Source organism: Panulirus ornatus, chromosome 17, assembly GCF_036320965.1.
Source record: "Panulirus ornatus isolate Po-2019 chromosome 17, ASM3632096v1, whole genome shotgun sequence".
NCBI classification, from domain to species: domain Eukaryota; kingdom Metazoa; phylum Arthropoda; class Malacostraca; order Decapoda; family Palinuridae; genus Panulirus; species Panulirus ornatus.
The window spans coordinates 33685548-33817507 of NC_092240.1; the positions used below are offsets into that span (position 1 = coordinate 33685548).

Sequence of the window (131960 nt, forward strand, 5' to 3'; positions counted from 1 at the left end):
GAAAGTTGTGTAGGTATGTATATTTGCGTGTGTGGACGTATGTATATACATGTGTATGGGGGGGGTTGGGCCATTTCTTTCGTCTGTTTCCTTGCGCTACCTCGCAAACGCGGGAGACAGCGACAAAGTATAAAAAAAGAAATATATATATATATATATATATATATATATATATATATATAGATAGATAGATAGATAGATAGATAGATAGATAGATAGAGAGAGAGAGAGAGAGATCTGATGTCCTCCAACAGTAAGGATTCGAACCCAATACCGTTAGAAGTCCCAACTGCTGTATAGATGTGAGACATGTGCAACAGATGAGGATATTCGTAGGAGGAAGGATGTAATGGAAATGAAATGTTTGACTGAGTAATTAATAAAAATGCAAGAAACTTGGCGAGAGAGAGAGAGAGAGAGAGAGAGAGAGAGAGAGAGAGAGAGAGAGAGAGAGAGAGCTGAAAGAGTTGTGTCGAAATGATTGGACATTTGGAGAAACTGAGTGAGGAGAGGTTGACAAAGAAGATACATGTTTCAGAGTGGATGGAACAAGGGGTATAGGGAGACCTATTTGGAGATGGAAGGACGGAGTGAAAATGATTGAGTGATTGGGGACTGAACATGCAGAAGGGTGAAAGGCTTGCACGGGAGAAAGTGAACTGGAACAATGTGGGACACTTGTGAAGTGGTTATGGGAAACCGTGAACAGGTTTGTGGGGCCTGGTTGTCCATGGAGAGCTGTGGTTTCATACATTGCACATGACAGAAATGTGATTTGAGCAAATTTGGCCTTTCTTCGTCTGCTCCTTACGCTACCTCGTTAATGCGATAAACAGCGATCAAATATATATATATATATATATATATATATATATATATATATATATATATATATATATATATATATATATATAGGTGTGTTTGATGATAGCGTGGCAGATATAGGGTGTTTTGGTCGAGGAGGTGAGCGAAGTGAGGGTCAGGGAGAATGGTTTGGTAAACAGAGAAGAGGTAGTAAAAGCTTTGCAGATGATGAAAGCCGGCAAGGAGGCGGGTTTGGATTGTACTGCAGTGGAATTCATTAAAAAAAAAAAGGGGGTGACTGTGTTGTTGACTGGTTGGTAGGGATATTCAATGGATGTATGGTTCATGGTGAAGTGGCTGAGGACTGGCAGAAAGCATGCGTAGTGCCAGTGTACAAAGGCAAAGGGGATAAAGGTGAGTGTTCAAATTACAGAGGTATAAGTTTGTCGAGTATTCCTGGTAAATTGTATGGGAGGGTATCGACAGAAAGGGTAAAGGCATGTACAGAGCATCAGATTGGGCAAGAGCAGAGTGGTTTCAGAAGTGGTAGAGGATGTGTGGATCAGGTGTTTGCTTTGAAGAATGTATGCGAGAAATACTTAGAAAAACACATGGATTTGTATGTCGCATTTATAAATCTGGAGAAGGCATATGATAGTGGAAGATATTAAGAATATATAGTGTGAGAGCAAGTTGTTAGAAGCAGTGAAAAGTTTTTATCTAGGATGTAAGGCATGTGTACGTGTAGGAAGAAAGTGATGGGTTCCCAGTGAAAGTTAGTTTGCGGCAGGGGTGCGTGATGTCTCCATAGTTGTTTAACTTGTTTATGAATGGGGTTGTTAGGGAGGTGAACGCAAGAAATTTGGAGAGAGGGGCAAATATGCAGTCTGTTGTGGATGAGAGGGCTTGGGAAGTGAGTCAGTTGTTCTCTGATGATACAGCGCTTATAGCTGATTCGTGTGAGAAACTGCAGAAGTTGATGACCGAGTCTGGTAGTGTGTGAAGGTTGGTGACAGTTTGGTACAGTGCGTGAAAGAAGAATGCTGAGAGTAAATGTGAATAAGAGAAAGGTTATTAAGTTCAGTAGGGTTGAGAAACAAGTTGATTAAGAGGTAAGTTTGAATGGAGAAAACTGGAGGAAATGAAGTGTTTTAGGTATCTGGGAGTGGATTTAGAAGCAGATGAAACCATGGAACCGGAAGAGAGTTACTGGGGAGAGGAGGGGGCGAAGGTTTTGGGAGCATTGAAGAATGTGTGGAAAACCAGAACGTTGTCTCAGAGAGCAAAAATGGGTATGTTTGAAGGAGTATACGGTTGCGAGACACGGGCTATAGAAAGGGCTGTGCGGAGGAGGGTGGATGTGTTGGAATTGAAAGGTTTGTGGACAATATGTGGTGTGAGGTGGTTTGATCGAGTAAGTAATAAAAGGGTAAGGGAGATGTGTCGTAATAGAAAGAGTATGGTTGAGAGAGCAGAAGAGGGTGTATTAAAATGGTTTGACCACATGGAGAGGATTAGTGAGGAAAGATTGACGAAGATGTGTATGTCAGAGATGGAGGGAACGAGGAGAAATGGGAGACCAAATTGGAGGTGGAAGGATGGAGTGAAAAAGATTTTGAGCGATCGGGGCCTGAACATACACGAGGGTGAAAAGCGTGCAAGGAATAGAGTGAATTGGAACGATGTGGTATACCGGGGTCGCCGTGCGTCAATGGATTGAACCAGGGCATGTGAAGCGTCTGGGGTAAACCAAGGAAAGTTCTGTGGTGCCTGGATGTGGAAAGGGAGCTGTGGTTTCAGTGCATTACATATGACAGCTAGAGACTGAGTGTGAACGAATGTGGCCTTTGTTGTCTTTTCCTAGAGCTACCTCGCGAGCGCGGGGGGAAGGGGATGCCATTTCATTTGCGGAGGGGTGGCAATAGAAATGGATGAAGGCAGCAAGTACGACTATGTACATGTGCATATATGTATATGTCTGTTTATGTATATGTATGTATACGTTGAAATGTATAGGTATGTACATGTGTGTGTGTGGGCGTTTATATATATACATGTGTATATGGGTGGGTTGGGACATTCTTTCGTCTGTTTCCTTGCTGTACCTCGCTAACGCAGGAGACAGCGACTAAGTATAATATATATATATATATATATATATATATATATATATATATATATATATATATATATATATATATATGGTATGCATGAGGTTAAGACGACATATATGCAAATCTAAGAGATTGGTCAACACGCGTTAAACATTCCCTATAATACGTATATTGGTGAAATAAAAACAATCACATTAACGCCTATATTACCGACATACAAACTTACGACTTGAGGATCAACACTGACAACATTAACAAGCAAGACAAACGAAAATGTGATGCGCGAGATCACTCAGCCTAGCATTGTAGCCCACGTAAGTATCATCATGAGATTTGACGCAGCTGTTCACGACATGGTGATAACCCTCGGCTGACGCAATACTCTGGGAAACATACTGGCTTCACTGCCAGATAATATGACTAAGTTTTTCTTGCGTACGTCACACAGCCTGAATTCCTGAGTTCTTACGTTGTGTGTTTGAAACATTCTAACACTCCCAATGACAGCCTCTTAGAAAAACGCCTCAAGCAAAGAATATGAAAGGGACGTTATTGGAACTTCAAAATCCAAAGAGACGAAAAGAGACAGCCAGGAGGAGCGATAAGCGAAGTGGCGTCTCTGTTGCAACAGCCGCGTGACGGGCGCCCCTCGCATGGGTGGGTGGGACGCCACCACCGACCATAACCAACACTGCGCAGTATTCCTCCGCCCATCACGGGAATTCCCCCCAAACATCCCCGTCACACAGGTCGCATGATGGACTGTATTTACCGAGTGTACGAGAACCTCCTGCAACAAGCGCTAGACCGCTAAACTGTGATCAAGGATGCCGTGTAGTTAACACTGGCTGTTGTGGTTCGGCCATCCTCAAGCCTCCACTTGGTACGGCATTACATAATGCATACAGTAAACTCACTGACTCGATGACAGTGCTAGGTGACAGACACCTTCGTATTTTCCAAAGACATACGCGTCAGTGTAAGTAATCAGGATCTGTTCGTTAGTTCACAAATTTCCATGTGATCCAATGAATTATCGAGCAAGAATAAAAGATACCAGTGTTATGTTCTACCTCCACCCCTTACACATTAAAGGGTGTCTAATCAGCCCATAGGCCTATCAAAACAGATAACTCTGAAATAACAGGTGTTAAGAGAGATTTGGGCTTGACAGATTCCCTTACTATCTGGTTAACATCTGACAGCCGTAATGATACACCTAATTTTCCCTTCTTCTCAAGCTCGTCAAATACCAAACATAAGAATCTATAAGAATATATCTATAACAGCAAAATAAACATGGCTCTCTTGTAACATAAATAATGCCATTTATTCTTGATACATAAATCTCAATTTAATAAACATCACTGGCAAATTCACTGGCCTCAATTTTTAAACATAAGAGTTTGAAATGACCGAGATGAGTACAGATTACATCATATATTTACCAACTGCTTTCTATCACAATCACATTTACCTATAAAGGCCATTCCTGAGAGAAAGAGGCTTGACCTTGGCCATCTTCCAGTTTCTATACAATTTCTCAAAGAAAACTAGACATAATGGGTAACGATAACATTTATGGGTAACCAGGGGAGATAACTGTAACACCAGTCTGTGCGTGCAGACACACTGGGCACAAATCAGATGTGATAACGGCATTTTCCATTTTGCTTCACTCACTGTGACTGCACAGATACATATCTCGATCACTGAGCAAGACGAGCAGAACGAACATTCAAGGATTACCATTGGTGGCTAGTGGTCTGTTCCTGGACGCCCTGCCCCCGGGAGCACTGGCCATGCACAACAAACACGCCGTCATTCACTTCCCTGTTTTGTCTTTGATCACGCAATTTATCTCCAAAATAATCTGTACAAACCTTCTTCGTCTAATTTCTTGAAGTTTAATCAATCCGATCTTTCGGTCGTATTTCTACGGTTATGTACAACATATCAAACGATTAATCATTAACAAAACTGACCAGCCAGTGATGATATATTGTCAAATAAGCGAATGTAATATCATTCCTGCCACTCATACCATCACTCATCATCGTCTTCAGCACAGAGAGGCGACGATCAAACATATATTAAACTGAACAAAACTAATTTCACTTGACCCTCAACAAAAGCATCACCACCGCACTTTATAAACTTAAATTCGCTCGAGTCTGGACAAACACACACTCACTTGATTCTCGAGGCACACAACTTCAACACACCCTCACCTCACCACACCCTGAACACCACTGGTGCATCATCTGAACCTTAGTGATCAGGTCAGAAGACCACCTTGATCACTTCATCTTCACTAAATACACGACACTGTTGACGTTTGACCTTTGAGAGTCAAGTGGAAAATTCTGGTTTTGTGAAGATGCGCCAAACCTGACTCGCGTGGGTCGGGTCAAACGTATCTTTATTAAACCAGGTTTAGGATACCAATGTCGGCATGACAACCAGAAATATGAAACAAAAATAATGCTTTCCTTCTACATAGAGGAGAAAAAAATATATGGAAGGAAACTACTAAAACAAAATAAACTAATTTTGTAAAATCAAAACTAACCTCCATAGTATTACTGATGATATATTCAGCGAGCGGCAACCTAATGACCAGGTTTGGTTCCTGTTGCCAGGTGCCAGCGAGTGTCGTCCTCGGAGCTACGGGTCGGACAGCGTCGTGTGCGTGTGTGACGCCCTCCACTGTGACCTGCCGGGCCCCGTCACCTTCCCCGACCCCGGCCACTACACCGTCGTCACCTCCTCCAGGGAGGGACTCAGGTTCCACAGCCAGACCCACCATTTAGATGACCATCCAGCTGTTGGTGAGTTTCGCTTAACAATGACAAATTTTTACTAATAAAAGGAAAATTACCCCAGCTTCAACATTTCCCTCAGCCATATACATAAATAGGAGCCATAATGACGACCTACAACACCCTGTGAGAAGATAAGTAATCAATGCGTCAACCACTTTGTCTCAAAACCACCTTAGGGTAGTTCAGGGTAGTTAACTGTAGTATCGAGTTTTTTTCCTGTAAAACAAAAGTCGTTGGACATACCGATAATCAAAGAAATTAGTTTAAGAAGGAAAAGCTATTCAGTTATAAAACTGATTAATTTTATCACGCTGACCTCCTGTCTGCCTGGCTCTCGTATAAAACGACCTATAAACCAACCCTCGCCAGCAGCAGTCTTCCACTCTCTTCCAAGGGATTTCATGTCTATGGTTATATCCTTATAAGTGATTCTTTAGGTATCTTCTATATTTCCTTGCTCTCCCCTGGTTTGTCTTTGTCAAGATTTTCGTTAAATGTTATTCATTTATGTGCGCATACACTGCTTCCCGTCATGTACAGTAGACTGGTTCAAGTCTACCATGGTAAATTAAGCGATTCACCGTATCGTTCAAGTCAGCGAAATATTGACAGAAATGAGGAGAACCGAAGTGTTAGCAGCAGGGCAGTCTACTGGGTTGAGGTGGTCAGAATTTAACTTGTCACTCGCGCCTATGTAGGTCAACACTATGGAACACAGACGTATGGATAACAGACTGCATGAAAAGAGCAAAAACATAACACTAGTTTATGCATTCGATCGATTCAGCCTCAAAATCATGTTTAGTGTAACAATTAAAGGTTTTCAGTTCATTACTGGCACAAACGAAAGTGATGCTATTTATTCACATCATCTCGTTCTTCTTTGAAAATTGTCGTGCTAGATTTTGTTGCAATATCGTTCACTGAATCACTAAAATAAATACCAAAGTTACTGTTCCGTGAGGCAGCAAGTCACAGTCAGGGTTGCCAAATATGTCTTCCAATTTCTCTAAAATGAGGAAAGCTTTACCGCCAAATAACGTCTCGCCATCGTTTAATTTTTAACCTAAATGTAAAGAGTGAGTGTGTGTGTGTAAAGATCCGCCAAGACTAAGCTTGGCAAGGACACTTGCCAGCTTATCGGGTGTGCCATTACTGGCACAGGACTGCTCGTGTGCAACCGTAGTGTAGTGGGCTATTTAACATGGAGGTATGTGTGTTTAAAATAATGCCCTAGTCATTTTTATTTTACTACACGTTTCATATGAACTACAACTTTAACGTTTCAGAAACATTACATACAAATCTCTATTTTCATCATGTATTACCCTGGGTCTTCTTGTTCATAGGTCCCATGTAAAACTGAGAGGGTCAAACCTCTTAACTACCTTGGCGAACCAACATTCCGGACTACGTGCGAGTGTGGAAGACACAGACACTGATATTCATCAACTGTATTACTGAACACTGACATAAAATTCGACTGCTAGGATAGGTCAGGTTTGGTGGTGATAGTGGAAGTTAAGACGAGGTGCAGATCGACCAAGAGAGGATTGAGCAGACAAGAAGTTAGTGGAGGTATGCAGTGTTATCAGCATATGAATGTATTTAGCTATCTACTGAAGAAAGGAAATGGCAGATAAAAGAACCTAATTAGAGTGCACAAGACAGAAAGTGTTGATAGGAAAAAGAGGAGAGGTAGATCGACCAGACAAATGGGAAAGGTAGATCGACCAGACAAATGGGAGGTAGATCGACCAGACAAATGGGAAAGGCAGATCGACCAGACAAATGGGAGAGGTAGATCGACCAGACAAATGGGAAAGGTAGATCGACCAGACAAATGGGAAAGGCAGATCGAGCAGACAAATGGGAGAGGTAGATCGACCAGACAAATGGGAAAGGTAGATCGACCAGACAAATGGGAAAGGTAGATCGACCAGGCAAATGGGGACAGGTAGATCGACCAGACAAAAAGGAGGGAAGGATGCAAAATAACCATTCAGTGATGATGGCAAGACATTTGCAATATAAGAAGGATATCACAAGTGGATCTTGTCTTGAAAAATAAGGTATATCCAGGCTGCTCCAAGGTGGGTCAGGTTTTTACAAATTTCTAAAAATGTTCCATTTAATGTTTATTAATTCCGCATCATCCCTGAACTTTTTTCACCATTCCACAAATGATATTTATTACAGTATAACAAAATATAGTGATCGAAATAATTTTCCACTCAGATTTTTCCCATCTTTAGCATTATATTAATCGTTCTGTTAATATAAAGAAAAAATGAGTGGGACTTGAGTAAATAATTACCTAGTACAGTGTGTGGTGAGGAACACGGCATCCGGGGGCACTAATGTTCATCTGAATAACATTAAACGTGTGTCTTATGTAGATATGATCTTGAGAGCTAAATCATGAACAGTGGGTGCTTCATCTTTGTCAGTCTCGTTTGGTTATAAACCTTTGTATGCAAATATCATTAGAAACGTCACAGTCAGATGCAATCCCTTAATTCAGATAAACATTCTACCTAAGACAATACACAAAAACTAATTGTTAGAAATAATTTCGAAAAAAAGCTAGATACTCGATTATTAACCACGTCCCAAATCAGGACGTAGTACATTTCAAAGCTGTATGCTTCTCTCATATATTTCCTACCCATATTTTCCTGACTGTCATCGTAAGTCGTTTATGTGTGTCAGGGTCGGTGGCGGTGGAGGTGGGGTTCGCGACGCCTCGCCAGACCATCCTTGGCTTCGGCGGCGCCTTCACCGACGCGGCCGGCATGAACATGGCCAGCCTCTCCGCCCCTGCCCAGGACCTGCTCATGAGGTCACTAACCTTCCCCTCTCTACCCAGTCACACTTTACATGTAGTCCAACACTCAGTAAGTCAGGTGACGCCCCACCACACACACACGCTCACACTATGTTCTCCTTCTCAGTAAACAAGTGCGTCCGTCGGCAGCGCAAATATTGGCCTTTGACATCCACGCTCAGTCAAACAATAATATTTTGGTTTCTTGCTCTAGTGTGGGATTATATTTGGCTTCTTCCTCTAGTGTGGGATTATATTTGGCCTCTTGCTCTAGTGTGGGATTATATTTGGTTGGTAACTATCTGAAAGCTCTAGTGTGGGATTATATTTGGATGATTACTATCTGATAACTCTAGTGTGGGATTATATTTGGATGATTACTATCTGATAGCTCTAGTGTGGGATTATATTTGGATGATTACTGTCTGATAGCTCTAGTGTGGGATTATATTTGGATGATTACTATCTGATAACTCTAGTGTGGGATTATATTTGGATGATTACTGTCTGATAACTCTAGTGTGGGATTATATTTGGATGATTACTATCTGATAGCTCGTGTGGGATTATATTTGGATGATTACTATCTGATAACTCTAGTGTGGGATTATATTTGGATGATTACTATCTGATAACTCTAGTGTGGGATTATATTTGGATGATTACTATCTGATAGCTCTAGTGTGGGATTATATTTGGATGATTACTATCTGATAACTCTAGTGTGGGATTATATTTGGATGATTACTATCTGATAACTCTAGTGTGGGATTATATTTGGATGATTACTATCTGATAGCTCTAGTGTGGGATTATATTTGGATGATTACTATCTGATAACTCTAGTGTGGGATTATATTTGGATGATTACTATCTTATAGCTCTAGTGTGGGATTATATTTGGATGATTACTATCTGATAGCTCTAGTGTGGGATTATATTTGGATGATTACTATCTGATAACTCTAGTGTGGGATTATATTTGGATGATTACTGTCTGATAGCTCTAGTGTGGGATTATATTTGGATGATTACTATCTGATAGCTCGTATGGGATTATATTTGGATGATTACTATCTGATAGCTCTAGTGTGGGATTATATTTGGATGATTACTATCTGATAGCTCGTATGGGATTATATTTGGATGATTACTATATGATAAACAGTAAAACTCTGGCATGTAAGAGGGGATTAACTATTACTTGACCAGACCAGAGAACGTCATTATTTGTGGTGTGATGTAGGTTGACAACACAACACCCACAACTACAACATTGTCATCATCACATTACAGGTCATACTTCAGCCCCGCTGGTCTGGAGTACAACCTGTGTCGGGTTCCCATCGCCGGCACCGACTTCTCCGTGAGGCCGTACTCCTACGATGACGTGGAGGGCGACCTCCTCCTCCAACACTTCGCCCTGGCCCAGGAGGACAAGCTCTATAAGGTTCGTGCAAGGATAGAGTCTGTTGGCGGTCTGGTAGAGTCGTGTATGCACGTGGTGTCGGTCTGGTAGAGGTGTGTATGTGGCGCTGGTCTGGTAGAGGTGTGTATGTGGTGCTGGTCTGGTAGAGATGTGTATGTGGTGGCAGTCTGGTAGAGGTGTGTATGTGGTGGCAGTCTGGTAGAGGTGTGTATGTGGAGGCAGTCTGGTAGAGGTGTGTATGTGGTGCTGGTCTGGTAGAGGTGTGTATGTGGTGGCAGTCTGGTAGAGGTGTGTATGTGGTGACAGTCTGGTAGAGGTGTGTATGTGGTGCCAGTCTGGCAGAGGTGTGTATGTGGTGCCAGTCTGGTAGAGGTGTGTATGTGGTGCCGGTCTGGTAGAGGTGTGTATGTGGTGACAGTCTGGTAGAGAGGTGTGTATAGGGTGGCAGTCTGGTAGAGGTGTGTATGTGGTGCCAGTCTGGTAGAGGTGTGTATGTGGTGGCAGTCTGGTAGAGGTGTGTATGTGGTGCCAGTCTGGTAGAGGTGTGCATGTGGTGGCAGTCTGGTAGAGGTGTGTATGTGGAGGCAGTCTGGTAGAGGTGTGTATGTGGTGGCAGTCTGGTAGAGGTGTGTATGTGGTGCCAGTCTGGTAGAGGTGTGTATGTGGTGGCAGTCTGGTAGAGGTGTGTATGTGGTGCCAGTCTGGTAGAGGTGTGTATGTGGTGCCAGTCTGGTAGAGGTGTGCATGTGGTGGCAGTCTGGTAGAGGTGTGTATGTGGTGGCAGTCTGGTAGAGGTGTGTATGTGGTGCCAGTCTGGTAGAGGTGTGTATGTGGTGACAGTCTGGTAGAGGTGTGTATGTGGTGGCAGTCTGGTAGAGGTGTGTATGTGGTGCCAGTCTGGTAGAGGTGTGTATGTGGAGGCAGTCTGGTAGAGGTGTGTATGTGGTGGCAGTCTGGTAGAGGTGTGTATGTGGTGACAGTCTGGTAGAGGTGTGTATGTGGTGTCAGTCTGGTAGAGGTGTGTATGTGGTGCCAGTCTGGTAGAGGTGTGTATGTGGTGCCAGTCTGGTAGAGGTGTGTATGTGGTGCCAGTCTGGTAGAGGTGTGTATGTGGTGTCAGTCTGGTAGAGGTGTGTATGTGGTGCCAGTCTGGTAGAGGTGTGTATGTGGTGCCAGTCTGGTAGACGTGTGTATGTGGCAAATATTATCCCGCTGTTTCTGTCTTCTTCTGATGGTAAATATAGTCTTCTTGTAGATGATACACTGTGATACATGACCACTTCCTGTAGTCCTGCTACACACACCTGGCCTACATGCAGGTGTTATAGTCCTGCTACACACACCTGGCCAACATGCAGGTGTTATAGTCCTGCTACACACACCTGGCCAACATGCAGGTGTTATAGTCCTGCTACACACACCTGGCCAACATGCAGGTGTTATAGTCCTGCTACACACACCTGGCCAACATGCAGGTGTTATAGTCCTGCTACACACACCTGGCCAACATGCAGGTGTTATAGTCCTGCTACACACACCTGGCCAACATGCAGGTGTTATAGTCCTGCTACACACACCTGGCCAACATGCAGGTGTTATAGACCTGCTACACACACCTGGCCAACATGCAGGTGTTATAGTCCTGCTACTCACACCTGGCCAACATGCAGGTGTTATAGTCCTGCTACTCACACCTGGCCAACATGCAGGTGTTATAGACCTGCTACACACACCTGGCCAACATGCAGGTGTTATAGTCCTGCTACACACACCTGGCCAACATGCAGGTGTTATAGTCCTGCTACACACACCTGGCCAACATGCAGGTGTTATAGTCCTGCTACACACACCTGGCCAACATGCAGGTGTTATAGTCCTGCTACACACACCTGGTCAACATGCAGGTGTTATAGTCCTGCTACACACACCTGGCCAACATGCAGGTGTTATAGTCCTGCTACACACACCTGGCCAACATGCAGGTGTTATAGTCCTGCTACTCACACCTGGCCAACATGCAGGTGTTATAGACCTGCTACACACACCTGGCCAACATGCAGGTGTTATAGTCCTGCTACACACACCTGGCCAACATGCAGGTGTTATAGTCCTGCTACACACACCTGGCAAACATGCAGGTGTTATAGACCTGCTACACACACCTGCAGGTAGTGTTAAGGATGCTGGGGATCGTTACCCAGCGATCTATTGGTCAGTATTATCTATCGGTTCGCGATCTATTGGCCAGTATTATCTATCGGTTCCCTACCTCAGCTGCCGCTGATCCTGCGGGCTCAGGAGCTGTCCCAGCGCCCCCTCCGGCTGGTCGCCTCACCGTGGTCGCCTCCATCATGGATGAAAACCAATGGCAAATTTAACGAGTCGGGACAACTGCTGGCGGAGATGTGGCAACCCTGGTCTAACTACCTCGTTAAGTAAGTGTAATTGCTTGAACGCCTCAGATGTGATTCTTTGAAGAAAATTAGGAGGAAACCTTCTAAATATCCGAGTTTAACTCATTATGGGGAAAACTGTGGCTTTAATGAGTCTGACAGATGGCCAGCATTCAAGGACTTTAAACGGAGTCCACTGCGCATGTGTCAACAGATGTTGCGTCAGCATGAGTAGCGGAAGATGATCCACGCCATACACGGTGGCTGTGGCATCATATTTATCTAAAAGTTTCGTCATTACCCTGTCGGTCAAAGAACTGCACATCATCGTAAATGAGTTTCAGCAGACGCCAATATTTGCACGGCCAGGATGACCCATGTTGACATGGAAACAACATACATTACTTTCATACATTCTGGACACAATACAGTCAGGCACATCTCCAGTTTAGCATTCAAGATTTTATACTAACTTCCAAAGTAACGCTAAGAGCTTTCCTTAATACCTTAATAACAATATTCTTCATTACAGGTGAGTAATATCACGTATCGTAGATATAAGTAGATGAAACCTACATTAAACACTAACTAGGCTATTCTTATTTGGACAGCAAATGTGTCAGTTCCCTGTGAACGTTTATGTTCATCGACCATTTAGTTTTCTCTACGAAATTATAGAACACATTTATGAGCGAGACAGTCTGGAGCGAGAGTGGTGCAACATGGCCATGTTGAAACCTGATCCAAATGCCCTATGCCATAGTGTTCGGCCTCCTTCCTCCTTCCGTGAATATTACTTTGGTCTTTGCTTCCAAGATCAGGTTGCCTGTGCGTCCCCGCCATTCGCTGGATCACTCGACAAACTGCTGTGTCACACGACTAATATGCTGCCATAAGTAACGCAATTGTTCATCTTCCTCCTGTCTTGCCTAACATCCACGACCTGACCCTTTTATCAAACGTAATTTTTCCACCTTCTTTCCTCACCTCTATTTCTCTATTCCCTTTCCGAGTCCAGTTAAAACATGATCTCAGTTTGGACTTCTGTCCGTGATCAGAGCCTCCAACATAAATTAAAGTAGTGGTGCCATGTTTTGGGAAGGAAGGTTTGAGGCCGGGCGGAAAGTGAACGGAGGGATGTTGACGTTAATATTTCGATTTTCTTTTTATATGGAATGTCGTTGGCTGTTCTTGATGTCTGTACACATACTTCAGAGAATATACTGTATTACTACACAGGTTTGTGGAGGAGTACGAGAATGCCGGCGCCAAGCTGTGGGGCCTGACCACACAGAACGAACCCCTGACTGGCTTCAACCCGGTGAGTCTTGGGTGCTCTCCTGAGAACCCGTGTTTCTGGCAGATGGAAGGTGCACTTGCCTCACACTGCCATTGTCTGATTCAGTACTTAATGCTCTCTGAAATATCAGGAGTCCTCTTATCACCTCTAGTTATAATAATGTACCACAAGTTTAGCCTGGGCCTAAGTTTTCCCATGTCTAACATTATTTTGGATCGTAGGGTAACAGACGAACCACAGTCTTCCATTCTCCGGATGACATCACTAGCTTCCCCTACTAACTACCCTCCTAACTTAATGCCAGAGCTACAGGCATAGTGATAATGTATGAGGTCCTAGAGTTATGTTCAGCATCTGAAGGCTTTACAAATCTATAAGTTGGCGGGTGTAGCTTTAAAGTCGACAGCTTTAATGACCCTACCAGTTGATAGGCCTAAAGTCCAACCAAAGAAATTCAAGCTGGTCTTAACCTGGCTTAATTACTCTCAACCTTACAACGTATAAGACGAAATAAAAGGCATACCTCAAGAGCTGGTATATTACCAGAGACATGAAGGATCATACGCGGTGGGGCGGGTGGTTGGAACTAGTGATATCAGCCAGGGAGGGGGTTGGAGGAAGATGTGGCGACACTCTACCTTAAGGTGGTGAGCAACCCTGTCTTGCTGTCGTTATGTTGGCTTGCTGACGTGCGGTACGGACGGACTCTGGCTATATGTGTGTGTTCACCATGAACACTGGACTTATCGTTGATCTAAATGTGTATATCTTCTATTACTATCTCTAAAATAGCATGGATTTACTCCTCGTGTGAACTGGCTATATAACAGATCCTACTGCAAGATTTCGCGAAAAAAAAAAAAAAAATGATATCCAAGCTAAGTAATGAGTTATTCTTTTCCACACAAAGAGATCTATGGAATATTTCCTACAACATTCATACCGTTCGTTAGTAACTATGTACGTAATTATCAAAACTTGATTTTAAAAACATGCATTAAAAACTAAATCATTATAAATGCCATATCTTATCCAGCATTTATCGCTGGCTCCATTGGTTATCTTTCTTAACATAGACTTGCCTGTCATTAAAAGCATGCTATCTTCCCAACACTGTCTGTTACTGACCCACAAATACATTCGTATGTCGACCCTAAGTTCCTAGTCCTGTGACGATTCCCTCAAGGATTCACCTAGCAGCCACCCTCCATCCAGGGCTCCACCATACTCCTTAGTGACATAAATCCAAGCCATCAGCACTGATCACTGCTGATTATCTGATGCGAACCAGAACTACGCCTGGAATACGTGTGGGTGGAGTGCAGAGGATATGCGAGACTGGATCAAGGACAGTCTGGGCCCCGCGCTGAGGGATGCTGGTCTAGGGCGTCTCAAGCTCATGGTAAACGATAACAGCCGCACCTCCTTGCCATGGTACCCCGAGGCGGTAAGTAAAGCCCCCCCTGCTCTCTAGTTCCCAGTGAGGAACACTCACACGAGTGTTCCTCTATAACTGAATACCTTCATCCCACTGACGTGTATACTCGTACCACAAAAACGTATTATGAAGACTAACCTTCAATATGGAACACGTACGAGGACACTCAGTGTTCACACATGTCCTGTTGTGTGGTAGATGTTGGTAGACCCGGGAGCGGCGCAGTATATCGACGGCGTGGCGGTGCACTGGTACTTCGACTGGCTGGTTGGACCTGCCGTCTTAGACGAAATGCACCTCCGCTTCCCTGACAAGTTCCTACTGTACACTGAGGCTTGTGAAGGTACTTACGACACTTGCACACGCTCCATCATGTCCTACAGCAGCCAAAAGTTGTCTATTAATACACGTTGACTGATTATCAAATGTATGAGCTAAATTCTTAACAATTGTAAGCGTCGAGGACGTATGTCGTCCAGGACCAACCTAGTATGTTAGCTTTGTTAATCATGAATACATTTATGACTTCCATAAATGTCAAAATTTACTAATTTTCCAAATCAAATGGTAGTTAAAAGATGAAACGGGATAACGCTTGACCTTGTTAACAATCACAGTTCTAATTCAAAGATTTAAATGCTGCTGTACACATTATAAATTTATGTCTTAAATATGTTCTTAAAATAGTCAGACATCAGTTATTCATGAAATCAGTTCGTATTTTATTTTGCGATATAATTTCAACCTTCCATTTTCACCATCGCTGAAATAACGAGTCTAAATGATCTAGATGAGGCGCTACATGACGATTAGTGAAAGCGGAGTTGTTTATATCATCTACATCATCTGGACTAGGGTGGCTGTCCCCGGAGGACTCGAAGGTTGTGCTGGGATGGTGGGAGCGGGCAGAGTCCTACGCCACCAACATCCTTGAGGTAAGACCAGCTAGTCAGCGAGACGGCGTCATTGTACGAGAAAGGCAGTCATCCTAGTTGCTATACAGGGACAACAGGTATTGCTAATAATGGTAGGTATACGAAAACTATCATTTCTTTCAGTTCCAGTACTGTCCTGTGTTATCTCAATCACGCACTTACAACATAAAGTTACTTGACCAAAAGCTCTATAAACTTTGCGGTTGGAAAAAGGTCGGTTTCGCAGCACCTAAGGACGCAACGGCTTGGTTCTTGGCAGGCGATTTATTTATCACGATTTTCCTGACGAATCTTAACGCTTCACGGTGAGTTACGGGCCGACCTTGCGTGTTCCGGATGTGGACACTGTCTGTACAGATGATACAGAGTCTGGTCGCTTGGCAACAACCTCTGCTGTACCTTGCCCTACTCTCCATCTCGATGATTCGTGCCAGACCCGTAATCACGGTTGACGCAATCGGTGCAACGCACTGACGGAACCCTCAACATATACCAAGAATAGAAGTGATTTTTCTCTCTGAAATATTCATAGATTTCAGTCGTCTGATTAAATCAGACTGACCCATCATACACTAGACTCAGAAGGACGATTTTTTTTCTTTTTAAACAGAGAAGCAAATCATTTAGCGTTCGCTATTTTCATTCTAATCTGAAATTTCAATGTTACAAAAAATAATACAAAGTACAACTTCATGAACTAGCGGTATATTTCGACAAGTCGTCAGCTACTTTAGATTTTTCTCGTTCAAAAAAATTATATTCTAGAAATTTTGGAACTAAGTAATGACGGAGCCCTTCTAAGAAAGCTGCTCATCACGCCCAAGGAAACTTAAAATTACTGTCCCACTGAGGCTATATAACCCATCTTACAACGTAGCCTTGAAAACCTTAAGATCTGGATTTGTGCTAAATGTACGTGCTGTGTAGTAAGCTGCGTTGTAAGACAACAGTTGTCTAAATTTTTTCACATCGGATCAGGTCATCTTTTAAGGAATCATCACAGCATGAGGAGATCATATATCAGAAGGGCCCATTCATGTGCGTGGAGATAGATAATAACTATAATGATGACAGGAAGTTCATAAGAAATATTACTTCACACTGTCACACTAAAAGGGGCATTAAGGGCCTAGTTTCTAAGGGCCAAAATATTTTCTTGATCTTGAGCACTGGGTACGAAGGAAGGGCCTACTGGGAGAACTGTCTTACTAATGAATATGTTGAAATATGTCCTACGTCGGATTGTAATGGTGATGACTCCTTTCCGAGCATCTTAACACCGCACAGACTAAGCTTATATCATAAGACTGCGATTAATGAGTAACGGAGTAACAAATGAAGAAACTACCATGACCAGCTAGAAAATAGCATTTCCTATGGGAGAGAGAGAGAGAGAGAGAGAGAGAGAGAGAGAGAGGAGGAGGAGGAGCTCTTCAAAGAATTCCCGAGTCGTTATATGCTGTCGTCTGGCCCAACTAATTACCGTACTTACGAGAGAAAATCAACCGCGACAAAGATTGAGTAATAATCTAGTAACTTTTGTTCTTCCGTTCGTCTTGACAATTATAGATTCGGATTAAAACAGCCCGACTTACCTCTGAAGTTCATATACCGTGCTGGAGCAGTGCATAAATGCTTCGGGAAGTTCTATTATGCTAAGCTATGGTGAGATCCGCTCCTCCTCCATCAAAGAACGCCGCTGACGCCTTGGTAACGATACCAGACTTGTGCTTAGCCTGATCCCTTGTCTTACGACGACCTGTTGAGGTTCAAACACGAATCCGATTCAGACTCGAAGTACAGTATTCACACAGGATATAATTCAAGCTAAGTTTTTCAATCAAACTTCTTTCTTGTTTAAAAGAAATATTCTAAACCATTCTTAACTACTGTGAAACTTGTAAATTAAGCAAGAGATAAAGCAGCTTTATCTAATGCTCCTCATTTTCTAGCTGGTTCATGGGTTTTCTTGACATGGTGATGTTGCTGTCTGTCTGTTACTTGAATTTCGATGAGTAAAATAGTTCACAGCTTCTGAACTCCACGTCTACCTGCTTATATTTTGGCGAGGGAATATTCAGAAGAAACACGCACGAAATACCATTACGTTTTCCTTCATTAATTCGAAACTGTAGTCCCTCAGTAACTGGCTAACTGTGGCATTAACTAGATGCTAACAGTTTATGGACTAACTGTGGCATTGTTAACTAATGCTTACAGTTTATGGAAGAGAATGTCGACATTTACAAATAAACCGAACACCAGCAGATAATCGAACACCTGCCATGATTTTGGGGCTTGCCACTAGTGTCAGAATCAAACCCATGTAGACAACCTGTCATCACATTTCATGCCACGTATTATCATCACCGATATCTAATCAAATATCCTTCGTAACTACCTGCCCCCAAAATCACTTAACTGAAAAAAATTGATAAAGAAGTGGAAACCTTTGTCACTGATCCTCATCAATTCCTGGGAAAATGTAAGTGAAGCACACGTAATCAACCATTGTCAAAACATACGTGATGAGGCATGGACCACATGCATAGTGAATGTACACATGTGTTCTTACAATTATCTTTAACGTATGAAGAAGGCGAAAGATTTTTCGGTTGGTGGATGTAGCTTACGTTGACGGTCTTAATGACCCCGATGGCAGTTGACAGGCCTAAAGCCCAAACAACCAACCACAACAGGGACAAAGTTGTCCACATACAGGTTCTCGTCACTTTTCCCCGCAGACATGTAAACACCAGCTGTTTTCCACCTACTGGGTGTGAATCATCAGTTTAACCCAACAGATATAAACCACCTGTGTTTCTCTGTGGGATGTGAATAAAGCGTGGATGTAGATAAAAAATACCTTTAGTCCTGACGGTACTGGATGTAAACAAACTTTTTTCCTACTGGATAGTAACCACAAACATTGCCTACCTAGATGTGAATCACAAAAATATACTAAATGTTAATTTTAATACTTTCGTTCTGCAAGGTAGATGTACATCAGTTTTTTCGTCCTACTGGATATGATTCACTAAGTTATGACCCTACACCATATGTACCATGATAATTGTCCCTAACAGGATGTGAACCACTACGTTGCAGGCTGGGTGGACTGGAACTTGGCGTTGGACGTGACTGGAGGACCGAACTGGGCCAACAACGAAGTTGACTCTCCCATTATCATCAATGCCGTCAGTACACCTTCCTAAAACGCTTTTTCATTTAATTACTCATTTGAGGGCTTACTTAGCACGTTATCAATTAATTCAATCGAAAACGGTGAATATCATTTTGCTTTAGGTGAAATTTACACACGAAATATTCACGACTATCAATCATTCGATGGCGTTTAAACAATTCTCCTCAGTGATATCTATATCTCCTTTATTACGTAAGCTTTACCATGCAACCCTTATGCTAGATCACATCAGGCAAGCATGGGCTGAATGACTCCATGCACAAACTAAAGCTTCAGTTGTTGGGTTATCGATCTTTTCACGTTGGTGCACGGCATTATAAATGATAGACCTGCAGATGACATTGTTGTCTATTGACATCCTTAGATACTGACCTGAACATGTTGGAGTGTGAAAGGAGTGCGCGAGATACGAGTGAATTGGAACGATGTGGTATACAGGGGCCACGGGCAGTAACTGGACTGAGTCAGTTCATGTGATGCGGCCGGGTTAAACTATGGAAAGGTCTGTGGGGCCTGGTTGTAGATAGGGAGCTGTGGTTTCGGTGTATTACACACGACAGCATGAGAATGGATGTGAGGATGAGTAGGCTTCCTCGTGCTCACCAACAGACAGCAGACGAGTTCTACAAGCAGCCGATGTTCTACGTGATGGGTCACTTCAGCAAGTTCGTGGCTCCTGGGTCCACTGTGGTCCCGTCCAGGATGTTGGAGCCAGAACACCAGAACATCCACACCGCCGCCTTCCTCCACCCAGACGGACCCACTGTCCTCGTCCTCCTCAACACGTAAGTCGTGTTAGACGTAGCATTTCGATATTTACGTTTCTTGACGTCATATTGGATGTAGTGACTCATGATGAGGGAAAGGCGGCATCACGTTCAGCTGTACCAACAAAGGAAACTGTCTAACTAGAAGTACGTGCTGAATTCGCTGACCCACAAGATAGTGACTACAGGAGAAGGGAGATAACTGATAAACATACGACTACCAATTACGAATTTCAAGAATGAATCACATGCCATTCTTTTTACCAAGCCTCTCTCTCTCTGTATTTGCCCATTTGTACAGTACTAGGAGAAAGCTCTACTACACTCCCCGGGCTCCATCGCGCGCGCGCGGGGTGTGTGTGTGTGTGTGTATGGGGGGGGAGGTGGAGGAGGAGTTATTAACCATGAAATCTGTTGGTAGTGTACCTGTAGATGTCTCTGAAGTATTTTCACTGTGCACTAGACTAGACTTCAATGACGGACACATAAGAAAATCGGGGATGGCAAACGGATTGGGAAACGCATTTTTTTTTTTTCTAACCAGACGACTACTAATAACTATCATAATCCCTAATTGGTTCAGGAAAATTCATGATACGAACTGGATCGAAATTTTGATGGTAGGTGAGGGATGGGCGGTGCGCAACGAGTCTACCGTCCTGGCCACACAGTGCGAGGATAGTATCAGATGTATGAGTTAAGACAAAGTTAATTCCACACGAAATTGTGTATGATACTTTAAAATTGTGTGGTCTCTATTGGAATATTCATTGTTAAATGATAGCAAGGAATGATATTGGTGAGAGTTCTGGAGAACAATAATCAAACTACGAAAATTATGATCGAAACGGTAGGGGAACAAATTGTCTGAGGAAGCAGTAAGCTTTACCATCAAAATCATCTTTAAAAAATGAACAGATTGTAATCATATTTATGATCTATTCAATTATCTTACAAGTGACTGACAATTTCAGGTCTGTAAGACCTTATATAAATTTAGGTGTCAAATTTTTTGTTTTCATTAACTAATAATCACAGACTGCGATATGGTTATCATAAGTGCTTTGGCAACAATATTGTAGTAAAGTCCGTATCCCATTGACTGGTGGAGTAAAGGTTATGTTGGTGTTATCATCAGAGACGAGGCGGCAGTGGAGGTGAGTGTACAGGTCGGGTTGGATGCTTTTATGAACGTTCATCTGCCCGCGAGAGCCATCCAGACGGTGTTGCTGACCCAGTAAACCCCTTCGACTCATCCATCGAAACGGTTCGGATGACTGAGCGACATCACTTCCCTCCTGCACGAAGATATGTGGTCAACAAGCTTGCTGATTCAGGTCTGCTTAACAACCCGCGGGAGTCGCTCTGAGGGCCACAGTCGCAGCTGATCTACTTTGTTTACGTTTTGTTCATAAAGATTTTACATGCCACTGTCCATGGTGCTTTTCCATAAAAATGTTCAAGGTCATGTTTTAGTATCACCCTTCTCCTTAAGCAAACAATGAGAATGCAAAGTAAATAAAATACTTGCAAAGGTGAACAAACTGCATTATTCATATCTTCAAATGACGGAATACAGTTTTCAGTTTTTTTTATTCGTCGCTTTTCCAAGAACATAACCTTAAAATTTACTACAATAAATCCTTCCCATTCCTCAACCTTTTCCACAACACATTAAACCATATATATATATATATATATATATATATATATATATATATATATATATATATATATATATATATATATCCCTGGGGATAGGGGATTAAGAATACTTCCCACGTATTCCCTGCGTGTCGTAGAAGGCGACTAAAAGGGGAGGGAGCGGGGGGCTGGAAATCCTCCCCTCTCGTTTTTTTTTTTTTTTAATTTTCCAAAAGAAGGAACAGAGGGGGCCAGGTGAGGATATTCCAAAAAAGGCCCAGTCCTCTGTTCTTAACGCTACCTCGCTAACGCGGGAAATGGCGAACAGTTTAAAAGAAAAGAAAGAAATATATATATATATATATATATATATATATATATATATATATATATATATATATATATATATATATATATATATATATATATATATTCCTATGAGTCCAAGGGGAAAATGGAACACTTATCATATTTCATTTTCCCCGTGGACTCAGGAATATCTTGATCACGCGCAAAATTGTGATCCTTTCCATACACACAGACACACAAGAGTGCTTGGGAAGTGAGTCAGTTGTTGTTCGCTGATGATACAGCGCTGGTGGCTGATTCATGTGAGAAACTGCAGAAGCTGGTGACTGAGTTTGGTAAAGTATGTGAAAGAAGAAAGTTAAGAGTAAATGTGAATAAGAGCAAGGTTATTAGGTACAGTAGGGTTGAGGGTCAAGTCAATTGGGAGGTGAGTTTGAATGGAGAAAAACTGGAGGAAGTGAAGTGTTTTAGATATCTGGGAGTGGATCTGGCAGCGGATGGAACCATGGAAGCGGAAGTGGATCATAGGGTGGGGGAGGGGGCGAAAATTCTGGGAGCCTTGAAGAATGTGTGGAAGTCGAGAACATTATCTCGGAAAGCAAAAATGGGTATGTTTGAAGGAATAGTGGTTCCAACAATGTTGTATGGTTGCGAGGCGTGGACTATGGATAGAGTTGTGCGCAGGAGGATGGATGTGCTGGAAATGAGATGTTTGAGGACAATGTGTGGTGTGAGGTGGTTTGATCGAGTGAGTAACGTAAGGGTAAGAGAGATGTGTGGAAATAAAAAGAGCGTGGTTGAGAGAGCAGAAGAGGGTGTTTTGAAATGGTTTGGTCACATGGAGAGAATGAGTGAGGAAAGATTGACCAAGAGGATATACGTGTCGGAGGTGGAGGGAACGAGGAGAAGAGGGAGACCAAATTGGAGGTGGAAAGATGGAGTGAAAAAGATTTTGTGTGATTGGGGCCTGAACATGCAGGAGGGTGAAAGGAGGGCAAGGAATAGAGTGAATTGGAGCGATGTGGTATACCGGGGTTGACGTGCTGTCAGTGGATTGAATCAAGGCATGTGTATGGGGGTGGGTTGGGCCATTTCTTTCGTCTGTTTCCTTGCGCTACCTCGCAAACGCGGGAGACAGCGACAATAAATATATATATATATATATATATATATATATATATATATATATATATATATATATATATATATTGTATTTACTACGTGGGTTTATGGAAGGTGGGGAGGGCCCTGACCTATACATTATACAGTAATGTACATAACGATGATTTATAAATACCAATACAATCATTCTAACTCTTTTAGTCCTCAAGAGGAAAAATACATGTATATGTACTTCTACTTGTCATACATAAGTGACCAATAAAATAGCCTTGTCTGTTCCACAACCACCATTAAACAATGGTATGCAAGTACATAACGATAAAATTTTCTGTCTGTAAAAGCGTTTTAATGTTTCATGAAACACCTTGACTATAGCTATCAGCTGCTTAATGTTATTAGATATGATCATTTATATTCATGGTTACCCGTCTCATAATAAACTTATGTCAAACAGCTGTATTACATCTGAATATTTTCACTCATTAGTGATATATTTCGAAATCTAATTACGTTAAAACACACCTGGTTCTCGAAGATACAACGTGGTTTTTTTCCCCGTTGGTTCATAATACAGTGGAAAGTTGGCTTTGCGGGCGTCATACACAAGAGGTGGTGGAAGCAACACTGTCACTAGTGTACGTCAACAACTGGGTTGCAAAGCACAAAATAAGTTCCGAGATCCACAAGACATTGGAGCATCGTAAACACGACTCATGACCCTGCCATACCCGACTCAATGCGCCTCTCAGCTCTCGAATTTTCTTAAACCAGTGCTTGTTGCTGTCAAATGTTTAGAGTCTATTAAACAACACCAAAAGCAAACGCAATTCTTTGGATCCCCTTTCGTATCAGGTCTAGCCATAATGATGATGATGATAACATGGCCAGAGAGACCTGTCTTAGGCCAAACATAGATCCCAACCACAGCACTACTAGTAATGCTGTTAACTGGTACTAATTCGTCATGGCATCGCAAAATTAACACTACTGGGAGATGCATGTATACCAGGTAGGTCTGACACCTAGTGTCATCACAGGTACGATGCCACTAAACACATGGGAAGCACAAGAGTAGAACTAGACAATGTGATATATATCAGCGTGGGTTAGAATAGGCTACAGGTATTTATACCTGGCAGGTTGAACGTAACCTTACAGTAAGTCACGTGATGCGACATATACACACACGTCAGAACACTACATAAGAGAGTGCGTCTTCATCACAGTCACATGTTTTATGAAATGTCAATACTTCATAGACACTAAAGTACTTGAGGATGTTCAACTCCTAGATCCGGGTCAACGGCATGGCCAGGAGACAACAGCAGTTAGATGTTAGTAACCCTTCACCACAAACGACTCACGTATAACCAGAATGTCCTACCTGTAAGCGGGGCTGAATAGTTAAAGGTTGCTTCTCAAGTCATCTTCGCTTGGGTGCCACTTTTTTACACTACCAAGATCACTGTAATACACGATCCAGGTTACACACCGTCTATCGTCAGTTATCATGTCGCCAAACCTGCACACCAGAGACAGGGCAAGTAACATGGTCAGTACCTATGTGCAGGAAAAGTTAAAATTGGGTTCAAACTACAACACAAATGATTTGTCGGATATTTAATCCACTTTGGGTTTTGAGATGGATCAGCTGTGCTTTTCGAGAGGCTTCTGTATATACTGGGGTATTGCTTATGTTTTATTGTGTCAGGAAAGCTTCGGATCAGGACTGAACCTTTTACATCTATCATATTGTCAAGAAATATTATCTGCTTAGAGAATATTTGAATCCTGGGACACGGTGCCTTCTCACTCGTCCACATATGGAAACTAGTTGAGACAAGCCTCCTGATGTGGCAACCGGCGGCCACAACCGTTAGTGAGTACACTTTTCCCTTAAAAGAAACATTGTTTGGTATACTGTATGTGAAATTCCCTTATCAAAGATTTTTCTTTCCATGTACAGAATCTGTACGAGCGAGGGATTGCCGACCCGTACTGTTGTGCTCGTTTTAGTCAAAACAAGATGTTTAAACATCTGGAATAAACACTGAGACCGGATTCGAGTGGTTAGCTTTAGTTTAGACAAATGATTCTGCACACCCAATTATATGGAAATATACATACAACGTTTTTACTTAGACTAACAAGAAGTTTGTGATAACAAGGACACTCCAACGGGGTAGACGAATTCTGGTCGAGTTTAATGCCTCCGAAACCCACTTTCTACATTGCTCTCTATCGAAACTTCTTAATAACTTTCCTGTTTCCTTTGACGGTCCTGTAATTCCACCTCTTGACTCAGTCAACTTGGTATTACTGTAACATCCACTCTTTCTTGGATACCTCAAATTACGGAAATAGCCAAGTTTGCCTATAAGAAACTAGGGGTCCTATTTAGCAGTCGAGATTTCTTTCATCTAAACAGTTGCTCCGTTTATACATATGATTGATCTGTCCTTGTATGGAATACTGCTCTCACATCTGGGGTGGTGGCTCTAGCTCTGCATCTTTACGTCACAGAGTCGAAAGCGGCCCGACGTAAATACCCTCCCAGTGAATCTTTCAATATTGACCCCCTTGCCCTACGCCTCAATGTTGGTTCACTTTCCCTCTTCCATAGGTATTACTTTGGTTTTTCCTCCAGACAGCAGGCTGCTTGTGTACCCCAACCACTAGATAGACCACGCAATACTCGGCAAACTGCTGCGTCACATGATTACTGTGTGGCCATCGGTAATTAAAGGTGGGCCATTATGATAACAGTTTCCCTACACGTCAAAGTTTTGTAACTCTCTACTTTCTCATGTCTTTCCCTAATAACTATGACCTGGCATATTTTAAAAGAGGTTTTCCATCCTTCTAAAATTCGTAAATACTTTCCCGTCTTTTTTTTTTTTTCCCTTCCATAATCCTCTCTATATCTCAATGAAACCCTGGCCTTGATGCGAATTTTTTGTCCCTGACTGGAGCTAAGAGAGAGAGAGAGAGAGAGAGAGAGAGAGAGAGAGAGAGAGAGAGAGAGAGAGAGAAGGGGGGGGGGGGGGGGGGGTGAACGCTGCACGAAAATTCCGATTGTCTCATCTATGAACTTCAAGATCTTGATAAAAAAAAAATTACAAAAATTTACCCATTATTTTCCCTTTTTTGGTTTGCCATTCTATTTCAGACCTCCATGTCAGAGATGACTCAGAATTCTGCCTTGCAATCCATCCTCACAGTCTACACATTATTAGCCAATACAGCGGTCCACATAAACAACAAAGACTCGTGCTGCAGAAAACTTACATTATTATTATTATCATTTTTTACATAAATGGTTTTGTTGAACAATCTTCTGGTTCTTTACCCTTTGCCGGTGAACAATCTTCTGGTTCTTTACCATGTGCTGTTGAACAATCTTCTGGTTCTTTACCCTATGCTGTTGAACAATCTCTGGTTCTTTAACCTATGCTGTTGTACAATCTTCTGGTTCTTTACCCATGTGCTGATGAACAAACGTCTGGTTCCTATTACCATGTGCTGTTGAACAATCTTCTGGTCTCTACCCTATGCTGTTGAACAATCTTCTGGTTCTTTACCTATGCTGTTGAACAATCTTCTGGTTCTTTACCATGTGCTGCTGACAATCTTCTGGTTCTTTACCCTATGCTGTTGAACAATCTTCTGGTCTTTACCATGTGCTGTTGAACAATCTTCTCGGTTCTTTACCCTAAGCTGTTTGAACAATCTTTTGGTTCTTTACCATGCTGTTGAAACAGCTTCTGGTTTCTTTTACATGTCTACAATCTCTGGTTCCTTTACCCTATGCCTGTGAACAATCTTCTGGTTCTTCACCCTTAGTGCTGTGAATCCTGGTCTCCTGAACTATCTTCTGGTTCCCTTAACCCTATGCTGTTGAACCATCTTCTGGTTCTTCAACCCTATGCTGTTGAACAATCTTCTGGGGTTCTTCACCCATGAGCTGTTGAACAAACTTCTGGTTCTTTACCATGTGCTGTTGAACAATCTTCTGGTTCTTTACCCTATGCTGTTGAACAATCTTCTGGTTCTTTACCTATGCTGTTGAACAATCTTCTGGTTCTTTACCCTATGCTGTTGAACAATCTTCTGGTTCTTTACCCTATGCTGTTGAACAATCTTCTGGTTCTTTACCATGTGCTGTTGAACAATCTTCTGGTTCTTTACCCTATGCTGTTGAACAATCTTCTGGTTCTTTACCCTATGCTGTTGAACAATCTTCTGGTTCTTTACCATGTGCTGTTGAACAATCTTCTGGTTCTTTACCCTATGCTGTTGAACAATCTTCTGGTTCTTTACCCTATGCTGTTGAACAATCTTCTGGTTCTTTACCTATGCTGTTGAACAATCTTCTGGTTCTTTACCTATGCTGTTGAACAATCTTCTGGTTCTTTACCTATGCTGTTGAACAATCTTCTGGTTCTTTACCATTGCTGTTGAACAATCTTCTGGTTCTTTACCTATGCTGTTGAACAATCTTCTGGTTCTTTACCATGTGCTGTTGAACAATCTTCTGGTTCTTTCTATGCTGTTGAACAATTTCTGGTTCTTACCTATGCTGTTGAACAATCTTCTGGTTCTTTACCCTATGCTGTTGAAAAATCTTCTGGTTCTTTACCATATGCTGTTGAACAATCTTCTGGTTCTTTACCATGTGCTGTTGAACAATCTTCTGGTTCTTTACCATATGCTGTTGAACAATCTTCTGGTTCTTTACCCTATGCTGTTGAACAATCTTCTGGTTCTTTACCATGTGCTGTTGAACAATCTTCTGGTTCTTTACCCTATGCTGTTGAACAATCTTCTGGTTCTTTACCCTATGCTGTTGAACAATCTTCTGGTTCTTTACCCTATGCTGTTGAACAATCTTCTGGTTCTTTACCTATGCTGTTGAACAATCTTCTGGTTCTTTACCACTGTGCTGTTGAACAATCTTCTGGTTCTTTACCATGTGCTGTTGAACAATCTTCTGGTTCTTTACCATGTGCTGTTGAACAATCTTCTGGTTCTTTACCCTATGCTGTTGAACAATCTTCTGGTTCTTTACCCTATGCTGTTGAACAATCTTCTGGTTCTTTACCATGTGCTGTTGAACAATCTTCTGGTTCTTTACCATATGCTGTTGAACAATCTTCTGTTTCTTTACCCTATGCTGTTGAACAATCTTCTGGTTCTTTACCCTATGCTGTTGAACAATCTTTTGGTTCTTTACCATGAGCTGTTGAACAATCTTCTGTTTCTTTACCAGGTGCTGTTGAACAATCTTCTGGTTCTTTACCATGTGCTGTTGAACATTCTTCTGGTTCTTTACCATGTGCTGTTGAACAATCTTCTGGTTCTTTACCATGTGCTGTTGAACAATCTTCTGGTTCTTTACCATGTGCTGTTGAACAATCTTCTGGTTCTTTACCATGAGCTGTTGAACAATCTTCTTGTTCTTTACCATGAGCTGTTGAACAATCTTCTGGTTCTTTACCATGTGCTGTTGAACAATCTACTGGTTCTTTACCCTATGCTGTTGAACAATCTTCTGGTTCTTTACCCTATGATGTTGAACAATCTCCTGGTTCTTTACCAAGTGCTGTTGAACAATCTTCTGGTTCTTTACCCTATGCTGTTGAACAATCTTCTGGTTCTTTACCATGTGCTGTTGAACAATCTTCTGGTTTTTACCCTATGCTGTTGAACAATATTCTGGTTCTTTACCCTATGCTGTTGAACAATCTTCTGGTTCTTTACCCTATGCTGTTGAACAATCTTCTGGTTCTTTACCATGTGCTGTTGAACAATCTACTGGTTCTTTACTATGAGCTGTTGAACAATCTTCTGGTTCTTTACCATATGCTGTTGAACAATCTTCTGGTTCTTTACCATGTGCTGTTGAACAGTCTTCTGGTTCTTTACCATGTGCTGTTGAACAATCTTCTGGTTCTTTACCCTATGCTGTTGAACAATCTTCTGGTTCTTTACCCTATGCTGTTGAACAATCTTCTGGTTCTTTACCCTATGCTGTTGAACAATCTTCTGGTTCTTTACCCTATGCTGTTGAACAATCTTCTGGTTCTTTACCATGTGCTGTTGAACAATCTTCTGGTTCTTTACCATGTGCTGTTGAACAATCTTCTGGTTCTTTACCATGTGCTGTTGAACAATCTTCTGGTTCTTTACCCTATGCTGTTGAACAATCTTCTGGTTCTTTACCCTATGCTGTTGAACAATCTTCTGGTTCTTTACCCTATGCTGTTGAACAATCTTCTGGTTCTTTACCCTATGCTGTTGAACAATCTTCTGGTTCTTTACCATGTGCTGTTGAACAATCTTCTGGTTCTTTACCATGTGCTGTTGAACAATCTTCTGGTTCTTTACCATGAGTTGTTGAACAATCTTCTGGTTCTTTACCATGTGCTGTTGAACAATCTTCTGGTTCTTTACCATGTGTTGAACAATCTTCTGGTTCTTTACCATGTGCTGTTGAACAATCTCCTGGTTCTTTACCATGTGCTGTTGAACAATCTTCTGGTTCTTTACCATATGCTGTTGAACAGTCTTCTGGTTCTTTACCCTATGCTATTGAACAATCTTCTGGTTCTTTACCCTATGCTGTTGAACAATCTTCTGGTTCTTTACCCTATGCTATTGAACAATCTTCTGGTTCTTTACCCTATGCTGTTGAACAATCTTCTGGTTCTTTACCCTATGCTGTTGAACAATCTTCCTGTTCTTTACCCTATGCTGTTGAACAATCTTCTGGTTCTTTATCCTATGCTGAATCACATTTCTATGCTGGACGTTACTCCAGGAACCGTTGCGTAACATGTCGTGAAACACATCACCTGCGTGGCGCGCCAACAACGACTGACACGTCAAGGAAACATTTATATTATTTTACCAACATTACGAGATACATGGACGATCACTAAACCCAGCAGCTGCTCCGAGTTCCTGTCTTGCATCAACGCGCTATGGTCTACTGGCGGGAAACAGGGATTCCCGAGCAATGCGTGCGGGTGTTGAAAACATTCGCCAGGCCAAACTCCCGCCAGCGGTGTTGTCAGCGGTAATGTTCGTGGGCCACAAGCACAGGTTGGCACGGACGTGACTCTTTCAGGTGCGGGTATGTGTTGCGCAAGACGTCACTTGAGTATTGGCTGGTCAGTTGGGATTTAGGCCTGTCAACTGCCAGGATCATTCAGGCCGTCAAGGTCAAATCATGAATATCAAACCAGAATTCATCAACACTTTCCTCAAGCGTTCAAGATAATTCCTACACTTCATGTATACGGTCTTACAATGGATGTGGTTAATGCTTGGACATTGCTATATTTGTCCGAGTGTACGCTTGAAATAGTCAAAAATTGCCTGAATCAATGCGTGTATATATATATATATATATATATATATATATATATATATATATATATATATATATATATATATATTCCGAGAAACGTAATGGAGGTCAATGTAAAAAGTCTGCTTCATAACTCACACTTGTTGAATAACGATAGACTAGTATTATAACTGATATATGTTTTTAATATCTGGGACATCACATAACATATGCCATAAATGCATGTGGTGGCATCATTAACTGGCTTATGTGGTGGCTGGCTCAATCCTGCAGTAATCATGTTCATTCCGACGCTCACAGTCCATTATCCTGTTTACCCATATGTGCCAGCGTTACTTCCCAGGGAGGATAGCATCACCTATCGCTACACAAGTTACCATAATGAATTTAAACCAACTGGAGATCAAGTAAACTTAAAACAACCCTAACAATCCATAAATTTGATTAACTCATTTATTACAATAACATACATTTCGAAGTTGTGTCATAGTTGCCAACGGCCGGGCCGGCGGCAGTAATTAGTACCACCTCCAGTTTGGATTAATATCTTAGGTCTACAAACTTTGTGTGATGTGTGATTACTTGTTATGTGTTACGAGCAGAACTTTACATTCGTGCTGCCCGGTCTCCCTAGAGTATTCACTCCTTTCAGCACACACACACCCCAGCCAACACCAGGTGTGTGTTTAATTACCTATATGTACACTGTGGGAAGTGTTTGACACTCGTGGCGTCATCTCTTGAACATCTCTACTATTGTACCCCTAAAATTCATGTTTACTGTTAACGTTAACCATGTCCTCACTCATTCTGTTCTGTTCTTCCACCACTCATAAAAGTACTTTTTTCATACAATTCTCTGGCTTGATTTCATGCTAACTCGTGTGAATGCTGTCTGTAACCCTACATATCCCGAACTGTTCACCGTCCACATCGATCCCCTTTTAAATACGAAGGTTGTGAATAGGTTTCATTCCTCATCCTTCCACTGGGCGAATCTAAATCCTCTAGCCATAAACCTTAATTCAGCGCTCTTAATTCTGGTACTCATTATTTCCCCCCCTCTGTATCTCTCCACTGTCTCTGTTCTTTAGGTGCGATGACCAGGTTTGTGAAGCATATTTCAGTTTTGGCCTTATGTTGTGTACGTACACCTTGCTGGACATTTCTTTATCCATATACTTGAATGCTACTCTGATACTCGCCTGCAGACTGTTTGTCTCCGTAACTATTCCTTTAATGAGGAACTCTGGCCACAACTTAAAGATGATGACTCCAAAGTCCTTCTCACACGCAGACTCCTATAGCTTATCTTCTACCTGGTAATAAACATGAGGTCTTCTTTCACCTGTCCTATCCTCATATCATTTGCTATGGTTGAATTTCATCAACTTTGTGTCAGACCAAGTTTAGAGTCTGTTTAGGTCCCGATGGAAGATGATACAATCCTCTTCGCTTTTCACTTCCCTCATGATCTTTGCATCGTCTGCATCCATTCCCGTAGTTTACATAGATCAAGAAGAGTAAAGGTCACAAAATGGAACCCTGTGGCACTCTGCTAGTCATCTCGATCCATTTAGAGGAGTCTCCTGACACTTGTGTACTTTGCCCATCATATCCAATTAATCATAGCTGCTTTAATGAGCTATATGTGACTTCGCCTTAAGTCACTCTGTACTTGAACATACCTAGACCACCTGTGGAGTTAGAAGTCTCATGACAGGAAGAAGTATGTCATTCTAATATCTGTCTAAAAGAAACTAATAAAATCTCCAATGTTTTATATTTCATTAACTTGTTTTTGCATGAACCCAATAAAGGTATGAGGGCGCATGTGTGTAAGGTCCGACGGGTTCCCTTCCCCCAGGTGTGTCAGCTGTGGACACACCTGTCCAGCTATAATATATTCAACACGCAGATGATGTTTACAAGAGCGAGGATGTCGGAGTCAGGCTGCCCACTCAGCATGATGCGCAAAGAAATTTTAGTTTCTTATCAGAGGACAAACAGGAATATCCTGTGGCCATTAGAGTACATATGATGGTCCATCAACATCTCGAGCCTGCTCACCGGTGTACTAATACAAACATGAACCCACAGTTATGAGTTGTTCCTGGACGTACACTCTACAGTCACATTACACTTAAACACATCTTTACGCAGAGATCCGGGAGCGGATCTTTATAAACTCAAAAGAACTTGAGCTGGGTAGGAGGAGCTGGTCACAGTTCACCAGCTGCAGCGGGGATCTTGTGCTGTTGGCGTGTGAAGAGTACCGTCTGGATGGCTCTAGCAGGCAAGTGCAGGTTGAGGAAGGCGCCCTGACTCAATCTGCACACTCACCTCCATCGCCGCCTCGCCTCTGGTGATGACAATAAAACCTTTACAATATGTGAAGGACATTTAGTGTTACATTGTCAGCAAACACCTCCATACTGTCAGCCTGTCATAAAGACAGTCATTATAATTCTTATATTTTGACAGTTCAATATACATAATCATACTTAGGAAATAGACGGCATAAAAGCAGTACATGTTGTACTTCTGTGCTGGTAATGATTTTGAGTACATTCATCGCGTCTAGTATGGATTCAGTTGTGTGGGACCGTCACCACACTCGTCTGGCGAGGTGGCAACTTTATATACATGTTGGTGATGGCTGGCTACAGTCTGCTGGAGCGATGGAGGTTGAAGACGGATACAAAACGGGTATCATTAGATCAGAACTTTTTCCCCAAAGCCCACTGTACTCCTGTACAGTTCCGAGTGCACAGACGGTCAATATCGTACATAATACCATTGTCTTTCGTTCATCATTGGTCTCCAGTTACATGTATGACGTGTACTGTGGTAGGCATGGGAAACTGGCGAGGGCTACCACTTCGTTAGTCGATCTTCACGACATGTTCCTCGGTTTCCCAGGTTGTAAATACAGCTAAAACTGGCTTACTACAACGTTACTACACTACAGTACATCAGCATGTGCTTCCTCCTTGAGAAAAAAAAGTAAAAGATTTCGAAAATTGGAGGGAAAGTTTCTCCAATACTCAACACTAAATAGAAACCTGGTGAGGCAAGATGGCGTCAGGGAAGGACTTACGTGTTGAGGAGGACGAGGACAGTGGGTCCGTCTGGGTGGAGGAAGGCGGCGGTGTGGATGTCCTGGTGTTCTGGCTCCAACATCCTGGACGGGACCACAGTGGACCCAGGAGCCACGAACTTGCTGAAGTGACCCATCACGTAGAACATCGGCTGCTTGTAGAACTCGTCTGCTGTCTGGGGGTTTGAGATGAAGGCCATACCTAATAATCCGTCATGTATTTTGATATGATGTCATTCCTGGTAAACACATGCTCTCAAAGGGACACATATAGTGGAACATACTGCACTGAAAATCACTTTTTCTTTACCATACTTTCCCCTTACACCATACCAAAACATAACACCACCGCCCCTTACACTTGACTATGACCGAAACTCCTTCAGGACAGAATGACAGTGGCCATGTATCAACTGTAGTACCTCGCTTAGGAAAATAAAGACTAAAACTAGAAACTGAGGTGTACTGACGGCGTTAATGATGATGGGAGAGTCAACCCGGTTGCCGGCCCAGCTGGGGCCTCCGCTCGTGTCCAGCGCCAGGTTCCAGTCCACCCAGCCGGCCGAGTAGTGGTTCACATCCTGCAGGGTGAGAGATGTGCCGTTGGATATGGTAGTCCACATTTCAGGTGGTAAGGTTGTGTTTCACGTTCTGTAAGGTAACTACAGTAGTCCTCAGATGAACAACAATGGCACTCATGTTTTATGGCTAAGCACTGGAGTGCTTAACAACCTGCAGGAAGACAACAGTGAGAGTTCACAACCTGAAGGAGGGAAAGTGACAGTTCACAGCCAGCAGGAGGGCAACAGTGAAAAATTCACATTCAGGAAGATAACAGTGTTAATTCACATCCAACTAGAAGGCATCAGTGGTGGTTCACATCCCTGTCACTCGAAAAATGGGTTGGCTCATGTCTTAAATCCTAATGGTGGTCCAGGCAGTGATATGAAAATGGCTTATAGACTCCAGGTATCCAGTAGTGTTGGCTCAGATGTTGTGTGTACACAATGGCGTCGGATCACATCTTGTATGTAAACAACAACAGTGCGTCATTTCTACTTTATCAAACATTTAATATGAAGACAGGAGAGTGTGACAGCCGTCAGGAGCAACTCAAACATTAAACCAGAAAGTACAGGTCACATCACAGCCAGAGGGAAGGAACCATGATGCTGAACAATACGTAACTCACGTAACTAAGGTACGGCCAAGACTGACACCTGAAGGTTACCAGGTAAACATGTGTTGACATACCTCGATGATGTTGACGGCGTAGGCCTCGCCTCGCAGCCATGACCCCAGCAGCACCGCCTCCTCACCAGGATCCTTCCAAATCTTCATATTTGGAACTTGAAAAGTAAGGACAAACGAGTAAATCTAAAGCTTAAGCAGTGATCATGTTAAGTCATCACGGTCACCCAAAGAATCTTTATTTTTTCTTTCATGTCACGAAATATGAGTTGAGAGTTTTTGAGTATATGAGGAGAATATATGGGAAGGTGGAAGAGAAGTGTATCTCAATAAAGGTCGGTATTACCAGTACAGGACTCGGTGTATAGAATGAACTTGTCAGGGAAGAGTTCGTGGGTCTGGTTCAGTATCTCTGGTCCATACTCGCTATCGGTGTACCAGTGGAACGCCACCCCGTCGATGTACCTGGCTGCTTCACTGTCAGACAAAACCTTCATCGAGGAACGAGAGAGAAAGAGAGGGAATCATTTAACGCCAGAACCTTATCGCAACACACACACATACACACGTACGGTTGCTTCCCCTCTCCAGATCTAAGACACCATGATAAAGAGACTTTTTGGAGCCACAAATACAAGGGCATGACCGCCGCCCGGTCACCCACCTGACGCATGAAGCCGCAAAATTTGTTCCTGCTGTCATCGCCGACCATCACCTTGAGGCGGCGGAGTCCGGCAGCCTCCAGTGTGGGGCCCAGACTCTCTTTGATCCAGTCGCGCATCTCCTCGGCCGTCCATATGCAGGTGTTCCACCACTGAGGGGGTCGCAGCCGGGGGTGGAGGGGATAGGTTTAGTGATCCATGTGTGGAATTCCAGGCATTCTTTCTTACCACCCAACCTACACGTTATCAACACTCACGTAAACATGTACTTTATTCTAGGTATACTATATATGCTGCCATGTAATTTGAATCACTACACTTGTGTCTGTCTGTCTGACTTGATGGGTCACAGGTGTTTTATATGTAGGCTCACACGTGTTCCCCGTGTGGGTCACAGATGTTCCCCATGTAGGGTCATAGTTGCTCCCCGTGTGAGGTCACAAGGGGATGGTGTGGGCCGCCCCTGACACACACATGAAGGAACATAATGTGACTAGGGAGGCCAGGAGGGGCCCAAGAGTGTCAGATGTTGACGGGAGAAGAGAACAAGAATGAGAGCCTTGGGCAAGAGGTGAACACGAGAGTTCAGGGAACACAAATCATTTAGGAAGATCAGACAGGAACTGGTAGAGTGTACACACTTACTGAGATATTCTGTATTACTTAACAAAATTACAAGTAAAGGCAGATATATATTTCCTAATTACGTGTCATATTCTCTGTAATAAGTATATAAGTGGGTTGATCCCGCTGACGAGGGCCGGGTGATACTTACAATGACTTCGTCGGGTTCAGGATGGTTCTGAGTCGTGAGGCCCCAGATGACAGCACCAGCACCCTCGTACTCCCTCACGAACCTGAAGCAGTGATCCGCCTGTCACTCACATACATGAACTCAAAGTATTTTCATATGGCTGTCATTCTACAAACCTTCTAGATTAACGACACTCCGTAAGGGAACATTTAAATCACATGTACCTGTACGAGCCTTCCACGTCACTCGTAGTTTGGCTTTTCCCACAGCATAGCGTCGTCAAACACCTTGTACCTCCAAAACACAGTATCATACGTCATCTGAATTCCATCATCCAACGTGTAGTAAAGTCAACTCTAGGGCTGACGAGCCTGGAAAATGGCGTGTGAAGCAGACCAAAACACCACGACCCATCTGGAGTTGCCCGCGTAGCTACCATAGGGGAGCCATCCCGCCCCAACATACTAGAAACTTTCCTGCCACTGTGACGCATTATGTAACGAGGCCGTCAAAAGACGGGTCACCTTCCCAGCGAATTCAACAACAACCTCCTGGTAAACAGCTTTCCATCTCCTAATCCGCATTATATCCCACACTTAATCGCCATTTCCCGCGTTAGCGAGGCAGCGCAACAGATGAAGAAAGGCCACATCTGCTCACATCCATTGTCTAGTTGTCATGTGTAATGCACCGAAACCACAGCTCCCTATCTACAACAAGGCCCCACAGACCTTTGCATGGTTTGCCACGGACGCTTCAAATGACCAGGTTCACTCCAATGACAGCACGTCGACCCCACAGACTATATTGTTCCAATTCACTCTATCCCGTGTACGCGTTTCACCCTCCTACATGTTCAGGATCTGATCAGTCATAATGGTTTTTACTCCATCCTTTTATCCCCAATTTGATATCCTCATTCTCCTTGTTCCCGTACTCAATCTCTCCATGTCAAAACCATTTCAACATAATCTCTTCAGCTCTTCCAACCAAACTCTTTATTACCACACCTCTCTCTTACCCTTTTAATGCTTACTCGATCAAAATATCTATCATATATATGGAAGTAAGGGGAGTGGGGGAGGAATGGGATGTATTTAGGGAATCAGTGATGGATTGCGCAAAAGATGCTTGTGGCATGAGAAGAGTGGGAGGTGGGTTGATTAGAAAGGGTAGTGAGTGGTGGGATGATGAAGTAAGAGTATTAGTGAAAGAGAAGAGAGAGGCATTTGGACGATTTTTGCAGGGAAAAAATGCAATTGAGTGGGAGATGTATAAAAGAAAGAGACAGGAGGTCAAGAGAAAGGTGCAAGAGGTGAAAAAAAGGGCAAATGAGAGTTGGGGTGAGAGAGTATCATTAAATTTTAGGGAGAATAAAAAGATGTTCTGGAAGGAGGTAAATAAAGTGCGTAAGACAAGGGAGCAAATGGGAACTTCGGTGAAGGGCGCAAGTGGGGAGGTGATAACAAGTAGTGGTGATGTGAGAAGGAGATGGAGTGAGTATTTTGAAGGTTTGTTGAATGTGTTTGATGATAGAGTGGCAGATATAGGGTGTTTTGGTCGAGGTGGTGTGCAAAGTGAGAGGGTTAGGGAAAATGATTTGGTAAACAGAGAAGAGGTAGTGAAAGCTTTGCGGAAGATGAAAGCCGGCAAGGCAGCAGGTTTGGATGGTATTGCAGTGGAATTTATTAAAAAAGGGGGTGACTGTATTGTTGACTGGTTGGTAAGGTTATTTAATGTATGTATGACTCATGGTGAGGTGCCTGAGGATTGGCGGAATGCGTGCATAGTGCCATTGTACAAAGGCAAAGGGGATAAGAGTGAGTGCTCAAATTACAGAGGTATAAGTTTGTTGAGTATTCCTGGTAAATTATATGGGAGGGTATTGATTGAGAGGGTGAAGGCATGTACAGAGCATCAGATTGGGGAAGAGCAGTGTGGTTTCAGAAGTGGTAGAGGATGTGTGGATCAGGTGTTTGCTTTGAAGAATGTATGTGAGAAATACTTAGAAAAGCAAATGGATTTGTATGTAGCATTTATGGATCTGGAGAAGGCATATGATAGAGTTGATAGAGATGCTCTGTGGAAGGTATTAAGAATATATGGTGTGGGAGGAAAGTTATTAGAAGCAGTGAAAAGTTTTTATCGAGGATGTAAGGCATGTGTACGTGTAGGAAGAGAGGAAAGTGATTGGTTCTCAGTGAATGTAGGTTTGCGGCAGGGGTGTGTGATGTCTCCATGGTTGTTTAATTTGTTTATGGATGGGGTTGTTAGGGAGGTAAATGCAAGAGTTTTGGAAAGAGGGGCAAGTATGAAGTCTGTTGGGGATGAGAGAGCTTGGGAAGTGAGTCAGTTGTTGTTCGCTGATGATACAGCGCTGGTGGCTGATTCATGTGAGAAACTGCAGAAGCTGGTGACTGAGTTTAGAAAAGTGTGTGGAAGAAGAAAGTTAAGAGTAAATGTGAATAAGAGCAAGGTTATTCGGTACAGTAGGGTTGAGGGTCAAGTCAATTGGGAGGTGAGTTTGAATGGAGAAAAACTGGAGGAAGTGAAGTGTTTTAGATATCTGGGAGTGGATCTGGCAGCGGATGGAACCATGGAAGCGGAAGTGGATCATAGGGTGGGGGAGGGGGCGAAAATCCTGGGGGCCTTGAAGAATGTGTGGAAGTCGAGAACATTATCTCGGAAAGCAAAAATGGGTATGTTTGAAGGAATAGTGGTTCCAACAATGTTGTATGGTTGCGAGGCGTGGGCTATGGATAGAGTTGTGCGCAGGAGGATGGATGTGCTGGAAATGAGATGTTTGAGGACAATGTGTGGTGTGAGGTGGTTTGATCGAGTGAGTAACGTAAGGGTAAGAGAGATGTGTGGAAATAAAAAGAGCGTGGTTGAGAAAGCAGAAGAGGGTGTTTTGAAGTGGTTTGGGCACATGGAGAGAATGAGTGAGGAAAGATTGACCAAGAGGATATATGTGTCGGAGGTGGAGGGAACAAGGAGAAGAGGGAGACCAAATTGGAGGTGGAAAGATGGAGTGAAAAAGATTTTGTGTGATCGGGGCCTGAACATGCAGGAGGGTGAAAGGAGGGCAAGGAATAGAGTGAATTGGAGCGATGTGGTATACCGGGGTTGACGTGCTGTCAGTGGATTGAAGCAGGGCATGTGAAGTGTCTGGGGTAAACCATGGAAAGCTGTGTAGGTATGTATATTTGCGTGTGTGGACGTATGTATATACATGTGTATGGGGGGGGGGGGTGGTTGGGCCATTTGTTTCGTCTGTTTCCTTGCGCTACCTCGCAAACGCGGGAGACAGCGACAAAGTATAATAATAAAATATAATACTGTTTCTAATTATTTCATTTCCAACACATCCACCCTTCTCCGAGTCCATGTAATATTACTGAGACTACTATACCTTCACACAAACCCATTTTTGCCCTCCCAGATAACGTTCTCTCCACAAATTTTCCAGGGCTCCCAGAACCTTCGTCCCCTCCTCCACCCTATGACTAACTTCCGCTTCTATGGTTCCATTCGCAGCCATGTCCACTCCAAAACACTTCACTTTCTTCATGCTTTCTATTTTCAAACTCATACCCTAACCTGTCCCTCAACACTGCCGAACCTAATAATCAACCTTGCTTTTATTCACAGTTCCTTTCAACTTGCTTTTTAAACACTCATCCAAACTCAAGTCACCAACTTCAGCAGTTTCCCACTCAAATTTGCTACCAGTGCAGTATCATCAGCAAACAAGTGACACACTTCGCAAGCCCTCTCATAGGCTGCATACTCGCCGCTCTTTCGAAGACTCTCACATTTACTTCATAATAACCATGGTGACATCGCACACCCTTGCCGCAGACAAACCTTTACTTGGAACAATTTACTCTCTTCCTTCTCGTACACACGCCTTACACCCTTGACAAAAATTTCTTTACATCTAGCAGCTTTCCTTCCACATCCAAATATCAAAGAATCTCCTATCAAATACACAAAGAATTGTAACATGAATTTTAGTGAAGGTCTATACAAACGGGATAGCCTTGTCGTAAGCAAAATATGTAAATGTTTTGCTGTCTTGTCCACATAAAATTTTATGACAGACATGATGCCAGACCCGAACACCACCAATATGAAACGATTGTGTACCAAAGGCGTCTCAGCTCCGCCTCTTCTCTGTATATAAACTATTCTGAGTCTTCTATCTCATTTTTGTATCTTCCCTGACGATGTGATCATCACACGAAAGTGCACTTGGGACACTGTGTTTCATTTTCCTCGTGGTTATCAGCAAATACTACATCACGTGCACAACTGTGACCACTAGAACACGGATACCACACGGCTCCTCCACGATACCACACGGCTCTTCTACGATACCACACGGCTCTTCCACGATACCACCCGGCTCTACCACGATACCACACGGCTCCTCCACGATACCACACGGCTCTTCTACGATACCACCCGGCTCTACCACGATACCACACGACTCTTTAACAATACCACATGTCTCTTCCACGATACCACATGGCTCTTCCACGATACCACATGGCTCTTCCACGATACCACAAGGTTCTCCCACGATACCACATGGCTCTTCCATAATACCACACGGTTCTTCCACGATACCACATGGCTCACCAAGATACCACACGGCTCTTCCACGGTACCACATGGCTCTTCCACGATACCACATGGCTCTTCCACGATACCACATGGCTCTTCCACGATACCACAAGGTTCTCCCACGATACCACATGGCTCTTCCATAGTACCACACGGTTCTTCCACGATACCACATGGCTCACCAAGATACCACACGGCTCTTCCACGGTACCACATGGCTCTTCCACGATCCCACACGGCTCTTCCACGATACCACATGGCTCTTCCACGATACCACATGGCTCTTCCACGATACCACACGGCTCTTCCACGATACCACATGGCTCTTTCACGATACCACATGGCTCTTCCACGATACCACACGGCTCTACCACGATACCATATGGCTCTTCCACAATACCACACGGTTCTTCCACGATACCACATAGCTCACCAAGATACCACACGGCTCTTCCACGGTACCACATGGCTCTTCCACGATCCCACACGGCTCTTCCCCGATACCACATGGCTCTTCCACGATACCACATGGCTCTTCCACGATACCACACGGCTCTTCCACGATACCACATGGCTCTTTCACGATACCACATGGCTCTTCCACGATACCACACGGCTCTACCACGATACCACATGGCTCTTCCACGATACCACACGGCTCTTCCACGATACCACATGGCTCTTCCACAACACCACATGGCTCTTCCACGATACCACATGGCTCTTCCTCGATACCACACGGCTCTTCCACGATACCACACGGCTCTTCCACGATACCACACGGCTCTTCCACGATACCACATGGCCCTTACATGATACCACATGGCTCTTCCACGATACCACATGGCTCTTACAAGATACCACATAGCTCTTCCACGATATATTCTATTATTCCAGGTTGAAGTATCCTAGATCTTTCATTGATAAACCTCTCTAGAAGGCAAATATCATTTCATAGAGTTACTCCCAACCTCCCCTTGATATCCAGAATCTCTTTAATTCTCGCATTTAATGATAATCTTATGTTATTCCCGAGCCTGATAAACTCCTTTAACTTGAATGTAGCCTTCAGCAATAATAGTACTATTAAGAATATCTACATAAAAAACTTCCCAGACTCTGCAGGCTGTGTTTACTGAATACGTTGTAAAAGCTGTATCATATTTTATAGTGGGCAGAATTTTAAGGACCTCTCTCAGACTTAAGCGACATATAGTATAAGAATAGGACAAGAAACAAATGCCTTGATTATGGTAAAAATTATGACCATCGTTCTGACTGGGGTAATGCTAATTATATTATTAACTATATCTCCTTGACCTAAGAAAAATATCATTGGATCTTCCCCTGTTAAATATACAAAGACTTGTGACTTGAAAATTAGTGAAAGTCAATACAAACTGGATGGCTTTGTCGTAGGCAACATCTGTAAACGGTTTCCTGTCTAGTCCACACAATCCTATGACAGGCACGGTGGGTGGCTGACCTGAACAGCGCAAACCGAAAACACTTGTGTACTCACGGAACCTTAGCCTCGCCTTTATCTTGTACATAAGTTGATCGTGCTAAGTATTCTATCTCATTCTTTTATCTCGCCTAACGATATGATCATTACACGACAGTGCACTTGGGACTTCTCTTTTCCTTGTGCTTATCAGCAAATAATAGATAACGCGCACCACTGTAACCTACTGCAATATATATATATATATATATATATATATATATATATATATATATATATATATATATATATATATATATATATATATATAATCTTTCTTCATTATTAGTTCACCGTTTCCTGTGGCAACGTATAGCGCCAGAAACAGACAAAGGAAATGTCTCCTTCGCTCACATCGCTTCTCTAGATGTCATATGTTATGCACCGAAACCAAAGCTCCCTCTCCACAACCAGGCCCTACAGGCCTTCCCGCGGTTTCCCTCGGCTGCCTCAATACGCCCTGATTATGCCATGACAAGACGTTGACCCCAGCATCCTAAACATATCCTAAATAAATCAATTAAACAAATCTTAAATGTAACTGTTCTCTTCCCTAACTTACTCCGAGCCATCAGAGATAACTTTCCTTCACCCCAGACGTTCGAAATCTGATTTTTCGCATGCCATACAAAACCTCACGTGTCAGCCAGCGGTGACTGCAGACTGGCAGTGAAGGTGACACAAAGAGAGGTGGGCGAGTACCACGCCCGCGGGCGGGTAGCAACCAGCTGCCCGAGGCTGGTGATAACGATTACAGCCACTAGAGACGCTCAGATAACACTATGGTACGAGTACACATGTTGGATAATCATGTTCAAGAGTTGGAAAATGAAAGGGTGATGCGTCCCTTGCTGGAAAAAAATCAAATGAAAAGCTGAAAGGATTCAACGTGGTTGAGGTGATGTGGAGGCGGTCAGACACCACGGAAAGCTGGGTGGGAGATGTGCGGTACCTCCACCTTCAAGATGGGAGAAGAAAGGTACAACGTGGTGAATGAAGACATAACAAAGTTGGTGGGAAAAATGAGTTTTGAAGGAGAACCCAAAACCGGCCTAAATGTAGTGATGAATAAAGAACAAAATGTAAAATAACCAGACACAGAGGATTATTCTGAAAATGATTATATATATATATATATATATATATATATATATATATATATATATATATATATATATATATATATATATGTATACATATATATATATGTGACATTATGTGACATTCTTTTTTTTCATTCATTTCAAGCTAGAAGTTTCAGTTTTCTAAATTGTTTCTTACATTTCTCATATGTATATATATGTATGCGTGTGTGTGTGTGTATATGTGCGTATGTGTGTGTGTGTGTGTGTGTGTGTGTGTATGTATATATATATGTATATTATCCCTGGGGATAGGGGTGAAAGAATACTTCCCACGTATTCCTCGCGTGTCGTAGAAAGCGACTAGAGGGGACGGGAGCGGGGGGCCAGAAATCCTCCCCTCCTTGTATTAACTTTCTAAAATGGGAAACAGAAGAAGGAGTCACGCGGGGAGTGCTCATCCTCCTCGAAGGCTCAGAGTGGGGTGCCTAAATGTGTGTGGATGTAACCAAGATGTGAAAAAAGGAGAGATAGGTAGTATGTTTGAGGAAAGGAACCTGGATGTTTTGGCTCTGAGTGAAACGAAGCTCAAGGGTAAAGGGGAAGAGTGGTTTGGGAATGTCTGGGGAGTAAAGTCAGGTGTTAGTGAGAGGACAAGAGCAAGGGAAGGAGTAGCAATACTCCTGAAACAGGAGTTGTGGGAGTATGTGATAGATTGTAAGAAAGTAAACTCTCGATTAATATGGGTAAAACTGAAAGTTGATGGAGAGAGGTGGGTGATTATTGGTGCATATGCACCTGGGCATGAGAAGAAAGATCAAGAGAGGCAAGTGTTTTGGGAGCAACTGAATGAGTGTGTTAGTGGTTTTGATGCACGAGACCGGGTCATAGTGATGGGTGATTTGAATGCAAAGGTGAGTAATGTGGCAGTTGAGGGAATAATTGGTATACATGGGGTGTTCAGTGTTGTAAATGGAAATGGTGAAGAGCTTGTAGATTTATGTGCTGAAAAAGGACTGATGATTGGGAATACCTGGTTTAAAAAGAGAGATATACATAAGTATACTTATGTAAGTAGGAGAGATGGCCAGAGAGCGTTATTGGATTACGTGTTAATTGACAGGCGTGCGAAAGAGAGACTTTTGGATGTTAATGTGCTGAGAGGTGCAACTGGAGGGATGTCTGATCATTATCTTGTGGAGGCTAAGGTGAAGATTTGTATGGGTTTTCAGAAAAGAAGAGTGAATGTTGGGGTGAAGAGGATGGTGAGAGTAAGTGAGCTTGGGAAGGAGACCTGTGTGAGGAAGTACCAGGAGAGACTGAGTACAGAATGGAAAAAGGTGAGAACAATGGAAGTAAGGGGAGTGGGGGAGGAATGGGATGTATTTAGGGAATCAGTGATGGATTGCGCAAAAAATGCTTGTGGCATGAGAAGAGTGGGAGGTGGGTTGATTAGAAAGGGTAGTGAGTGGTGGGATGAAGAAGTAAGAGTATTAGTGAAAGAGAGGAGAGAGGCATTTGGACGATTTTTGCAGGGAAAAAATGCAATTGAGTGGGAGATGTATAAAAGAAAGAGACAGGAGGTCAAGAGAAAGGTGCAAGAGGTGAAAAAAAGGGCAAATGAGAGTTGGGGTGAGAGAGTATCATTAAATTTTAGGGAGAATAAAAAGATGTTCTGGAAGGAGGTAAATAAAGTGCGTAAGACAAGGGAGCAAATGGGAACTTCGGTGAAGGGCGCAAGTGGGGAGGTGATAACAAGTAGTGGTGATGTGAGAAGGAGATGGAGTGAGTATTTTGAAGGTTTGTTGAATGTGTTTGATGATAGAGTGGCAGATATAGGGTGTTTTGGTCGAGGTGGTGTGCAAAGTGAGAGGGTTGGGGAAAATGATTTGGTAAACAGAGAAGAGGTAGTGAAAGCTTTGCGGAAGATGAAAGCCGGCAAGGCAGCAGGTTTGGATGGTATTGCAGTGGAATTTATTAAAAAAGGGGGTGACTGTATTGTTGACTGGTTGGTAAGGTGCCTGAGGATTGGCGGAATGCGTGCATAGTGCCATTGTACAAAGGCAAAGGGGATAAGAGTGAGTGCTCAAATTACAGAGGTATAAGTTTGTTGAGTATTCCTGGTAAATTATATGGGAGGGTATTGATTGAGAGGGTGAAGGCATGTACAGAGCATCAGATTGGGGAAGAGCAGTGTGGTTTCAGAAGTGGTAGAGGATGTGTGGATCAGGTGTTTGCTTTGAAAAATGTATGTGAGAAATACTTAGAAAAGCAAATGGATTTGTATGTAGCATTTATGGATCTGGAGAAGGCATATGATAGAGTTGATAGAGATGCTCTGTGGAAGGTATTAAGAATATATGGTGTGGGAGGAAAGTTGTTAGAAGCAGTGAAAAGTTTTTATCGAGGATGTAAGGCATGTGTACGTGTAGGAAGAGAGGAAAGTGATTGGTTCTCAGTGAATGTAGGTTTGCGGCAGGGGTGTGTGATGTCTCCATGGTTGTTTAATTTGTTTATGGATGGGGTTGTTAGGGAGGTAAATGCAAGAGTTTTGGAAAGAGGGGCAAGTATGAAGTCTGTTGGGGATGAGAGAGCTTGGGAAGTGAGTCAGTTGTTGTTCGCTGATGATACAGCGCTGGTGGCTGATTCATGTGAGAAACTGCAGAAGCTGGTGACTGAGTTTGGAAAAGTGTGTGGAAGAAGAAAGTTAAGAGTAAATGTGAATAAGAGCAAGGTTATTAGGTACAGTAGGGTTGAGGGTCAAGTCAATTGGGAGGTGAGTTTGAATGGAGAAAAACTGGAGGAAGTGAAGTGTTTTAGATATCTGGGAGTGGATCTGGCAGCGGATGGAACCATGGAAGCGGAAGTGGATCATAGGGTGGGGGAGGGGGCGAAAATCCTGGGGGCCTTGAAGAATGTGTGGAAGTCGAGAACATTATCTCGGAAAGCAAAAATGGGTATGTTTGAAGGAATAGTGGTTCCAACAATGTTGTATGGTTGCGAGGCGTGGGCTATGGATAGAGTTGTGCGCAGGAGGATGGATGTGCTGGAAATGTGATGTTTGAGGACAATGTGTGGTGTGAGGTGGTTTGATCGAGTGAGTAACGTAAGGGTAAGAGAGATGTGTGGAAATAAAAAGAGCGTGGTTGAGAGAGCAGAAGAGGGTGTTTTGAAGTGGTTTGGGCACATGGAGAGGATGAGTGAGGAAAGATTGACCATGAGGATATATGTGTCGGAGGTGGAGGGAACAAGGAGAAGAGGGAGACCAAATTGGAGGTGGAAAGATGGAGTGAAAAAGATTTTGTGTGATCGGGGCCTGAACATGCAGGAGGGTGAAAGGAGGGCAAGGAATAGAGTGAATTGGAGCGATGTGGTATACCGGGGTTGACGTGCTGTCAGTGGATTGAAGCAAGGCATGTGAAGCGTCTGGGGTAAACCATGGAAAGCTGTGTAGGTATGTATATTTGCGTGTGTGGACGTATGTATATACATGTGTATGGGGGGGGGGGGTTGGGCCATTTCTTTCGTCTGTTTCCTTGCGCTACCTCGCAAACGCGGGAGACAGCGACAAAGTATAATAAATATAAATAAATATATATATATATATATATATATATATATATATATATATATATATATATATATATATATATATATATATATATATCAAGAAAAGCAAATGAGGACTCACAAGAAGGATGATTCAGAATTCAAGGGAATGACAAACTATTCTGAAAGGTGGATGAGAGTACACGAAAAGGATTTGTGATGAGTGAAAGTTTATTACATAAGTGTGGGAGGCTGTTGGGTTCACAGGATGAAGTGTGTGGGACAAGTACGAAATCATTTAAAGAAATGACTGAAGATCATGTTGAAAGAGACGTGTCTGTTGGTATGGTAGACACAGATCATGTTGAAAGTGACGTGTCTGTTGGTATGGTAGACACAGATCATGTTGAAAGTGACGTGTCTGTTGGTATGGTAGACACAAAAAGTAAGCAGAAAGATAAATAGGTACATGGGAGAGGAAGATATCATAAAGGAGGAAGTAAGAGCAATACAGATCTTGAACACCGTATAAGCTGTGTGGGTACAGACGGCGTAGTGAGCGAGCTGAGGCCACACTGCCGTCAGGTACATCTACAAATTGTGTTTGCAAACATGGAAAAGTTGTCGTTGCCTGATGACTGGACGAAGGCATTACCTGCTCCACTGTATAAAGAAAATGAGAGTACAGTTGAACGTAAGAATTACATACAAATGTCTCCTCTGGTAGAAGCAGCAATGTGTACGGCAGACGAGAGACTGATCGTGTTAAAAGGATGTGTGAAACCCTTGTAGGTGCATAACAAGGAGGGTATGGGGGAGTTCAGGTTAGGCTTTGGCACTTACAGAAGTCGTTCAAAAAAAGCTGAGAAATGTGTATTTGCAATATTTTTGGATTTAGAAAAAAAAAAAAAATGTGATTCACAGAACAGGAAAGCGCTTTAGTAAGGTCTGACTTTAAAACGTAAGCCCAGAAGACTTGTAAATGCTGTTCAGAATTCTATACTGGACGTAGTGTGTGTGTGTGTGTGTGTGTGTGTGTGTCAGAGGAAGGATGGGTACGAGTGCTCCGAAATAAAAGCGTATGTGCGTCAAGGTTGCGACGTACCGTGATTATCCCATGCTTTGTATGGAACTGTGCGAGATGGAGTCGAGCTAAGGTGACTGCGGTGCGATACTGAAGTATGAAGAGAATGGACGTTGTCGCAGATGATGTGTGTCGATGTTGTTAACTTAGGCGACAAGAGAGTTGGATAAAAACGTGGGACGCTTGGATCATGTAACTAGGATGAGGATGCTGATAAGGAAGGAATGTCACATTATATGATCAGTGTCCATGGTAAGTAAGCAACTGGAAGTGATGGACGAGCTTAAAACACCTGGGAGTACAGTTGGGTGAGGACGAAAGATAGCACTCATGCAAAGGAGGTGGGGACACACTGACAGCTCTGCTAAATGGAAAAGAATCAAATGTCCTCATGATGAAGTGTGGAAGTGTATACAAGTCAGCAGAGACAGGAAGTAAAAGGAGTAAAGATGGATCATTTGCACATTATAGCTGGACTTAGAAGGACAGAGTGAAGAATGGAAATGTGAAAAGCCTATTTGGTGTGAGGAAGTTATAAGAAAGACGCATGGATGAGTCACTCAGGATGGCATGATTACACAGATGGTATGAGCGAGTGATAAGCTGGTTAAGATAGATATGCAGGAGCACAGCACTAAGGACCAGGAGGAGAAGGAGCCTGCTGGAGAGATGGATAGATACAGTGAGACCTGACCAGGGATGCTTTGGTGATGCGATGGAATGGAAGCATTTCGTGTGTGGATGTCGTATGAACGTAGACACTGGTCTCACTTTAATAAACTTAAATGTGTAATGTGAAAATGTACATAACAGTATCATAAGTTTGCAAGTCCATATTTCACATTAACACACAGGAAATGGGTTGAGGATGTGTATGGATGGTGCTACAAAGGCTGTAACGACCTGAACCAACCTATAAAACTGGGAACTGAGCAATAATGACAATACTACGACTACTACTACTACTACTACTACTACTACTACTTACTACCACTACTTACTACCACTACTACTACTTACTACCACTACTTACTACCACTACTACTACTTACTACCACTACTACTACTTCTTACTACCACTACTACTACTACTACTTACTACTACTACTACTACTAATACGATAGGTATACAGAGTTAGACAGATTGATCAAACAGATAAACAGACAGAATAATGATGAATGAATTCGCTTAATGAACAAGATGACGGTCTTAAGACACGATGGTTGATACCAGTAATTACACCACGCCATTCCAACCGAACGGGAATGTTAGACTAGCTTGGTACCCATGTGTATGACGGCACGGGACTCCAGTGGGGCAGGTTACAGAAGAGGGCTGGAGACCCCAGTCACCGGGCAGTTCACAGTAGTAGGTTTGTATCACCTGCAGTATACGGAGAGGTGAAGGTAATCTAAAAAGCTAAAAAAAGAAAGCGTGTATGTATGATACGCAAGTAATTCTTTTTCAGAGAAACGAAACTAACAAGGCGCGTACTCTACCCTGACGAACGCCAACATATCTTTGGTCATGCTGGGATAAAAACCAGGCCCCAAAGAGTTTGGTTTACCACGCACGCCGCTTCACACACCTTGGTTCAGTCCAGTGAACAGCCGCTTCACATACCCTGGTTCAGTCCAGTGAACAGCACGTCGACCCGTGTGTCACAGCCTTCCAATTCACTTCATCCTGTGCAGCTTTTCACCTTCCTTCATGTTCAGGCCCTGATTACTCAAAATCTCTTTCACTTCAATCTTCTATCTCCAATTCGGTCTCCCCCTTCTTTTGTCCCCCCCCCCTCCCCCCGACACACACACACACACACACACACCACATATTATATCCTCTTTGTCAACCTATCCTCACTCATTCTATCCATATGTTCAAACCATTTCAACACACCCTCTCCAGCTTTCCCAACCACACTCTTTTCATTACCATACATCTCTCTTTCCTTTAATTACTCAGATCCACAACATCCAAGTTACTTTAGCTCCAGTAATTTCCTGATAAGCTTATGCGTCAGTGTAAGCTTTTACTCTGCCAAGATTCTGTTAAAATCCTGGCTCAGTTCACGTTACTGTTGCTGATTCACACGATCTTCGAAATATCATGAAAAACTGCACAAATTTCTGATGTGTTCCCCACGAAACTTGAGCTGTCCTCTGTGAAGTTAAAGTACGACAACTGATAACAAAAGTACAGCTACATGACAGTCTGTTGATCACGTATATCGGTCATGGGAACTTTTGAAGCATGACGGTTTCCATGGTGATTCTCTGGTTTAGTTTATAAAACACAGGAAGGAAAACACCACACATGGCAGTGCAACAGTACTACGTATGTGCTAATGTGCAAATCTTTTATAAATTATCTGAACATTAAAATGTATTTTCCCTTTATCCAATGTGCTTTAAAATTTCCATAATGTGTATGATTGTGAAAACAGCAGTCATGACACAAACCTACATGCATAATAATTATCATACGCCTGGCACCTCGGTCTCTGCGTCAGAGAAATAAACATGTATGAATCACACACAGGTGTGAGTCATTTGATTAGTCACCGATAGGTTCAGTTCCCTCCTGGTTATATATTCAGTACGCTCCACACTCAGAGGACGCTGGGGTTCATCTGGTCGACAGACATCTCACTCAATGTGTTCAGTAAAAAATAACGCAAGTGCAAACGCCCTTTCAGACGGTAACAGTGTTACATTCATTACTTGAAAGCTATCTATTTATTTATATTTCATTTATTTTGCTTTGTCGCTGTCTCCCGCATTAGCGAGGTAGCGCAAGGAAACAGAAGAAAGAATGGCCCAACCCACCCCCATACACATGTATATACATACACGTCCACACACGCAAATATACATACCTACTTGAACGTTCTACTTGAAAGCTACTATGAGATAAAGACTGATGGATGGGTATGTATTACTCAATATAATAATACTTATTTGTACAGGAAATTTCTATTTACACAGCGCCAACACAGTTTCCTACCAAGCATACATAACTGTCCTCCATCCAGAGGATTTTCACAATGTCCTAAACGCTATGTTGGGTCCTAGTTGGCTCATGTAATTACGGCACGACACACAGGAATGTTATTTGCATCCTGAGTTGCCAGGGTGACTTAACGGAAATTTTACCCACACACGAGCGGGAAAACTGATTTCAAATGAAGGTACAATAATTCAACAGAACTTCAACTGAAGGTACAATTACCCGAGAAAGGCTTCCAACGATGATACACTCACCCAAACGGTGGTTGAAAGATACCTTTACCTGAGGGTGGGTTCAAAAGGCTATGGGTAATACGCTAGTTTTGTTATTATATTTAGATCTATATAGTTCTTAGTCCTGCCACTCCTCATTTCTCTGAAAGACGGATCGTAACAAAACCTTCATAACGGCATCCATGGTTATCTTTAGGCATCATGGGTTGAGCAGTGCATTAAATCACGAAGAGGTTCATTACCTGGATGCAAGTATGCTAATGGATTTGCCCATGATTACGTCTCCCGATTCACCTCGCTGATGTCTGAACCTCTAAACGGTGTCATCCCTGACCAGAAATTCACTTGTGGGGCTACTCAGCGGCCTTCCTTGTCCTGGTAACACTCAGCGTCCGTCCTTGTTCTGGTAACACTCAGCGGCCTTCCTTGTCCCGGTAACACTCAGCGGCCTTCCTTGCCCCGGTAACACTCGGCGGCCTTGCCCTGGTAACACTCAGCGGCCTTCCTTATCCTGGTAACACTCAGCGGCCTTCCTTGTCGTGGTAACACTCAGCGGCCTTCCTTGTCCTGGTAACACTCAGCTTCCTTCCTTGTCCTGGTAACACTCAGCGTCCTTCCTTGTCCTGGTAACACTCAGCGGCCTTCCTTGTCCTGGTAACGCTCAACAGCCTTCCTTGTCCTGGTAACACTCAGCGGCCTTCCTTGTCCTGGTAACACTCAGCAGCCTTCCTTGTCCTGGTAACACTCAGCGGCCTTCCTTGTCCTAGTAACACTCAGCAGCCTTCCTTGTCCTGGTAACACTCAGCGGCCTTCCTTTTCCTAGTAACACTCAGCGGCCTTCCCTGTTCTGGTAACACTCAGCGTCCTTCCTTGTCCTGGTAACACTCAGCGGCCTTGTCCTGGTAAAACTCAGCGGCCTTCCTTGTCCTGGTAACGCTCAGCGTCCTTCCTTGTCCTGGTAACACTCAGCGGCCTTCCTTGTCCTGGTAACACTCAGCGTCCGTCCTTGTTCTGGTAACACTCAGCAGCCTTCCTTGTCCTGGTAACACTCAGCGGCCTTCCTTGCCCCGGTAACACTCGGCGGCCTTGTCCTGGTAACACTCAGCGGCCTTCCTTATCCTGGTAACACTCAGCGGCCTTCCTTGTCCTGGTAACACTCAGCGGCCTTCCTTGTCGTGGTAACACTCAGCGGCCTTCCTTGTCGTGGTAACACTCAGCGTCCTTCCTTGTCCTGGTAACACTCAGCGGCCTTCCTTGTCCTGGTAACACTCAGCGGCCTTCCTTGTCCTGGTAACACTCAGCGGCCTTCCTTGTCCTGGTAACACTCAGCGGCCTTCCTTGTCGTGGTAACACTCAGCGGCCTTCCATGTCCCGGTAACACTCAGCGGCCTTCCTTGTCGTGGTAACACTCAGAGGCCTTCCTTGTCCTGGTAACACTCAGCGGCCTTCCATGTCCTGGTAACACTCAGCGGCCTTCCTTGTCCTGGTAACACTCAGCGGCCTTCCTTATCCTGGTAACACTCAGCGGCCTTCCTTGTCCTGGTAACACTCAGCGGCCTTCCTTATCCTGGTAACACTCAGCGGCCTTCCTTGTCCTGGTAACACTCAGCGGCCTTCCTTGTCCTGGTAACACTCAGCGGCCTTCCTTGTCCAGGTAACACTCAGCGGCCTTCCATGTCCTGGTAACATCAGCGGCCTTCCTTATCCTGGTAACACTCAGCGTCCTTCCTTGTCCTGGTAACACTCAGCGGCCTTCCTTATCCTGGTAACACTCAGCGGCCTTCCTTGTCCAGGTAACACTCAGCGGCCTTCCATGTCCTGGTAACATCAGCGGCCTTCCTTGTCCTGGTAACACTCAGCGGCCTTCCTTGTCCTGGTAACACTCAGCGGCCTTCCTTGTCTTAGCAACACTCAGCGACCTTCCTTGTCCTGGTAACACTCAGCGGCCTTCCTTGTCCTGGTAACACTCAGCGGCCTTCCATGTCCTGGTAACACTCAGCGGCCTTCCTTGTCCTGGTAACACTCAGCGTCCTTCCTTGTCCTGGTAACACTTAGCGGCCTTCCATGTCTTGGTAACACTCAGCGGCCTTCCTTGTCCTGGTAACGCTCAGCGGCCTTCCTTGTCGTGGTAACACTCAGCGGCCTTCCTTGTCCTGGTAACACTCAGCGGCCTTCCTTGTCCTGGTAACACTGAGCGTCCTTCCTTGTCCTGGTAAAACTCAAAGGCCTTCCTTGTCCTGGTAACAATCAGCGTCCTTCCTTGTCCTGGTAACACTCAGCGGCCTTCCTTGTCCTGGTAACACTCAGAGGCCTTCCTTGTCCTGGTAACACTCAGCGGCCTTCCATGTCCTGGTAACACTCAGCGGCCTTCCTTGTCCTGGTAACACTCAGCGGCCTTCCTTGTCCTGGTAACACTCAGCGGCCTTCCTTGTCCTGGTAACACTCAGAGGCCTTCCTTGTCCTGGTAACACTCAGCGGCCTTCCATGTCCTGGTAACACTCAGCGGCCTTCCTTGTCCTGGTAACACTCAGCGGCCTGCCTTGTCCTGGTAACACTCAGCGGCCTTCCTTGTCCTGGTAACACTCAGCGTCCTTCCTTGTCCTGGTAACACTCAGCGGGCTGCCTTATCATAATGAACCATATGACAGTCTCCTTACGCTCGCTGAATCATTGTGAACATGACGTTAATGTACTAAATATCTTTGGACTGTGTGGAAGAAAGAAGATACAATGAGAAATAAACTTATTTCAAGCGAACCAGATCCTCATATTTTGCCGGATGGTTGGTCTGACAGTCTGCTCTGGAAATATCGTCATTTGATGCAGACATCCGGAGTTTCACCAGAGAAGAATTAAAAGTGTACTAGTATCTTGAAGCATATAATCGAGTTTTCAAAGATTAGATAAATATTCATGATTTGTAGTGGATTTCTGTATTGTTTTGCTCCTTAAAATATAGCTATGAGACCCGGTGGAGCTGTCAGCCCACCAAACATACATCTTGAACCGGTCTATCTCTAGATCGCGTTGCAAAAGCCAAACTTGAATATGAGAAAACAAATTAAGGTAACGACTATACTGTTGTGTACATCTGAGCTAGGGGCCTAGGATACACCTTACAAGTAGATTCACAAATGCTTTACCCTATAATATGAATCAGATAATAAATTATTAACCAAAGTAACTTTCATTACTGATGAAGTAAATCCCACATACTCTCACGTCACTGTCTTGGCCGGGCGTAATAGCTTTTCGATTCATGGCTACCAACCAGTCATCTCTCGAACTTTGGGCAGACGACTGAAACTCAAACTGAACCCTTAGTTTGCGGACTGGTCCAGTACATCCGAAAACGATACAAGTGTTCACCAGGTTGATGGACGTAAATATAGGGAATACAACGCTAAAAGCCAGTCAAGGGACTACACAAGTAATCAAACGCCAGAAGTACGCAATGGTATGTAGATTTGTCCACCATGCTTTCAGGCAGTCACGTGACATCACTAGTGTCATCACGATGACACATTTACAGCAAGAGACACCATCAAATATATCTACACAATTTAAGGTTTTCTTGCCTATTTCTCTGAGGTTTGTCTGACCTATTTTCCTTTTCTTTTTTAACTTTTCTGTGTCTGACCTTCAGTCGTCCAACTGTCAGAGGCTGGGTAGCTTCTCTTGGTCGATTCCATGATCAAAGGTAACACCAATACAAATATTATTTCTGTGTTATTTTTAGGTTGGCTGAGACGGCATGGGTAACAGAGGCCCTAATCAATGCCATCCCATTAAGGCTATATATATATATATATATATATATATATATATATATATATATATATATTGGAAAGGATCACAATGCTGCGCGTGATCAAGACATTCCCCATTGCTCACCAACGTGAGACAAAGGGTATTCGAGTACATAGTATTCGAATACTTATTCCCTATTAGCCAGGCCCATAGCCTAGCGGTTAGCATTCGCGCCTCTTGCACAGGGGTCCCGGGTTCGATCCTGGCTGTTGGAGGTTTGCATATTCTATGAAGGTGCACGTTTCTAAGCACAATTTTCGCATAAATATACATATAATTTTTTTTTTTCACACATTCGCCATATATCCCACGTTAGCGAAGTAGCGTAAGAACAGAGGGAACCTTAGAGGAAATATCCTCGCTTGGCTCCCTTCTCTGTTCCTTCATTTGGAAATTCAAAAATGGTAGGGGAGGATTTCCAGCAACGCACTCCCTCCCCCTCTCAGTCGCCTTCTACGACACACACGGATAACGTGGGAGGTATTATTTCTTCCCTATCCCTAGGGACTATATATATATATTTTTTTTTTTTTTTTATACTTTGTCGCTGTCTCCCGCGTTTGCGAGGTAGCGCAAGGAAACAGACCAAAGAAATGGCCCAACCCAACCCCCCCCCATACACATGTATATACATACGTCCACACACGCAAATATACATATCTACACAGCTTTCCATGGTTTACCCCAGACGCTTCACATGCCCTGATTCAATCCACCGACAGCACGTCAACCCCGGTATACCACATCGCTCCAATTCACTCTATTCCTTGCCCTCCTTTCACCCTCCTGCATGTTCAGGCCCCGATCACACAAAATCTTTTTCACTCCATCTTTCCACCTAAAATTTGGTCTCCCACTTCTCCTCGTTCCCTCCACCTCCGACACATATATCCTCTTGGTCAATCTTTCCTCACTCATTCTCTCCATGTGCCCAAACCATTTCAAAACACCCTCTTCTGCTCTCTCAACCACGCTCTTTTTATTTCCACACATCTCTCTTACCCTTACGTTACTTACTCGATCAAACCACCTCACACCACACATTGTCCTCAAACATCTCATTTCCAGCACATCCATCCTCCTGCGCACAACTCTATCCATAGCCCACGCCTCGCAACAATACAACATTGTTGGAACCACTATTCCTTCAAACATACCCATTTTTACTTTCCGAGATAATGTTCTCGACTTCCACACATTCTTCAAGGCTCCCAGGATTTTCGACCCCTCCCCCACCCTATGATTCACTTCCGCTTCCATGGTTCCATTCGCTACCAGATCCACTCCCAGATATCTAAAACACTTTACTTCCTCCAGTTTTTCTCCATTCAAACTTACCTCCCAATTGACTTGACCCTCAACCCTACTGTACCTAATTACCTTGCTCTTATTCACATTTACTCTTAACTTTCTTTCACACACTTTACCAAACTCAGTCACCAGCTTCTGCAGTTTCTCACATGAATCAGCTACCAGCGCTGTATCATCAGCGAACATCAACTGACTCACTTCCCAAGCTCTCTCATCCCCAACAGACTTCATACTTGCCCCTCTTTCCAAAACTCTTGCATTCACCTCCCTAACAACCCCATCCATTAACAAATTAAACAACCATGGAGACATCACACACCCCTGCCGCAAACCTACATTCACTGAGAACCAATCACTTTCCTCTCTGCCTACACGTACACATGCCTTACATCCTCGATAAAAACTTTTCACTGCTTCTAACAACTTGCCTCCCACACCATATATTCTTAATACCTTCCACAGAGCATCTCTATCAACTCTATCATATGCCTTCTCCAGATCCATAAATGCTACATACAAATCCATTTGCTTTTCTAAGTATTTCTCACATACATTCTTCAAAGCAAACACCTGATCCACACATCCTCTACCACTTCTGAAACCACACTGCTCTTCCCCAATCTGATGCTCTGTACATGCCTTCACCCTCTCAATCAATACCCTCCCATATAATTTACCAGGAATACTCAACAAACTTATACCTCTGTAATTTGAGCACTCACTCTTATCCCCTTTGCCTTTGTACAATGGCACTATGTACGCATTCCGCCAATCCTCAGGCACCTCACCATGAGTCATACATACATTAAATATATATATATATATATATATATATATATATATATATATATATATATATATATATATATATATATATATCATTATTATCATTATTATTTTCTTTTTTTTTTATTTTGCTTTGTCGCTGTCCCCGCGTTTGCGAGATAGCGCAAGGAAACAGACGGAAGAAATGGCCCAACCCACCCCCATACACATGTATATACATACACGTCCACACACGCAAATATACATACCCATACATCTCAATGTACACATATATATACACACACAGACACATACACATATACACATGCACACAATTCACACTGTCTGCCTTTATTCATTCCCATCGCGACCTCGCCACACATGGAATAACATCCCCCTCCCCCCCTCATGTGTGCGAGGTAGCGCTAAGAAAAGACAACAAAGGCCCCATTTGTTCACACTCAGTCTCTAGCTGTCATGCAATAATGCCCGAAACCACAGCTCCCTTTCCACATCCAGGCCCCACAGAACTTTCCATGGTTTACCCCAGACGCTTCACATGCCCTGATTCAATCCATTGACAGCACGTCGACCCCGGTATACCACATCGATCCAATTCACTCTATTCCTTGCCCGCCTTTCACCCTCCTGCATGTTCAGGCCCCGATCACTCAAAATCTTTTTCACTCCATCTTTCCACCTCCAATTTGGTCTCCCACTTCTCCTCGTTCCCTCCACCTCCGACACATACATCCTCTTGGTCAATCTTTCCTCACTCATTCTCTCCATTGCCCAAACCATTTCAAAACACCCTCTTCTGCTCTCTCAACCACGCTCTTTTTATTTCCATACATCTCTCTTACCCTATTATTACTCACTCGATCAAACCACCTCACACCACATATTGTCCTCAAACATCTCATTTCCAGCACATCCACCCTCCTGCGCACAACTCTATCCATAGCCCACGCCTCGCAACCATACAACATTGTTGGAACCACTATTCCTTCAAACATACCCATTTATATATATATATATATATATATATATATATATATATATATATATATATATATATATATTGGAAAGGATCACACTTTTGCCCGTGATCAAGATATTCCCATGAGTCCACGGGGAAAATGAAACACGATAAGTTCCCAAGTGCACTTTCGTGTAATAATCCCATCATCACGGGAAACACAAGAGAGAAATATAAGTCAGTTGATATACATCGAAGAGACGAAGCTAGGACGCCATTTGGTAAACATGTGATTGTCCAAAACATACAACAAGCGTTCATAAACTTATCATTTTACAAATCTTATCAACAATAAAGTTATCTAATTTGTATACACCATCACTAATATTAAGATTATAATTCTTTGTGTATTCAATGATAGAAGATTCAATGATATCTCTCTTGGTAATAGAGTTATAGTTAATAACTGAGATGGCGTTACTCCAGTCAATACAATGATCATAGTTTTTAACATGATTAAACAAGGCATTTGATTCTTGTCCCGTTCTTATACTATATTTATGTTGCTTAAGTCTAACAGAAAGATCCTTACCAATCTGACCAACATAAAATTTTTCACAGTTTCCACACGGAACTTTATAGATGCAACCAAGAGAATTTTCTGGTGAATTCCTGATTAAGATATTCTTTATAGTATTATTGTTTCTAAAGGCAACATTTACATTAAAGGATTTAAGCAACATGGGAAGCAAAGTGAAATTATTATTAAAAGGGAGAACTAAAAGATTCTTGGTGTCAATGGGAGGTTTGGGTTCAACTCTATAAAATGATTTCTTTGCTAACTTAAGGGATTTATCAATGAAAGATCTAGGGTACTTTAACTTAGATCCAATAGAATATATCTTCTCAAACTCATCATCAATAAACTCTGGACTGCAAATACGTAATACCCTAAGGAACATAGATTGAAATGATAATTTAACTCTGTCATGTTGAGATGAGTAATAATGGATATATGAGCATACATTGGTGGGCTTTCTGTATATGCTAAACTTAAACTTGTTTCCTTGTCTATAGATCATGCAATCTAAAAATGGTAACATACCATTATTTTCATTTTCTACAGTAAATTTGATGAAAGGTACTAAATTGTTAAGTAAGGGGAGAAATATTAATAAATTTTCATTTGTTGGCCAAACACAAAGAACATCATCTACATACCTAAACCAAATTGCATTAGATGGTAAGATATCCTTTAGTAATTTTGTTTCAAAAAATTCCATATAAAGATTACTTAGTACAGGTGAAAGAGGGTTACCCATTGCCATACCAAATTTTTGAGCATAATAATCTCCATTAACTTGAAATACACAGTCTTTTATACACAATTTTATCAGTCATCAGGCCAACAAATGAAAATTTACAAATATTTCTCCCCTTACAAAACAATTTAGTACCTTCCATCAAATTTACCGTAGAAAATGAAAATAATGGTATGTTACCATTTTTAGATTGCATGATCTATAGACAAGGAAACAAGTTTAAGTTTAGCATATACAGAAAACCCACCAATGTATGCTCATATATCCATTATCACTCATCTCAACATGACAGTTAAATTATCATCATTTCAATCTATGTTCCTTAGGGCATTACGTATTTGCAGTCCAGAGTTTATTGATGATGAGTTTGAGATATATTCTATTGGATCTAAGTTAAAGTACCCTAGATATTTCACTGATAAATCCCTTAAGTTAGCAAAGAAATAATTTTATTGAGTTGAACCCAAACCTCCCATTGACACCAAGAATCTTTTAGTTCTCCCTTTTAATAATAATTTCACTTTGCTTCCCATGTTGCTTAAATCATTTAATGTAAATGTTGCCTTAAGAAACAATAATACTATAAAGAATATCTTAATCAGGAATTTACCAGAAAATTCTCTTGGTTGCATCTATAAAGTGCCTTGTGGAAACTGTGAAAAATTTTATGTTGGTCAGACTGGTAAGGATCTTTCTGTTAGACTTAAGCAACATAAATATAGTATAAGAACGGGACAAGAATCGAATGCCTTGTTTAATCATGTTAAAAACTATGATCATTGTATTGACTGGAGTAACGCCATCTGTTATTAACTCTATTACCAAGAGAAATATCATTGAATCTTCTATTATCAAATACACAATGAATTATAATCTTAATATTAGTTATGGTCTATACAAATTAGATAACTTTATTGTTGATAAGATTTGTAAAATGATAAGTTTATGAACGCTCGTTGTATGTTTTGGACAATCACATGTTTAACAAATGGCGTCCTAGCTTCGTCTCATCGATGTATATCAACTGACTTATATTTCTCTCTTGTGTCTCCCCTGATGATGTGATTATTACACGAAAGTGCATTTGGGAACTTTTCGTGTTTCATTTTCCCAGTGGACTCATAGGAATATATATATATATATATATATATATATATATATATATATATATATATATATATATATATATATATATATATACAGAGAAGAGGTAGTAAAAGCTTTGCGGAAGATGAAAGCCGGCAAGGCAGCAGGTTTGGATGGTATTGCAGTGGAATTTATTAAAAAAGGGGGTGACTGTATTGTTGACTGGTTGGTAAGGTTATTTAATGTATGTATGACTCATGGTGAGGTGCCTGAGGATTGGCGGAATGCGCGCATAGTGCCATTGTACAAAGGCAAAGGGGATAAGAGTGAGTGCTCAAATTACAGAGGTATAAGTTTGTTGAGTATTCCTGGTAAATTATATGGGAGGGTATTGATTGAGAGGGTGAAGGCATGTACAGAGCATCAGATTGGGGAAGAGCAGTGTGGTTTCAGAAGTGGTAGAGGATGTGTGGATCAGGTGTTTGCTTTGAAGAATGTATGTGAGAAATACTTAGAAAAGCAAATGGATTTGTATGTAGCATTTATGGATCTGGAGAAGGCATATGATAGAGTTGATAGAGATGCTCTGTGGAAGGTATTAAGAATATATGGTGTGGGAGGAAAGTTGTTAGAAGCAGTGAAAAGTTTTTATCGAGGATGTAAGGCATGTGTACGTGTAGGAAGAGAGGAAAGTGATTGGTTCTCAGTGAATGTAGGTTTGCGGCAGGGGTGTGTGATGTCTCCATGGTTGTTTAATTTGTTTATGGATGGGGTTGTTAGGGAGGTAAATGCAAGAGTTTTGGAAAGAGGGGCAAGTATGAAGTCTGTTGGGGATGAGAGAGCTTGGGAAGTGAGTCAGTTGTTGTTCGCTGATGATACAGCGCTGGTGGCTGATTCATGTGAGAAACTGCAGAAGCTGGTGACTGAGTTTGGTAAAGTGTGTGGAAGAAGAAAGTTAAGAGTAAATGTGAATAAGAGCAAGGTTATTAGGTACAGTAGGGTTGAGGGTCAAGTCAATTGGGAGGTGAGTTTGAATGGAGAAAAACTGGAGGAAGTGAAGTGTTTTAGATATCTGGGAGTGGATCTGGCAGCGGATGGAACCATGGAAGCGGAAGTGGATCATAGGGTGGGGGAGGGGGCGAAAATTCTGGGGGCCTTGAAGAATGTGTGGAAGTCGAGAACATTATCTCGGAAAGCAAAAATGGGTATGTTTGAAGGAATAGTGGTTCCAACAATGTTGTATGGTTGCGAGGCGTGGGCTATGGATAGAGATGTGCGCAGGAGGATGGATGTGCTGGAAATGAGATGTTTGAGGACAATGTGTGGTGTGAGGTGGTTTGATCGAGTGAGTAACGTAAGGGTAAGAGAGATGTGTGGAAATAAAAAGAGCGTGGTTGAGAGAGCAGAAGAGGGTGTTTTGAAGTGGTTTGGGCACATGGAGAGGATGAGTGAGGAAAGATTGACCAAGAGGATATATGTGTCGGAGGTGGAGGGAACAAGGAGAAGAGGGAGACCAAATTGGAGGTGGAAAGATGGAGTGAAAAAGATTTTGTGTGATCGGGGCCTGAACATGCAGGAGGGTGAAAGGAGGGCAAGGAATAGAGTGAATTGGAGCGATGTGGTATACCGGGGTTGACGTGCTGTCAGTGGATTGAATCAAGGCATGTGAAGCGTCTGGGGTAAGCTATGGAAAGCTGTGTAGGTATGTATATTTGCGTGTGTGGACGTATGTATATACATGTGTATGGGGGGGGTTGGGCCATTTCTTTCGTCTGTTTCCTTGCGCTACCTCGCAAACGCGGGAGACAGCGACAAAGTATAATAAATATAATAATAAACGCCCATATACATGCATATACATTTTAAAGTATATATACATACACATACACAGACATACATATATACACATGTACATACTTCCCACGCATTCCTCACGTGTCGTAAAAGGCGACTAAAGGGGACGGGAGCGGGGGGCCAGAAACCCTCCCCTCCTTATATTTTAACTTTCTAAATGGGGAAACAGAAGAAGGAGTCATGCGGGGAGTGCTTATCCTCCTCGAAGGCTCAGATTGGGGTGTCTAAATGTGTGTGGATGTAACCAAGATGAGAAAAAAAGAAGAGATAGGAAGTATGTTTGAGGAAAGGAACCTGGATGTTTTGGCTCTGAGTGAAACGAAGCTCAAGGGTAAAGGGGAAGAGTGATTTGGGAATGTCTTGGGAGTAAAGTCAGGGGTTAGTGAGAGGACAAGAGCAAGGGAAGGAGTAGCACTACTCCTGAAACAGGAGTTGTGGGAGTATGTGACAGAGTGTAAGAAAGTAAATTCTAGATTGATATGGGTAAAACTGAAAGTTGATGGAGAGAGATGGGTGATTATTGGTGCATATGCACCTGGGCATGAGAAGAAAGATCATGAGAGGCAAGTGTTTTGGGAGCAGCTGAATGAGTGTGTTAGTGGTTTTGATGCACAAGACTGGGTTATAGTGATGGGTGATTTGAATGCAAAGGTGAGTAATGTGGCAGTTGAGGGAATAATTGGTATACATGGGGTGTTCAGTGTTGGAAATGGTGAAGAGCTCGTAGATTTATGTGCTGAAAAAGGACTGGTGATTGGGAATACCTGGTTTAAAAAGAGAGATATACATAAGTATACATATGTAAGTAGGAGAGATGGCCAGAGAGCGTTATTGGATTACGTGTTAATCGATAGGCACGCGAAAGAGAGACTTTTGGATGTTAATGTGCTGATAGGTGCAACTGGAGGGATGTCTGATCGTTATCTTGTGGAGGCGAAGGTGAAGATTTGTAGGGGTTTTCAGAAAAGAAGAGAGATTTTTGGGGTGAAGAGAGTGATGAGAGTAAGTGAGCTTGAGAAGGTGACTTGTGTGAGGAAGTACCAGGAGAGACTGAGTACGGAATGAAAAAAGGTGAGAACAAAGGAGGTAAGGGGAGTGGGGGAGGATGGGATGTATTTAGGGAATCAGTGATGGATTGCGCAAAAGATGCTTGTGGCATGAGAAGCGTGGGAGGTGGGTTGATTAGAAAGGGTAGTGAGTGGTGGGATGAAGAAGTAAGATTATTAGTGAAAGAGAAGAGAGAGGCATTTGGACGATTTTTGCAGGGAAAAAATGCAAATGAGTGGGAGATGTATAAAAGAAAGAGGCAGGAGGTCAAGAGAAAGGTGCAAGAAGTGAAAAAGAGGGCAAATGAGAGTTGGGGTGAGAGAGTATCATCAAATTTTAGGGAAAATAAAAAGATGTTCTGGAAGGTGGTAAATAAAGTGCGTAAGACAAGGGAGCAAATGGGAACTTCAGTGAAGGGGGCTAATGGGGAGGTGATAACTAGTAGTGGTGATGTGAGAAGGAGATGGAGTGAGTATTTTGAAGGTTTGTTGAATGTTTGATGATAGAGTGGCAGATATAGGGTGTTTTGGTCGAGGTGGTGTGCAAAGTGAGAGGGTTAGGGAAAATGATTTGGTAAACAGAGAAGAGGTAGTAAAAGCGTTGCGGAAGATGAAAGCCGGCAAGGCAGCAGGTTTGGATGGTATTGCAGTGGAATTCATTAAAAAAGAGGGTGACTGTATTGTTGACTGGTTGGTAAGGTTATTTAATGTATGTATCATTCATGGTGAGGTGCCTGAGGATTGGCGGAATGCTTGCATAGTGCCATTGTACAAAGGCAAAAGGGATGAGAGTGAGTGCTCAAATTACAGAGGTATAAGTTTGTTGAGTATTCCTGGTAAATTATATGGGAGGGTATTGATTGAGAGGGTGAAGGGGAAGAGCAGTGTGGTTTCAGAAGTGGTAGAGGATGTATGGATCAGGTGTTTGCTTTGAAGAATGTATGTGAGAAATACTTAGAAAAGCAAACGGATTTGTATGTAGCATTTATGGATCTGGAGATGGCATATGATAGAGTTGATAGAGATGCTCTGTGGAAGGTATTAAGAATATATGGTGTGGGAGGCAAGTTGCTAGAAGTAGTGAAAAGTTTTTATCGAGGATGTAAGGCATGTGTACGTGTAGGAAGAGGAAAGTGATTGGTTCTCAGTGAATGTAGGTTTGCGGCAGGGGTGTGCGATGTCTCCATGGTTGTTTAATTTGTTTATGGATGGGGTTGTTAGGGAGGTGAATGCAAGAGTTTTGGAAAGAGGGGGCAAGTATGCAGTGTGTTGTGGATATGAGAGCTTGGGAAGTGAGTCAGTTGTTGTTCGCTGATGATACAGCGCTGGTGGCTGATTCATGTGAGAAACTGCAGAAGCTGGTGACTGAGTTTGGTAAAGTGTGTGAAAGAAGAAAGTTAAGAGCAAATGTGAATAAGAGCAAGGTTATTAGGTACAGTAGGGTTGAGGGTCAAGTCAATTGGGAGGTAAGTTTGAATGGAGAAAAACTGGAGGAAGTAAAGTGTTTTAGATATCTGGGAGTGGATCTGGCAGCGGATGGAACCATGGAAGCGGAAGTGAATCATAGGGTGGGGGAGGGGGCGAAAATTCTGGGGGCCTTGAAGAATGTGTGGAAGTCGAGAACATTATCTCGGAAAGCAAAAATGGGTATGTTTGAAGGAATAGTGGTTCCAACAATGTTGAATGGCTGCGAGGCGTGGGCTATGGATAGAGTTGTGCGTAGGAGGGTGGATGTGCTGGAAATGAGATGTTTGAGGACAATATGTGGTGTGAGGTGGTTTGATCGAGTAAGTAATGTAAGGGTAAGAGAGATGTGTGGAAATGAAAAGAGTGTGTTTGAGAGAGCAGAAGAGGGTATTTAGAAATGATTTGGTCACATGGAGAGAATGAGTGAGGAAAGATTGACCAAGAGGATATATGTGTCAGAGGTGGAGGGAACGAGGAGAAGTGGGAGACCAAATTGGAGGTGGAAAGATGGAGTGAAAAAGATTTTGAGTGATCGGGGCCTGAACATGCAGGAGGGTGAAAGGCGTGCAAGCAATAGAGTGAATTGGAACGATGTGGTATACCGGGGTCGACATGCTGTCAATGGATTGAACCAGGGCATGTGAAGCGTCTGGGGTAAACCATGGAAAGTTCTGTGGGGCCTGGATGTGGAAAGGGAGCTGTGGTTCCGGTGCATTATTACATGACAGCTAGAGACTGAGTGTGAACGAATGGGGCCTTTGTTGTCCTTTCCTAGCGCTACCTCGCACACATGAGGGGGGAGGGGGTTGTTATTCCGTGTGTGGCGAGGTGGCGATGGGAATAAATAAAGGCAGAAAGTATGAATTATGTACATGTGTATATATACATATGTCTGTGTGTGTATATATATGTGTACATTGAGATGTACAGGTATGTATATTTGCGTGTGTGGACGTGTATGTATATACATGTGTATGTGGGTGGGTTGGGCCATTCTTTCGTCTGTTTCCTTGCGCTACCTCGCTAGACAGCGACAAAGCAAAATAAATAAATATACATACTCATACTTGCTGCCTTCATCCATTTCCGTCGCCAACCCCTTCCAGCGAGGTAGCGCCAGGAAAAAACACACACAAAAAAAAGGCCACACTTGTTCACACTCAGTCTCTAGCTCCCTTTCCACATCCAGGCCCCAAAGCCCTTTCCATGTTTCACCTCACGCTTCACATGCCTTGGTTCAATACACTGACATCAAGTCGACCCCGGTATAACACATCGTTCCAATTCACTCTATTCCTTGCACGCATTTTACCCCCAGTCGGTCCAGGCCCCGATCGCTCAAAAACTTTTCTACTCCATCCTTCCACCTTCAATCTGGTCTTCTGCTTCTCCTTCTTCCCTCTACCTCTGACACATATATCCTCTTGGTCAATCTTTCCTCGCTCACTCTCTCCATGTGTCCAAACCATTTCAACACACCCTCTTCTGCTCTCTCAACCACACTTTCTATTACCACACATCTCTCTTACCCTTTCATTACTTACTCGATTAAACCACCTCACACCACATATTGTCCTCAAACATCTAATTTCCAACACATCCACCCTCCTCCACACAACCCTATGTATAGCCCATGCCTCGCAACCATATAATATTGTTGGAACCACTATGCCTTCAAACATACCCATTTTTTCTCTCTGAGATACCGTTCTCGCCTTCCACACATTCTTCAATGCTCCCAGTACCTTCGCCCCCTGCCCTACCCCGTGACTCACTTCCGCTTCTACGGCTCCATCCGCTGCTAAGTCCACTCCCAGATTTCTAAAACACTTCACTTCCTCCAGGAATGGGATGTATTTAGGGAAGGAGAGATGGCTTCGGCAAAAGATGCATGTGGCATGAGAAAGGTGGGAGGTGGGCAGAGTGAAAAAAAAAAAAAAAAAAAAAAAAAAAAAAAAAAAAAAAAAAAGAGGTAGAGAGGTGGAATGAAGAGGTAGGATTGCTAGTGAGAGAGAGAGGCGTTAGGACGATTTTAGCAGGGAAGCAGTGTAAATTACAGAGAGATGTATAAAAGGAGAAAGGTACAAGAAGTGAAAAAAAGGGCAAATAATAGTTGGTGTGAGAGAGTATCATTAATTTTTAGGGGGAATAAAAAGATGTTCTGGAAGGAGGTAAATAAAGTGCGTAAGAGGGAGGTAAATAAAGTGCGTAAGACAAGAGAACAAATGAGAACATCGGTGAAGGGAGGTAATAGGGAGGTAATAACAAGTAGTGATGAAGTGAGAAGATCGAGCCAGTATTTTGAAGGACTGTTGAATGTGTTTGATGATAAGAGTGCCAGATATAGGGTGTTTTGGTCGGGGTGTCGTGCGAAGTGAGGTCAGGGAGAATGGTTTGGTAAACAGGTAAGAGGTGGCGAAAAGTCTGCAGAAGATGAAAGCTGGCGGGTTTGGATGGTACTACAGTGAAATATATAAAAAAAAGGGGGTGGCTGTGTTGTTGATTGGCTCGTAAGGATAATCAATATATGCCTCAGGTTAGGCGGGATGCATGCACAGTGCCATTGTACAAAGACAAGTTTGTTGAGTATTCCTGGGAAATTATATGAGAGGGTATTGATTGTGAGGGTAAAGGCATGAGACTGGGAAAGAGCAGTGTGGTTTCAGAAGTGGTAGAGAATGTGTGGATCAGGTGTTTGCTTTGAAGAATGTAGGTGAGAAGTACTTAGAAAAACAGATGGATTTGCATGTAGGATTTATAGATATGGAGAAGGAATATCACAGGGTTAATATAGAATAGCTTTCTGGAAGGTTTTGAGTATGTGGTGTGGGAGGTAAGTTGCAAGAAGCAGTGAAAAGTTTTCCCAAGGATGTAAGGCGTGTGTACGAGTAGGAAGAGAGGAAAGTGAATGCTTCCCAGTGAATATCGGTTTGCGGCAGGGGTGCGTGATGTCTCCATGGTTGTTTGATTTGTGTATGGATGGGGTTGTTAGGGAGGTGGATGCAAGAGTTTTGGAGAGGGGCAAGAATGCTGTCTGATGTGGATGAGAGGGCTCGAGAAGAGAGTCAGTTATTGTTCGCTGATGATACAGCACTGGTGGCTGATCAGGTGAGAAAGTGCAAAAGTTGGCGACTAAGTTTGGTAAAATGTGTGAAAGAAGAAAGCTGAGAGTAAATGTGAATAAAAGCAAGGTTATTAGTTTCAGTAGGGTCGAGGGACACGTTAATTGGGAAATACAGAAAAACTGGGAGTGGATTTAACGCGGATGGAACCATGGAAGCGGAAGTGAGTCACAGGGTGGGGGAGGGGGCGAAGCTACCGGGAGCACTGAAGAATGTGTGGAAGGCGAGAACGGTATCTCAAGAGAGAAAAAATGGGTATGTTTGAAGGCATAGTGGTTCCAACAATATTATATGGTTGCGAGGAATGGGCTATACATAGGGTTGTTTGGAGGAGGGTGGATGTGTTACAAATGAAGTGTTTGAGGACAATATGTGGTGTGAGGTGGTTTGATCGAGTGAGTAATGAAAGGGCAAGAGAGATGTGTGGTAATACAAAGAGTGTGGTTTAGAGAGCAGAAGAGGGTGTATTGAAATGGTCTGGTCACATGGAGAGAATGCGTGAGGAAAGATTGACAAAGAGGATATATGTGTCAGAGGTGGAGGGAACGAGGAGAAGTGGGAGACCAAATTGGAGGTGGAAAGATGGAGTAAAAAGAGTTTGAGCGATCGGGACCTGCACATACAGGAGGGTGAAGGTTGTGCAAGGAATAGAGTGAATTGGAACGTTGTGGTATACCGAGGTCGACGTGCTGTCAATGTATTGAACCAGGGCATGTGCAGCGTCTGGGGGTAAACCATGGAAAGTTTTATGGGGCCTGGATGCGGAAAGGGAGCAGTGGTTTCGGTGCATTACACGTGACAGTTAGAGATTGAGTGTGAACGAATGTGGCCTTTGTTGTCTTTTCCTGACTCACTTCCCAAGCCCTCTCACCCACAACAGACTGCATACTTGCCCCTCTCTCCAAACCTTTTGTATTTACCTCCCTAACCATCTAATCCACAAAAAAATTAAGCAATGGACACATCACGCACCCCTGTCCCAAACTGACATTCACTGGGAACCAATCACTTTCCTCTCTTCTTACTCGTACACATGCCTTACATCTTTGGTAAAAACTTTTCACTGCTCCCAGCAACTTACCTCGCACACCATATACTCTTAATACGTTCCACAGAGCATCTCTATCAACTCTATCATATGCCTTTTCCAGATCCATAAATGCTACATACAAATCCATGTTTTTCTAAGTATTTCTCACATACATTCTTCAAGGCAAACACTTGATCCACACATCCTCTACCACTTCTAAAACCACACTGCTCTTCCCCAATCTGATGCTCTGTATATGCCCTGACCCTCTCGATTAACACCCTTCCATGTAATTTCCCAGGAATACTTAAACGCTGTTTCCCGCGTCAGCGAGGTAGCGCAAGGAAACAGACGAAGAATGGTCCCACCACTCACATACACACACTTATGTGCACATAAACGCCCATACACAAACATATACATCTGTACGTGTACATACATATACATACACGGACAGATACATATAAACAAATGTACATATTAATACTTGCTGCCTTCATCCATTCACTTAGCCACCCCGCTACACATGAAATAGCATCCCCATCCCTTCCCTCCAGCGATGCAGCACCAAGAAAAAACAAAAAGGCCACATTCGTTCACACTCAGTCTCTAGCTGTCATGTGTAATACACTGAAACCACAGATCCCTTTCCACATCCATCTCCCACAGACCTTTCAATGGTTTACCCCAGAAGCTTCACATGTCGTGGTTCAATCCATTGACAGCTCGTCGACCCCGGTATGCCACATCATTCCAATTCACTCTATTTCTTGTACAACCTTCACCCTCCTGTATGTTCAGGCCGCAATCGCTCTAAATCTTTTTCACTCCATCCTTCCACCTCCAATTTGGTCTCCCTCTTCTCCTCGTTCCTTCCACCTCTGACACAAATATCCTCTTTGTAAGTCCTTTCCTCACTCATTCTCTCCATGTGTCCAAACCATTTCAACTCACCCTCTTCTGCTCCCTCAACCACACTCTTTCTATTGCTACATATCTCTCTTACCCTTTCATTATTTACTCGATCAAACCACCTCACATCACCTATTTTCCTCAAACATTTCATTTCCAACAAATAAAACAACCATGGGGGCAACACGCACCCCTGCCGTAGACCGACCTTCACTGGGAACCAATCACTCTCCTCTCTTGCTACACGTACACATGCCTTACATCCTTGATAAAAAAAAAAAACTTTTCACTGCTTCTCGCAGCTTACCTCCTACACTACATACTCTCAAGACATTCCGCAATGCATCTACATCAACCCTATCATATGCTTTTTCCAGATCAATAAATGCCACATACAAGTTCATCTGTTTTTCTAAGCATTTCTTACATAAATTCTTCAAACACCTGATCCACTCACCCTCCATCACTTCTATATAAATACATACCAACTGCCACATCCAGAAATCGAACCTAAGCGCTCGACCCTGGGAAGGCGAGAATGCGTCACGGTCGGGAACGCTAACCACTTCACCAAGGAAGGCCATAAATTCCGTTAACAGTCCTACGTATATCGTGTGTATGATCTATATTGTGTTCATTACCATATGTTTACATACTTGTTTCAAGTTTTGCAAAAAAAAAAAAAAAAAAAAAACTTAAATCGCAAAACTTCTTGCTGCACCAGATTTCAGCACCTAATACTGTAGTCCTACTACTACGTTTTGACACTCGAGCACGACGGGAGGACGACCTTGAGTAGGTTGGCTTGGTGTCTACCCTGACCCTTAAGGGTGAGGTGTAAGACCAGGTCATCATGCAAGGCTCGTACCCTCGTGCTTATCAAGGGTAACACTTTATCTCCCTGAAGGTGAACACTTGTGACAACATTAATTTGTGAGGGTCCGGCGGACAACGTATTAGGCAAGAAAAACCCTCATACGTCAAATAATAATAATAATAATGATAATAAAATGATAAAATAATAATAATAATAATAATAATAATAATAATAATAATAATAATAAAATTATAATAATAATAATAATAATAATAATAATAATAATAATAATAATAAAATAATGATAATAATAATAATGATAATAATAATAATAATAATAATAATAATGATAATAAAATAATAATAATAATAATAATAATAATAATGATAATAAAATAATAATAATAATAATAATAATAATAATAATAATAATAATAAAATAATTAATAATAATAATAATAATAATAATAATAATAATAATAATAATAATAATAATAATAATAAAAAAATAATAAAAATGTTTTTACTAATGAAGAGAATTCTTGGTTAAATAAAATGTGTTTACTTAACCTGCTCAAAACTATCACGGAGCTAACAACTTACTTAACGAGGTAGTTAGACCACGGCTGCCACATCTCAGGCAACACATGTCCAGATTCATTGTGCATCTTAATGGTTTTCATCCATGGTGGAGGCGACCACGGTGAGGCGACCAGCCGGAGGGGGCGCTGGGACAGCTCCTGAGCCCGCAGGATCAGCGGCAGCTGAGGTAGGGAACCGATAGATAATACTGGCCAATAGATCGCGAACCGATAGATAATACTGCCCAATAGATCGCTGAGTAACGATCCCCAGCATCCTTAACACTACCTGCAGGTGTGTGTAGCAGGTCTATAACACCTGCATGTTGGCCAGGTGTGTGTAGCAGGACTATAACACCTGCATGTTGGCCAGGTGTGTGTAGCAGGACTATAACACCTGCATGTTGGCCAGGTGTGTGTAGCAGGACTATAACACCTGCATGTTGGTCAGGTGTGTGTAGCAGGACTATAACACCTGCATGTTGGCCAGGTGTGTGTAGCAGGACTATAACACCTGCATGTTGGTCAGGTGTGTGTAGCAGGACTATAACACCTGCATGTTGGCCAGGTGTGTGTAGCAGGACTATAACACCTGCATGTTGGTCAGGTGTGTGTAGCAGGACTATAACACCTGCATGTTGGCCAGGTGTGTGTAGCAGGACTATAACACCTGCATGTTGGCCAGGTGTGTGTAGCAGGACTACAGGAAGTGGTCATGTATCACAGTGTATCATCTACAGGAAGACCATATTTACCATCAGAAGAAGACAGAAACAGCGGGATAATATTTGCCACATACACACGTCTACCAGACTGGCACCACATACACACCTCTACCAGACTGCCACCACATACACACCTCTACCAAACTGGCACCACATACACACCTCTACCAGACCGGCACCACATACACACCTCTACCAAACTGGCACCACATACACACCTCTACCAGACTGGCACCACATACACACCTCTACCAGACTGCCACCACATACACACCTCTACCAGACTGCCACCACATACACACCTCTACCAGACTGGCACCACATACACACCTTTACCAAACTAGCCCCACATACACACCTCTACCAGACAGGCACTACATACACACCTCTACCAGACTGGCACCATATACACACCTCTACCAGACTGGCACTACATACACACCTCTACCAGACAGGCACTACATACACACCTCTACCAGACTGGCACCATATACTCACCTCTACCAGACAGGCACTACATACACACCTCTACCAGACAGGCACTACATACACACCTCTACCAGACTGCCACCACATACACACCTCTACCAGACTGGCACCACATACACACCTCTACCAAACTGGCACCACATACACACCTCTACCAGACAGGCACTACATACACACCTCTACCAGACTGGCACCACATACACACCTCCACCAGACTGGCACCACATACACACCTCTACCAGACTGGAACCACATACACACCTCTACCAGACAGACACAACTTGGATACACACCTCTACCAGACTGCCACCACATACACACCTCTACCAGACTGCCACCACATACACACCTTTACCAAACTAGCCCCACATACACACCTCTACCAGACTGCCACCACATACACACCTCTACCAGACTGGCACCATATACACACCTCTACCAGACTGGCACTACATACACACCTTTAACAGACTGCCACCACATACACACCTCTACCAGATTGCCACCACATAAACACCTCTACCAAACTGGCACCACATACACACCTCTACCAGACTGGCACCACATACCTCTACCAGACAGGCACCACATACACACCTCTACCAGACTGGCACCACATACACACCTCTACTAGACTGGCACCACATACACACCTCTACCAAACTGGCACTACATACACACATCCACCAGACTGGCACCACATACACACCTCTAACAGACTGGCACCACATACACACCTCTACCAGACTGGAACCACATACACACCTCTACCAGACTGGCACCACATACACACCTCTACCAGACTGCCACCAAATACACACCTCTACCAGATTGCCACCACATAAGCACCTCTACCAAACTGGCACCACATACACACCCCGACCAGACTGGCACCACATACACACCTCTACCAGACTGGCACCACATACACACCTATACCAAACTGGCACCAAATACACACCTCTACCAGATTGCCACCACATAAACACCTCTACCAAACTGGAACCACATACACACCTCTACCAGACTGGCACCACATACACATCTCTACCAGACTGGTACCATATACACACCTCTACCAGACTGCCACCACATACACACCTCTACCAGACTGGCACCACATACACACCTCTACCAGACTGGCACCACATACACACCTCTACCAGACTGCCACCACATACACACCTCTACCAGACTGGCACCACATACACACCTCTACCAGACTGCCACCACATTCAAACCTCTACCAGATTGGCACCACATGCACACCTCTACCAGACTGGCACCACATACACACCTCTACCAGACTGCCACCACATACACACCTCTACCAGACTGCCACCACATACACACCTCGACCAGACTGGCACCACATACACACCTCTACCAAACTGCCACCACATACAAACCTCTACCAGACTGCCACCACATACACAACTCTAGCAAACTGGCACCACATATACACCTCTGCCAGACTGCCACCACATACACACCACTACCATACTGCCACCACATACACACCTCTACCAGAATGGCACCACATACCCACCTTACCAGATAGGCACCATATTCACACCTTCTACCAGACTGTCACAACATACACACCTCTACAAGACTGCCCACCACATACACACCTCTACCAGAATGGCACCACATACACACCTCTACCAGACTGGCACCATATACCCGACCTCTACTAGACAGCACCACATACACACCTCTTACCAGACTGGCCACCCACATTCAAACCTTCTACCAATTGGCACCAAAACATGCTCAATCACCTCCTAACCAGACCTGCCCCACATACACACCTCTACCATACTGCCACCACATCACACACACCTCTACCAGACTGGCACCACATACACACCTCGACCAGACGGGCACCAAAATGACACACCCTCTACCAGAAACTGCACCACATACAAACCTCTAACAGACTTGCTACCACATAAACAACTCTACCATACTAGGCACCGACGATTACTACACCTCTGACGAGACTGGCACCTTCATACACACTCTACCAGACTAGCACCACATACACACCTCTACCAGACTGGCACCACATACACACTCTACCAGACCGGCATACATACACACCTCTACCAGACTGGCACCACACAACACACACCTCTACCAGACTGGCACCACATACACACTTCTACCAGACTAGCACCACATACACACCTCTACCAGACTGCCACCACATTACATCACCTCTACCAGACTGGCACCACATACACACCTCACCAACTAGCACCACATACACACTTCTACCAGACTGCACCACATACACACCTCTACAGACTGCACCACATAACACCTCTACCAGACGGCACTAACATACACACCTCTACCAGACTGCCACCACATACACACCTCTACCAGACTGCCACCACATACACATCTCTACCAGATCAGCACCACATACACACCTCTACCATACCGGCATAACATACGCACCTCTACCAGACTGCCACCACATACACACCTCTACCAGACTGCCACCACATACACACCTCTACCAGACTGGCACTATATACATACCTCTACCAGACTGCCACTACATACACACCTCTACCAGACTGCCACCACGTGCGCATCTATACCAGACTGGCACCACATACACACCTCTACCAGACCGGCATAACATACACACCTCTACCAGACTGGCACCACATTCACACCTCTACCAGACTGGCACCAATTATACACCTCTACCAGACTGGCACCACACACACACCTCTACCAGACTGACACCACATACACACCTCTACCAGACTGGCACCACATACACACCTCTACCAGACTGGCACCACATACACACCTCTACCAGACTGGCACCACACACACACCTCTACCAGACTGACACTGCTTGGATACACGACTCTACCAGACCAGCACCACATACACACTACCAGATCGACACCACTACCAGACCGCCAACAGACTCTACCCTTGCACGAACCTTATAGAGCTTGTCTTCCTGGGCCAGGGCGAAGTGTTGGAGGAGGAGGTCGCCCTCCACGTCATCGTAGGAGTACGGCCTCACGGAGAAGTCGGTGCCGGCGATGGGAACCCGACACAGGTTGTACTCCAGACCAGCGGGGCTGAAGTATGACCTGTAATGTGATGATGACAATGTTGTAGTTGTGGGTGTTGTGTTGTCAACCTACATCACACCACAAATAATGACGTTCTCTGGTCTGGTCAACTTAATCCCCTCTTACATGCCAGAGTTTTACTGTTTATCATATAGTAATCATCCAAATATAATCCCATACGAGCTATCAGATAGTAATCATCCAAATATAATCCCACACTAGAGCTATCAGATAGTAATCATCCAAATATAATCCCACACTAGAGCTATCAGACAGTAATCATCCAAATATAATCCCACACTAGAGCTATCAGATAGTAATCATCCAAATATAATCCCACACTAGAGTTATCAAATAGTAATCATCCAAATATAATCCCACAATAGAGTTATCAGACAGTAATCCTCCAAATATAATCCCACACTAGAGTTACCAGACAGTAATCCAAATATAATCCCACACTAGAGTTATCAGATAATCATCCAAATATAATCCCACAATAGAGCTATCAGATAGTAATCAACCAAATATAATCCCACACTAGAGCTATCAGATAGTAATCATCCAAATATAATCCCACACTAGAGTTATCAGATAGTAATCATCCAAATATAATCCCACACTAGAGTTATCAGATAGTAATCATCCAAATATAATCCCACACTATAGCTATCAGATAGTAATCATCCAAATATAATTCCACGATAGAGCTATCAGATAGTAATCATCCAAATATAATCCCACACTAGAGCTATCAGATAGTAATCATCCAAATATAATCCCACACTAGAGCTATCAGATAGTAATCATCCAAATATAATCCCACACTACATCTATCAGATAGTAATCATCCAAATATAATCCCACACTAGAGTTATCAGATAGTAATCATCCAAATATAATCGCACACTAGAGTTATCAGATAGTAATCATCCAAATATAATCCCACACTAGAGTTATCATATAGTAATCATCCAAATATAATTGCACACTAGAGTTATCAGATAGTAATCATCCAAACATAATCCCACACTAGAGCTATCAGATAGTAATAATCCAAAAATAATCCCACACTAGAGCTATCAGATAGTAATCATCCAAATATAATCCCACACTAGAGCTATCAGATAGAATCATCCAAATATAATCCCACACTAGAGCTATCAGATAGTAATCATCAAATATAATCCCACACTAGAGCTATCAGATATTATCATCAAATATAATCCCACACTAGAGCTATCAGATAGTAATCATACCAAATATAATCCCACACTAGAGCTATCAGATAGTAATCATCCAAATATAATCCCACACTAGAGTTATCAGATAGTAATCATCCAAATATAATCCCACACTAGAGCTATCAGATAGTAATCATCCAAATATAATCCCACACTAGAGTTATCAGATAGTAATCATCCAAATATAATCCCACACTAGAGCTATCAGATAGTAATCATCCAAATATAATCCCACACTAGAGCTATCAGATAGTAATCATCCAAATATAATCCCACACTAGAGCTATCAGATAGTAATCATCCAAATATAATCCCACACTAGAGCTATCAGATAGTAATCATCCAAATATAATCCCACACTAGAGCTATCAGATAGTAATCATCCAAATATAATCCCACACTAGAGCTATCAGATAGTAATCATCCAAATATAATCCCACACTAGAGCTATCAGATAGTAATCATCCAAATATAATCCCACACTAGAGCTATCAGATAGTAATCATCCAAATATAATCCCACACTAGAGCTATCAGATAGTAACATCCAATATAATCCACACTAGAGCTATCAGATAGTAATCATCCAAATATAATCCCACACTAGAGCTATCAGATAGTAATCATCCAAATATAATCACACTAGAGCTATCAGATAGTAATCATCCAAATATAATCCCACACTAAAGCTATCAGATAGTAATCATCCAAATATAATCCCACACTACACCTATCAGATAGTAATCATCCAAATATACTCCCACACTAGAGCTATCAAATAGTAATCATCCAATATAATCCCACACTAGAGTATAAGATAGTAACCATCCAAATATAATCCCACACTAGAGCTATCAGATAGTAATCATCCAAATATAATCCCACACTAGAGCTATCAGATAGTAAACATCCAAATATAATCACACACTAGGAGCTATCAGATAGTAATCATCCCAAATATAATCCCACACTAGAGCTATCAGATAGTAATCATCCAAATATAATCCCACACTAGAGTTATCAGATAGTAATCATCCAAATATAATCCCACACTAGAGCGATCAGATAGTAACCATCCAAATATAATCACACACTAGAGCTATGAGATAGCAATCACCCAAATATAATCCCACACTAGAGCTATCAGATAGTAATCATCCAAATATAATCCCACACTAGAGCTATCAGATAGTATCAGATAGTAATCATCCAAATATAATCCCACACTAGAGCTATCAGATAGTAATCATCCAAATATAATCACACTAGAGCTATCAGATAGTAATCATCCAAATATAATCCCACACTAGAGCTATCAGATAGTAATCATCCAAATATAATCCCACACTAGAGCTATCAGATAGTAATCATCCAAATATAATCCCACACTAGAGCTATCAGATAGTAATCATCCAAATATAATCCCACACTAGAGCTATCAGATAGTAATCATCCAAATATAATCCCACACTAGAGCTATCAGATAGTAATCATCCAAATATAATCCCACACTAGAGCTATCAGATAGTAATCATCCAAATATAATCCCACACTAGAGCTATCAGATAGTAATCATCCAAATATAATCCCACACTAGAGCTATCAGATAGTAATCATCCTAATATAATCCCACACTAGAGCTATCAGATAGTAATCATCCAAATATAATCCCACACTAGAGCTATCAGATAGTAATCATCCAAATATAATCCCACACTAGAGCTATCAGATAGTAATCATCCAAATATAATCCCACACTAGAGCTATCAGATAGTAATCATCCAAATATAATCCCACACTAGAGCTATCAGATAGTAATCATCCAAAGATAATCTCACACTAGAGCTATCAGATAGTAATCATCCAAATATAATCCCACACTAGAGCTATCAGATAGTAATCATCCAAATATAATCCCACACTAGAGCTATCAGATAGTAATCATCCAAATATAATCCCACACTAGAGCTATCAGATAGGAATCATGCCAAATAGTAATCCCACACTAGAGCTATCAGATAGTAATCATCCAAATATAAATCCCACACTAGAGCTATCAGATAGTAATCATCCAAATATAATCCCACACTAGAGCTATCAGATAGTAATCATCCAAATATAATCCCACACTAGAGCTATCAGATAGTAATCATCCAAATATAATCCCAAACTAGAGCTATCAGATAGTAATCATCCAAATATAATCCCACACTAGAGTTATCAGATAGTAATCATCGAAATATATTCCCACACTAGAGCTTTCAGATAGTAATCATCCAAATATAATCCCACACTAATGCTATCAGATAGTAATCATCTAAATATAATCTCACGCTAGAGCTATCTGATAGTAATCATCCAAATATAATCCCATACTGGAGCAAGATAGTAATCATCCAAATATAATCTCATACTACAGCTATCAGATAGTAATCATCCAAATATAATCCCACACTAGAGTTATCAGATAGTAATCATCCAAATATAATCCCACACTAGAGCTATCAGATAGTAATCATCCAAATATAAACGCACACTAGAGCTATCAGTTAGTAATCATCGACATATAACCTCACACTAGAGCTATCAGATAGTAATCATCCAAATATAATCCCACACTAGAGTTATCAGATAGTAATCATCCAAATATAATCCCACACTAGAGCTAACAGATAGTAATCATCCAAATATAATCTCACACTAGAGCTATCAGATAGTAATCATCCAAATATAATCCCACACTAGAGCTATCAGATAGTAATCATCCAAATATAATCCCACACAAGAGCTATCAAATAGTAATCATCCAAACATAATCCCACACTAGAGCTATCAGATAGTAATGATCCAACTATAATTCCACACTAGAGCTATCAGATAGTAATCATCTAAATATAATCCCACACTAGAGCTATCAGATAGTAATCATCCAAATATAATCCCACACTAGAGCTATCAGATAGTAATCATCCAAATATAATCCCACACTAGAGCTATCAGATAGTAATCATCCAAATATAATCCCACACTAGAGCTATCAGATAGTAATCATCCAAATATAATCCCACACTAGAGCTATCAGATAGTAATCATCCAAATATACTCCCACAGTAGAGCTATCAGATAGTAATCATTTAAGTAAAATCCCGCACTAGAGCTATCAGATAGTAATCATCCAAATATAATCCCACACTTGAGTTATCAGATAGTAACCATCCAAATATAATACCACACTAGAGTTATCAGATAGTAATCATCCAAATATAATCCCACACTAGAGCTATCAAATAGTAATCATCCAAATATAATCCTACACTAGAGCAATCAGATAGTAATCATCCAAATATAATCCCACACTAGAGCTATCAGATAGTAATCATCCAAATATAATCCCACACTAGAGCTATCAGATAGTAATCATCCAAATATAATCCCACACTAGAGCTATCAGATAATCATCGAAATATAATCCCACACTAGAGCTATCAGATAGTAATTATCTAAATATAATCCCACACTATAGCTATCAGATAGTAATCATCCAAATATAATCTCACACTAGAGCTATCAGATAGTAATCATCCAAATATAATCTCACACTAGAGCTATCAGATAGTAATCATCCAAATATAATCCCACATTAGAGCTAACAGATAGTAATCATCGAAATATAATCTCACACTAGAGCTATCAGATAGTAATCATCCAAATATAATCCCACACTGGAGCAAGATAGTAATCATCCACATATAATCTACACTAGAGCTATCAGATAGTAATCATCCAAATATAATCCCACACTAGAGTTATCAGATAGTAATCATCCAAATATAATCCCACACTAGAGCTATCAGATAGCAATCATCCAAATATAATCTCACACAAGAGCTATCAGATAGTAATCATCCAAATATAGTCTCACACTAGAGCTATCAGATAGTAATCATCCAAATATAATCCCACACTGGAGCAAGATAGGAATCATCCAAATATAATCCCACACTAGAGCTATCAGATAGTAATCATCCAAATATAATCCCACACTAGAGCTATCAGATAGTAATCATCCAAATATAATCCCATAATAGAGCTATCAGATAGTAATCATCCAAATACAATCTCACACTAGAGCTATCAGATAGTAATCATCCAAATATAATCCCACACTAGAGTTATCAGATAGTAATCATCCAAATATAATCCCACACTAGAGCTATCAAATAGTAATCATCCAATATAATCCCACACTAGAGCTATCAGATAGTAATCATCTAAATATAATCCCTCACTAGAGCTATCAGATAGTAATCATCCAAATATACTCCCACACTAGAGCTATCAGATAGTAATCATCCAAATATAATCCCACACTAGAGCTATCAGATAGTAATCATCCAAATATACTTCCACACTAGAGCTATCAGATAGTAATCATCTAAATATACTCCCACACTAGAGCTATCATATAGTAATCATCCAAATATAATCCCACACTAGAGCTATCAGATAGTAATCATCCAAATATAATCCCACACTAGAGCTATCAGATAGTAATCATCCAAATATAATCCCACACTAGAGCTATCAGATAGTAATCATCCAAATATAATCCCACACTAAAGCTATCAGATAGTAATCATCCAAATATAATCCCACACTAGAGCTATCAGATAGTAATCATCCAAATATAATCCCACACTAGAGTTTTCAGATAGTAATCATCCAAATATAATCCCACACTAAAGCTATCAGATAGTAATCATCCAAATATAATCCCACACTAGAGCTATCAGATAGTAATCATCCAAATATAATCCCACACTAGAGCTATCAGATAGTAATCATCCAAATATAATCCCACAATAGAGCTATCAGATAGTAACCATCCAAATATAATCCCACACTAGAGCTATCAGATAGTAATCATCCAAATATAATCCCACACTAGAGCTATCAGATAGTAATCATCCACATATAATCCCACACTAGAGCTATCAGATAGTAATCATCCAAATATAATTCCACACGAGTTATCAGATAGTAATCATCCAAATATAATCCCACACTAGAGCTATCAGATAGTAACCATCCAAATATAATCCCACACTAGAGCTATCAGATAGTAATCATCTAAGTAAAATCCCGCATTAGAGCTACCAGATAGTAATCATCCAAATATAATCCCACACTTGAGTTATCAGATAGTAACCATCCAAATATAATACCACACTAGAGTTATCAGATAGTAATCAGCCAAATATAATCCCACACTAGAGTTATCAGATAGTAATATTCCAAATATAATCCCACAATAGAGCTATCAGATAGTAACCATCCAAATATAATCCCACACTAGAGCTATCAGATAGTAATCATCTAAGTATAATCCCGCACTAGAGCTATCAGATAGTTACCAACCAAATATAATCCCACACTAGAGCAAGAGGCCAAATATAATCCCACACTAGAGCAAGAAGCCAAATATAATCCCACACTAGAGCAAGAAACCAAAATATTATTGTTTGACTGAACGTGGATGTCAAAGGCCAATATTTGCGCTGCCGACGGACGCACTTGTTTACTGAGAAGGAGAACATAGTGTGAGCGTGTGTGTGTGGTGGGGCGTCACCTGACTTACTGAGTGTTGGACTACATGTAAAGTGTGACTGGGTAGAGAGGGGAAGGTTAGTGACCTCATGAGCAGGTCCTGGGCAGGGGCGGAGAGGCTGGCCATGTTCATGCCGGCCGCGTCGGTGAAGGCGCCGCCGAAGCCAAGGATGGTCTGGCGAGGCGTCGCGAACCCCACCTCCACCGCCACCGACCCTGACACACATAAACAAACGATAACTTTGATTAAAAACTTGTATTAAGCCATTAATAATTGTGCTGGGTGAAGTGTGCGTGTGTGTGTGTGTGTGTAAGTTATGAATACTTATATACAGTGAACTCGATACCTAACGACAGTAATGATTGCTGCCATCTGGAAATCACATACAGTGGCGGTTCGAACCCAGGATCTGCTCAGCTGGCCAGGTCTTACCTCACATGGCACGACAGCAGACGTACAATACTCTGCACATACTTAAAATTACGTTTGGCAACACAGTACTACGAATCACTTCGGCCATACCGCTTTATACACATTATTTTTTTCAATACATAAACGTGAAAACGCAAATGATTCACAACTTTAAGTAAAGGCAACTCTTGGGCGGAAGACAACCAAAATGCAGACGAAAAAATCTGATAACTTTGGTAGAGGAGGTCTGTGATGTGATCTGTAGAGGAGGTCTGTGATGTGATCTGTAGAGGGGGTCTGTGATGTGATCTGTAGAGGAGGTCTGTGATGTGATCTGTAGAGGTGGTCTGTGATGTGATCTGTAGAGGGGGTCTGTGATGTGATCTGTAGAGGAGGTCTGTGATGTGATCTGTAGAGGAGGTCTGTGATGTGATCTGTAGAGGAGGTCTGTGATGTGATCTGTAGAGGTCTGTGATGTGATCTGTAGAGGAGGTCTGTGATGTGATCTGTAGAGGAGGTCTGTGATGTGATCTGTAGAGGAGGTCTGTGATGTGATCTGTAGAGGAGTCTGTGATGTGATCTGTAGAGGAGGTCTGTGATGTGATCTGTAGAGGAGGTCTGTGATGTGATCTGTAGAGGAGGTCTGTGATGTGATCTGTAGAGGAGGTCTGTGATGTGATCTGTAGAGGAGGTCTGTGATGTGATCTGTAGAGGAGGTCTGTGATGTGATCTGTAGAGGTGGTCTGTGATGTGATCTGTAGAGGTGGTCTGTGATGTGATCTGTTGAGGAGGTCTGTGATGTGATCTGTAGAGGAGGTCTGTGATGTGATCTGTAGAGGAGGTCTGTGATGTGATCTGTAGAGGAGGTCTTGTGATGTGATCTGTAGAGGAGGTCTGTGATGTGTCTGTAGAGGAGGTCTGTGATGTGATCTGTAGAGGAGGTCTGTGATGTGATCTGTAGAGGAGGTCTGTGATGTGATCTGTAGAGGAGGTCTGTGATGTGATCTGTAGAGGAGGTCTGTGATGTGATCTGTAGAGGAGGTCTGTGATGTGATCTGTAGAGGGGGTCTGTGATGTGATCTGAGAGGAGGTCTGTTATGTGATCTGTAGAGGAGGTCTGTGATGTGATCTGTAGAGGAGGTCTGTGATGTGATCTGTAGAGGAGGTCTGTGGATGTGATCTGTAGAGGAGGTCTGTGATGTGATCTGTAGAGGTGGTCTGTGATGTGATCTGTAGAGGGGTCTGTGATGTGATCTGTAGAGGTGGTCTGTGATGTGATCTGTAGAGGAGGTCTGTGATGTGATCTGTAGAGGAGGTCTGTGATGTGATCTGTAGAGGAGGTCTGTGATGTGATCTGTAGAGGAGGTCTGTGATGTGATCTGTAGAGGAGGTCTGTGATGTGATCTGTAGAGGTGGTCTGTGATGTGATCTGTAGAGGGGTCTGTGATGTGATCTGTAGAGGGGGTCTGTGATGTGATCTGTAGAGGAGGTCTGTGATGTGATCTGTAGAGGAGGTCTGTGATGTGATCTGTAGAGGAGGTCTGTGATGTGATCTGTAGAGGGAGGTCTGTGATGTGATCTGTAGAGGGGGTCTGTGATGTGATCTGTAGAGGAGGTCTGTGATGTGATCTGTAGAGGTGGTCTGTGATGTGATCTGTAGAGGAGGTCTGTGATGTGATCTGTAGAGGAGGTCTGTGATGTGATCTGTAGAGGAGGTCTGTGATGTGATCTGTAGAGGAGGTCTGTGATGTGATCTGTAGAGGAGGTCTGTGATGTGATCTGTAGAGGAGGTCTGTGATGTGATCTGTAGAGGAGGTCTGTGATGTGATCTGTAGAGGAGGTCTGTGATGTGATCTGTAGAGGTCTGTGATGTGATCTGTAGAGGAGGTCTGTGATGTGATCTGTAGAGGAGGTCTGTGATGTGATCTGTAGAGGAGGTCTGTGATGTGATCTGTAGAGGAGGTCTGTAGTGTGATCTGTAGAGGAGGTCTGTGATGTGATCTGTAGAGGGGGTCTGTGATGTGATCTGTAGAGGAGTCTGTAATGTGATCAGTAGAGTGAGGTCTGTGATGTGATCTGTAGAGGTGGTCTGTGATGTAACTGGTAGAGGTGGGGCTTGTGATGTGATCTTGTAGAGGAGGTCTGTGATGTGATCTGTAGAGGAGGTCTGTGATGTGATCTGTAGAGGGGTCTGTGAGGTGATCTGTAGAGGAGGTCTGTGATGTGATCTGTAGAGGAGGTCTGTGATGTGATCTGTAGAGGATGGTCTGTGGATGTGATCTGTAGAGGAGGTCTGTGAGTGATCTGTAGAGGAGGTTTGTGATGTGATCTGTAGAGGTGGTCTGTTATGTGATCTGTAGAGGAGGTCTGTGATGTGATCTGTAGAGGTGGTCTGTTATTTGATCTTGTAGAGGAGGTCTGTGATGTGATCTGTAGAGGAGGTCTGTGATGTATCTGTAGAGGAGGACTGTGATGTGATCTGTAGAGGAGGTCTGTGATGTGATCTGTAGAGGTGGTCTGTGATGTGATCTGTAGAGGGTGGTCTGTGATGTGATCTGTGAGGGTCTGTGATGTGATCTGAAGGGGTCTGTGATGTGATCTGTAGAGGAGGTCTGTGATGTGATCTGTAGAGGAGGTCTGTGATGTGATCTGTAGAGGAGGTCTGTGATGTGATCTGTAGAGGAGGTCTGTGATGTGATCTGTAGAGGAGGTCTGTGATGTGATCTGTAGAGGAGGTCTGTGATGTGATCTGTAGAGGAGGTCTGTGATGTGATCTGTAGAGGAGGTCTGTGATGTGATCTGTAGAGGAGGTCTGTGATGTGATCTGTAGAGGAGGTCTGTGATGTGATCTGTAGAGGAGGTCTGTGATGTGATCTGTAGAGGAGGTCTGTGATGTGATCTGTAGAGGAGGTCTGTGATGTGATCTGTAGAGGAGGTCTGTGATGTGATCTGTAGAGGAGGTCTGTGATGTGATCTGTAGAGGAGGTCTGTGATGTGATCTGTAGAGGAGGTCTGTGATGTGATCTGTAGAGGGGGGTCTGTGATGTGATCTGTAGAGGAGGTCTGTGATGTGATCTGTAGAGGAGGTCTGTGATGTGATCTGTAGAGGAGGTCTGTGATGTGATCTGTAGAGGAGGTCTGTGATGTGATCTGTAGAGGAGGTCTGTGATGTGATCTGTAGAGGAGGTCTGTGATGTGATCTGTAGAGGAGGTCTGTGATGTGATCTGTAGAGGAGGTCTGTGTGATTGTAAGGTCTGTAGTATCGTAGGGGGTCTGTGATGTGATCTGTAAGGTCTGTGATGTGATCTGTAGAGAGGTCTGTAGGTGGTCTGTGAGGGGTCTGTGATGTGATCTGTAGAGGAGGTCTGTGATGTGATCTGTAGAGGGTCTGTGATGTATCTGTAGGGGGTCTGTGATGTGATCTGTAAGGAGGTCTGTATGTGATCTGTAGAGGTGGTCTGTGATGTGATCTGTGAGAGGTCTGGAGTGACGGAGGAGGTTGTGTGTGATCTGTAGGGGGTCGATGTGATCTGTAAGGTGGCTGTGATGTATCTGTAGAGGAGGTCTGTGATGTGATCTGTGAGGAGGTCTGTGAGTGACTGTAGAGGAGGTCTGTGATGTGATCTGTGAGAGGTCTGTATGTGATCTGTGAGGTTGTGGGATTAGATCTGTTGTAGGGGTCTTATGTATCTGTAGAGGGGTCTGTGATGTATCTGTAGAGGGGTCTGTGTGTGATTGTAGAGGTGGTCTGTGATGTGATCTGTAGAGGAGGTCTGTGATGAGATCTGTAGAGGAGGTCTATGATGTGATCTGTAGGGGAGGTCTGTGATGAGATCTGTAGAGGAGGTCTATGATGTGATCTGTAGAGGAGGTCTGTGATGAGATCTGTAGAGGAGGTCTATGATGTGATCTGCAGAGGAGGTCTATGATGTGATCTGTAGAGGCGGTCTGTGATGTGATCTGTAGAGGTGGTCTGTGATGTGATCTGCAGAAGGGGTCTGTGATGTGATCTGTAGAGGAGGTCCGTGATGTGATCTGTAGAGGAGGTATGTGAAGTGATCTGTAGAGGTGGTCTGTGATGTGATCTGTAGAGGAAGTCTGTGATGTGATCTGTAGAGGTGGTCTGTGATGTGATCTGTAGAGGTGGTCTGTGATGTGATCTGTACAGGTGGTCTGTGATGTGATCTGTAGAGGTGGTCTGTGATGTGATCTGTAGAGGAGGTGTGTGATGTGATCTGTAGAGGAGGTGTGTGATGTGATCTGTAGAGGAGGTGTGTGATGTGATCTGTAGAAGAGGTGTGTGATGTGATCTGTTGAGGAGGTCTGTGATGTGATCTGTAGAGGGATCTGTGATGTGATCTGTAGAGGTGGTCTGTTATGTGATCTGTAGAGGAGGTCTGTGATGTGATCTGTAGAGGGGGGTCTGTGATGTAATCTGTAGAGGAGGTCTGTGATATGATCTGTAGAGGTGGTCTGTGATGTAATCTGTAGAGGAGGTCTGTGATGTGATCTGTAGAGGTGGTCTGTGATGTGATCTGTAGAGGAGGCCTGTGATGTGATCTGCTGCAATACAAAGTTTCAAGAGATGGAGTTTCATTAATGAGTCAGTAGAAAGCAAGTACATTACTTCTTACAAATGACTTTTAATCATACGCTGAATGTTCCCCCAGTGATATGCTTAATCAAAGCTATCGAGGCGTATTCCATACTAGAAAAAGAATGAACTTGTGTACTCTACACTATGGGGCATTCACACGAGACAAAATTTCTTGTAATGAAAACAAAATCACGAGACAAAATTTGTCATGAAAAAAATCACGAAACCAAATATCTTGAATGAATCAAGTCATGACCGGTAACTATCTACAGTCAACACTCCATGGAACTGCTGAAACCTAGAGAAAATCTAAATACAGCAACGATGAACAGTGCAGCGGCGGGAGATTTTGATCAACCTTGGAAAAAAAAAAAATAATGCTATGAAGAACGACTGACTGACTGCCACTGCAGTAATACCCACTGAAAATCACATAATCACACGTCAATAAACCCTCAAAAAGTTATGAATAACCAGTTACATTGACTTTGTATATGTACATGTAATTTGCTGTGAATAAACGATCTATGGTCTGGTAATACACACTGTGCAGATGAGGGAAGTCCACATGTACCAAGTGTAACTTTCTGACCATGACACACGAGTCATCTGTAGCCTCCCTCACCTGCACCGTTACGAGTCGCCACTACATACAAGGATCTGCTTCTTGATCGAAGATACTGGACTGATAACAATGGCCTTCAATCTGTACTGCATAATCAAAGACAGTGGCACTGGAAATGTAGCATAACTGGTAACTGGATACTTGAAACACGGCTATTAACACACTGCAAATACTTCAGTTCAAATCCTGTTATTCATCATGATTCTTTTCAGTTTAACCCGAGACTGAAAAGTCAGATCACGTCCAAGATATGAACCTAAGAAGCTGTGTCTCAAAAGCGACTGGAGATAATCAAAGAAATCGCCTCATCAAGTGTGACAAACATCTCTCATGTTTGACCAATGGAACATGGGGAAACCTAGTGTGGGGACCGAACGTATGTACGGCTCCCGCTGGTAACAGATGGTGTGAGGAACTTCCCAAGGTTTACCCTATAATTGCAAGTAAAAGTTCTGAACATCCTCCACCTGGGCGGACGTGTGCATACGCGATTCCACTAAATTTTCGAAGTGGCGTGAATGATGGACGCGACTGGATATCTCACCGTACTTGATGAAAAAAAAAAACAACAACATGGCTTTGCAAAGCTATTGACGTCATTCCAAGACCGGAGGTGCACTTGACGTAGTGGACATGCATGAACACAAAACCGTACAAAGTGTCTGTATTAAATTTTCTAAATTTGAATGTAAGAGCTGTTAGGAACTGACCAACTATAGTAAGTTATCCCATGAATGGATGATAGAGGACACACTAAGCTCCATATAGTGTTCATTACGACATAATAAGTGTTCAAACTATATATTAGTTTCTTGAGCGTACTTGATGAGTGGCAAGGTAGTGACTGAGAGGGTGATGGCATGTACAGAGCATCAGACTGGGTGGGAGCAGTGTGGTTCCAGAAGTGGTAGAGGATGTGTGGATCAGGTGGTTGCTTTGAAGAATAGGTATGGGACTTACTAAAGTGAAACGGATGGATTTGTATGTGGCATTTATGGACCTGGAGAAATCATATGACTGGTTGACAGACATACCTTGTCGATATTACGAATATAAGGTGTGGGAGGAAAGCTGCTAGAAGCTGTGAGGTTTCATATTGGGTGTAGGAAATGTGTACGAGTAGGAAGAGATAAGAGTGAATGGTTCCCTGCAGAGGCTGGTCTGCTGCAGGGATAAGTGATGCCATCATAATTGTTTAATTTCTTTATGGATGGATTGGTGAGGGAGGTAAATACTAGTCTTGGAGAGAGGGGCGAGTATGCAGTGTGTAGGGCGTGAGTAGGCCTGGGAAGTGTCAGTTGTTATTTGCTGATGATACAGCTCTGGTTGCAGATTCGAGTGAGAAACTGCGGAAGTTGGTGACTGAGTTAGGATGCGTGGCACGGGTAATAGGTAAAGCTTTGCGAACGAAGGTGAGTCATGTGGCTGTTGAGGGTATAATTGGGGGGAGGGGAGCATAAGGTATTCAGTGTTATGAATGGAAATGGTGAACAGCTTGTGGTGTTGTGTGCTGAAAAAGGACTGGTGATCGGAAGTACCTGTTTAAAAAGGGTTATACACAAGTATGTGAGTAAGAGAGATGGTAAGTGGGTATTACTGCATTACATATATTAACAGGCGTGTATGAGAAACTTTTGGATGTAAAAGTGCTGAGAAAGGCAACTGGTGGGGTGTTTGATTACTATCTTGTGGACGCGAGGGTGATGATTTGTATTGGTTTTCGGAAAAGAGAAGACAATATTGGAGAGATGATAGTGGCAGGTGAATTTGGAAAAAAAATAAACTTGTGTGAAGAAATACCAGGAGAGACTAAGTGTAGAATGGCAATAGGTGAGAGTAAATGAAACAAAGTGAGTGGTTAAGGAATGGGAAGTATTCAGGGAGTCAGTGATGGCATGTAAAAGAGATGCATGTGGCCCGCGAAAGATGGAAGGTGGGCAGATTAGGAAGCGTATTAAGTGGTGGGATGAAGAAGTTAAAGTTGCAAGTGAAAGAAAAGAGGCGCGTTTAGACGATACCCACAGGAAGAGTGCAAATTATTTGGGGATGTGTGAGAGAAAGCGGCAGGTCAAGAGGATGGTGTAGGATCAGAAAAAGAGCGTAAATGCGAGTTGGGGTGAGCGAGTCAGTAAACTAGAGAGAACTGACGTTTTGGAAAGAGGTAAACAATGAGCGAAAAACAAAGAGAACTAATGGGAACATCGGTGAAGGGGGCAAATGGGGAAGTGTTAATAAGTAGTGATGGAGTGAGGAGGAGACGGAATGAGTATTTTGAAGGACTGTTGAATATATCTGATGATATAATGGCAGATGTAGGGTGTTAGGGTCAGGGGGGTACGCATAGAGTGAGTGATGGAGAGTGGTTTAGTAAAGATAGAAGAGGTGATGAAAGCCTCGCATGAGATGAAATGTGGCAAGGCGGCTGGAGTGGATGGCAATGCAGTTGAATTTACTAAGAAAGGGGGTGACTGTGTCGATGATTGGTTGGTAAGGATTTTCAGTATTTGTATGGATCATACTGAGACGCCTGAGGACTGGTAGAATGCATGTATAATGCCACCGTAGAAAGACATATGGGATAAAGATGAGTTTTCAAACTACAAAAGTACAAGTCTTTGGAGTATACCTGGTAAGTTTATTGAGGTGGCCACACGGATGGGGGCCCGTGTTGTGCCACGGTGCGGGATCTAAGCACACACAACACACTGAGTTCCGGACACACGGAACGGGCCGGCTACAGGCAAGGGCCCGTGTCGTACTGCAGCACGACAATCAACAATAACACCTTTGGTCCTCTCATTCTGTAACTGGCCTTTGAAGATGAGTTAATACACGAAAGCGCTCAGGATCTTGTGTTTTCTTTTCCTGGTGGTGTTAACACACACACACAATATATATATATATATATATATATATATATATATATATATATATATATATATATATTTTTTTTTTGTCGCTGTCTCCCGCGTTTGCGAGGTAGCGCAAGGAAACAGACGAAAGAAATGGCCCAACCCACCCCCATACACATGTATATACATACGTCCACACACGCAAATATACATACCTACACAGCTTTCGATGGTTTACCCCAGACGCTTCACATGCCTTGATTCAATCCACTGACAGCACGTCAACCCCGGTATACCACATCGCTCCAATTCACTCTATTCCTTGCCCTCCTTTCACCCTCCTGCATGTTCAGGCCCCGATCACTCAAAATCTTTTTCACTCCATCTTTCCACCTCCAATTTGGTCTCCCTCTTCTCCTCGTTCCCTCCACCTCCGACACATATATCCTCTTGGTCAATCTTTCCTCACTCATTCTCTCCATGTGCCCAAACCATTTCAAAACACCCTCTTCTGCTCTCTCAACCACGCTCTTTTTATTTCCACACATCTCTCTTACCCTTACGTTACTTACTCGATCAAACCACCTCACACCACACATTGTCCTCAAACATCTCATTTCCAGCACATCCATCCTCCTGCGCACAACTCTATCCATAGCCCACGCCTCGCAACCATACAACATTGTTGGAACCACTATTCCTTCAAACATACCCATTTTTGCTTTCCCAGATAATGTTCTCGACTTCCACACATTCTTCAAGGCTCTCAGAATTTTCGCCCCCTCCCCCACCCTATGATCCACTTCCGCTTCCATGGTTCCATCCGCTGCCAGATCCACTCCCAGATATCTAAAACACTTCACTTCCTCCAGTTTTTCTCCATTCAAACTCACCTCCCAATTGACTTGACCCTCAACCCTACTGTACCTAATAACCTTGCTCTTATTCACATTTACTCTTAACTTTCTTCTTCCACACACTTTACCAAACTCAGTCACCAGCTTCTGCAGTTTCTCACATGAATCAGCCACCAGCGCTGTATCATCAGCGAACAACAACTGACTCACTTCCCAAGCTCTCTCATCCCCAACAGACTTCATACTTGCCCCTCTTTCCAAAACTCTTGCATTCACCTCCCTAACAACCCCATCCATAAACAAATTAAACAACCATGGAGATATCACACACCCCTGCCGCAAACCTACATTCACTGAGAACCAATCACTTTCTTCTCTTCCTACACGTACACATGCCTTACATCATCGATAAAAACTTTTCACTGCTTCTAACAACTTGCCTCCCACACCATATATTCTTAATACCTTCCACAGAGCATCTCTATCAACTCTATCATATGCCTTCTCCAAATCCATAAATGCTACATACAAATCCCTTTGCTTTTCTAAGTATTTCTCACATACATTCTTCAAAGCAAACACCTGATCCAAACATCCTCTACCACTTCTGAAACCACACTGCTCTTCCCCAATCTGATGCTCTGTACATGCCTTCACCCTCTCAATCAATACCCTCCCATATAATTTACCAGGAATACTCAACAAACTTATACCTCTGTAATTTGAGCACTCACTCTTATCCCCTTTGCCTTTGTACAATGGCACTATGCACGCATTCCGCCAATCCTCAGGCACCTCACCATGAGTCATACATACATTAAATAACCTTACCAACCAGTCAATAATACAGTCACCCCCTTTTTTAATAAATTCCACTGCAATACCATCCAAACCTGCTGCCTTGCCGGCTTTCATCTTCCGCAAAGCTTTTACTACCTCTTCTCTGTTTACCAAATAATTTTCCCTAACCCTCTCACTTTGCACACCACCTCGACCAAAACACCCTATATCTGTCACTCTATCATCAAACACATTCAACAAACCTTCAAAATACTCACCCCATCTCCTTCTCACATCACCACTACTTGTTATCACCTCCCCATATATATATATATATATATATATATATATATATATATATATATATATATATATATATATATATATATATATTAAGTACTCGAATACCCTTCGTCTCACAATGGCGAGCAACAGGGTCTATCGGTTGTTTCCGAACAGAACACATAGCCAGCTGATAGCGTTTTATCGAACCTGACTGTACAACGCGGAGTTATATGAATACGAATAAAGTGTATATGAACGCGCACCTTCATAGAACATACAAAGCTCTAACAGCCAGGATCGAACCTGGGACCCCTTGTGCAAGAGGCAGGCATGCTAACCGCTAGGCTAAGGGACTGTATAATAGGAAACAACTATTCGAAATACTAAGTACTCGAATACCCTTCGTCTCACAATGGTGAGCAACGGGGTCTATCGGTTGTTTCCGAACAGAACACACAGCCAGCAGATAGCGTTTTACCGAACCTGACTGTACAACGCGGAGTTATATGAATACGAATAAAGTGTACATGAACGCGCACCTTCATAGAACATACAAAGCTCCAACAGCCAGGATCGAACCTGGGACCCCTTGTGCAAGAGGCAGGCATGCTAACCGATAGGCTAAGGGACTGTATAATAGGAAACAACTATTCGAAATACTAAGTACTCGAATACCCTTTGTCTCACAATGGTGAGCAACGGGGTCTATCGGTTGTTTCCGAACAGAACACATAGCCAGCTGATAGCGTTTTACCGAACCTGACTGTACAACGCGGAGTTATATGAATATATATATATATATATATATATATATATATATATATATATATATATATATATATATATATATATATATATATATATTGTGTGTGTGTGTGTGTGTTAACACCACCAGGAAAAGAAACACAAGATCCTGAGCGCTTTCGTGTATTAACACATCTTCAAAGGCCAGTTACAGAATGAGAGGACTAAAGGTGTTATTGTTGTTGATTGTTGTACCGCAGTACGACACGGGCCCTTGGTGAAAGCGCTAATCAAAGGACTTATAAATGACACAGGATACATATGATCTAAGAACTCAAGATGATTTGGTATCCGTCGTGCTGACAAATTATATGTTTTTATGCTCCTGAATACAGATGATTATTTGCAGAAGATAAATAACATCCTCAGAGATGAAGGAGAGTTTAAGTTGCTTCGTAAGGGACTAACAGAGTCCTTTAAAATAAAAAAATAACTGCCTCGTATCCACAGCTGAAGCTGCTGTGGATCAGAAACATTTCATTCATCTGTAGCAGAAAAATACTGACCAGGTTACACGTAATGTGGAAACCCATAAGCTTACTCACTCCTTACGTCCCATGATTTCTCAATTAACTGCCCGACACACAACATAGCGAAGCTGCCGACTGATATATTAAGACCATGTATCCCTGCCAAATATGACCTAAACTGAGTTGAATTTCTAGAAATAATTCGTCTTACTCAGCCTGAAGGATTATACGCGTCTCTCGAAGTGGAAATTCTGTTCACTAACATTTCTGTGACTGACAACATTGATATAACTCTACATGTATATTTACATATAAAAACTCAGTCATAGCAGCCTTCAAATTTCTTCTTTCTTATTTGAAAAATCTTAATCTTACGATCATGCACTATGTAAGCAACGTTCAGAGGACCAGAAGTTAAGCTTTACTGCCAAATCGAGGGATTCCAACACCACCGAACCAACATTTGGTTCACTTGACATGAGTGAGGGAGTAAATACACGCCTCCACAGAATGAAGAGCTATGCCCTTCCTTGTGCTGTAGGGATGTGGATGTCGTGTATGTCTTGCGTAATGATGAACACCTGCAACAAGCTGTGCAAGAACGCTCAGTGTGAATGTTGAAGTTATCTTTGTAGACGTATCAGTTTAATCAGAAAATGGCCAATACATCACCAGTGTCTTATTGGGGGGGGGGGGGATTAGGGAAGTACATGAATGCAGATAATGAGTGCCCTTAGCGATACAAAAACGAGTGTGATCATATCTTCGCGCATACTGGTAGTTCACCCAGGACGCTATTTAACAGTGAATTATGAAGGAGGAAACAACTACAGATAAACAAAGGATATTCAAACATCAATTTTAACTATAAACTTCACAAATTTCTAGCTAGTCTCCATACTCCGTAACCAGAGGCCCAGTGGAACAATACATTACACGTATTTCATAGAATCCAAATGTCATAAACTTATCAAGATGATGGCTGTGTAACGTACGAGATTATAATCATTAATATACACTACACCAATGATAAACTTAAGTCATGTTGTCTACAACAATAATCCCAAAGTGAGTAATTACACGAGGAAAATTAACTTGACTCAAAGCAAAAGCCCTTTGTTCAAGGCCACCGATAAAGCTCACATATCTGATTGTCTTCACGAAGGATAAGAACTTCCTTCTCGTAGCAACAATATTGGCACCTGCAGGAAGGTGCACCCAAAGAGCACGTGGAAGATCACAGGACTTACACGATAACAGTTGATGAACATAAAAATTCAAGAACTGCAACAGTCTCAACAAATTACAAAGAACAAAAGCAATTTTTATCCCCCAAAAATCTCCCTTGATCAACCACCAGTAAACGGGCAGATGCCTCAGCCATCTGGCTCCTGCAACCATCAGAGAGCAACGCAAGAGAAGGAACAGGAGCCTTGTGGTGTCACAATGTGCCCCCCTGACTGCTCCTACTAACCCACAACTCTTGCAGTGAAGCAAGTTATGCTGCGGTTGAACTCTTCCACAATACACACAGAATGAAACACTGGTACATGTACTTTAACTGAATACTAAAATAATCATACGTTATCTAATATGAAACACTGGTACATGTACTTTAACTGAATACTAAAATAATCATACGTTATCTAATATGAAACACTGGTACATGTACTTTAACTGAATACTAAAATAATCATACGTTATCTAATATGAAACACTGGTACATGTACTTTAACTGAATACTAAAATAATCATACGTTATCTAATATGAAACACTGGTACATGTACTTTAACTGAATACTAAAATAATCATACGTTATCTAATATGAAACACTGGTACATGTACTTTAACTGAATACTAAAATAATCATACGTTATCTAATATGAAACACTGGTACATGTACTTTAACTGAATACTAAAATAATCATACGTTATCTAATATGAAACACTGGTACATGTACTTTAACTGAATACTAAAATAATCATACGTTATCTAATATGAAACACTGGTACATGTACTTTAACTGAATACTAAAATAATCATACGTTATCTAATATGAAACACTGGTACATGTACTTTAACTGAATACTAAAATAATCATACGTTATCTAATATGAAACACTGGTACATGTACTTATCTGAATACTAAAATAAATAATCATACGTTATCTAATATGAAACACTGGTACATGTACTTTAACTGAATACTAAAATAATCATACGTTATCTAATATGAAACACTGGTACATGTACTTATCTGAATACTAAAATAAATAATCATACGTTATCTAATATGAAACACTGGTACATGTACTTATCTGAATACTAAAATAAATAATCATACGTTATCTAATATGAAACACTGGTACATGTACTTATCTGAATACTAAAATAAATAATCATACGTTATCTAATATGAAACACTGGTACATGTACTTATCTGAATACTAAAATAAATAATCATACGTTATCTAATATGAAACACTGGTACATGTACTTATCTGAATACTAAAATAAATAATCATACGTTATCTAATATGAAACACTGGTACATGTACTTATCTGAATACTAAAATAAATAATCATATGTTATCTAATATGAAACACTGGTACATGTACTTATCTGAATACTAAAATAAATAATCATACGTTATCTAATATGAAGAAATACGTATCATCCAACCATTCTGTGTTTTCCAGATGTGGTTGGTAGTTCAGGCAACACTCACCTTCAGCTGGATGGTCATCTAAATGGTGGGTCTGGCTGTGGAACCTGAGTCCCTCCCTGGAGGAGGTGACGACGGTGTAGTGGCCGGGGTCGGGGAAGGTGACGGGGCCCGGCAGGTCACAGTGGAGGGCGTCACACACGCACACGACGCTGTCCGACCCGTAGCTCCGAGGACGACACTCGCTGGCTCCTACAGATAAAGACGCAGGCTGGCTGGTACTAAGAAATTACTCACCACATCAGACAACCACTTCCTTCCTGCTGGTAGCAATGAAGAAACAAAGTTTTATTTCAGTTCCCGTGGTCCAGGTTTGGCTGGTATTTTGTCAGCGTTTATGAAACTCCAAATTTCAAGGGCTACGCATGAAGGATCCCACGTGGATATTCTACGCATGAAGGATCCCACGTGGATATTCTACGCAAGAAGGATCCCACGTGGATATTCTACGCATGAAGGATCCCACGTGGATATTCTACGCATGAAGGATCCCACGTGGATATTCTACGCATGAAGGATCCCACGTGGATATTCTACGCATGAAGGATCCCACGTGGATATTCTACGCATGAAGGATCCCACGTGGATATTCCACGCATGAAGGATCACACGTGGATATTCTATGCATGAAGGATCCCACGTGGATATTCTACGCATGAAGGATCACACGTGGATATTCTATGCAAGAAGGATCCCACGTGGATATTCTACGCATGAAGGATCACACGTGGATATTCTACGCATGAAGGATCACACGTGGATATTCTACGCATGATCACACGTGGATATTCTACGCATGAAGGATCACACGTGGATATTCTATGCAAGAAGGATCACACGTGGATATTCTACGCATGAAGGATCCCACGTGGACATTCTACGCATGAAGGATCCCACGTGGATATTCTACGCATGAAGGATCCCACGTGGATATTCTACGCATGAAGGATCCCACGTGGATATTCTACGCATGAAGGATCCCACGTGGATATTCTACGCATGAAGGATCACACGTGGATATTCTACGCATGAAGGATCCCACGTGGATATTGTACGCATGAAGGATCCCACGTGGATATTGTACGCATGAAGGATCACACGTGGATATTCTATGCATGAAGGATCCCACGTGGATATTCTACGCATGAAGGTTCACACGTGGATATTCTATGCAAGAAGGATCACACGTGGATATTGTACGCATGAAGGATCCCACGTGGATATTCCACGCATGAAAGACCCCACGTGCATATATCAGGAAAAGAAGTCACTTGTCATGATAATTGTGAAGTGCATCATCATCATCAGATGATAGGATGACTTAAAAAACTAGTTCGCCGAGTCATCTGGCTTACTACAGATAATAAATTACGTTGCTGGACTATCAAGGCTGATTCAGTATTCATTCGGTTGCTTGTATCTACAGTAATTTTAATGATGAACCAACCAACTCCTGGTAGTATCACACGTAAGTCTAGATGCGGTCAATTTAGCAGCAGCAAAAGAACTGTACCTTGTAAACAAAAGGTATGGTTAATTATAGACCAACAGTAGCAATCACACAAATACAGAAAGCAGTGTCCTCTGTAACCAAGCAAGACTTGGCTGTGGACGGATTTACCACACAAGATCGAAGCTTCGCATACGATGATAAGAGAGCCCTGCCCGTGGACTGTGCTGATAACACAACCTTACAATCGATTCTTTGTCTCTCCCATCCTAGTGGTGACCGCTCCCTTACTAGCCAAAACAGTATCCATGAACTCGTATAAAGCAGTTGTATTCATCTTTAAAATTTCGTTTCTACTGTATGATAGTCATGGCGCCATTAGAAATTTCAAATACAATAACAAACATCTGACGAGCAATACGTATCTTCAGTGATATCATACACATACCCACGTCAAGACAAACACTGACACATGCAGACAAACATACACAAGGTTACTGAAACAGGGAAGGCATATTCTGAGGAGGAGAATGCTAAATACCAAAGCGTATTCTCAGTTTAAAACCTGTTACCACTACGTAGTACCTCGAATGTGGGATGGAGAACCCCAGAACACATCAAGATCATCGGACGAGACATGAAAATACGCTCATAAAACTACCTATGCCTTTACAACGCTCATGGCTCAAGTTGCATCTCGCTCCAAAACATTCAGGAAGGTACTTGCAACATTGCATTACACAATGGAAGAATGAACTGTAAACTACCAGAAGAGACGACCAGGAATCTACACGAAGGCCAACTTGCAATGGAGAAACAATCTCAGTGAGAGGCAGCATGGGTTTATAGGAAACGTTATGAACTGAGAATCTTTTCTGGGATGGAGTGATCAACATGATACACAGATGGATGGGTGGACTCAGCGTTTCTGGAAAGCCTTGTCTGACACAGGAGGTCGATAAGAGAAGATAGACTGCCAGGCAGGGATGATAAGAGTCGTCTTTCACTGAATCGTAAACTACCCATGAGAAAGCAAGTGGACAAACATCTGAGGCTGTCTCGGAATTGCTGCTCTTCCTGACATGTGTAAATCAGAGTAAATAAATGGCTTACCAGAATTTGAATAATATATAGTATGCTTCCAGGTGATGTAAAACTTGAGAAATATATATTTCGGATCATAAGAACCTTAAGAACCCGCCCAGGGAAGACTCGTGCATTGGTCAGGTCAATGAAATTCAACTCATATAGGAATTGAAGACAGGCCACACTAAAATGAGGCAGAAAATATAACATCTCACACAGCAAAGTATTGTTATTTATTATACTTAATCGCCGTCTCCTGCGTCAGCGAGGTAGCGCAAGGAAATAGACGAGGAAAGGCCCAACTCACCTACATGCACATGTATATACATAAACGCCCACACACGCACATATACATACATATGAATTTTAATATATACATACATATACATACAGAGACATTTACAAATATACACATGTACATATTCATACTTGCTGCCTTCATCCATTTCCCTCGCCACCCTGCCACACATGAAATAGCATCCCCCACCCCCTCCAGCGGGGTAGCGTCAGGAAAAGAAAAAATAAGTACACCGGTACATAAACCTACCTTGAAAAATTTACCTTGAAAACTTAAGCGGTAATATAATACTCAGTTGGTCACCGTAAAGAAACGTATCCGGAAAATGAAAAAAGAAGTGATTTTTTTTTTTCTATTCTGGTGATCGTTAACTTTGCCTACAGGCAAATATTACCAACGATGAAGGAACTTTCCCTGGGAGTGAAATATCCAAAAACACGCCAGAGTTAAAAGACTTAAATATATACAACTTTTACTGAAAAATTTAACTTATCAGAATATTGTTTAACACTAGATTCAGGGGCTACACATCAATATCGCGTCTTTACAAATATTAACAAGGATATGGACAATATTCCTGTGTCGATCTTACTCTCTTCAGAGCCGGGAGGAACATGGGAGGGAAGAAAAATATTTCCAACAGAATAATGGGCGAGAACAACAAATAAACCGAAATAATATATGCGCAAGAATTACGAAAAGTGCTTAGGCTTCTTACAACAAGAGTTGAGATGGGTTCCCAAAAACGTTGAGTTTTCTTCTTGACACATATATAAGCGATCACATTGCTATATAGACACACACAAATTATATATTTGTTTTGTGATGGTGGTGGGGTTTACCTTGCCTCCTAATTTTGTGATTGGAGGGTCAAAGGAAATTCAGCGGGTTTAAGAGTTATCGTATTCTTACTTTTTTATACATGAAAAAGTAGGTGACTAGGTGTTACACTCTCAAATGTTATAATATCCGCATTAAAGATGAGTTTGTTTACATAAAAAAAATTTTGCTGATGGTAAAGTCCTCTATTCTTACGATTAACGTTTTCTTTTCCTTACGATTAACGTTTTCTTTTCCTTAGATATTGCCTGCTTCTCAAAAACATACCCAGCCAGTCGGTCGGGTCACGTGATGCAACTTGTCTGCCCGCTGTGTACGCAGTTTGTATCATAAGACGCAATACTGTGCTTAAAGCCCCATCCACAACATACTAAGGCGCCTGTAAAGACAAAATCACCAGTTTCAACTAGCTCCGAACCTTTGAAGTATCGTGTAGCAATCTGATTACTATTGTGTAGAAATCTGATTACTTACATTATTTCCTAACCATAGCATCCATATTAACACTAATCATGAACGCAACAACTGTGTCACATCACTTATTCTTCACCGAGGTAACATCTTACATTCTCGACCATGATGTTCAAGAACACGTTCCTTAATCTATCGTTACTACATTACCCTACACGTTCCTTTATCTATCGTTACTACATTACCCTACATGTTCCTTTATGTATCATTACTACAATACCCTACAACATGTTCCTTGACCTAATCAAGATGACATTACCCTACATCACCACTCATTCCTGTATCGTGGTCTTCAAACCAGCCACATACATACCCTGAATTCCTTGGTTTACCACATGTAAGATATCTCTACTTACATCAACACCATTATAAATACACAAGTGATCGGTGGAACACTCAAACAGTATCGCTATCTTAGCTTCATATCCCAACTACGAATACTCTGAATGCCCGTCTTCATTTCCTTCAGTTTTCACAAATATCTATCACCTCTAAGTCAAGTTGACACGTGAAAAGTAGGGGAGCTCAGGAGAAGATGCACAATGACCTTGAACATGGCCCAGTGGTGACAGAAGGGCCAGCAGCAGCAGCGTCTGTGATGTGCGTCCTAGCATGACGACGGTTACACGGGCACTGCTGCGCTTCGCGATCACATACACGCACCTCTATTGTACCCGTTTGATTGCCTCTATCTATATTGCTTTTTTAGGTAAACAATGTTCACTGACGATGAGGTGAACTGGAATAACACAGGCATTATGACAATGTTATGTACATTAACAGTAATGTTGCTTTACTGTAGCCTGGAGGAATAGCAATTTATGTGAATGCGTGTGAATCAGTAACCCCATCACACAACAATGCAGTTTATTCAACAGAAAGTACATGATGTTTCCTGCAATTAGCATCACCATATCTTATTCCTTAAACAAATGAGCATAATTCACATAAACTGGCAATAAACTACCTAGAATCATAGCATTATTGAAGATAATCGATTTGATTTAATGAGTGCAAATCTATAGCGACAGTTCATTGTGACAAGACAGAGAGCTCAATGGGAAATGTCAATAATTATGTCTGACACGTCCTAAATGATAATTGCTGGAAAGAGGTATGAGGTCTCTGCCCCAGTAACCTGGATTACCTTTTACTAAGAACATTTGTAGGATCTCATAATGAAATGTTCTTTCTTTTCTTTCTTTCAAACTATTCGCCATTTCCCGCATTAGCAAGGTAGCGTTAAGAACAGAGGACTGGGCCTCTGAGGGAATATCCTCACCTGGCCCCCTTCTCTGTTCCTTCTTTTGGAAAATTACAAAAAAACAAAACAAGAGGGGAGGATTTCCAGCCCCCCGCTCCCTCCCCTTTTAGTCGCCTTCTACGACACGCAGGGAATACGTGGGAAGTATTCTTTCTACCCTATCCCCTAAGTTCTTATACCATGAAAACTATTCATTTTCAAGGACCGAGAGTTTGTCATCAGCTATAAAAACACACGCACACACACACACACACACACCTAGCATAGACTAGGGTGTGTTCATGTATGCATGCATACTTAAGAGCAAAGACATGGCACATATAAACAAGGTTAAGAGACGGGGCAACTCGAGTGTAATCACACACTAGTTTACACGCACATAATGGATACAAAGTCCTGGAAAACTTACACAGTATACATGGAAATTTCCTTTGCCAGCAAAATACTGAGCACACTTAGGTCAGGTGAACCGACACCCCGTCACCATTAGACACAGTAGCATAAATACTGAGTCACACACGTTACAATACGAGCGATCGTGTAGAATTTGAGATTGGATATGCGGTAAATGAGGAAGTAAAAACAGAAATAATGAAAGTAGACTCAAAGAGATGAAACGATGAAAAGAGAAGTACCAGATCTGTTTCTAGTTTCTATAGTATTATAAACTGAGTAATGATATTCAGTAGTTATGTATCAGGGCAATACGGTGGAAAGTTCTGTGAAACTTAGAATGATAAATAAGGAATGTGGGTACCAATACCTTCCAATACAGAGCAAAAGTGAAGGAAGGAAGGAAGGAAGGAAGTGTTCCATAAAAGACGTCAAAGGCGAAGAAGATTCGTGATTTGCTGTGATGATGTAGAAAACTCATCCAGCCGACATTTTAAGTATAAGACCGCTACATACGCTCAGTTTTAACTATAGTGGCCCAAACACAGGACCGAAGACGGTTTTTTTTTCTATTTCCTTCAAATCCCACTCAACAGTGAAAGTCCAGAGGAAGGCATCATAGATGATACCCGAATGAACGCAGGTGAGTTACAGACCTTCAATTTGTCTGCCGTGACAGAGAGAAAAGTAAGGAGTGACCTGATGTCAAGTGAACAGTTCTTTGAAAGATGCGAGGATAAAACAAGACACCATAACATGAAGTGAAACATGAAACATTTTACAAAATATGTCAAGAATTGTAAGAATATGTGTAAGGGATTAGTGAAATAAACTAAACAACACAACTTGAATTCTGACATCTAAAAGTTCAAAGCGTTGTTTGACAGGCGAAAGTTTAATATATGAGGACCCACGATTTTTTATCTTTCTCTGTACTGGACAAATATGATTACACATGCACACACACACACACACACACACACACACACACACACACACACGTACATACATACATACACACCATACGTTTCATGTCATGCAAGCAACATAACCATTCAGGCAAAATACTTTGTAAATATAATTCGTAGCGACAAAATAACTGTTCCGAGACGATTATGTTTTAACAACAAATTACCGTTACTCTACACAATGGCTCGTGGGAGCAAACAAATTTTCTTTGAGGAAAAAAATCTGAGAAAAACAACTATGAATGTAGTGAAGGTGTTGAACAAGGCCAACGCACGCAAATCCTTGTGGTTAGAAACAGCAACAGCAGCAGCAGGTTGTTCTGGAATACGGGGAACAGCCAACTTGAATTCCAGCTCACACCAGGGTTAAGACTGCTGACGACCGATGTGCTCAGTGAGGGTACTACAGGAAGTCTGACACCCAAAGCAATATTCAAAGCAACAATGACCAAATATAAAGCGAGTGATCATACTGAGCGACCCATGTTAATAGTTCAAGTGATTACAATCAATATCATAAGACGATAACTTTTCATTAAATGGAACAACACATCCACAACAAATAGTACAATGTAATCAATTCTAAAGGAAATATGGAGATGTATGTGTCTTGCTGAGCAAGTAAGAATCAGTTGTTGTCTGCTGCCGATGAGGAGCTAGTGGCAGAGGTTGGCATCCTTTATTCTGGAAATGTGTGTGAAACGAGAAAATTGAAAAATAAATGTGGATAAAAGCAAGGTTATTAGGTTAAGGTGTGAAGAGACAGGTTATGTGGAGTAAGTTTGAATGGAGAGAACTTGAAGTGGAGTGTTTGAGATACCTGGGAGTGGATATGGAAACAGGAGCTGAAGTGAGCCACAGGGTAGGTGAGGGAGGGTGGGGGAGCAAAAATGACTTTGGGCATACTGAGGAATGTGTGGCGTTAGATCACTGTCTGTGACGGCAAAGACGAGTACGTCTGATGGTATAACAGTCCCGTTGGCACTGTGTGTATGGATGAGAGACGTAGATCTTTAGCAAAAATGCAAAGAATATGGTGAGTGTGGCGGTTACGAAATGTCCGAGGACAATATGTGGTGTGAGGAGGGCTGCTCGAATAAAAAATGATGGGATAAGAGAGAGGTGAGGAAATAAGAATATACATGAGAGCAGAACAGGGTGTACTGAAGTGGTTTGGACATATGGAGAGGATGAGTGAGAAAAGGATGACGACGAGAGTTTGCATGTCAGAAGAAGAAGGAACAAGGGGTAACCTAGGGAGAGTTGAAGGGATGAAGTGAAAGATGGTTTAATGGTTCGGGACCTGAACTTACAGGGGGGTGCGAGGCAAGATAGCTAGAGCGATGTGCTAAACAATGGACAACGTGCTGTCAATGGGCTGAATCAGAGCATATGACGTAGTATGGGAAAACCACGGGAAGGACTGTGAGGCCTGGGTGTGGTTAGGGGGATCTGGTTTTTAGTGTACTACACATGTGAGTTACGGAGTAAATGTAAGTGAATGAGGCCATTTCTTCGTGTTCCTGGCGTTACATCGCTAATGCGGAACACGGCGAACATGTACAACAAAAAGAATAACTTAATGATTTTCATTTTTGAAAATACACAACTTTGTGTTGAAGTAGAGAGGTGAGAGAACAAGCGTATGAGACAGTTGGCGTACCTATCAGAATTAGTCCACAGGTCGAATTTAAACAAAATCAAGCAAAAGCGGGACGCTGCCAGCAAGTTACATAGCTGATGACAGGAACATAATGAACAAAGCCCAGGTCAAGCATGGCCACATTGTTAATATAGAAGCACAGAGCAGCGACCCTCACTGGTGACTCTGGGAACTGGAGGGACATGAAGTAAATGATGAGAGAGAGGTTGTTATAATACATAACTACTGTAACACTATGAATACAGGTGTACTGTAAGGATGAGGATAGTTGGGAATCCTTTAAACTAATTTCAGGTTGTAGTACTTACTGAGAGTAACAAACGAAGGAAATATGTGCAAGCGAGGCTACTACTGAAGCTCTGGTATACATATGTGGTATTGTTTTATCAACTGGAGGAATGTCTGTGTTGCTGGGATCCACGAGCACCCAGGGCCTGGTAGAAAGCGGTAACACGGGTGTGTTGCGTATCAGACAACCTCAGCTGGTGGGAACGAGAGGTCCCAGGAAACTGGAGGGAACCATTGCAATGAATCCTCTTCTGTCTTGATCGCAGAATCATACACTCACACCCAGACTGACCCTCACCAGAGACGAAAGCGTCCACAATATGAGACGATACCAACCAAATTACGTCTTGGTTGTCAACACACTTCGAGTCTCACATCATTACCCAGGAAATTTGCGAAAATACTGACCTGTGTCAATTAGTCATGGACACAGGTTGAATCATTACCATGTGAATGCAACAAAATCCGGAGATCATAAACAAAATTGTATCGTACTAGGGTTGGGTCAGTCTAAAAAAAAAAAAAAAAAATAACTAGTTAATTCTGAAATCTGAACTAGTTAAATTACAAAATAGCGAAAAAATATTTCACTGTCCCATCTTGTTCTTTCCGTACACCCATACAATACGGCAAATAAAGTATACATACATAATAATCACAGGAACCTAAACGAAGTATCCCAGGTTGAGAAATTCTGCGGCACCTCAACTTGGCCCGTTTTAAAAGTGGAACAGACTTTAATAGCAGTGTACACAGGGCTCGCTTTAATTCACTGAGAAAATTTAAAGTACATATGAACACCTCCAAAGGTCACAAACGACAAAAATCTTACTTTTTTACAAAAGAAATATCACAAAAATACTGTCAGATACAAAACAATAACCACACTGGTCAATTTTCTTTTCAAAACTAAATGAACCTTATTCCAAATTCAAATACAAGATTTCCAAAAGTTCACACATTGTTCACATACAGGGTGTTCACTGTTCACACAATGCCTGATAACTTTCTTAATCTATCACAACACAGGTCAATATGTCAGCCAGTTTAATTGTTCCTGCACTTTCAACCTAACTGCCTCTGTCTATACACTTCTCTACACATTAACCCTTAACACCAGCACCACTTTGTCACGCTCCAAGTCCTGCTCCAGCAACAACTGCACAACATATGAACCTGCCTCACCATTCTAGTGCGATTCGCCTCTGGAACCCATCTTGAGTACTACAGTCAAACCGACCCTTCCCAATAACAGCGTGGTCCTCTAGCTTAGCCCCAACCGCGCAGTCTAGTTACAGCTAAGGATATTCTATGCCTCTGCACAGAACTGGATAGATAACACCTGGAACATTTCACCTCCCTGGGGACTCTCTCAAGCCTTAGCGAGGCAGTCCGTGACACAACGTAGCAGGCCAGAACCTGCTCTACAAGTCTTGGTATTGTACGTCCATTCACGGCCACCCACCCTCGGACGACGCCGACATTGATTCGTCAAATACCCACAATATCCTCACTGCAGGGATTTACCAATGTCATCACAACAATCTATGACTCTCTGTCCACTATGTACAACACTGTTCTAAAACTCAGCCACATACCAGCTTAAATAACATCAAATATCCACACACACGTTGGGGATCTGGTGTTGTTACATTTGCCATGCGAGTGCCCCACGCTACCAACCTGCCGGCCAGGCTCCCAGCCCACACGCCGCAGGCCTGCCAACCTCAAACGCTAACTTCCCTCATTACATTCTTCGCCTTATTATATACATGTACCACAATCTTTGGTACCTTAGCTCTTCGTTAAGGGAACGCCAGAATACTTCAGCCAAATAGATGAACGCGTGTCGACTACACCAATGGTCAGTAGGACAGATAGTGAAAAAGAAACTTTTGAAGACGTGCGGTCTTGTAATGTCTGCCGCTTACTCTACAGAATTAATGTAAGGCAACACACACTGCATACCAGCCCACAACCATGACTCCCTCGGTAAACAATACCGACCAGGACACTTCCTGAGGTGGGAGAGTGGCATGTTGCTCAGAGGAGAGTAACAAATCTGTGGCTCCGTGTACGCATCAAGTATTCATTTGTTCAATGTTAAGCAATATACTGCATGAATACCTGGTTACTGAGCTTTGGTGAGGTCTGTTATTACTATGGTAAAATTAACACTGTTAGTCCTACAGCATAACGACGCAGACAGATGACCCTCAAGAGATACGTTCTGTATGGCCAACATTAGCAGTTTCAACGATTTGTTTCATGAGTAGTTCTCTGTAAGATATATCCTCTAACAGTTTTTAATTACCAACCACATTCCCAGTATTCTCAGCTGCATATGTCATCTAAACATTATTGGCTGCCTTTGATCATTTGTGATGAGAGTGAGACTTTATTTTGGCTGTTTCAAGGAGTGGCCACACACCAACGCAACATTGTGGAAAACATTTACGACGACAGCTGGCAACACTGTTAAATAAGGCAGATCCACACGAGCACAGCAACGTGGTAACACTGTCAGTAACATGCTGGATACAAAGTGACGATATAGTTGAAAAGTGAAATAATGATAGTCCACACCAGTCAGTGAGGGTGTACTAGCAGCAGCAGCATCAGTAACATGGTGGGGTGAGGCAGCGCCACCCTCACAGTTAGCAGGACACATTACTGTTGCCGAGAATGTTCCTAACACAAAAGTCAACATTTACGTGTAATCATTCACAATGGTGGAAGACACAGCTGCAAACATATGCTACCGACAAAGGTGTTAGTCTGGCCTCGCCTTCTGTCTTCTGGCATTTCCCTTTTTTTAACGATAGAGGCTCCAGTCAGGCACACAAAAGTCCACATCAAGGCCGGACCTTAACTGAAATATCGATTATCAAAGGGAAAAATATGAGACAAGGGAACGTATTTACGAATTTTGAAGTGAAAAACCCGTCTTTTCAAAAACGTTAAGTCATAGTGAACGACATGAGAAGGTAGAGCCTTTCAAAGCTTCGAGGTGTTGGGGAAGAGTGATCAAAACTGCCCAACCTCGAGCAACCAACAGCCACACAGTAATCTTTTGACGCAGCAGCTTGCCGGGTATCGCGTGGGGGCACAAAAGCAGCCAGCTCTCGGGAGCAAAAACCAAAGTAATACCTATTGAAGAGGGAAAGTGAACTAACATTTGCGAAGCAGGGCAAGTGGGTCAAGTTTTAAAGTTACCCTGGGAGAGTTTAAACGACGGACTGCTTTCGACTCAACTCACTCAAGTAAGGATGCAGAGCTAGAACCACCTCAGATGTGAGAGCAGTACTCCATACAAGGACGAATCAATCCTTTGTATAAACGGAGCAACTGTCAGAAGAAATTTCGACATATAAACAGGACTATCATTTTTTTTCTATTGGCATACTGAGCTATTTCCGTAATGTGGAGTTTCCGAGAAAGATGGATGTTACAGTAATACCAAGTACGTTCAATGAGTCATCAGGTGGAATTATAGAAATGTCAATGGAGACGAGAGTTCTGAGGAGTTTTCGATAGAGAGATGGGTAGAAACTGGAAATATCCTGTCCAAATCTGAGATTATTTAGGAAGCTGTGTCAAAACGAAATGTAGATCGAGAGAGAAGAGCAGACTGAAGGATTTGGATGAATGCAGTGATGAGGCGTCAGCGTATGAGTGCCCTTGGTTATCTGTGGAAGAGAGGTAATCGTAAAAAGGAGAAAAAGTGTAGGAGACAGGACAGAACCTGGAGGGACATCGCTGTTGATGGAGAAAGCGGAAGAAGCTGATCCATCAACAACCACAGAGATAGATCGGCCAGAGAGGAAGCTAGATATGAAGGAGCAAAGTGAGGGAGGGAAGCCAAAAGAGGTGAGCTTAGACAAGAGACTCCGATGCCACACCCTATCAAAAGCCTTGGTTATGTCAGGGGCCAACTACATAAGACTTCCTAAAATCTTTCAGGGATGATAAGAAATTAGTAAGAGAGGAAAGGATACCACCAATGGGTCTCGTCTTACGTAAGATACACTGGTGAACAACGAGTGTGAGATTCAAGGAGTCAAAGGATATGCAAGTTGAGGAGGGATTCAAAGACTCTGGAAATGGTCGATGTTAGATCAACAGGACGATAGTTAGAGGGTCAGAACGGCCACCCTTCTTCGGGATGGGATGTATTAATTCATGTTTCCAAGAAGGAAACGTTTTGGTTTTTAAACATATGGAGCAGATGAGCAAGCACAGGTGCAATTTCAGAGGCACACTCCTTCAGTACACGTGGATGGATGTCATCAGGACCATATGCCTTGCTTGTGTCGAGAGAGAAAAGCGCTTTTCGGACAGTCCGAAAAGAGATAATGGGGAGGGGCATAGAATTAGTAAGAGGAGCATCAGGGGGTGAAGTGATATTGAGATTCACCTAAGGAGGAGTTACATAAGAAACTTGCTTTCCCTCCGGGTGAGACAGATAAAGTACCCTCAGAGCGGAAAAGTGAAGGAAAGGTAGAGCGACAGATGTTAGAGATGCCCTTAGCTAAAGACCAGAGAGACCGATCAGTGAGTGATGAGGAGAGACTATCCCACTTCCTTTGAATAAAGGAACGCTTTGCCTCACGGATAACTTCCATACTTGCAATGATTACGGGCAGGGATAACAGCGGAATGAGAAACAGAGGGAGAGTTTTTCCAAGCCCGATATGCTTGATCCCTTGTCTGAATGGCCTCAGAACAGGAAAGGCTAAACCAGGTGCTGAAAGAAGAGGTCGTCCTGGAGGAAGATGGGATAAATGCTGCCATTCCCGCGAGCATAACATACGTTATGCGTTTGGCGGAGACAGAAGCATCACCACATAAGAGTAATTTAACCAAGGAAAACCAGATAATAATTTACCTAAGTTATTCCTGTCAGCCTTGTTGGGGTGCCAGCATCTACGATTAGTAGGGGCTGCTGGAGGGGGAGGTGCCGATAAAATAGATACATTTATGAGAGTGTGATCAGATGAACCAACAGGAGGCCTGGCTGTGTATTTACAGCAGGATGGACTCGAGGTGAAAAACAGATCTAGAATATCAGGAGAGTGAGCACAGCGGCCAGGAATATGGCAGGGTGGGAGAAAATTTGCCCTAATTCATTGAGGATGGAGAATGCGAGGGCTTCAATCCTTCCACCATCCGTATGGGAGAAATTCAACCGTTCCCTATGGTGGATGTTGAAATCCCCGAAGTAGAGGATCTCGGCTTGCGGGTGAGAGGATGCAAGTCTCATGGCAGGGGTTCAGATAGTCGAAGAGAGATAAAATAATTTTTAGAATTAGGAGAGCAACAGGTGAAACAAAGGAAAAGTGTGGTAGATGGGAGACAGATAATGAGCCACACATCAAAGTCTGGGGACTCGAGGTTTGTTGCTGATGGAACAAGCAGAGGCACCACCTTTGAACCGGAATCTTGAGTGATCATGGTTGGATATGAGAACATCATCTGGCAACTGTATCTCAGAAAGAAGTAAGATATTAGGAGAGGCGACGCACTGGACAGATGGTGTTTAAAAAAAGAGGTTACTACACAGACCACTAATGGTGATATAGAAAAGAAAAAGAGGCAGGTCTAATAGAGGGAAAGGTGATGGGAAGGGCGGGTACGACTACTGCCAGAACCCTCCCTCTCATCGGCAGTAGAACCAGGCTGGAACCAGGAGGTTCTTAGAGCCCCATGATGCCGGGGGACTGTGGGGGTTCGGGGTTCATAACTTCGTTGAACTCCGTCCTGATGAAACTTACAATCGTTTGAGCAGACAAGAATTAGCAAGAGTACTTTATGTGAAGAAAATAAGCGAGGTTTGAGTAGATGTATGGTGCTTGTAAAGAGAAGATGGCAGGACACGCCCGGTTGTCCTGTTTTGATGAGCCCAAAAGTCAGACCAGCTATCCTGACATGGTGAGTGTCAGATGGTCCCGAGCACCACACTTTAACCCTCCTCAGCCAGGGCGGTAGCGCCGCTCTGGGTGGCTGCCGTCAACAGCCTACTACCTACTACCTGCTCATTGATCCTAACCAGATTTCTCTTGTCTGTTGAAACAAAAACATTTATCTTGTCAACAATGAAACAAATAACAAGACAAAACAGATCAACCTTAAAACGAAGGAAAATTGTACTTAGGAAAATCATATACTTAGGAAAATCATACGACATTAAATATCAATCACTGACGACAAGAAAAACTATCGACATATTTCCTAAATGGTACTGGAACATGGGTTGTCCTAAATCAATGGTTCCCATCCTTTTTCAGGTCATGGCCCGATATAGCTTACGTGAAGAACATGTGGCCCATCTCTCATTTTGTTAAGCAGTAAAATCCGTACACGAGACAATCAAAATTCCTCAAGATAAACAAAACTGAAATTCTATACGAAAAATTCTAAATCTGACTGTGCAATCAGACTGAAATGTCATATGGAATCATATATCATCATCGTCATTCACGTCATCATAAAATAAACCTATTATGACCACTTCCATAACCTACCTATGAAATTCACCACAGCCCACCAGCTGGGAACCTTCACTGTCCTACATTAATGCTTTCACTACACAGAACCAGGACTCGAAACCACGAAACTTTACATCACAGCATTAATAAAATATAGTTACTTACGTCTCGACCCGCTATATGAACTGACCACATCCAGATCCAACTGGAGCAGCAGAGAACACAACAACAAGGCTTCGTGACTTCCCATCAGGCCCGCCGTTGACCGTCTGATTCCAACGTATTCCATCCGAACACGTTCAACCGTTGCCGTGGGTTGGTTCTTCTCTGCTTTTTAGTCCTATCGTCTGCCAAGGTCATCAACAAAGACTGATAGGCTTCGGACATTAAAGCAGATAACGTCATGTTGGAATTATCAATCGAAATGACTTGAAATAAGGTAGAAGAGCAATAATGAGGCTAAAGGTAGGGAGTGGTTGGGATTACGACTGAAATGCTGAAGTATGGACGAGCATGCGTGGTAGAATAGATGCATCTGATGTGTAATTTAGCATGGAAACAGAGGGTTGTGCCTGCGGATTGGGTGAAAGCTATTACTGTTCCTTTATTCAAAGGAAAAGGTTCGAAGGATGTATGTAGCAATTATAGGGTAATAAGTGTATCAAATATACTAAGAAAAGTGTACACAAGAATATTCATTGGGAGTGATGGGAGTCAATGCATAAGTGAAGAGCTTTTTTTTTTTTTTTTTTTTTTTAAGGAAAGGTAGGGGATGTGGGGATCAGATTTTTGTAGTAAAGATGACAGTGGAAAAGTATTTAGCGAAAAGTAAGAAGTTGTATGCAACTTTTTTGGATCTGGAGAAAGCGTATGACAAGAGTCGAGTGGAATGCTTTATGGGATATGTTAAGCATACATGGTATAGTAGGACAACTGTTGCATGGGGTAAAAGCCTTCTATGGAGGAGCAAATGCGTGTGTAAAAGTGGAGGGAAAGCTGACCGAAAGTTTTGGGATACATGAAGGAGTCAGGCAACGCTGTATGATGTTACCTGGCTCTTTGATATATATATATATATATATATATATATATATATATATATATATATATATATATATATATATATATATATATATGGTTTCAGAAGTGGTAGAGGATGTGTGGATCAGGTGTTTGCTTTGAAGAATGTATGTGAGAAATACTTAGAAAAGCAAATGGATTTGTATGTAGCATTTATGGATCTGGAGAAGGCATATGATAGAGTTGATAGAGATGCTCTGTGGAAGGTATTAAGAATATATGGTGTGGGAGGCAAGTTGTTAGAAGCAGTGAAAAGTTTTTATCGAGGATGTAAGGCATGTGTACGTGTAGGAAGAGAGGAAAGTGATTGGTTCTCAGTGAATGTAGGTTTGCGGCAGGGGTGTGTGATGTCTCCATGGTTGTTTAATTTGTTTATGGATGAGGTTGTTAGGGAGGTGAATACAAGAGTTTTGGAAAGAGGGGCAAGTATGAAGTCTGTTGTGGATGAGAGAGCTTGGGAAGTGAGTCAGTTGTTGTTCGTTGATGATACAAGGCTGGTGGCTGATTCATGTGAGAAACTGCAGAAGCTGGTGACTGAGCTTGGTAAAGTGTGTGAAAGAAGAAAGTTAAGAGTAAATGTGAATAAGAGCAAGGTTATTAGGTACAGTAGGGTTGAGGGTCAAGCCAATTGGGAGGTAAGTTTGAATGGAGAAAACCTGGAGGAAGTAAAGTGTTTTAGATATCTGGGAGTGGATCTGGCAGCGGATGGAACCATGGAAGCGGAAGTGAATCACAGGGTGGGGGAGGGGGCGAAAATCCTGGGAGCCTTGAAGAATGTGTGGAAGTCGAGAACATTATCTCCGAAAGCAAAAATGGGTATGTTTGAAGGAATAGTGGTTCCAAAAATGTTGTATGGTTGCGAGGCGTGGGCTATGGATAGAGTTGTGCGCAGGAGGGTGGATGTGCTGGAAATGAGATGTTTGAGGACAATATGTGGTGTGATGTGGTTTGATCGAGTAATTAATGTAAGGGTGAGAGAGATGTGTGGAAATAAAAAGAGCGTGGTTGAGAGAGCAGAAGAGGGTGTTTTGAAATGGTTTGGGCACATGGAGAGAATGAGTGAGGAAAGATTGACCAAGAGGATATATGTGTCGGAGGTGGAGGGAACGAGGAGAAGTGGGAGACCAAATTGGAGGTGGAAAGATGGAGTGAAAAAGATTTTGAGTGATCGGGGCCTGAACATGCAGGAGGGTGAAAGGCGTGCAAGGAATAGAGTGAACTGGATCGCTGTGGTATACCGGGGTAGACGTGCTGTCAATGGATTGAATCAGGGCTTGTGAAGCGTCTGGGGTAAACGATGGAAAGTTGTGTGGGGCCTGGATGTGGAAAGGGAGATGTGGTTTCGGGCATTATTACATGACAGCTAGAGACTGAGTGTGAACGAATGGGGCCTTTGATGTCTTTTCCTAGCGCTACCTCGCACACATGAGGGGGGAGGGGGATGTTATTCCATGTGTGGCGAGGTGGCGATGGGAATGAATAAAGGCAGTGTGAATTGTGTGCATGTGTCTGTGTGTGTATATATATGTGTACACCGAGATGTATGGGTATGTATATTTACGTGTGTGGACGTGTATGTATATACATGTGTATGGGGGTGGGTTGGGCCATTTCTTTCGTCTGTTTCCTTGCGCTACCTCGCTAACGCGGGAGACAGCGACAAAGCAAAATAATATATATATATATATATATATATATATATATATATATATATATATATATATATATATATTGTTACGAACACGTGTGTGTTGTTATCTATTTCTTATCAGGGCGAGGAGTGATGCTTGACGCTGGCTCGGAGTTTCTGTCCACCCAGCATTTTACGAGAGTGTAACTACGCCGAGACTCTGGGACCCTCCAACCAATAAGAATTGCTCCTATATTTCTATAGCCAATCGAAATGTAAGGTTTATAGCAGCAAGGGTGAACGATTGTCTTCTTGTACCCACTGCACCCGCTGAGACTCGATTCCTCTCTCTGAAGCCCAGCGAGGTGGGTGGTGTCCCCTGCTGTAAGCCTGTAAGCCCGTTACCCGAGTGCTGTGCTATAAAGCCGTTACTGCTATAAGCCCGTTACCCGAGTGTTGTGCTATAAGTGTTTACTGTGTTACATCAGATTTAGCTAAGTGTTTACTATGTTACATCAGGTTTAGATAAGTGTAACGATGAAGTTCATTGTGTCACGTCAAGCGTAACTAAGTGTCACAAGAAAGAGATCTCCTGGCTTGAAATCTTATCTGGAATGTTATCTTATGTTCAATGTTAAACTCACTTTCAGTGTTAACGTAATGTTTCATGCTTGATTTATGTGCCTATCTTTGTACACTTGAATTCTTTCATTATAACTAGATTTAATGAAATGCTGGTCTTTAATTCAATCACATAACTTTATTATTGTGTTATCCTGAGTTGTGCAACTTGACAAGTCTATAACGTCCTTGCAAGACAAGGAACAGTAGTATTTGTAACATATGTTACTGGCGACCTTAATAAGTATTGAGTTCGTAACAATATATATATATATATATATATATATATATATATATATATATATATATATATATATATATATATATACATATATATATATTTTTTTTTTTTTTTTTTTTTTTTTTTTATACTTTGTCGCTGTCTCCCGCGTTTGCGAGGTAGCGCGAGGAAACAGACGAAAGAAATGGCCCAACCCCCATACACACGTACATACACACGTCCACACACGCAAATATACATACCTACACAGCTTTCCATGGTTTACCCCAGACGCTTCACATGCCTTGATTCAATCCACTGACAGCACGTCAACCCCTGTATACCACATCGCTCCAATTTACTCTATTCCTTGCCCTCCTTTCACCCTCCTGCATGTTCAGGCCCCGATCACACAAAATCTTTTTCACTCCATCTTTCCACCTCCAATTTGGTCTCCCTCTTCTCCTCGTTCCCTCCACCTCCGACACATATATCCTCTTGGTCAATCTTTCCTCACTCATTCTCTCCATGTGCCCAAACCATTTCAAAACACCCTCTTCTGCTCTCTCAACCACGCTCTTTTTATTTCCACACATCTCTCTTACCCTTACGTTACTTACTCGATCAAACCACCTCACACCACACATTGTCCTCAAACATCTCATTTCCAGCACATCCATCCTCCTGCGCACAACTCTATCCATAGCCCACGCCTCGCAACCATACAACATTGTTGGAACCACTATTCCTTCAAACATACCCATTTTTGCTTTCCGAGATAATGTTCTCGACTTCCACACATTTTTCAAGGCTCCCAAAATTTTCGCCCCCTCCCCCACCCTATGATCCACTTCCGCTTCCATGGTTCCATCCGCTGACAGATCCACTCCCAGATATCTAAAACACTTCACTTCCTCCAGTTTTTCTCCATTCAAACTCACCTCCCAATTGACTTGACCCTCAACCCTACTGTACCTAATAACCTTGCTCTTATTCACATTTACTCTTAACTTTCTTCTTCCACACACTTTACCAAACTCAGTCACCAGCTTCTGCAGTTTCTCACATGAATCAGCCACCAGCGCTGTATGATCAGCGAACAACAACTGACTCACTTCCCAAGCTCTCTCATCCCCAACAGACTTCATACTTGCCCCTCTTTCCAGGACTCTTGCATTTACCTCCCTAACAACCCCATCCATAAACAAATTAAACAACCATGGAGACATCACACACCCCTGCCGCAAACCTACATTCACTGAGAACCAATCACTTTCCTCTCTTCCTACACGTACACATGCCTTACATCCTCGATAAAAACTTTTCACTGCTTCTAACAACTTGCCTCCCACACCATATATTCTTAATACCTTCCACAGAGCATCTCTATCAACTCTATCATATGCCTTCTCCAGATCCATAAATGCTACATACAAATCCATTTGCTTTTCTAAGTATTTCTCACATACATTCTTCAAAGCAAACACCTGATCCACACATCCTCTACCACTTCTGAAACCGCACTGCTCTTCCCCAATCTGATGCTCTGTACATGCCTTCACCCTCTCAATCAATACCCTCCCATATAGTTTACCAGGAATACTCAACAAACTTATACCTCTGTAATTTGAGCACTCACTCTTATCCCCTTTGCCTTTGTACAATGGCACTATGCACGCATTCCGCCAATCCTCAGGCACCTCACCATGAGTCATACATACATTAAATAACCTTACCAACCAGTCAACAATACAGTCACCCCCTTTTTTAATAAATTCCACTGCAATACCATCCAAACCTGCTGCCTTGCCGGCTTTCATCTTCCGCAAAGCTTTTACTACCTCTTCTCTGTTTACCAAATCATTTTCCCTAACCCTCTCACTTTGCACACCACCACGACCAAAACACCCTATATCTGCCACTCTGTCATCAGACACATTCAACAAACCTTCAAAATACTCATTCCATCTCCTTCTCACATCACCACTACTTGTTATCACCTCCCCATTTACGCCCTTCACTGAAGTTCCCATTTGCTCCCTTGTCTTACGCACCCTATTTACCTCCTTCCAGAACATCTTTTTATTCTCCCTAAAATTTACTGATAGTCTCTCACCCCAACTCTCATTTGCCCTTTTTTTCACCTCTTGCACCTTTCTCTTGACCTCCTGTCTCTTTCTTTTATACTTCTCCCACTCAATTGCATTTTTTCCCTGCAAAAATCGTCCAAATGCCTCTCTCTTCTCTTTCACTAATACTCTTACTTCTTCATCCCACCACTCACTACCCTTTCTAAACAGCCCACCTCCCACATATATATATATATATATATATATATATATATATATATATATATATATATATACATATGTGTGTGTGTGTGTGTGTGTGTGTGTGTGTGTGTGTGTGTGTGGATGGATGGAATAATAAGATGAAAGCAATACTAGGGAGAAGGGGTGCAGAAATGGAATGTGGCGGTGAGATATAGTGGTTAGTGGCAAGCCTGTTTGCGGATGATACTGTGTTGTTTGCGGAGAGTGAAGTGGAGTTGCAGACGGTTGTACGTGTGTTTTATGATGTTTGTAAGCGGAAGAGATTGAAGGTAAATGCAAGTAAAAGTAAAGTAATGGTGTTTGAAAGGAAACGAAGTGAAAGTATAGATTCTGTAAAACCTCACAGAGTGAAAGAAGAAAGTGTACTAAACTGTGCTGTGGATACTGGGGCAGGGGGAAGACTGGAAGGGAATTTAAGTATGTGGGAGCTGTCATGGTGATATGGAAGGAGAAATTACGGAGAGAGCAGTGCAAGGTAGAAGAGTCACTGGATACCTTAATAGCATAATGAAGGGGAGAGATGCAAGTATGGAAGTGAAGACAGGATTAAGGGACAGCATAATCCTCCCAACCTAGCCTATGCAGCCGAAACATGGACGTGGAATGAGGCACAGAGGTCAAGAATCCAGGCTTTGGGAATGAGCTGTTTGAGAAGAGCATGTGGTGAGACTAGACAGAATGAAGAACGAAATGAAAGGGTGTATGATAGATGTGATATGACAAGGAATGCAGGAATGCAAAGGGAATGGATTGTGGAGTGGTAGAATGGGTGAAACGTAATACTCTGAGGTGGTTTGGGCATGTGGAAAGAATGCAGGACTGGGAGTTTACAAGGAGAGTGTATGATAGTGCAATTAAAGGGGTTGGTGTGAGTGGAAGACCACCTGTGACATGGGCAAATATGGTGGAGGAATACTGGAGGGAGAGAAACAGAAGAGGAATGCGAGGAATGGTGTGTGTGTGTGTGTGTGTGTGTGTGTGTGTGTGTGTGTGTGTGTGTGTGTGTGTGTGTGTGAGGCATGTGAGGACAGGGGTAAATGGAGACTCTTTTCCCGTTGCCTCTCCTTGATGGAAGGGAAAGGGCGACAGGGATATAGAAAGATAGATACATACAGAGTTAGAAGTTCTAATACCATATACGCTCACACTGCACGTATGGCTCTTGCCAAATAATATAACCCTTTTCCAATATGGCGGTGTCAGCTTCACACAACATGATTAAGATAATATAAAATACATTTTTGTAAATCACATATGACAACGCTAAAGTAGTATACATAGTGCAGAAGGTTAACATAAATTACTACAACAGTGCTACCGTACATATGCAGCTGCCATACAAGAATAAGGTAAAGCTAAGTACAAATACACGAAATTATTTGTCAGCAGAACCAACACCACAACACCTGAGCCTTGATAAGTTTACGTTTCCACCATCCATTGTCCACCAGGTCTGCTGCTCTACCTCACCATCCATTGTCCACCAGGTCTGCTGCTCTTAGAGACCTTGAGATTTTCAACCAGACATAAATGCCCAGCAGACTCCCTTCTGTGTAACACAGGAGGAGCAAACACCTTCCGTTTCCCAATCCTAAAATGCTCTGAAACAACGGAATCTTTTAATTTTTTTAATACCCTTCGCAATAATCAATTACTAAGTCAAACTGTGTAAGATTTTGTTGCATTTTTGCCTTGTAACTGATATACCAACATAACATTGTATATTGCAGCAGAAACAGTGTTTGATGTTCCCTGGTAACACTGGTCCATCTGTATACCTGTTTTAATCCTAGTGACACAGCAAGTGAAGGGTTGATGTCACCTTCGGTCCATGAAACAGTCTGGATAGTGTCTGGCTCATGATACACAGCCCGGGAGGGCAACTGGCCCCCCCCCCCAAAAAAAAAAAAAAAAATAAGTAGACATAGTCGTTCGAACCAATTGCTTGCTCAGATTCGGGTACAATGCCTTTAACCAGACGTACTGTTACATTAATCCCCAAATTAGATGCGTCCCGCCCAACTCATCCTAACCAAAGTCTTGTAGTGGTATTTCACTGTTGGCTGTCTGTCAGAGACGGTCTCCCACGTATGCTACACCTGTGATGTCTCCATACAGTATCAGGCTAGAGTTGAACTCAATAGGATCTTCTTTCCCCGCTGTTTGGCGCAGGCCCGTACCCCTGCCTGTGGGTTGGCTAGACAGTAGATGAGGACAGTGGGAATCTCGTTAATCCATTTATGCGCGTCACTAATTAGTTGACTGACGAAGCATTTGCCGACATTCTCTTCCTAGATTCCCAATCAGTGATGAGACGTGGTGTAAAAGCTAACTTCATACTACGGTGCATCTCTTTTTGATCTACTGGGGAGTTGTCAGTCGGTGACCTATACTACTTGTTGATAATGAAAGATGTTGTTAACTGAAGGAAGGAAGGGATGTATGGACACACCAAGAGGAAGATGGTACATCAGACTGCTGATAGCATAGATAGAAGTAAGTTGAGAGGCGGCAGTTAGACGATGGTTTGATCATGCCTCACCTTACTGATGGACACAGTAGACCCCCTCAGCACAGCTCACCTTCCAGTGCGGCCCGTCGCACGGGAGTAGCAGACGACCCTGCCAAGGCGCCCACCGCTCGCTACGACAACCCGCCCTCAGGAACTGGCACCTGCCCTAGGAGCTTCGGGAGATCAGCCTAGTCCCGCTCACCACAAGCGAACGAAGGGGGAACCACCCTCACCAGCCCGACGGCCGACACCAGATCTATAAGGCAGGCCCGATGGCTAACCTGTGCCCTTGGACCACATCCTGTAACAGGAAGTGGGTCCAGGTTAGAGCTTTTACTGAGCACACCTCCCGGTCCCGGTAAGTAAGCCTTAACCCTCTGAAAGCACTCGCACTTTCTTGGCAACATGCGTCACGCTAATTTAATGTGGCAGATGTTACATGCACAGTGCCTTTCCTGGTGAAATCCCGTACGCCCTGAAGGACTTCCGGGGTGCCGTAATAGCTGCACTTGTACTGATGTGCAGCTGAAAGTGCGACATGGACACCAGAGACTTAAGTGTCGATGATAAAAGTCTCTGAGCCTTTGGAAGCCACGATGTCCGGCTTCCTAAAGGACCCCACAATCGGAATGCGAGGCTCACGGGACACTTCGTACCTCCTCTGTCTCAATCGTCCGGCCAAATAGGCACTGATGTATGTTATCGTGCCTCTCTACCCTCCCACCAAGGGTACATGGGCACATCTGAGCGATATGCCCGAGCGTACCGGGCTTATGACATGTGTCACAGAGGCCGTTGATCTCTGGCCGGCCTTCACTTAGACCTGGACAGGAAGCGGTTCCCACTATTAACCCATCCACTGACCTGAGGCACAAAAGTAGACGGAGCGAGACCCCGCACCGTCAAATGTGCTGATCAGATCAGCCCTCCATATGCGATGGCGTTCGAGTTTATATTACCCGCCTGCCGACCAGCAATGCAAGCGGGTCCAGTCCAGCGCTGAAGCTTGTTCAACACTGCAGGCTCCCGGACAGCCGCCTGAATCACCAAGTCGGTCGAAGTGAGTAACTTCTCGAACCTGGCCTGTTCATTTAGTCGGACAGTTGAGACAAAGTCCGGTATACCAAGCCCACCATCTCCTGCCGCCGAGTGGAAATAAGCACAAGGCACGTCATGGGCTAGACGGAACCAGCGGCGAACCGCGACTCGCACCTGTCTGTCCATGCGTGCTCACTGTGTTACATACTTCCCCCAGCACCAACCGATGCATGAGCTTTGGTACTAGGTGTCCCACGAGCAACGCAATCCGCTGTTGAGGTTTTAGAGGGGCTCTGGTGATGTTACGGAGCCCCTCTTCTAGCTGGGCACCGTAGGATATACGCCTTTCTCCTGCTCCGACGAGAATACCACTTATAGTCGTCCTCAGCGTTCATGGAGCCGATAGCACTAACCAAGACTTGGAACGTCCTACTTTTATTGACGTACCAAGTCCTGCGCCTGCCGTCGACTTCCATGCTGAGGGAACGACACTTTCCCGGGTTCACCCGAAGTCCAGCCCACGCAAGAGTCTCCGCCATAATGTTAATTGCCTGTTGCAGGCCAGTCGGCGTCTTCGACACCAAAACCAGATCGTCGGCAAATGCCAGTGCTGACACCTTTTGGTCTCCGAGCTCAATTCCTACACCAGATTCCTTAACCCGTGCAACTGTCTTCATAGATTCCCAATTAGTGATAGGACGTGCAGGAAAGTCTAACTACAACTACGGCCGTGCATTTTTTTTTTGTAATTTTATAAACTACTTGCAAGGGTGGTTGTCGGTAGGCGACTTAACTACGTGTTGACAGTGAAGGAAGTTGTTAATTTAGGGAAGGAGAGTATGGACACAGTAAGGGGAAGATTTTAAGATCAGATTGCTCATAGCAAAGACAGAAGTAAGTTAAGAGGTGGCAGTCAGATGATGGCTCGAAACATACCTTACCTACCGACTGAACACACAACGACTTTCCGGCACCGCTCACCTTCCAGTACGACCCGTCGCGCGAAGGGAATGGGCAACCCCGCCGTTTACCCGCGCTTGGTTGAATCTCTTCACTTTGACATTCAGAGCACTGGGTAGAAATCACATTGCGTCAACATCCATTACGATCGTCGTAAGGCTTTGCTTTAGTTAGACAGTCGGATTCCCCTTGTCCGTGCCAGTTCTGAGCTGACTGCTTGGTGCCAGCTGAGGTGAACCCAAAAAGCAACTGTTTCAGCCCGTCAACCCGCAAACGACCAATTCGGAAGTAGGGGGTCCACGGAACTAAGGCCCAGCTACGATGATGAGAACACGACCACGCAGCCTAGTGCGCTCCACGGAAGGGTCGGAGCTGGATTCAGAGTAGCGGTTGACAGGAGTACGCCATACAACACGAAAACCGCCACACAACACACTGCCTGCTTGCCTGCGTCGACCCTGCCTGAGTGCATGTCAGCATCAGCAGTAGCATTTGTAGTGTCAGCGATCGCACCCCAAATCTAATGTAAAGTGAGTCGCCTGGACTGAAGAGGCCTTCCACACACTGGTTTGGCTCGTGATGTTCCGTCAGCTGAAAGTGCAATAGTGGGAATGTTCTCGCTCTGTGTTTGTCTTCCCACTCTCAATGTTCACAGACACTGTGGTATGTTGTCATGTACTGCAGGTGGGCAGTAACCAACGACCAGGGATGCACACCCATCCTTGCGTTTTCTTCCCCTGACCCAGATGACTTTTTTTTTTCACATCTACATATGGACTGCTGTATCACACTCTCCATCTCTCGCACAACTGAGAACGCACGCATCTTATTTTAAACAACTGTTTTTCCTGTCTTTGTAAAATGCAAGACTCGTGACTGACACATCTTTTAAAATTTCCGGCACAAAATCAGAGCGGCGCCACCTGCAGAGGAACCCCAAGCCTCATGATCTCCCTCGTAGATGGCTAACTAACTAACTAACTAACTAGCTAACTAACTAACTAACTAACTAACTAGCTAACTATCTAACCGGCAGAGGAGGGCTAGATTGTGCTCAGTTCCACATGACCGCCATCAAGCAGGTGGGACAGGCCCACCCACCTCTTCAAGCAGACCCGCCACATGTGAGCACGATTAACTACGCTGGGAGGAATGGGTCACGATCTTTATCATCAGATCTTCTCAGTAACATCTGTACAGTCTTCACTGTACCTACCACACCTGGTCTCCCTCAACCTGAAATCATGAGCCTCCTCACAACTTTCATTCTTCCAAAATTCACCTGTGCCTTCCTTCCCCGCCTGGCTTTCTTCCTTATCCAGTACACAACAGCGGCTTCTGGAGAAACTATTAAAAAAATGTACATGCCTCTCCGTCTCTCTCACGAGTATACGGCAGAAAAGTAACATTCAGACCCGAGATCCTCATCATGCATGATAAAAACACTTGTGACGAGATTTTTAAAGAAAATTTAGTCTATCAAAGAGGCACTCAACCCGCTGGTCCTCCTACCCATCTCCATATCACTTGGTCATCATCCAACAGGTCGGCAATATTCCTCTGCACCCATCTCCACCGTCAACTCTTGACACCTGAAATCCTTCGTCCTCGAGCTCTTTCCCTACATTTCTGTAGCAATCAGGGTGTCACTTGTAACCTTTCTTTCGTAGGACACCATCTGTCCACTCCTTACCCTGACCTCTCCAAAACCCATCTGTCCGAGGCTGCTTCTCCTCTGCACCATCAGATCTCAGACTATACCATCGCGGCCGCTCCAAAGGTGGTGTTTGTCTGCGACAAAACACCTAGAAATCACTGCTGCTGCTTCCCATGTTTTTGTGTTGAAGCAGACCACACGAGAATCAACCATTATGATAACCTTTTTCCTTAAACAGCGAAGTTGTGGAATTCTCTTTCTTCCATCATCTTTTCCTATACCCATTCTCCCTTTATGAGTCAGGTCTACAAACACATGCAGAGCAATAATTAACATTCTTTCCTTATTCTTGCTCACTTCATCCTTGAGTGAAACACGTCTCGCCTGTGTCATGTGGATCACTAAAGAGAAGAGGAACAACGCACTTCAGGGAGACCAGAGAGGGCTTGCCTCCTTCCCCTCGACCTACAACTGCGGACGGAGGACCAGAGACAACTTGCCTCCCATGACCACTTCTGAGCAACCCTCTAACGCACGTATTTCAGAAGTAATGAGGAAAAGTGTTGAGCCTCTGATAATGAAGTTAACAGTTTAGTGAGCCATGTGTAGTTTCATGCTATCACAGTCACATAATCAGATAAACATTGTGTTCATGACAATATATTCTATGTGCAATCGGATTAACTAGTATGATTTTCCAGTTTCAAGGTCTTTCTGTTTTAACTTAAAATTAGGTGACACTTTTGCTAACACCTCGCCTTAGAGGATGTGAGGCCGCGCACCTTCGATCAGGTATTACCTGATTCTGAGACACGTCTTTCTCTCTCTCTAGTGAACATGAAGCTGTAACTACAGAAGGTCTGGTGACCCACATCAGTAGCCTGGGTGACTCTGGCTGGGACGTTACATAAGCTGATGACTGGAATAGTAACCTAAATGTTTTCTGCAGTAACTAAGATACGTAACCCTGACGGTTCTGTCTTCGCTGATCACCCAAGACAGAACCGTCTTTTAACTTGTGCTCACTCATTATATAAATACGTAGTCAGTTACCTGCCATGCTGGTGTGGCTGACACTGGTAGTGGAAGGGGAATGAAAGGAGGACATGTGCCAACCTAAAGGTCACATCTGTAGTGTTATCAGTAGCTAAACATAATGACCATTCGGGCAGAGCGAGAAAATATGGTCGTACAATTATCTCAATCAGTGGTAACACTACTGACTGGCTGCTATAACCAGGGTTGGAAGTGGGAAGGTGAGGGGCTGACCCTCCAGATTATACACAAGACCCAGAGTGGGTCATAGAATAATCCTGCAATTATCTCTAGGTTGTTTTTATTTTCTGTATGTAAAGCTTTCAAATTTCAATTCATACAAAACATGTGTAGGAATACATACATTCCTATAACAACCTTTAAATCTATGTTGAGACAGCAATAACGACACATAAGAGCATCTAGCAAAACTTGGCGAGACTTTCCTACACATTTGGTCGAAAATGAAGACAAAAGTTTGGCAGATCTCACATGCTTGCCGCCTCACGGGACGAGAAGTAGTTATAAGGTTATATTGTTGGCCAACATGTGCCTGGGTGACACAGCCAGGCTCTTCATCAACACCTGACCTTCCATCCCAAACAGGCGGCCGGTCGTAATTCGTACACTGGTCATGACTTGTACTTAACGACCTTGATAACCCTGCCAATCGATAGCCTCTAGAGGCCAAACAACCACCCAACCATAACCAAGATAAAGAGCACAGAAAGACAACACGTATTGAGTGCAAAAGACGGAATCAACCAGAAATGAAAATACATTCAAGATATATAAACATGTGGGACTGAATGTCTTAACAGGGGGAATATGTAAGGGGGGAGATGGTCCTCTTAAATCCATCTATTACACTAAAGTGGTTTCCTTGTATTCGTTCACTTTAGGTTAGGCTGTGATAGGCTTGTACGTCATGTTCGTACGAAATTCTTTATATCAAATCTACGTATTCCTTATAGCGACGCCGTCCATGCGCTTCTGGACAGACCTTCCTGTCTGAAGATGTAGTACACACGAGTGTTCACGTCAACGGCGTGAGGACCTTGCTAGCAGCTAACCTTGTGCAACCGCAGTACCTCCCTCCCTCCCTCCCTCCCTCCGTCGTTACACAGTCTTCCCTGCCCATAACGTCGCACACCCCAGTCACTCTACAGCTTTTCGCACCCACACGTCACACCCTGGCAAGACTGGCCCACAAGCTGTACTCTGAGGGGCTTATAAGGTGAGCATCACCGCTAAGTTAGCGGCGAGCACACGAGCTACCTGAGCAAGATATGGCTCGCCACGGCTCAAACATAAGACTTATACACCACACAGCGAGCGGTGGTTGACAACAGCCAGGGCAGGGACTGTGTGTTGCAATTTTTCACACTCACACACACACACACACAGGCAAGGGATAACTATACATGGAAATAGAGGCTAATTTCATTTGAGGTCCGTCATACATCTCTATTAAAAATACATGTTCAGCAGACTGTACAGTTACACGATTTACACAGACGGTGCTGAAGCTGAGAAACAAACCTTAACACAGTTCATTTTGCCCTATAATAAAAGTGTAAAACAAACATTGGGGACTGTAAAGAGTTAAATAGAAAGGGAACTTGTCGGTTTATATCATATTTATTAAAAATTTTCATTTAGGATGTTTCTGGTGTGTGACACCTCGAGCCACACCATCAATACTCATTTCCCGCAAAATGTCACTTTCTATGGCCTCCATCAGGTAGAACAAATTCAGACGTTTTTGTTTCATTTTTTTCTAAGTTTTATCATTCATCATCAGCTACCTTTCAGAAGCTGCGTTCACTAGTATAATTTCACGATAACAAGGACATTCTCTAAATCCAATTTGCATATGCATCCCAAACATCATTTCTCTATTATTAACAGACATGATTTTCAACCCTGTTACGGAAACAGTCTACCTAAGCAGCAGCAGTTGATGCCAGGCTGAACCATTTCTTGACCCCCATCTGGTCCCACTATCACCAACTTCCGTCATGGTGACTACACAATCCGGAACTATCCTCTGTGGTCGCTGTACACAGAACGAAATTCCGTACGCACCTCTGCACAAGCACCTGTACAGTAACAGGCCAGTGCAATTATTCAGATGATCAATGATAACAGTAAAGATCCCACCTCACAACTTCTTTCCCAGATCTCCCTGCCTCTGTTGACCATTACCCTCATTAAACTACCGTTGCCGCCGTTGTTCTGTGCTGTTGTCTTCCTTGTGTGTGTGTGCGTCATCTCCAGCCCGTTGCTTTCAACCGCGTTCCCTAGGTACATGAGATGCGCAACGTAATGACCGTATGACACCCTACGATGAACTCATCAAACCAGCCAATCAGAGTCTAATGAGGAACTCTGAATTACTTGGCCGGTTATACTGAACCTATGAAGAACAGTATCCCACAGCACAAGAAGGGCCTCAGTTTCCAGCAGGTGATAGTCCCTCGCTAGCCCAGGTGCCTCCTGTCGACTGACCTGCTTCGTTCCTTGAGGATCTGTAGTATGTTCCAGAGAAGAGTGGATGAGACACATGCCCTTTGGCAGTGTTTCCCTTGCAACGGTGTAGCATGAACGTGCATGAGAAAATTGTGTCAGCACTGGCACGCTTTAGCCTACTAAACTAACTACGATAGCCCAATGTCGAGAGATGTACAGAAAAACGAGAAGTTTTGAACAGTATGAAAGCACTTCACGACAGATGGACAGTAATGAACAATAACATCAACCGAATCCAACATTAAGTGACTGATTCTGAGCTTTTACAACAGTGCTACCGGGCTGACACGTCAGTCACAGTACCCCACGTCTGACCACAGTATTCGCAATCTTCCAGAAACCCCAGCAGTGCAGCAGCGCCAACCCTTTTCTGTATGACGTTCAAAATCAATGAAAGTCGGGAATCTTACTTGTCCGTCTTCCTTCTCACAATATGAACGTTTATAAACGTGAGAAATATAACAATGAATAATTGAAAACTGTATCACTTGGCTGTTTTTTGACAATAACAGAGAGTACTTCATGCCAATCAATCTAATCAATTCCTCTTAAACTGTAGAGGGCAGGAATTTCTCACTGCGGCCTGATGAGCCATGTTTCTCATACCTAGCCAGTAGTTCAGGTAAACCCATGTGGTGAACACTCGCTGGTGACCCAATCTTGTCCTCGCAATGACACACCACATGCTGAAGAAAAAAAATTAACATTACTTTCCAGAACTGACTTCCAATACTTCATTCCTGATCAGTCCTTTCTTGCTCAGGCAGCAGCGCAACCAACCAAGCGTGATCGCTGTACAAATGTCGGTTACACAGGCAGATGTGTGTTCGGTTCTGGATTTTTTCCATGTCAGTTAACGGCAAGCTGGGCATTTTTCTAGTCATGAGAGCCGTACGTAAAGTCACTCTGAGCAGTCGATAGAAGCTTGCGTACATAGCACTAGACGCTACCTGGAGTTGGTGAACATCACAACCAAGTGAGGTGTGATATATCCCCGTGTATGTACAGTTATGCAGAAACAGAACTCACCAGTAAATGAGAGTTTAGAATTAACAGTCTTTATCGTTATGAAAACTGGTTACACATCCGGGGAGGCTCATCCTGCAACTATCTATTAACCAGAGTGGAATCAAAAGCCTTCTTTCCGACTCTAGTTCAACCTTCCCTTTCCGTAGGTCGCGTTCTTGCTGTTCGCGTCCTCAAGGGTTCGACCAGAGACAAGCGATCTGCTGCTCTTTGTGTATAGGAGACCAGAAACTCATGTACTGGCCGTCATGATACCTCCTCCTCCCGTCGAACTGCTAGGCTGTGGAATTCTCGTTCCTTCTCTCATCTTTTCATCTTATACAACCCTTCTCTCTTTACAGTCAAGTCTACACACACCTGCAGAACACTGACTCATCTCTACTCTCTATTCTATTACTTCCTTTTCAGCCGAGATGGTCTTTAACTAGGGGATGTTTTATCCGTGCCATGTTGGTCTACATGTAAAGTAAAACACGGAAACAGTTTATACTTCCTCTATTAATAAAATGAGCTTCATTACGTGCAAAGACTTTTTTCCCCTTACTACTGGCGTATTAATAGTTGTGTCGCCTATATGAAGAGATTCCGAGTTAACGACGGAGGATCGTGTGAACGAGGCCCTTTTTCGAAAAGCCAGGTCATTAACAGTATATGTGGGTTCAGGACACACTTCTGCAGGATCAAGAGGCTCTGTCGTAGTCGCTATCGATGTTGACACAAAAGAAACTGGTACAGCTTCAATGTAGGTCGTGCAGACTCCCGGATTCCCTTTCCCTGTCTTGCTACTTTTAGCAGCATTTCTCTGTCTATCTCTCTGTCACTTTGCTCCTCTTTTGTAATTTCGTCCAGCCCTCAATAGAAATGCCATCTATCAGGAAACAAGCTTCATAATGGTCTGTGTGAGAAGGACTTGGAAGTCGACATCGTCCCTTTCCTGTCGGCAGAGTCCCATATTAGGATAATAATAGAGACAAACTGTATGCGGGTAAGTATTCGAACAGCCTTAAGTATAAAGATAAAAAATCATTTAGCAAGCAGTTCAAATCCTACATAAGGCCAAAACTTTAGTATGCTATCAGCTCCGATCATCGCACCTACAGAAGGTCCTAAGGAGGGCAACAATGATGGTACCAGGACAAGAGTGCCGAGTTACAGGGAAAAGCTGGAGGCTTTAGATTATTCAAACAGATCTACGACGTGTACAGTAACCAGTCCTTGAGGAGATCTAGGGATAGAGCAACCAGCGGACGTTACGTGAAATTAAGAAACCTGTTAAAAATGATGTAAATAGATAGTTTCAAAACGTGGCACTGGTGGCTGAGTGGAAAAGAGTAAAGGTAGTGTATGGAGAAAGCATACATGAATTTAAGAAGTTATATGATAGCAGAGAACGTTCAAGAGATGGGGCCCCACGAGTGTTAACTCCCTCCCCCCGCAAGGTACAAATAAATAATTACATATTAGTAATTTTTTTTTTTTTTTTTTTTTTTCGAAGAGAGGGAACAGAGAAGGGGGCCAGGTGGGGATGTTCCCTCAGGGGCCCGGTCCTCTGCTCTTGGCGCTGCCTCGCTGTCGCGGGAAATGGCGAATGGTATGAAGAAAAAAATAAAAATATATATATATATATATATATATATATATATATATATATATATATATATATATATATATATATATCTTTCTTTTTTCTTTCGTACTATTCGCCATTTCCCGCATTAGCGAGGTAGCGTTATCAACAGAGGACTGGGCCTTAGAGGGAATATCCTCACCTGGCCCCCTTCTCTGCTCCTTCTTTTGGAAAATTAAAAAAAAAAAAAAAAAAAAACGAGAGGGGAGGATTTCCAGCCACCCGCTCCCTTCCCTTTTAGTCGCCTTCTACGACGCGCAGGGAATACGTGGGAAGTATTCTTTCTCCCCTATCCTCAGGGATATATATATATATATATATATATATATATATATATATATATATATATATATATATATATATATATGTTATCCCTGGGGATAGGGGAGAAAGAATACTTCCCACGTATTCCCTGCGTGTCGTAGAAGGCGACTAAAAGGGAAGGGAGCGGGGGGCTGGAAATCCTCCCCTCTCATTTTTCTTTTTTTCTTTTTTCCAAAAGAAGTAACAGAGAGGTGGGTCAGGTGAGAATATTCCCTCAAAGGCCCAGTCCTCTGTTCTTAACGCTACCTCGCTATCGCGGGAAATGGCGAGTGGTATGAAGGAAGGAAAGTAATTACACAGGTAATAATATCGTTCATTATAAGTAGCTGAGCACAAACTGAAGCGGAGGATCAAATGTTAAAACAATACTGAAAACCGAAAAATAAAGTAAAATTTTTTTTTTTTTTTTTTTTTTTTTGCTTTGTTGCTGTCTCCCGCGTTTGCGAGGTAGCGCAAGGAAACAGACGAAAGAAATGGCCCAACCCACCCCCATACACATGTATATACATACGTCCACACACGCAAATATACATACCTACACAGCTTTCCATGGTTTACCCCAGACGCTTCACATGCCTTGATTCAATCCACTGACAGCACGTCAACCCCGGTATACCACATCGCTCCAATTCACTCTATTCCTTGCCCTCCTTTCACCCTCCTGCATGTTCAGGCCCCGATCACACAAAATCTTTTTCACTCCATCTTTCCACCTCCAATTTGGTCTCCCTCTTCTCCTCGTTCCCTCCACCTCCGACACATATATCCTCTTGGTCAATCTTTCCTCACTCATTCTCTCCATGTGCCCAAACCATTTCAAAACACCCTCTTCTGCTCTCTCAACCACGCTCTTTTTATTTCCACACATCTCTCTTACGCTTACGTTACTTACTCGATCAAACCACCTCACACCACACATTGTCCTCAAACATCTCATTTCCAGCACATCCATCCTCCTGCGCACAACTCTATCCATAGCCCACGCCTCGCAACCATACAACACTGTTGGAACCACTATTCCTTCAAACATACCCATTTTTGATTTCCGAGATAATGTTCTCGACTTCCACACATTCTTCAAGGCTCCCAGAATTTTCGCCCCCTCCCCCACCCTATGATCCACTTCCGCTTCCATGGTTCCATCCGCTGCCAGATCCACTCCCAGATATCTAAAACACTTCACTTCC

The 131960-nt window shown here is 42.8% G+C and overlaps 3 protein-coding genes across 4 annotated transcripts in view; 1 reads left to right on the plus strand and 2 right to left on the minus strand.

The window, feature by feature from the left end:
• Herp (Homocysteine-induced endoplasmic reticulum protein) overlaps positions 1-5630 on the minus strand; it is a 188355-nt gene extending 182725 nt beyond the window's left edge. For both annotated transcript variants that reach the window (XM_071672215.1, XM_071672214.1), the window contains exon 1: positions 5491-5630. The gene's annotated coding sequence lies outside the window, so the exon portion shown is untranslated. The remainder of the gene's footprint in view (positions 1-5490) is intronic.
• Positions 1-21505, plus strand: part of LOC139754666 (lysosomal acid glucosylceramidase-like) — a 29595-nt gene extending 8090 nt beyond the window's left edge. The window contains exons 2-12 of the mRNA XM_071672212.1: positions 5561-5749; positions 8456-8585; positions 9867-10020; positions 12274-12434; positions 13632-13713; positions 14984-15139; positions 15329-15473; positions 15986-16065; positions 19152-19262; positions 19880-20055; positions 21176-21505. Of these exons, the coding sequence (XP_071528313.1) occupies positions 5561-5749; positions 8456-8585; positions 9867-10020; positions 12274-12434; positions 13632-13713; positions 14984-15139; positions 15329-15473; positions 15986-16065; positions 19152-19262; positions 19880-20055; positions 21176-21278 (1487 nt within the window). The 3' untranslated portion in view covers positions 21279-21505. The remainder of the gene's footprint in view (positions 1-5560; positions 5750-8455; positions 8586-9866; positions 10021-12273; positions 12435-13631; positions 13714-14983; positions 15140-15328; positions 15474-15985; positions 16066-19151; positions 19263-19879; positions 20056-21175) is intronic.
• Positions 21506-32577: 11072 nt separating this feature from the next.
• LOC139754670 (lysosomal acid glucosylceramidase-like) lies at positions 32578-112493 on the minus strand. The gene is given in 13 exon segments (XM_071672217.1): positions 32578-32799; positions 32801-32846; positions 33585-33760; positions 34055-34165; positions 34839-34933; positions 35122-35266; positions 35440-35589; positions 36213-36294; positions 71407-71567; positions 75573-75726; positions 82645-82774; positions 96973-97161; positions 112344-112493. Coding segments are annotated over 13 exon segments (1656 nt in total). The 5' UTR covers positions 112468-112493; the 3' UTR covers positions 32578-32706.
• Positions 112494-131960: the final 19467 nt, after the last annotated feature.